Source organism: Pagrus major, chromosome 4 (assembly GCF_040436345.1).
Source record: "Pagrus major chromosome 4, Pma_NU_1.0".
NCBI lineage: Eukaryota > Metazoa > Chordata > Actinopteri > Spariformes > Sparidae > Pagrus > Pagrus major.
Window position 1 is genome coordinate 4,870,135 of NC_133218.1, and position 143,804 is coordinate 5,013,938.

At 38.8% G+C, this 143,804-nt stretch overlaps 3 protein-coding genes across 8 annotated transcripts; all 3 read left to right on the forward strand.

Moving 5' to 3' along the window:
- The first annotated feature begins 32,031 nt into the window (after positions 1–32,031).
- On the forward strand, positions 32,032–102,708 carry LOC140994995 (D-glucuronyl C5-epimerase B-like). Of its 2 annotated transcripts, none has more exons than XM_073464873.1 (6): positions 32,032–32,190; positions 62,496–62,610; positions 73,396–73,925; positions 84,568–84,813; positions 95,575–95,867; positions 96,518–102,708. In XM_073464873.1, the coding sequence occupies exons 3-6, from the start codon at positions 73,409–73,411 to the stop codon at positions 97,247–97,249; spliced, it is 1,788 nt and encodes a 595-aa protein (XP_073320974.1). In that variant the 5' UTR covers positions 32,032–32,190; positions 62,496–62,610; positions 73,396–73,408; the 3' UTR covers positions 97,250–102,708. The 2 variants fall into 2 exon arrangements, with proteins under 2 accessions (XP_073320974.1, XP_073320975.1); XM_073464874.1 differs by lacking the exon at positions 32,032–32,190 and adding an exon at positions 61,415–61,496.
- Positions 102,709–115,725: 13,017 nt separating this feature from the next.
- LOC140994858 (membrane progestin receptor gamma-B-like) lies at positions 115,726–127,005 on the forward strand. Of its 2 annotated transcripts, XM_073464675.1 has the most exons (8): positions 115,726–115,795; positions 116,761–116,888; positions 120,731–120,936; positions 121,580–121,706; positions 123,179–123,223; positions 124,013–124,109; positions 125,257–125,401; positions 126,007–127,005. In XM_073464675.1, exons 1-8 carry the CDS (start codon positions 115,742–115,744, stop codon positions 126,285–126,287), a joined length of 1,083 nt encoding a protein of 360 aa, XP_073320776.1. In that variant the 5' UTR covers positions 115,726–115,741; the 3' UTR covers positions 126,288–127,005. The 2 variants fall into 2 exon arrangements, with proteins under 2 accessions (XP_073320776.1, XP_073320777.1); XM_073464676.1 differs by lacking the exon at positions 123,179–123,223.
- Positions 127,006–127,922: 917 nt separating this feature from the next.
- On the forward strand, positions 127,923–143,059 carry LOC140994173 (kinesin-like protein KIF23). Of its 4 annotated transcripts, XM_073463721.1 has the most exons (23): positions 127,923–127,965; positions 129,334–129,400; positions 129,741–129,869; positions 130,262–130,367; positions 130,662–130,798; positions 130,901–131,013; positions 131,168–131,338; positions 132,092–132,204; positions 132,622–132,743; positions 132,981–133,083; positions 133,254–133,333; positions 133,437–133,556; positions 133,670–133,829; positions 133,958–134,122; positions 134,463–134,629; positions 134,729–134,902; positions 138,614–138,820; positions 139,060–139,404; positions 140,498–140,731; positions 140,941–141,029; positions 141,990–142,050; positions 142,216–142,247; positions 142,387–143,059. In XM_073463721.1, exons 1-23 carry the CDS (start codon positions 127,952–127,954, stop codon positions 142,400–142,402), a joined length of 2,925 nt encoding a protein of 974 aa, XP_073319822.1. In that variant the 5' UTR covers positions 127,923–127,951; the 3' UTR covers positions 142,403–143,059. The 4 variants fall into 4 exon arrangements, with proteins under 4 accessions (XP_073319822.1, XP_073319824.1, XP_073319823.1 ...); XM_073463723.1 differs by lacking the exon at positions 139,060–139,404; XM_073463722.1 differs by lacking the exon at positions 140,498–140,731 and having other exon boundaries at positions 142,387–142,501.
- The last annotated feature ends 745 nt before the right edge of the window (positions 143,060–143,804 follow it).

A 143,804-nucleotide genomic window follows, 5' to 3' on the forward strand; every position in this document is an offset into this window, starting at 1 on the left:
TTTTACTCAAAACCGAAGCAGGACTGGTAAAAAAATAATAATGATATTGACAACGATATAGAGCAGGTCTGCAACTAACGATCATTTTCATTATCTATTAATCTGCAGATTATTATAAGATAATCATTTATTAGTCCCACAACAGGGAAACTTGCATTATTACAGCAGCAAAGAGGACAGCAAAAACAGCATCAATTAAACACAGTAATAATAAATAAACATGAAAATATAAGTAAAAAAAAGCAGTAAGAACAAAATAAATAATACAAATAAACAAAACTTCAAAGATATTTACACCATTGCCCATTGGGATGTTGAGATTGCACAGTAAAAAGTCAGTTTTGGTGAGTTGGTCTACTGTTTGGTTGTTTGTTAACTTGAGTTTACATGGTTAATGTAATACTGAGATGTTTAACACTGAGCACAAGCGATGAGAGGGGGATGCCACATGTTTGTCAGTGCATGAGTGTCAACATTAAACCTCCACATGACTTCAAGCCTTGTTAACCCTCATGCAACTGATGAAAAACAGAAACATTTTACTCAGACCACATTAACTGATCCATGTCCAAAACTGCCATAAAAATACCATATAGTAATATTATTGTCCTTCCTTCCAACCTTCGCTGGGTTACATTCTTCAACTAACATCAGTCCTGATAATAACTACTAAATATTCATTCATTTTCTGGATTTTAACTCTTTAAATACCAGTTTGTTTACATGATGCCATTGTTGTTTTTAATGAAAAAAATAATAATATACGTAATATATAATATTTCCATGACTGTTTCACATGGAACATTTTTTTGTTCTATATGTGGTCTTTTATCAGTTGCATGAGGGTTCAGTTTTATTATAAGGCAAAGTCCCCTACAGGACACAAGGGGAATGGCATATATTAAGTTTATGGGCCAAAACACATGAGTGAAAAATAGTAAAAATTACAAAAACTCATCCAGGACTACAGAATGAAGCCTGATAACATGATGCATGATTGTATGCTGTAATGACAGTGGGTTGAAAAAAAAGGTTTAAAGATACATAATATGTACAACCATACCACCAGGGTATTATAAACCTATTATATGAGCTGAGGTGGAAATTTAACACCTTTGCCAAAACTGTATGCAATATGCATTTATACAGTTAAAATGATCCAAAGATGAAAGAAAAAAACCCAACATAAAATGTATTAACAGTTGCATGAGGGTTGAAGGTGGTAATTATATAGAGCTCTTATTTATTGTGATACAACAACATACACATAATAATAATACATTTGTCCCAATATTTACAAAACAAGAAGGAAAATGTAAGAAAACCAAAATAAAATCACAAAAACAGTCCTACATGATTGGTGCCTGCAAAGAAAAAGAAATTGAATAATATTTAACACAAACAAGGTGTTATACTCAAAACAGAAGCATGACCGGTAGAAAAAAAACAAACAATTTACTTTCCCTTATAACTGCCATAACATTTAACGATTAATCTGCTGATTATTTTAGATAAGATAATCCTTTATTAGACCTACAACAGGGAAACTTGCTTTATTACAGCAGCAAAGGGGAGAGCAAAAATAGAGGGTATCAATTATGATGATGTGAAGCAGATCTGCAACAAATGATTATTTTCATTATCAATGAATCTGCCGGTTATTTTCAAGATCAATCGATTAATCATTTAGTCTGTAAAATTAGAGCCTGACTGATACTCAATTTTTGGGGCCAATGCCGATATTACAGAGTTAAAGATTCTAATTTTGATTTATCAGCTGGTATATACATCATTTTTGCAATAACCCTTTAAATGTGGTTATCAAATACTGACAAAACAAGCAACAATACACTTTATTGTTCAAAATGTCTTCAGTGCACTAAAACCACAAACTTCACTGGGAAGTTAGTAATTATAAATCACCCCACACATCTTTTTTTCTGCATTATAATGTCTTTAAAAAATCGGAGCACATCAGACAACATATATGGCGATATCCATATGTCAGGTTCTATATAAAATGTCAAAAAAATAAATACATTGTGAAACGTGCTCATCATAATGTCCCAGAGCCCAAAGTGACGTGTTTAAATCTTTTTTGTCCTACCAACATCTAGACACCCAAAGAAAAGCAGCTGATTCTTACATTTAAGTTTTACTTGATTTTACTTGAAAAATGACTGGAACAAATTAATTATTAGATTAATTGCCAACTATTTTGACAATCAGTTAATCCTTGTGAGTAATTAAATAAATAAAAGTAAAGTAGCTTCTCAAATGTGAACATTTTCTGTGTTTTTTTTACTCCTCTATGACAGTAAAGTGAATATCTTTGGGTTGTGGACAAAACAAGACATCTGAGGAGGCCTTCTGAAACACTGATCGACATTTTTCATTTTCTGACATTTTAAAGACCAAGCAACCAATAGAGAAAATAATAGTCAGGTTTATCGACAAGCATAATACCGGTTTCAAGGTTTACCATGGCATGAAAATCGCTGCTTATCATATTGTGTACATTTGTTTTTCCATGTTATTAAAGTCTACTGTGTTAGTATTATTAAATATATATATATATATATATATATATATATATATATATATATATATATATATATATATATATATACATTTCAAGTTTTTTATCAAGCTTCATGTCTGTCAGGACATAATATTTTATGAAATTATAATAAAGTGTTTGTTTAACAAAAAACCCTCCTGTTTCCATTCCTTTAGGGGTCATTTTAACTGATAATAATAATAATTGTATAATATCGGGAAACTGATATTTTCTCAGATGGATGTCATGCTGTGAAAATGTCACAACGTTGCAACTCTAGATTCAGCCAGAAAACAGACTTAAATAAAAGTTGTAATCTGTAGATTCACTTTTTGAATATATTACATGGTCATACAAATGGGACATAAATGTGTATATATATTTGATAACGTAACTACAGGCAGCATGTACAACTATATTTAAGGGTTATTGTAATCTTTAGGGTGAATCTCCTAAAAGTATCAGCTCATGTAAGTGAGGACTAAAGTGAGTGAATATTTAAAGGAGACATATTATGCTAATTTTAAGGTTCACAATTTTATTTCAGGTTACTAATACAATAGGTCTACATGTTTTAGTGCTTGAAAAACAGTTTTCTCATGGCCCAGTGCAGCAACACTCTGTTTCCCATCTGAAATGCTCTGTTTTAGCTCCCGTCTCTGTGAGGCGTTTCAGGAGCTTCTGTTGGCGTAGACTTTTTACATTCCACTGTTACATGCATAGGAACCTTTATAACACACTAAAGGAAAGAAAAACAAATTAAAAAGCATAATAGGTCCCCTTTAAAATGAATTAAGATTATAAAACTGCAGTTTCATCTTTACAATTTTGTGTTTTTTCAAAGTCTAAAATGAGAAACTATTTTACATTTTCATTCATTTAGAAAATAATCAAAAGCTTCTCATGTTTTTATGTTGTAAACTCTAAACCGACCTTTTTGTCGTGACTTATAAGACTGATAAGAAACTGATGCAGTGATCATCTGAGGCGTTCTCATGAGGTGACCTCTCTCCAGTATTAGAGCTCAGTCTGAGGCTGTAAACTGTTTATCCACAAGGGGGAAGCAGCGCTGTTAGTCTGGAGCCAGTGACCATCAGGAGGGTGTTTAAAACTGACATTTTCAAGTGAACTCTTGCTGCTAGTTTTGAAGAATACATAAATAAAGGTTGATGATGAGGGACTATAACCACAGCCCTGACTCAATACACCTTGTGATGAATGGTAACTGGTCTAATGCGGCCACATGTATTAAGAGATAATATGAAGAGAAAATGAAACAGATCAGTGAAGCATTGGTCTGCCAAGTAGAAACACATGCCGGTGGTTATCGAGAGTCTCACTCCTTGTCCTGCAACTTTATTAGTGTGATAAATACTGTGCACGCTCGTGATAAGGAGGACTTATAACTGCCAATAACGACATTATTGCTGTTTTGCAGCTCTCTGCCCGCTGTCGCTCGTCTTTCTCCTCTCATTCTGTAGTCTAAACTACACATTAACTCCCAGCTTTATTCCATTAGTGTCAAACAGGCCGCAGTGTAAAAGCAGCACACATGCATCATGGTTAATGAGGCTAATCTTAACAAAAGGGAACACCAGCCATTAAAACTTTATATGTATTATTAATCTGGTGGAAACAGTGTTGATAGATAATGAATACAGTGCAGAGTAGCTGCTAAATGTGGGTTTGTCTGCTTCACCAAGACAGTGGAAATCTATTAAGACTGACTCAGAGGTCTAATAGAAGAAGTGTTTATCTCCTAAAATCCAGTTTTGCCTTAAATTCTGTCTATAACATCATTGTTAAGATAATCATTCAGTTTGTCAGACAGTTGTACATGTAAATTGTGTTCCCAGTGAAGCTGTATGATGTTAAATATTCAAACCCAAGACATGGACAAGGATAATGTTTTATGGCTGCAGTATTCCTCTATCAAGCTTTAATATTCTCGATGTCTTGTGCATCATTTTATACACATTTCCACAAAATTAAAATCGATTTCATCTTGAGATCTCTACCAGAATTTATAATAAATCTCTGAGGAATTCAACAAAGTTTGGTTGCACAACATCACTGACCGACCCAGCAGTGGTTTAGTGGGATGAAGAGGTGAAAGTAGGAAAAGGGCCGCTAGAGGGCAGCTCTGTCCTTTTATCCACCAGAGAGTTCACTGTGGAAAACACCCAGTGAGACTCTCTGAGGAAGCTAAATACATCTGTACACATCCACAGCTCGGCTCTTGCCCTTCTAATCGGTTCCCTTTCTGGTTTTTCGTTTAAATGTTGTTTTATAAAATCTTCTTCTTAATTTGCAGTCTAAAGGTTTTTCTATTATCAGCTGTCTGTGTTTGATTTTACTGCAGCATCATCTCCACCACTGTTGTTTGTATCCCTATTTTTGTATAATGATTCTTTCTTGTCTATATTTTCCTTATTCCTTATTCTCGAAAAAAAAAAACTGTGACTCATCTGAAATTCTTGAAGCTCATAAATAACTACTGTAGAATATATTGATTTTATTTTATGTATTTGCCCAGTAAAACAAAGCAGAAGAAACACACCCCTCAAGTCCTACAGACCTCAGTATGCATTACAAACATATACAAAAGTCCTGTTATCCACAAAAATAAGCGTAGAGTGGCACTCGGTAGGTCCAGTCCAATATCAAATAAAACACATTTAAATCTGCTAGATCCAGATTTTTATTTGGGTCCACATGAAACTGTACTCACTCACAGCAGCCACCTAAATACACCTGATTTCATGGAGATTATGCATTATATCCTGAGAAATTAACAAAAATGCTTTGAAAAATGTCCTATCTCGCAATGTTAACGAAAGTGAGAAAAAAAATCCAGGATCCGTCCCTTTATCCAGATACACACCAAAAGTTAATGGGGTCTGTTCTGGGTGGAGACCCATCCTCCATCCATGTTTTGTGTAAATCAGTTCAGTAGGTTTTGTGTAATCCTGGTGACAAACCAACCAACAAACTGACATATAACATAAAACATATTCAAATGTATAAGTATTGTCCATACAAAATGAGCCATACAGTGCCGCTGCATGATGTACTTTTAGCCCTTTTTTTTTTTTTTTTTTTAGAAACCAATGTTTATGGATGATATAGGAAAAACGTCACATTGCCAGAACAACCATCAAGAATAGGGGGAAGGTGGAGGAGGGCTTTGTGTTTATTACAGATAATGAGTGAAGCACATACTTGTGAAATGATGGCATCACTTTGTCGTGTAAATTTAGCTTTATTTATATTTATATATTTAAAGCCCAAAATCCAATGGCCTCAGTGAGCTTTACAGTCTTTACCGTGTACGACACCCTCTGTCCTTTCACCCTCGATTCGATTCAGAAAGAATCTGATTCTTTAAAGAAGCTTTTCTGGTTCAGGTAAAGCTTCAATTACCTTTTCCCTTTTGATTGTGCCATCCACTGCACACCAACACTTTTCCTTTTCGGGGTAAATACAGTAATCTGTCTGTGGTTAACGAGGGTTAATAACAATCCTTTTATCACCAAGTATCTGGCAATCTGCTGCAGTTATAAAACACCTCATTAGCTCTGTATGAAGCCCACTGAATCAGACCTTTCATTCAAACACAGCGTGAGTGATATCGTGCTAACTGAAATGGTTTTTAAATTTGGCTTTCCCAGAAGAACAGTCACATTTTCACAGTCAGTTCAATTACATAATTACAAGATTTACTTTAATAAACATCCTGTTGTTATAGTCCCCTCCAGTCAAAAATTAGTTTTTCTTCCTCTTCTTCCTCTTGGTGAAGTTTGAGCTTCACTGTGTATAATGATGTATATGCAGAGTTTGACACTAGAAGGCTGTTTTCACATTCATTGCTCAAAGAGTACATTTTCTCTGTGCTCATTAAAAATCTGATTTTGAAGAGGCAGGGCCTACGAGCATGTGAGCCAAGTGTGATGTGGTAACTGGACCTGGACTTTACAGTGACTTAGGCTACATCTTGTGTCCAGCAGTTAAACTTGTTCAATGAAAAATATTTTTATTTTTCATATATTCTGGAATTTTGAATGAGTGGGACAGATCAGGGGCCATTTTAAGGATTTTCCTGCTGTTTCAGAACTTTTTTCATTGCTTTTGTTTAGATTGTTTCACTCTGCTTCTTTAAGTAACAATACACCTAAGGATAATGAAGGATGCTGTACAAAGAGGAGACAGATCTCTGGCAAAACATTCTGCTTAAAGTCAGCAAAAAGGTACAAGAAACTGGTGTAAAGGTGAGCCTCCAGGGAAAGAACAGTGGTTTGAGATTGTCTTGGATGTCTTCTCAACAGAAAAGCTGATAACTAAAGAATCAAAGGCAATATCTTCAACAAGAGCTGGGAAAATGGACCATTTATATGAAACATGAACTCAACATGGAGCTGAGAATGAGAAAATATACATGTCTGAACTAGCTGCTGGCAACTGTTGCTCATCTATTTGTTTTGGTGTTGTATTGATTGGAGCTCGTCATGTTCTGTCCAGAGCTGAAAACACAATATATACATTAAAGTAACAAAAATAGAAAAAAGAATAATTTCACTTATTTCCTGATCCTTGTATTTGGCCTGTTTAGCATTTTCTTGTTACAGAGGTGATAAAACTATACATATTGTTTGCTCAAGTAGAAGTACAGATAGTTGTGTAAAAACAGACTCTGATAAAAGTAAAAGTACTGATTCAACGTCTTTACTCAGGTAAAAGTAATAAAGTACAGGCTCTAAAATGTACTTAAAGTATCAAAGTAAAAAGTATCCCCCGAAGGACTTTTCTACCGGCCGTTTCTGTGCAAAGCAGCTAACTGTACCTCATGTCATATTAATATTATTGAAAGACTATTAAACTTAAAGGTAGAATCAGTTGGATTTGTCCCAGCTGTTCCTGAACGCAGATAGATGATTGTTGTCTCATTCCCAGGACGTCACATAGCCACATTTTGGGTTGGTAAAACAAAAAAAATTGAGAAATACAGGCAGACACAACATAAAAATAATCAATAATTCCCCTCAAATGCATTATAACTAAACTAAGGAGCCTGTTTTTAAAATGTAAGGAGGAGAATGTACAGATATTTGTGTTCAAATGTAGGGAGGAAAAGTCAAAAGTTGTCAGAAAAATAAATACTCAAGTACAGATACCTGAAAATCTACTTAAGCACAGTAACAAAGTATTTGTTCTTTGTTACTCCCCACCTCTGGTTTTATTAATACACAGTGTCATTTTGAATTGTTGCTTTTTTATGCTGTGAATTACTTACTTGTGTTTGGTGCCCACTTTGTGGAAGCTAACAGGGATTCAGACAAGGAATAAAGCAGTGTGTGAACCTGATGTCTGCTGAGGTGTGGTGATGTGTTTTACCACGCTGTAAGACAGTTTATGAGGAGACGGCTTGAATAACTTGTCTGAGATGAATTGCTTGTTTTCACTTGGAGTTTTCTGGCTGGAGTCTGAACACTTCCCTGCATGACAAACACAGGGTCGTATGTTTAAATCTGGATTAACTTGACAAATATGATATGACATATTTTTTCTGTGTTGTTTGCCAGACTGCTCGCCTCATCACGTTAGAGCGGTCTGGCTTTAACTAAATAACTTATCTTAAATACTGGAACACGAGAAATGCCTCTTTAACCTCATTACTCCTGGACACATAACAGAAATCCTCTGATATCTGACTCTTTTGTTTGTAATATCAATTATTCACCACCACCACTGATGTCTTATCATGTCAGAAACTGCATCTGTGAAGTCATGTTGAAATTGGTTTAATATCACCGAAGTTGTTTATCATCACAGGAGAGTAATTCTTGTTTAGATTGTTCACAAAGTATGAGGCTCATCCAAATCCAAATAACCATATCCAAAACTGAAAGAGCGGCTGCATACGCTCTTTTCCAAACATGTTTCTATAATTCTGTTTGAGGAAAATCTTTTTTCTCTGCTGAAGATTTTCAGCTGCTGGACTTTGAATTTAGATCATCCTCCATCAAAACGATTTGTTTACAACTTCTTGAGGTTTATATTTGCAGAAAATACAGCAAGGCAAAAATGTATTTTCTGAGCAAATACCAATGACCTCTGCTTCATCAAGTCATGTGTTTTTAAAACTGCCACTGCTGTTGTTTTTTCTGTAGTGCCCAGTAAGAGTCACTGTGTTGGAAATACATAAATCGATTGGATGAATAAGAAACATAACATTTGGATTTTGATGTGAATTCCCCAGGTTTGATGTTTTTTAGTGTGATGTTTAGATCATACAACATGTGATATGGTTTTTTTGTTTGTTTTGTTTTAGCTATTTCCTGTTTTATTTTGTAGTTCTTGTGTCTTGTTGTCACTTTAGTTCCTGCTCACCTGTGTTCCTGTGCTCCTCCTCAGCCTGATGACATCTCTCTGCCTGCACCTCAGCCTCTCATTAGTTTAGTTTGTATTTAAGTCTGTGTCTTTCCTCTCTCCTTGTTGGTTCGTCTGTTTTCATCCTCACATCAGCCCCAGGTCTCCTGCATCTCGAGTGTCCTGTATGTTTCCGGTTTGTTCTCTGTTGTTTCTGCTTTATCTATTACTTTTGCATTTTCCTCTGCTTGCCTTTTTCACATCCATCTATCCATCTTCATCCTCTTTTCCGGGGTCGTGTTGCGGTGGCAGCAGGCTCAGTAGGGTGTTCCAGTCAACCCTTTCCCTGCAACATCTCCCAGCTCCTCCAGGGGAATCCCGAGGCATTGCCAGGCCAGATGAGATATGTTATCTCTCCAGCGGGTTCTGGGTCTGCCTCAGGGTCTCCTCCCAGTTGTACGTACCCAGAAAACCTCCAAAGTGAGGCACCCAGGAGGCATCCTGATCAGATGCCTGAACCACCTCAACTGGCCCCTTTTTGAGGCAAAGGAGCAGCTGCTCTACTCCGAGCTCCCTCCACCCTGTAAGGCTGAGCCCAGCCACCCTACGGAGGAAACTCATTTTGGCTGCTTGTTCTTTCGGTCACTACCCACAGCTCGTGGTCATGGGTGAGAGTTGGAACATACTGTAGATCGACTGGTAAATCGAAAGCTTTGTCTTTTGGCTCAGCTCCCTCTTCACCACGATGGTCCGGTTCACCAAACCGCCTGTTCATCTCACGCTCCACTCTCCTATGACTCGGGAACAAGAGCCCGAGATACTTAAACTCCCTCGCTTGAGGCAAAAGCTCACCCCTCAATCCACAGGTTTCTGGCAGGGAACCATGGCCTCAAACTTAGAGGTACTCAAATAGCAGGTATGATTAAAACTTGCTTTTTAACACATATCCTGCCTCTGCTGTGACTGCATTTGATTCCTCACCTTTGTTTGCCAAACGTATCAACATGTATCTCCTGTGTAGGTGGTATAGGTAATCATTATTTTTAATAGTTTATTTAACAGAGTGGGGTTATTTTTCTTTGCCAGTGTAGAGTTTCCACAGTTATTCCAGTTTTTCCACTGATACCTGGGGATAGTGACCGTGGGAAAACAGTGCCTCTTCCTGTTTTGGTTGCAGACGCCTACCTTTGTGCCGTTATGTGACCTTCATTTTTGTAGGAACATTGAGTCGGTGGCAGACCGAATAGCAAAGTGAAAGTGAGGGAACCAGTCTTTACATGGATGGTGTCACTTCTCTACAGCCATTTGTGACAAGCCCTGGACAGGCCTCTGCCTCCAGGAGCATGATGTGCAGAGTCAGTCTCAGCCAGTGTCTCTCTCCCCCAGCTCCCACCCTCTTTGGTTTGTCTTAATTTCCTCACATTTTGTAAAAAAAAAAAAACATGTTTTTAGTTACACCTCATGTGTGTTCTCCCCTCCCTGGATCTTCTTTAAGCATCAAAAACAACACAAACAAATGGAAAATGAAGCCCTGCGGTCATTATAGCGTTAAACCGCTATTTCTGAAAAGAATATGAATGTGTGCACCTTTTCTGCACACCTGTGCTGCAACCCAGCAGGTGTTTCTTCTCTCCCGGTTGCATCTATTAAGGTGGAATTCCACTAAAACTTTGCCCAGTAGGCCTTTTTCACAGAGGTCATATAGACGTTTCACAGCAGTAAAAGCGCAGGCGTAAATAATAAAAATGATGGATGAATTCCTTTTAGCTGCTTCAGGGTCCTGGCGCACAAGCACATGTTGTCCTAACTTGGAATCTATTTAGTGATATCTGTTATCGTCTCTGAGCTGTTTGTGTTTATGTTATGTCAGCCTATGGTCTTTGTTTGTCTGGTTATCTTTGTCTGCTAGACTCTGGCATTTCTTGCAAGACAGATCTGTATCTCGATGAGATGACCCGATTGTATAAAGGTTATAAGGCTCGGGAACCTTATGCAACATCCCTTTCAGTTGATCTGCAGTCCCTAAGAATCTACCATGTTCTAACTTCTTACAGTGTGGTTGGCTTATATATAAATGTGTGTGTGTGTGTGTGTGTGTGTGTGTGTGTGTGTGTGTGTGTGTGAATATATACATGTATGTACTGTATATACATATATATATATATATATATATATATATATATATGTATATAATAATAAGGCCAACAAGTGTAGACATAGTTTTGCCTGTCATACTGTAAGATGAGGGATAATATAAAGAAAATGTGCTTGTGAAAGAGTTCATTAACCACAAGAGGGTGATATTTGTTAAGAAGAGATAGCATCAACAGCCCATGTGGAGTTTTTTGAAAATAGTGCAGATGTCTTTTGTAAATATGTGGAAATTGGCAAAAAGCCTCATCACTAAATACTAAAGCACAGATAATTCATGTATGAAAATCTTCAGCTCTAGTTTAGTTTCACTGTTAAGAGCAATTCAACACTTTCCCTTGAATCCTTTTTAAACCATGATTTATCAAAGCAAGCAAAACATGAACACACTCCTGTTTCCTCAGTGAAGACAGGGAGGAACAGTTGCCACAGAAATGATCAAGCTCTTCCACTTTTCCCCACATGGCAGCACTTTTTTGGTAACCTCAAGTGCTCACACACGGTGGATTTCGCATTAAACCCTTCTCATGATGTTACTTCCTCGTTGAGTCTAATTAACTCCTCTCCCACTGGCAGCTGCCTGCAAATTTAACTACAGAAAAAGAAGCTGAGCAGACTTGATGAGAGTGAAGGTTTTCCTCTGCTGGAGTTTGGAGTAATTTGGCAGCTTTCCTGGGCAGCGACCAGGTTTTAGGAGGCATGATTCAGGCAGGTGTTCATATATATATATATATATATATATGTAAAGCTAATAAAATGTAAAGCTAAGACAGCTGCTGTTTTAGCTTTACATTTTTTATATATATATATAAAAAATGTAAAGCTAAAACAGCAGCTGTACTGTCTAGACTTATACTGTATGATGCACAAGACATCTTTGAAGTGTCGGAACAACTCTGCTTCAGGACGTTGCAATGAGACAATAATGAATTGATGCTGTAGGATGATGAGATTGCCTACATAGAATGAGAACAGAATATGTATCCCTGTGAGTTACATAACTAATAAAGTTTTTATTAAGACGCTTCAGATAAGAGAAGAGTTTCCTGATTTGAATCTGGCCTCGGGCTATGATCTTGAAAACAACACTTCTTCTCTGTGCTTAAACATTCTGAGAGCACCTCAATTATAAAGTTTATTATGCATCCTAATAAACCTCTCATACTGTTTGTGACTCTCGGTGTAGCCCTCATATTGGGCACAATTAATCACCACCTCATTAATTGCTCATTGGCATAAAAGTCAATAATAGAAATGCTAATAGATTGATTACGCTATAACCTGCAGAGCTGCACAAACAAAGCAGTATATTGCCCCAACTAATCAATTCAAATGTAACAGTGCAGTTTAAACATGCAGCTGGTGCTAATTTGGGAACAATTTCATATCAATTCTCTCAGTCAAAGGCCAACACATTTTTTTTTCTCTGTCATAGTCTGTCATATGAACGTTTTCTTTTTCAGGATCACCATTGTGTTTTGAAAATGAAGAAACGGTTGGCAAAATCCATTAGACCAAAAGTAATTGGCAGGTGGTTTGCAAATTCCACCCACTGCTCAGGCACATAAAGTGGCACTCACTGACCTCAGGGTGGTGCTGTAGCAATCAAATTGACATTTTCTCAAACTATCTCAAAAACAGCTTGACCTTATTTCTGAAGTCAGCTGCATCTGGTCTTCTGCTACAGCTATATGTATTATTTCATATGTACCACTCATAACCACTTTCAACCAAAGCGAAGTGCTGGTTCTGTGCTGGTGCTAGTGCTCGAAGTTGGTTCAACCTGTGAACCTTTTAAGAACCGGTTTGCTTTTCCACAGGAATGAGAGCTTCTGTCGAGTCACATCATTCAGTCACTGTGTACATCTCCAATTTCCCAGAATTGTTAGGAACAACTATGGCGGACTACACTGACTCTTTACAAGTGTTGCTCCTGACTTTGCATGCCTACATTGACATCCAAACATGACTAGTCCTCAGACCACTGTTGCTTTGAACTGGTGTCCACAGTGAAAATCTTCTGTTTATTCCCCTGTGGATTAGAACACTCTTAACTAGCTCTGGTTTTTAGAAATGGCGGTCAAAAGCGGTTTTAGTTGATCCTTTGTCACAACAACCCCGCCCCCAGCTTCTGACGTAAGTGGTTCTTTGTTCTAGACCAGCAAAATGTTGTTGCCGCTCCAGAACCAATTTTCCTAATTGAGAGCCAGTTCTTTGACTGTCGAAACGCAAAGACCTGCTTCCAGAGTGGGCACTGGCTCTGAACCAGCACCTGAACCGCCTTGGTTGAAAAGGCATATCAGTTACAAAGAATAATTCGCTTTTAAAGTCTTTGGAATCCTTGGATGTGGTTATTTTTCCCTTCACAGTATTAAACTACTTTAATTTGCTTTACTTAACGACTCACTGGATCCTCGTTAATAATGGATTGGATAAACATCGCCCTACATTTGTGGTTTTTGCTGTACACTGAGCAGGAAATCAGCAAGTGTCTGCTGGTGCTCACTGACCGACAGTTAGAGCCTGCTGACCTGGCTCATATGTGCGAGCCCTCCAGTGTGTAAGATGATCTTAGTAAGGTGAGTAATGCCATCGATGTGTCTTGATTTAAGTCAGTGGTGTCAGTCCGGCCGTGAGATAAGATCGCTCTCCTCCCTGGATCCTTTTTAAGAGCCAGGATAGTTCAAGTGTAGCTCTTGTGGTGCTGTGGAGTGCAGAGTTTGTGGTGTAAGGCTCTTTGAGGACCTGCGGTGCCTTTAACCTGATAAAGAACATTTCAAGACCTCCTTATATCTATAAAAGCATTAGCTCCTTGTAGCTCCTGCAAAATTAAACCGCTCTGCATGTGTGAGAACAGTGGGAGCCGGAACAAAATGAGCACTCACGACCAACAGCGTCAGTACGCATTCATTATTCATTTTAATTGATTCTGGCAGTTTGGAGACAATACCTTGTAATGCAACACCCATCCTGGACAGGAAGACAATAAACACACACACACACACACACACACACTAATCTCCTCCAGCATGACGGGTGAACAAGCTGCTCCCTGCTCACGTGACTTCTTCTTCTCACTTCAACCTGAAACTGTGAGAAACCCTGTGACTCAGTTTTTATTGTTCATGATGGAGTGTGATTTTTATGTGGGAGCATCATGATGTTTAATGTGAATATACAGAGGGAAACTATCAGGCTGTCAGATGGAATTTTAGGAGGATTTTTGTGTGTGCAGTTTTGTTCATATCTCAAGCAAATTGGTGCTAAAGGAGACATATTTTGCTCCTTTTCAGATTCATAATTTTATTTTGGGTTTAAATGCTTGAGTGCTCAAAAAACACAGCACTGAAAAAAGCTCCTGTCTCTTTAAAGGGGCATTATGTAGTTTTGGAGAAGAAATTCAAACTCAGAATTTTTATATTTACAATATTAATGAGGTAGTAATACAAACTCAAAAGTGCTTCTTTTTTCCATAACTTAATAAACAAGCTGTTCTCAGAGGAAAATAAGATCCCCAGAGCACTGTTTGAAAGGTGGCAGGCTCCACCACATATAAACAAAGTAAAAGAGGATACAACTGTGTTGTCCTTTAAAGCAACACTAGGTAGTTTGGACTCATTACTACCACCAGCTGGTTGAGAAGCGCAATTATCTGTTACCAGTGTCGCAAATACTGTCACTGTACGAGCATCCCTGGGGAAAATGAATACACGTGAATTTGTTGACAGAGCCAGTGAATCACGAAATCGTCTGAAAAAACCTCACTCGAGCGCCAACAACAAGCTAGATTCAGAGATAGCAGTTGGTAGTTTGTTAGCATATAGGCTACACAGCACATTAGCATGCTACAATTATTCTCATACCGAGTTGGTTATAGTGATTGCACCGACTGAGTTACTTCCAAAACACAACGCTTGGGCATGAATGTGTTTAGTAACGTCTGAAAATATAACTATGTTTCCGGGAGTTACTAAATACAATCGCAAGTTGACGTTGTGTTTGGTGTAATAACTACAACCAACTCGGTACGACAACAGTAAGTAGCATGCTAACGTTACCACTAACAACAATAGCCTAATGTTACCTCCCGACCACACTGTTCAACAATTACGTTGATTATCTGCATGAACTAAGGAATCTGCAACTTTTCAAGACAAGACGTTCATAGTGTTTTAGTAAGTTAGTCATTGTTTACAGTCAATACATGAAAACCTGCAAGCTATCGAAACGGACAGAATTAGATTATCTCCCGGCTTTATTACGGTTATAAACTGTGGACAAATAGAGCCCCAATGAACACCACATAACAACAAATCAACTCCAAGTAAAAGTCGGTAAGATAATAAATATGTATATATGTAATATATGACTTACAAATCCAGTAGCATCAAGGCGAGGTCGCCATCAGTCTTGAAACCCATTTCTTACTCAGCTCGCGCCACCGAGTGTAAGCTGGTCCAATATTTATCCTAGTCCGGGCTCGTGTCCTATCACTTTCTGTTTTTCTTTTCTTCACCTCCTCAGACAATACCTTCTTGGCTTTTTTAGCTGGCTCCACCATGGCGTTGGTTTACCAAAAATCCAAGTAGCTGCTGGCTAAATCCACCGACGAATAAACGTTTGACGTATGCCGTAAAGCAGGCTGCACTAGACTTCTTTACTTAGGTTCCGACCCGCTCTGAGAAGTTACACAGTGCGGTTGCTGCCGGCGCGACCCCCCTCAGGCTGCAGAGACGTCACCATTCATCCTATTAACTGTTTTTCTACCACTGAGTTTAGAGACATTATTTTAAGGTTGAAAAACTACCTAGTGTTGCTTTAAGGTCAATTTTTTATTCAGATTATTCTGTCATTAAAAACAAGAGAGTTTGTTTAGGTATTTTAAAAAAAATCAGTCAATGAAGATTTTTCTTGTCCAATTAAAATTTCTTCCCCAAAACTAGAATACTCAGTCTCCTCTGATTGGTCAGCTCACACATGCCTGACCCAGCACTGCTAACAACAACAGAGCAGCTTTGCTAAATCAATTCTTACATGCCAAACTAGCCACTAGGCATAAATTATGCAAATGTATAACATGGTGACATAGTGTTTTGTCACATAGTCACTGAATTAAAGGCGGGTCTACTGACGAGGCATTTCAGAAGCAGTGTTTTCTGTAGGAGAGAGGAGCTTCTGTTGGTGCTGACTTTGACCTTTTTAGCTTTCAGGATCTTTTACATGCACAATAACCTGTAAAACACTGAAGGAAAGGAAAAAAGCATAATAGATCTCCTTTAATTTTCATACCTTACTCTTTGCTTTAAAGGAATAGTTCACTCTAGAGCGAAATTCAGTCATTATCGACTCACCCACATGCTGATGAGAAGTCCGGTGTAGTATCTTATTCCTTAAAGTGCAGCTGGAGACCCGCGGGGCTACCCTCCGGCAACAATAATCCATATAACGAGCGTCAATTGTGCCCGAGAGGAAAAGGTCCATAAAACTACACAAAAACTTTGTAATATTCCTCCATACGTCTCGTCCGCTGCAATCCAAGTGTCCTGAAGTGGCGACATCCAGAGTTTACTCGAAACGACGTCATTTAGTACATTTTTCTAGCCTAAACAGTCACTATGCTATATCTGCACGCGAGTCACCGTCACAGCGTTTGCACTATGGAAGCCGCGCCGGACAAGATGAACGAGACTCGCGATAGATACACACCGGTATTTACATCCAGCTGTGAGTGTCAAAGTTTCAAATCCGGCGCGGCTTCCGTAGTGCAATCGGCTGTGAGGGAGACTCACGTGCACGCGGGAGCGTGCCTCCAGGCAGATATAGCATAGTGACTGTTTAGGCTGTAAAAATATACTAAATGACGTCGTTTTGAGTAAACTCTGAATGTCGCCACTTCAGGACACTTGGATTGCAGCGGACGAGCAGTATGGAGGAATATTACATAGTTTTTGTGTAGTTTTGTGGACCTTTTCTTCTCGCGCGCTACTTACGCTCGTTATATGGATTATTGATGCCGGAGGGTAGCCCCGCGGGTCTCCAGCTGTACTTTGAGGAATAAGAAACAACACCGGACTTCTCATCAGCATGTGGGTGAGTCGATAATGACTGAATTTTGTTTTAGAGTGAACTATTCCTTTAAGCAGAATTTCTCATACATAACACATGTGCAACAGTTTCCACAATTAGTGTAAATGGTGCTCATATGGATGCTGAACACTTTTAAGTGTTTCTCTGTTTATAATTTAAAGAATCTAAATTGCAAATATTAACCAAGTCCGTGTTTTCTCCCACATCCTTTTATTTAATCACAAGGCTGCTAAGCAAGCAAGAGAATGGATGAGATGCACACGCTCATTTGGTGGAAGTGAAATAAGAAAAAAAAAAAGGAGAAGGTCACATGCATCTTGATGTAAATGGCAATGCACTCAGCATCGTGCTGCAATTAAAATTTAATGAGGCCTCTCCATTCTGCTCAACTAGAGCAGTCAGATGTTACTGTACAGACTCTCTGCTCTTCAGCCTCGCCTTTCCCATCATCTACCAGCTTCTTCTTTTTTCACCCTGCTGGCTTGCTAAAACAAACCACATGAAAAATAATATTCTGTCTTCTTTAAAAAGGATTCCTGCCTCAGATTGATCTCGATCTTTGGAGGTGGTGCTTGCGTTTCATCTGCTGTAGGGTGAGGTTTCTTTAATTTATCAATGTGAGATCTAGTTCACATAACAAGGGTAACAAGATAACAAGATTTTAGACCTCTTTGTTTTACTGTAGCTGAGACATATGAGAAAGTTAGGAGTATCATTAACAGCGCGTTGAAACAGCACCTGATACATTCGGCTGTGCTTCCTTACCTCAGAATACACCTATAATGTACACTCTACATCCATCCCTCTCTCACACACACACACACACATACACACACATTGTCACCAAACAGCTCTGCCTGTGCCTAATCGTATTTCAACATGGTGGATGATGCATAATTACATATTTGCAGAGTGCTAATCTGCAGCCGTGTCCTCATGTTTATAATGAGGTGAAGGAGCGTTTGACACAGATCTGATAATCTGTACAGTATGCTGGAATGAGGCTGCAGCAAACTAGTGGTTTCTGCAGACTCTGTAGCTGAAACTGTAATGTTATAGCTACACTAGCGATGAGGCTCCATGAATGGCAGCGTCAGTGGATCAGTCGGTCTTCTTTGATATACAGTGCTGCAACGAACAATTTTTACATTGTCTATTAATCTGTTGATTATTTTCATGATTAATTGATTAGTTGCTTGGGCTGTAAAATGTCAGAAAATTGTGAAAAATGTCAGTTGTTGTTTCTTAAGGCCCAAGATGACGTCCTGAAATGTCTAGTTTTGCATACAACCCAAAGATATCCAGTTTGCTGTCACAGAGGAGGAGAGAAACCAGAAAAAATACACAATTAAGAAGCTGGAATCAGACTGTTGGACAGATTGCCATGAAATTCAGTACAGATTCTCATGTTCACCTCAGGATGATGGGGCTGGCTGTGGCTCAGGAGGTAGAGTGGGTCATCCACTAATCGGAAGGGTGTTGTTCAATAGCCTGCTGCATCTCGAAATATCCTCGAGCGAGATACTGACCTCCATATTGTTCCTGATGAGCAGGTTGGCACCTTGCATGGCAGCCTCTGCTATCAGTTTGTGAATGGTTGAATGTGACAAGTCTTGTAAAGCACTTTGGGTGTTCATTAACTGGAAAAGAGCTATAGAAATGCAAGTCCATTTACCAATTGTAATAACTTTAGCGTCACCATCAGATCAACATTCTCTGCCATCCAATATTTTGATTTATGTCCAAAATTAATGACGTTTCTTTCAGCCTCAGGTGTTCTTTGCTTTTGGTGCTAGTTGGCAAATATTATCTTAACCATCTAAACTAAGATGGAACATGGTTAACATTATTACAATACCTAACAAACCTTCTGCTTCCTCTTAACCAGGAAACTAAAGAAAGAGCACAGGGAGCTTCTTCCCGGTAACTTGGCCCTCTTTAATGTCCGCTTCAACGGTGGGACAACAGAAGACTGGCAACAAATGTGACGCATCACTTCACCGTTTCACAGCATATCACTCAGAAGTTCACCCAAAAATGAAAATTCAGTCATTATCTCCTCACCAATGGAAAGTCAGGTGAAGTTCCATAGCTCACAAAACATTTCTGGAGCTTCACAATAAAACAGCACTGCAGCATTCTACTAAACAATTGAAGTAGCTGGGGACTTGTTTAAAAAGAAAAAAAAAAGAACTGAAAAACATGGCTCCATACATTTGAAAAGAAGTTATTTACAGCTTTTTTTAAGCCAATATCCAGTGGGTCCATGAACTTGACCATCCGTCAGGTGTGTGAATAAAATCTTTTCAAATCAGTTTGGGATCTCTGATCTTCTGGAGACTTGGATTACACCGGAGGAGCTGTATGGAGCCATTTACTTCCCAACCTTCAGTTGATTAGGAGACCTTGAGACAGGCAGGCATCACCATGATGTTTTTGTGCCTAAACGTAAGCTCAGAAACTTACTAGGGTAACATTTATTCTGGTGATTGGGTTGCTGAGAAAGTGCTGTGGCGAGACTACTACATGCAATATATACTGTATATTCTCAATAAAGTAAATATTAAATTAAGGTGATGTACAAAAGTAATCATCACAAAAATAAATGCCATCTCAGGCATCTTAGCGTGGCTGTAGTCTTCACCCACTCTCATTTCTGTGCTGAAAATTTTGTGGCAAAATCTCTCCACAGCAGCAGCCTCAGTACCATGATTGACATTCATGAAGGCATCCTGTTCCTCTCAGAGAGAAGCATCATGTCCTCAGACTCCTGAGAGAGAAATGTCATAAGTTTCTGTTGAACTACTCCTAAAATTCACTGCAGTAAGAGAGAGAAGCTGTGGAGATAAATGAAATTATAATTTATCTGGTATCAAGAACTTTTGTAATTTGCATGACTTGTGTTAATGTTTTAAAGGCCGGGTCCTCATTTGCATAATTTCCATTATCCCATAAGAAGTGGTAGCAGCTTCATAAAGCCGCTCTCTTTTTCCTCTTGTGCTCATCAGTTCCTGCTCTCCTCTTGTAGGGAAACGGTCTCACTTAGTTTTACGAGGAAAGACATAAAAATCCATGTTTGTCTTTAGGGTCTTTAGGTTTTACAGAGCAAAGTTGTTGTCAGTCCTGTTTTGTTTTCAGTTTTACATACGTCTCACATCATCTCATGGGGAGATGCTACAGAAATATGATGTGCTGCTATCTCTTTAGCAGGCAAGCAGATGTTTCATTGTTCTCCAAGGTGATTCTCTGTGGCAATCATAATCGTATCAATAATTTACCAGTAAACAACTGTAATGGATTGTATTTGAGTCATGGTAAAGGTACAGGATACTGATGATCGACACATATGGAAGCAGCAGATTTCATTGTCAGCTCTGTGAGAAGCTCAGTCTGTCCTGAAACCATTTTAAAATCTTAAATATTTCTTCCATGGTGTCTGCATGGCTGTAACAATGGCAGGGCTGATTTGCCAACACAGCACAGCTGTGCTCTCTTATTATCTCACGGTGTATTTTGACTCCTCCACACCTCTTGCTGTCTTTTGACTTCTCGCCTGTAGGAGGAAAAGAAACTGGCAGAAATATGTGAGCAATGCTTCTTTTCTCACTGCTGGAAAATTGGTACATCTGCCAGATAAAAACAGTCGGCCTAGACAACACAAAAGGAGGCCTAGCTGTAAATTGATCAACAGTTTGCAAGTTGGGGAAAGACTCAAATTTGCTTTTTTGCTACTGTAAGAGTTTGATGAGAAAATCAGAAACCACTCTTGTATTAGCTTAGCATAAAGACTGGAAGCAGGATAATCAACTTGCCTGGCTTTATCCAAATGTTAAAAGAAACTAATCTAACAGCACCTTCAAAGCAACGTTATCACTGTAACCCCCTGTAAAACCTAAATCTGGCAGTTTTTGTACAGATTAGACAAACCAGATATAACTGAATATGTCTCACTAGGCTAGCTGTTTTCCCTTGCTTCCAGTCTCTATGCTAAGCTAAGCTGGCTAGCTGCTGGCTGTAGCCTGAGATAAAACCTTTCCTAACATAAGAGTGGTCTTGAACTTCATATTCATATGTTGGACTGAATGAGAATATATATTTAACATGTTTTCTGTAAAAAAAATCTTCTTCTCTTCCTCTTTTTACAGCCTGTTCTGGTATCAAATTTTGTGGGTATTTTTTTGCATGTTGTTTGCAAATAAATATTTCCGTGTCATCTCATGTTATTTTTGTCATTTCATTATTTTCTATTCATTTCACTTGTTTTCATCTGGGTCATGGTCATGTGATTGTCAACTAAAACACCCGTATTGTTTGTTGTTGGAGCCCTGACGAGGACCAAGAAGTCGATATATGTTATACTTTTTAGTATTTGCCTCCTCCTTTGACACAGTTTATTATATTTGGAGTGCCTGAATGGCCTTCTTGTTTTGACAGTGCTACTTTATTATTTCAAGCATTCTGCGATGGACAGTATAAAGATACAACACCTTCTCCCTCCTTATCTAAACCAAGCCCCGAGGTACAGCACCAGGCTTTAATGCCAATTTTCATAGTGGCTGAACCATGTAATTACAGCGTGACGTTATGCACAGAGGCCCAAAAAGACTTTTCCCCATTAGCTTACTTTGTCAAAGAAGCGGCTGTAAAATGATGAATAATTTATACATTTTTTTTGAGCGTCACAACCCACTCGAAATGGCTTGTTACACCATCATAATTTGATCCATTCAGTCCAATAATATTTTTTTAATTCTAGAAGAGCTGCACCATTCATTCTTTTCATTCCTATTTAAGTTAGCCCGGTGCTAAACCGGATGTTTGCTGGCTTAGTGGCTGAAGTCCAGTTTGTATGATCTATGGGCCCCAGAACATGGAAGATTTGTCTAATTTTTGCCTGGGAAGTCAAGCTTATTTTTGACTAAGCAGCTTTATCGGGATGAACAGGGCTCTGTCTCCGACGCTGTATCCAGATTTCATTGTTAGATCCAGATCCCGGATCTGTGTTGTGTGGCCCACAGAGCGTGCGCACTACAGATTTCCGTTGACCGAGCTGGCTAAATTCAGGTTTAGCGCCTGGCTAACATGAATGGGAATAAAATGATTTAATTGCGTGGCTCCTCTGGACTGGCTCAAACTATGATGGTGAAACAAGTCATTTCATGGAGATGATGATGCTCAGAAAAAATGTATCCACCACTTTATAGACACTCCTTTCACAATGTAAGTTTATGGGAAAAAGTCTTTCCCATAAAGGAAGTCTAAAAAATTATACGTACATGACTGATTCCTGTGGCAGTTCACCATCCAGGTCACTGAGGGAGGATGGGGTCATGTGACAATGAGCCACAGGCTGTAGTTATCCTCCTACCAACCAACTTCACCACCTTGTCTCAGACACCAAAGGACCTCCTTTAGATTATTAGCAGAACTGTTTCAATGTGCAGAGCCCTCACTTACCTCTCTGTCAGCTTATTGATTAAAACGGCACATGGTGAGCAGAGTATTCGTCCTCCAAACAGGCAAGACTTGAAAGCAAGTTGTCTTCGCTGACTCCAGATTAGCAAATCACGACTGAAACTGAGGACGAGACAACAAATGCATCCAGTGAAAAGTGCACAGACTCAAATTTGTCAGGGCGCGCTTTAGCTCAGTGATGGATTGCAAGCGAAAAAGCTGAGCTTTCATCCGGCTGTCAGGAGGAGCTGCCTGCTTCAGCACTTCTATATCCTCTTTAAAAATGAGCAGCTTTATGGTAATTGCCACAGAAGTATTAAAGTAATAAATAACAAGTTTTAACAAAAGCAAGAAATCATATTCATGATAGCTGGGCTGACAGTTTTGTTACTGTAGTTTTGAATTTTTGCCTCGATATTGATATGTCACAGAGTATGTCATCGTATTTAAATTCAGATTTAAATGTGTGATTAAATCTTCAATCTCTGTATCTGTAATTTGGTTATTTGCACTGTGGATACTAGTGAGTTTGTTTGGATTCCTTTAAAGAGAGAGTGGAAAGTGTGGGAGTGGATTTGCATTTAAAGATAAAACTGAGTTGGCCTTTTGGATACTTTGGCTTGTTTTTTATCCACTCATCAGACATCCTTCTTCCACTTTATTCACTGTTTAAACAAAACTTTCTTTCTGAGGAGAGCTCAGAAAATATTTATAAAATCAACACGGCGCTGTTCCCTCTCGGTGTCTCTCTGAAATGCTCTACATAAAATAAATTAAAAAACACTGGAAACCGTAGCACATGAATCTTTTATGAGTCTTGTGAGAGCCGATAAAGTGAAAGACAAAAGGAGCTCAACTCATAGTGCACTCTGAGCACTCAGATCAATCAAATGTCAGACAGACGGACTCATCTCTGGCTGGAATCTTAATCTGAGCGCCTGAGTCAGTTCCTTTGAGGAGAGAAACAAGTGCTGTGGTTACATTACAAATCGTTATAAATTGCTTTAGCTGACCTGCAGATATGTAGAGATATTATTCAGCTGAAGCTGTATTTAACTTCTCTACATGAAGCGTTGATTGACTGATACATTAAAGGAACAGTTCACACTAACAGTCATTACCTTCTCACCTCCATGCTGATGGAAAGTCGGGTGAAGTTTCGTAGTCCACAAAACATTTCTGGAGCTTCACAGCAAAACATTGGGACTTGTTTTAAAAAGTCAGAAACAACCGTAAAATGGCTCCATACAGCTCGTCCATCTTAATCAGGTTCTCCAGAAGCCTCCGAGATCAAATTGATTTGAATGCTAAAGCTTGTGCACCCATTTCAGACAGGGTGAATGCTAACACTTTTAGCTTGGCCACTACAGTGGAGATTTCAGCTTTAAAAGGGTGTAAATAAAGTCTTTTCAAATTAATTTTGGATGTCAGGGCTTCCGGACGCATGATGAGCCTTATGGAGCCATTTCTTTCCCATTGTTTTTACTGTTTTAAAACTAGTCCCCATCCACTTCAGCTGTTTACGAGAACGCTGCAACACTGTTTTGCTGTGAAGCTCCAGAAATGTTTTGTGGACTACGAAACTTCACCTGGCTTTCCAACAGCATGAGGGTGGGTTGATAGATGTACTTATACTTTAAGACCTGTCCTCTATTTCACTGACGTATTGTCAAAATAAATTACATGTAGATATACTGTATAGTGAGACTTAAACTTAACATGGTCTGACGCTGGAACAGACTTGTGAATGTGTCTGAAAAGCATCTCGCTGTGTTCTTTAACTGGGTCATTTTCAAGGTTTATTTATTTATCATTCCACCACACAGGGTTGTACAACAAAACGCAAGCTGTAGGCTGGGTGCCTCAGGGTATTTTTTCATCCATTTTGCATGAATATACCTGGATTAGTGAGTTGAAATCTTTATTAATTTACTTTTGTTTTTCCAAAACAGGTTATAATGCAATATTCATGATGCTCAAGGAAACATGGTCTGTTGTTTGGTACAAAGAAACTGTTTCATAGAACCTCATGTGGAGCCAGAAGGACCAGAAGTCGATGAATTCTGCATGTACAATAGTACTGAGGTAAAAAATCATATTATAAGGTTATAATATGATTTTAAGGTTCAGTGTGTAGGGTTTAGTGGCATCTGCACTAAAGATCGCAACCAATGAACTACGCCTTATCTCATCCTCCATGAACGTGAAGGGACCCTTCACATGTATGTGATGCTGTGATCCTACCCTCTCACTGAAGTTACAAAGTGCAGAAACAAGAGACAGAGACACCATTCACCCTATTACAAGACACTGTACCATCAACATTATTCTGAAGCTGTTATTTTAAGGTACGAAAAAGTTACATAATGCTGCTAAAGTCCAGTTATGTCCATGAGGACAGGTTCCATTGTACTCGGAAAAAAATGCCCTCCAACACGGGAAAGTGCAATGAAACGCCCATCCAAGCTGGAAGTCGGAAACTTGGGCAAGAGAGCAAGAGCAAATGCACTGGGACACTTTTAGATTGGACGTCAGAAATACCAACTCGGAAGTTCTAGCTACCAACACACATTGTTTTGGACCAATCATTGTCCTATGAGGAAGTCCTGGCAGTTACAGGCTTGATTTAGATGTGACGACCAGCGAGAGAAGCAACAGTTCATGTGAAAACAACAATGGAAGCTCCTCAAGAGGTTAGCACAGATGCTGCTCAAGGCAAGGCAAGTTTGTTTATATAGCACAATTATATAGCACAAGGCAATTCAAAATGCTTTACATGGGCATAGAAAAGTATCTGTTATTTCAGATCTGGTGAATATTTCTTCATTGAAAGAAGAGCAAAGAACGACACTGAAGCTTTTCTCGAAGGAAAAGATGTTTCGCTCTTCTCCCAACTGGCTCCACTGGTGGCAGCACTCTCCTACTGTTGATCTGATTAGTTGAAGTTAGCCCATGATAGACAGTGACAGACAGATGGTTCATCCAATCACCTGCCAAGTATTTGTTAAAGGTGCCTTCCCAGATTCAGCGCGGCAAACCATCTGGTGTGTCAGATCAACAGTAAATACTAAAGCCACAAATGTGAATTCTTGCTCAGTGTCACATCCACTTTTCCAGCAGTAACTAACTCCTTTATTCCCCAGTTTTCACTCGCTGTTGATAAATACATTTCACTGCATCACTTAGAAATATTATTAAACAGGACAGCGTGCAGGAAATTAATTTCTAAAGCCAACTGCATCCAGGCCTGTATCAGTCATGTCCCAGGGTGCCATGTGTGAAAATTAACATTTGATGATTTCCCTTTGCTCTCCTTCGTCTTCCATTAGCAACACAACTTTATCGCTCTCAAGGACTGAGAATGTAAATTAGCAATCTAACTAACAAAGTATTATCAATCTGAGTGGTCTCTGTGGGGTTTTGTGTATTTTATGAGACAGTGAAAACACTCTTCATTACTGCAATTCTATTACACTCAGCAAATCTCAGTGTGGTGCAAACTATGATGCTGCACACACATCCTCGGTATTAAGCACACAAATCACTGAGTGGCATTCAGAGGCTTCAGAGAAGAAATGGCAAGACGCTGTCACGTTGATGTAAGAGAGGAGTTTATTTTGAATGTCTCCATCCACAGTGACGCCTCTCTCCCCTCTACCCTCTATCTCTGTCCACGCTGTCAGTCAGTTCATTTCTCTTTCTTGTGCCTGAGGTTGATGTCAGATACGGAGAGCAGCACATTAAAGTGGCGCACCTGCTCTCCTTTTCCAAAAGTTAAAATGAGAAATGGACTTAGAATACCAATAGCCGTAGATCAAATGAATGGCGGGGTTTTGGAGCGCCTTATCTCACTCAGTCAGTCAGCTTGGTGTTGGCGCTCGGTACAAAGACCCAGAGAGAGGACCATGGCCTCAGAGATCCTTCCAGCTATCCCTCTGGCTGCAGAGGAAACATCTACACACACATATTAGATTAATATTTTGCTATTTTAATAGCTTTTTTAAAGAATTCTTCTATTTTCTGCTCATGTTGTGTTTGCCCAAGCCTCTGCTGTTAGACATTTTTCGAAAGGCGTTCATCCAGTTTTTGCAGCATTTTTAAGGGGGGAATTTGATTTTTAAGACAGAGCATTAAACCCGCTAATCCCTATTTTCTGCTGCTGTCGCAGTGGAATGATTTCTGACAGGTATTAAAAAAGTAGGCCACTGTTTGAAGTTCCTTTTAAACAGCTCCAGCGTGTCCACATTTTGAACTCGGAGGTAGACTTTGAGAGTTTGAGCCACCAAAAAAAAACCCAAAAAACCTACCTAGAAATCTCTTCAGCTGTGTTGTGTTTAATCAGCCTTTCAATGGAAATTTTTAAAAAGGAGCCTCTTAATTTCCATGAAATTCCTCAGTTACTCCTCAGCGAGCGGGGCTTGATGGAGACGGCAGCTGTTGCTTGTCAACCAGAAATGTGATTAAGTTCTGAAATATTCGGTGTCGATTGAAGAACCCTCGGTGAGTCTTCACCAACAGCGACTCACGTATTCCCTTCCTCGTTATGCATCCTATGGCAGAAGAAATGAAAAGGGAAAATGATCTGCTTTGAATTGCTTCCTTTTAATCCTGAATTTAAATTATTGGGTCTGCACTTTTTCTTGCAGAGCAGCTTTCTTTCAGCAGTGATGGTGAAGAATATTACTCTGCACAAAGGGGAAGATGGATTATCATGCTGTATGCATGTTGAGTGAAGAAATGAGCTGTGAAGGTATATTTCCTTTACATTTCAATCTGTTATCAGTCCCATTACGCTCACACCTGATATCATTTGAAATGGTATTGTAGAGTGTATAACAATGTTATGTTTCATTTTATAAGAGAAGGATAAGCTTGGACTTGCAGTTCACCCTAATCACAGAACAATGTCACAAATACACAGAACAAATGACTTCTCAGCTCATCTGAATCTATTCTGTCACAAATAAATATCCCGTTGAAAGCTTTCTTCATTGATTTGGCTGGAAAACATCTCATTAAAGACAGTTCAGTGGCTTCGTTTTCTTGTTCCTGCCAGGTAATTCTGCTAATAACTGTAAAAAAAAATTAAAAAATAAACCCTCTAATGACTAATATAAACTTCCGAGGCAAGCTGTAAATAATCACTGCACAATACTTCACAGTGAAAATAAAGCTCCACATAACACATTCCTCTCAGTTTCACAGAATGCTTTAGGAATAAATTATCACCTGGGGTTTCCTTGTTTTTCTAATGCAGGAATATGAGAAGACTTATAGAAGAACAACATTAAAAAAAGAATGGAAAATTATGAAAAATCCACCTCTAAGAATATTTCTGCATTAAGAAACACATGAACTTAAATCACTTAAATGTTGATCATCACATTTTTGAGTTCATATCGGACTTTAAAGAATAATAAAAGAGTTTAAAGCACTGCAGGCTCTATAAGGCTTACAATGCCAACATATTCATAATGACAGTGTTAACATTGCTCATGTTTAACAGGTATAATGATTACCTCGTGCACCATCTTAGTTCAGTGTGTTAGCATGCTTACATTTGCTTTTAAGCACTAAACACAAACTCTTTTGCAAGTATACAAGGGCAGACAAATAAAACATTTGACCTGAGGATGGTTTTCGGCGAAAATGTAGGGGAGCACCTGAGTCATTCCGGTTCATCTTGAGGGGGACACTGACTATCAATGGCAATCCTTTCTATAGTTGTCAAGAGATTTGACACAAAACACTGTGGTCGCACCAAAGCCATCAGGATTCATCATCTGGGGATCATGAACGTCTGCACAAATTTTGGTGCCGATCCATCTAGTAGGTGTCGTGGTCCATCCATTCATCCATTGTCTTACACTTATCCAGGGTCGGGGCGCAATGGCAGCCGGGTAGGCAGGGTGTTCCAGTTGAGATATTTTACTCAATAAGTGGAAAATTTGACCTCCTGGTGGCACTCGAGGAAAGCTAAGGGATCACAAAAGTGATAAAAATTCATCTTCTAGGGACCACGAATGTCAGCAGATAAAAAAAATTACAAAAGTGCACACATCCCCAAAAATGATTTATACTCGATGATGGACAGAAATACAAATGAAAAATTATAGATAATGTTCCTATGAACATTTATTACCTCCATGTGACATTCTGGGCACATGCCTTTCTTCAGACATGCTACCAAGGCAGAGATGAATCACTCATGAAGAGATCTGCCTTTGATCGGTGGACTCTGCTTCTATGCTCCCTTTTTACTCCTTTTATCCCTTTATGTCTCGTGTTGCTCATGCCTGTAGGATGCACACACTGCCCTTTGCAGGCTCTGTCTGCTTGGTTGTTTGTATCACAAATCACTGTATCACACTGGACTTAAATCTTGTCTTTCAGAACCTCTTCGTCTTTGGTCAAGGTGAACAACTGTATGTGAACATATGTATAATATATTCTCAACCACCCAGTACACCATAACAGGATCAGTAAGGTAAAATAAACCATCATATATCATGGAATATTGTGGAGGGAAAGTTACTCAGCATGTAAAATAAACATGTGATACATAGTGAAGATGTACAATCAGGTCCTCTGATAAAACACCAGATATATATTTACATGTTTATGCTTAAAAATGATATCAGATAGGTCAAATGCTTTGTACAGCCTAAAGTTTAATCAGAACAACTTGAATGTCTCATTACCAGAGCATCAGGGATGAACAGACCATGAATGTCTCTGCACAAAATGGAAATGGTAATGCAGCCAGTCACTGTTGAGATATTCATATCCAGACCAACCAACAGACAGACAATGCCCTGCCTGGAGCCATGCCGTCATATGGCTAAAGGCTCATCACTGTACACGATACTAAGAGTTTCAGTTTGATTGCAGTGTCAGCTATTTCTTTTGCAGTGCATATGGAATACAAAAAGAAGAGAAGCTTGCAGCTTCGGCCGTAAACTATCCCCATAAGACCACCAGCAGGCTGTGAATCTATACATATTGGTTTTAATGAGCATCCTCGACCAGGACCTCTGCAGCTTCTGTGACAGCATTACTGGCAGTCAACTCAAAGTGAAAGTGTGAGAACTCTTACGCAGCTTTTTCAAAGGCAAGATGTTGCCGTCTTGCATCATGCACATGCTGTACCCTGAGGTCTTTTTGCCTGTGATGATATCATCTTCCTTTATTCATTTGCATGGTGTGTTTCATGAGGTTTGGCATCAGCATGTGTACTGTAGAGCGGGGAATGTCTCTTTTATTTAAGTCTGTGCTGAAATACCCTCATCCAGCCTCATGCAAAAGACATTAGACCTCAAAGAAAGGCTTGAAATTGCACTTTATCTAACACATTTCAGCATTTCACCAGTGTTTCCTCACTCCTGTCAAAAATACTGCAGTGCCTTATTCATTCTCAATAACTTGGGACAGGTGCATTTATCCTAGTGTTCCTTTGCCAGGGTTGAAGGGAGCTGTAGGACACAGTGGATAAGAGGGAAAGGAGATTCTGGGCTGGTCACCAGTCTGTCACAGGGCCGATTTCACATTTAAAATCAGAACAAAGGATACATTATTCTCCACTGGAATCAGCCGAATTTGCCATTTGAATCCAGTTTCCATTGGCTGTCGGTCTTCTTACACACAGTGCCAAGGAACAAATGTACAGGAAGAAACACATAGACACAGAGCTAAAACAAGGACAGCAAAGCCAAACAAAGACGAGTAAGCATAAGCATACAGTCTGTGGAAAGAGAAAATAAAACACTGCAAGGAAGCCCACACAAAAATTTGTACAACAAGGAAATTCTGCACAGGAATTACAAGACAGGAATCAAAATCACACATTAACTGCAATCTATAATATACTGCTATTACTTTCCGAACAATGGCAATTTTGAAAAGACGTATTTCATTCACTGAAATCATAAAAGAAGCAATGCTGCTTCTTGACAGGTTTGTTTTTGTGAGAACCTTCTATCCCTGCCACAGGTATCGCCTCTCTTTGCAGGATTTAAAATTAATCAGCATGGTGGAATGAACGACCTTGGTTTATCAAACACTTCCTTGACATATTGGAATCAGGCTTGACATGGTGAGTCTTTTCAGTTGGAGATATACAAAGAACAGGGCCTGAACAGAGTGAATAATGCATTATGGTGAGAAATAGAAGTGAGATGTAAAGCAATGCAGAAAATAATGTCAGAATGCTGGATATGTGATGCCTCCCAAAGAGCCATAAGAAAGAAAATTACTAAAAAAATTACAGAAATAATTGTTTTCATGAACTAATTAAATGTTAATCTCTAAGTGTTTTTACCCTTGCAGTCGATTCATACAATCACATATTCTATACCATGACTGCCCAAAGTGGGGCCATGGGTCAGCCTAGTTTCTAGTGACAAACAATTACAATTTAATTAAGGAATTCTTATAATCTTCAATGCAGTTTTATTTTTTGTAAAGGTAAAAATGCTCTTTAAATATCTATTATCCCTAATTATTAAATATTTTTCAGAATCTGTACAAGAGGAGCAAGGCTTTGTGCAGAAAGTCAGTCAGTTAAGGGTATGTGGAATCCAAGTAACATTTGGCACCCCTAGGCATCCCTTGGGTGCGCCCCTGTATCTGCCATATTATTTAACTCACAACAAAAGAAAATTTGTTTTGAAAAAGGGTTTTGACACAAGATTAAGAAAATTCTACATACATTAAAATAAAAATGCATGGACACAAACTGATATAATACGATCACGATCAGCAGACTGGCTTCAGGTACAGTCTCCAACAGTAAATATTGTGATTGGAAAGTCTAATTTAAGATTTAAGATCTCCATTTTAGTGGAATAATTTACAACAGATCCTGAAGTTCACTTCTGTAAGTATGCACTCTAGTATGGTTTTAGTTATTGTACTTTTGACTAATACATTGGTGCTTGTGACTAAATTACATCTGTAGATATATTGATTATATATTGTTCCCTTGTTATCTTTTTAAAGTTGTGCTGTTTATTATAATGTAAATTCCCTGTTCCCATATGTTCCCATATGAAAAAAATTAGGTTGAGATTATTTAAATGGATAGATATTTTTCTATAGTTGCTGTGTTTCTTTAAAATGTTTTTAAAATAGCATTTTGGCAAGCTCAACACAGGTGAATATGATATGATATATGATTTTATACAAACAGTCTTCTTAATTTCATAATTTTATCTTATCTTATTTTATTTTATTTTACAATGCACCAACTTTACCAAATTAAAAGCCTTTCCCAAAAAGCACCAACAAAACAAATGCTTGTCTCCAGCCGGATAATTTGATTGGCTCGTAGATATCGCGGAGCTCTCGTCCTTTCTCGCGATGCTGAAGATCCTTCCCAGTGAGAGGCAGATCTTAAAGTGCATTCAGTTGCTGTTGTGGCTGGGAGGCAGCACAGTCAGTCAGTCTCTTTGGTTGAACCCTTATTCAGCCTGAGGTGAAACGGGAGTCTTTTAAACTGCCCGACCAACCGAAAACAACTCTTGCCGCTCTTCCTGAACAAACTCCGACTCTGCACGACACCTTTAATTCCGCAGGTAAGGTTGCTAACGTTACGTCTTGTTGGCTCCCTCTGTCCAGACACTCATATGCAGTGCTAGCTGATATTTTCAGTTCAGTTTCACATCAGCAAAGCAACATTTAAATCCCGCCTGTGTTAGTTTCCTCTCTTGTCACACCTTCCCATCGTGAAACACTTTACCGCTAAGTCTTTAATACAACCTTGAGCTTATCGGGTTGTGTTAACTGAACCAGAGGGGGAATGCAGGAACTTCAAAGCTCACTGTTGACTGTCTGTCTCTGGAATGCATACCCCATGTTAGCTTGTATGCTAACGATACATCTGCTTAGTGTAAAGTAGCTGTTGGCTGGCTCACTAGCTAGCTGACTAAGTCGCCTGCCAGCTTAATACAAAAATATCAGCGTTTTACATTGTTGTCCTCTCGGAGAGGTTGGGATGAGGTGGCTACGCGAGGAAGCCATGACAGCTGGCTCTTTTTTTTTGTGAATGGACCAGAAACTGACAAACTTAACTTGTGGCACTGGTTAGCTAGCGTCCAGTCATCTGTGGCAGATGGTTTCTTGTAAAATCATGTTGTTACATGCAAGATATTTTGACAGAAGTGCTGCGTTTCATTGCTAGTTTCCTCTGGTGTCTAAACGGATAGTGTCTCTTTCTGATGTGCAGTAACTTCTCCATCCTCAGAGATGTTTTACTTCCACCTCCACGCGGCACACATTTTTGGAGCTGTCCTGTTATTACAGACTGAAGCTAAAGTACCACGTTTGTGCAATTGTGCTTCTGGGAAGACAGCAATCAGAGATGCAGTGACACTAGCTTTACTTTTGGAGGTCAGTACCACCCTTAATATCCATACTAGTCCTTCACAGCTGTTGCATTGTGTGTGTGCATTGTGAAGCATCAGCTGTAGTTGGCAGGAGATTATTTTCATGATACTGACATTTTTCCTGTATGCCCATATCCTCTTAAATGTCCACCAAAGAAGTTACGGTACAACTGTATTTTTGCCGATAGAAGTTTTTCTTGCATATGATGCTTGGCTTCCTTGGTTAAATAGGAAATGATTTAGTTTAAATGTTCTATATGTACATCTGTAGTTTGTACATGTACAAACATACCAAATTCAAATAAAAACCTTCAATGACAGTGTGTGGTATTAGTTACAATGTTTGAAATTATAAGCAATGAATAAACTGTAATGTGCCATTGTAGGAAAAAAAAAAACCCAACCCAAATGAAAGTAGAAAATCTAATTGAAAATAGTTGTAATAGGAATTTGAGATATGTGATAATACTCCCATTTCAGTGTCCAGCAGAGAGAGTGTACATTGTTTTACTAACGACCAGTGGGTGGAAGGCTCTCTTGCAGCGTTCAGTGGTGCACCTTGGTTGTGTCAGTGTATTTGCTGAAGGAGCTCTGACGTTCATTACAACAGGCTTAAAGGGAATGAGAGGAAAAAGCCACAACTGGGCAATAAACAGTTTGGCACATCATCATGCTTTTGTACAGAGAAAATTATTTGAACATTTGCAACTGCTTAATATTATGCTAGATGGATACAGGTGTTCTTGTGCATTTTTATGGCACAAATATTGTAAATTTGGGAGTTTAAAAAAGCTGAAAAGAATATATTGGCTGATAGTAATTTCTTTTACAAGCATGGAACAATGAAACTGATCGTTCAGTTGATATTTTTTGTACATCTTGTGACTGAGATGTACTGACTTGGACCTTTTTGTCAGTTGAAAAATCAACATGTCTCCATTTCTAAATTAGCCCAAACATACACTGATATAATTCTGTACTGTAATTTACATAGGCCACATACCTCATTTTGCCATATACCATGCTTATTCCCATAAAAGCTTTTTTTGATAGATGCTGTGTAGCTGAATTCATTTGGTGGCAACAGAAATAGTGTATGATTTTTCATTTTTTTATTGTCTTGCAGTGCCTATGTCTTTGCTGGTCTGCACCTTGCTTTGTGTAAGATCTCTGAATCTGTGAATTCCTCACAACAAACAGTATTAAGAATTGTCTGTGGCTCATTTTGTGTCCTTGATTCAACAAATAACCTCAAACAAAGTCGAGTGAATGAGTCTAGTTCCAAATTGTAAAGTTGAATTTTTCTACACAAGGTCTTTCATCTTTGTCAAACTGCTATGACTTGAATTTCTAACTACGCCACAGGCTATAGCAAGTTTTTTTTATTTATTTCAGTGGGTGATTACCAAATACCTTGAATGCTTCACATTTTGCTGAAGAGCCAGCTGAAACATGTTTAAAATGTTTGTCAAATTCCATTTCTCTAATCACATGCCTACTTTTCTCTTAAACATGCCTCAGTATGTGTCTATGCACAAACATAATTTGATTATGATCAATTGACTTAGGTTGATACTCTGACTATAGAAATTGTCATGTACAAGCCATAATTTGGTCACATTTCTGAACTGTGTTGCACTTATCATCAGAGTAAGCACAACCTGATTGGCCCACCTGGGTTTTTGCTTATACATTGAGGCTATTTCAACATGTAAAGGCTCAACACTACCAGCTTCCAAGTTTTGACCACATCAATCATTTAGTTTCATCTGTTTGATGCTGTTAACACATTTTTTTTTTTGTTAAAATGTCTATGAACCTCCCAGCGTGGGTGTGTAGTTTTCTACCTAGTCTGTGAATTATCATGAGTAACTGGGGCATGATTTCAGGAAAGAGACATTGCTGTTGAGTTTTTCCAATGTATTTTTTTGGTGCTTTAAACACCACAAGCCAAGTGTCATCTAGTTCCATTAAAAAGAAAAAAGGCAGACAGCTCTATAGACGATGTCTCCAAAACATGGCATCTCACAGCAAAACAATCTAGATAGATAAATAGCACTGTACGTAAAAGGACCAATATGTATTTTTATTTGGATTGGACTCTCCTTTTTGAGTTAAATTTACGTGTAAAAGTTTATTCCTGACCTTGGAAATATTGAGGAAGACCGTAAGTTGTGATTCAAAGTCCAAGAAGTGCAAATAGGCCTCATAAAATGTTAAACTGAAGTATGTGTTGTCATCATCCAGAACATTCATTGCTCCAGTTGTAACCTATGACATGATGGCAGCTGTTGTTTCAACTTTGGCAACCAACATTGATCCCTGGCAGCCAGCCTGGCTACCATCTTTAAAACTTGCCGTTGGGCACGGTGTGGTGTCATTTGGTGCTCTGAATTTACACATGAACCAGAAAGGCAGTGGAGTGAAGCAGATGCAAAGTAGGTTTTCCCCGAGTGGAAAGTGAGGAGGAAGACACACACAAGCAAAGAGCGATAGTTTTCATTGTATGGACAAGAAATGTATTTTCATGTATTTATGTTTAATATTAATCTTCATATTGTGGTGCTATTAGTAAATTTTTTGCAGGCTGCCACACATCCATCCAGACATAAACAATGATCTATAGTCATATTTTACATGGTACAGTGTGCATATAATAATGTGTGTTTTTGCAGAAATATTTTCACCTTGATAGGTATATCTCTGGCACACTCTCTTTGTCTCCTACATCCACATAATCTTTACACTTATTTTCACATTTGAGGCTTCACATATAAAATGCACACCCGTACACACATTCTGCAGATATTCACACTCTGAAATGAAACACTTCAAATACAGCGAGAAGGTCCTGGTTTCGAGACCGAGCTAGGGCAGGGAATTTCTGTGCAGAGTTTGCATGAACTCCCCCGGGCCTGCATGGGTTCTCTCCGGGTAGTCCGGCTTCCTCCCACAATCCAAAAGACATGCAGGTTAGGTTAATTGGTCAAATGTCTGTAGGTGTGAATATGCTTGTGAATGGTGTGTCTCTATTACTCAGCCCTGTGATAAACTGTCCAGGGTGTACCCCACCACTCACCTGATACCCTGACTACAGATAGTGAATGAATAAATTGGAATGAATATGAAATGTTGGGTCTCTGTAAATAAATGAATTAAGGAGTATGGTCTAGACCTGCTCAATTTGGAAAGTGTCACGAGATGACTTTTGTTGTGGATTGCGCTATACAAATACTTGACTTATTTCATGTGTATATATGGTGAAGACACAGTTTATGTGATATTTTCGGTATGTGTGATCATATGATGCCGACTCTTAATGTTTTACATCACCTTCACCTCTTAGTAACTTTTGTTACATCAAAGTTGTTGTTGTCAAGGTTACGAGAATCTAATCTGGTATGAATTTGCTGTTAGTTTTATGCAGTAAATGAGTAAAAATAAGTTTATTAATTGCTTGTCTCCATGCATCTTTTTCGGAGCTGCAATATTACTCGATTAATCGGTGAGTCGATCGAAAGAAAAATAATATACAACTATTTTAATAATCCATTAATCACTTCAGTCATTTTTCAAACAAAAATGTCAAATATTTGCTGGTTGCCACTTCTTAAATGTGAGGATTTGCTGCTTTTCTTTCTCACTTATGACCATAAATGAAGGAGTCTTTGGGTCTGTTGGACAAAAGAAGCAATCTGAAGATTACACTTTAACTTTGGGAAACTGTGATGAGCACTTTTCATATCTTTTGACTAAACAATGAATCGCTTAATTGAGAAAATAATGGGCAGATTAATTGATGATGAAAATAATAGTTAGTTGCAGCCCTACATCTTTTTAAAGCTTGGTTTTGCAGACCTATATTTAAACTACTTGACTGACTGAAGCTGCTTCAAGCTAATTGGTGCACTGATGTGTACAAGCTGGTGAGAACATTTATATAATACAGAAAACAGAATAATGAGAATTGATGGAAAAAGTCATATATGGTTTATGGTTTCATTGCCAGCGAGGGCGTCTAGAAGTGTGCTAACAAAGACTTGCACACAAAACCTTGTTCCATAGAGTGTGTATTTGTACTATTTTTGAGTGGTGGCAGATTGCAATAACACAGGCAGAAGTTGGCAGCTTGCTAATTAGGCAGTCAGCTAATCAGAACAAAGAGTTTATAGAAATGCCTAAAGAAGACAGAGTATAACACTCCGATTTCACACTGTGAAATATTGCATAAATGAACACTGTGGAATAGATGATACTTTTCTAATACTTTATGAAGAAGAGAGGAGAGTCTGAATGAAACCTATTTAGACCCAAACAAGTACCTTTAAAATCCATAAGTCTCAGCACCTGGCAAAGTAATCCTTTAGTCACTGGTATTGATCAACAGCTCTTCTTAGATGTATTAAGGCTATTTCCTGCTGTGGTGCAAATTGTTCCTCCTCCAGCAGAAAACACCAGCAGCAAAATGTTGTTGTAATCCACTTTAACACTACAGCTTTGTTCCATATACTTTATTATTTTATGATTTCAACACTAATTTTGGTACAATTTTTTGTTTGTGTATTAAACACACAGTTTTTCAGTTCAGGCTTTTTCCTTTACATACACATTGACGCCCTATAGATGCAGCTCTGATCTATGAGCATCTTGCTTTTTAGTTAATCAGTCAACCTCTAACTGAAAGACATCAGAATCTATTAAGTATTGGAGGAACTTGGCTGTGATGGTAGCCGAGGATTTAGTGATTGTTCAGACACTTCAGGATCCTGTATGACTCTTTGGAAAGAATTTGATGAGCTTTGGTTCCAGTCTTACTATATCAGGCTTCTCAACTGGAAATAGTTACTTTCAGGGGAAAATAAAGGCTACATTTAAAAAAAAAAAACAACCTGTGCCATATAGATTATAGATTTAGATATAGATTTGTTACGGTTAGTTTGATGTACAGTTACAGATTTGTTCTTTTTTTATCTTAGGGATTTACCTATATTGTTTTTTTCAGGGACAATACCAATACTGATTATTATAGGTACATTTTAATTTTCTGCTACTTTATACTATACAACTCCTCGACATTTATTCAATATCTTTAGTTACTAGTTACTATGCAGATTCAGATTATTCAGTTTTGCTGGGCTATTGTGACGTGTAACTAATCAGATCGTGTTGTGGGTGGGACATTGAGTGAGACAACAGTGGTGACTACACAAAGAGAGAGGATCCTGCAACAGACCAAAGTATTGCATTTTTAGATTTAATTCATTTTATCAGCAATGGGACACAACAAACACTGATACCCATAACCGGAAAATGCTTCTGAAAGAAATTCTCATGATTCTGGGGTATTTGAGATGTCACAGGCGTCGTAGTTGAACCCATATTACACATTTCAGTTTGTCACCTCCAGTAAATATTAATCATGGTAGTCTATCTGGTGATATCTGCTGAATTTGGCAGAGTGCAGCTTTATGTCGCTGCTCTTTGATTTATTGTTGATGTATGTCCTTCCAAAGCCATTTGAGTCTCTGCTCTGATGAGTGCCCTTAATCAGCACATTTCGCCAGCCTGCATGAAACAGTCAAGTGTCCTTGTGACTGGAGTTCTCTCTTCTTTTCTCCGACTGCGTGGTCTGTTTAAAACATTGAGGAGCACAGGACAGAAAGCTGTCAATTGGTAACAGTGTTATATATTGAACTCTAGTCATTTTCCCCCTTTTATGCAGCTCTTGTACTGCAGAGTGGGAGCAAAGAAGAAACCAGATCTGCAACTTGTAGCATGTCCAGTCCTTTGCTGTGTACAATGTAGTAATTACTAGCCTTAAACCTGAGACCAGTGCTAGTTGTCTTTGATCCACTGGCTCTCTGAATTATGCAGTTGCCTATAAAGGAATATTACTCCCTATTATTACACTGTCTAAGGTTTTTACCAAGTCGAAACATGTCTGCCTCGCCAAGAATCAACAGCAGAAAGATCTCAGTCCAGGCTTGATTACAATCAGTATTTTAATGTGTGCATGACAGTCATCTGCCTGAACCACGATTTTCTAAAGAATTAGTCACTGTGTGGCACTTGGGTTAAAACATTTCTTTTGAGCAACAATTGATTTGAGGTTCACAGTCCAGCTGCTGTATGAATCCTCCCCTGCTTCTGCCAGCTGATGTAGTATTACTTATCATATTTCATGCTTGGCTGCAACTACGAGTGGGATAAGATGCCAGCTGATACAGTTTCTACTGCCTTATTTTGTGATTTTTCTTTATTTTTCAAATTATGCTAGGCCTTAAAAAAAATGTAATTTTACGTCTATTATTATCATCTAATTATACATTTGGGTGATGAAACATTTTATTCTTAGCTTAGAATAGAAGGCAAATGCAACATGTGTTTACAAGACCTCTTTTTGGAGTGTGTTTATCATCTTAATTAGGCTTTAAAGGAAAGGTCTGCAGGAGGCTGAGTCTTTTCTCACACTCTAGAGGCTTTCCCATCTGTTTTCTACCAGCAGACCAAAAAGAGATAATGTTGACTAATTATTAGCAAAAGATATTTAAATATCATAAATTATCCTTTCTAGTGTCCTCCACATTCAGTTTTAAGTCGAAACCATCCTTACTGTGTTACATTTATGAGCTTTAAAGATCTATATGCTATCATATGCTGTCACACACTTAGTTAATAATCTTGGCCAAAAGTGACTCACTTCTTTTCTTAAGATGGCAGAAATATTGAGCAGAAACACCTACAATGAGACAATGGAGATTTTTCATCCAGCACAGATTTTTCTATAACCTTTCTACCAAAGTGGTTATACCTTTTTAATATCTTTTTATTAGGCCATTGTGGGCAGTGTTGCAAATCAGCAAGCTGGAGTGCTTTATTGCAATATTGGGTGGAGGGGATCTTTGCATCAGTGTGATGAAGTTGATTTGTCACGCACTTCACTCATAGGATTAGCCAAAAACAGACATTCCCATCTGTTTATTTTATTATTTTCTCGATTAAATTGCCAGAATATGTCCTATAGACATAGCCTAGTCATAAGACACTCCTTTCCTCGACCACTTAGCCCTACCCTTCATGCCGAGGTTTAGGTTGGAGGAGATTTTGGGGGAGATTTTAACCACCACCCGGTGTATCTCTGTTCTGAAGGGCAAGGGGGCTTTGGGGTAAAAACTGGAAATGGGAATGATCCTGAATATCTTGATATACAGTGATCACTATTGTGATATAAATCGCATATTGCCAACATAAGATTCGATCCATATTGCCCACACCTAGTGGCAGGAGAGAGATTATCAGATGTTGGTTGTTTGTGACTAAGATGGCAGATGGCAGTTCTACTGTTGAAGCTTCTTTTCTGGCTGAAGTTGACCAGAAAATCCTCTTTAAATTAGCCATTTTTCCTGCTCCTCACAGCCCACCATCCTCAAACCTGCTGTCTTGTATGAAGTCGCTTTCACATGTGAACCTGCACTTTCACACATGTTGCAAACAGGAGATAGTCCATGTCAGACACGTTATCACCTACTGGAAATACTCTGTTTGGTTTAGGTTAGGGGTGACGCCTTGGTAGGGCAAGCAGGAGGGTTAGGGTGTGTTTACCTATACCACATGTACGTGGACGCTTCTGCTTGCCATACAGGAAAGCAACAGAGTACAAAGTAACATCATCAATATCATCATCATGCCAACTCTCTTGCTGTGAATTCTCTGTACAATGACCAGCTCTATTCTCTCATGGGCTCAGATGGATACACAGCCTTTGTTCTAGGGAGATGGCAGGTTGAAGTTTGTTTAATGTACGGGCCAACTGATTTCGGACATTTGCGTTCACACATACTGCTCCTCCGGGTAATGTCTGCAAAATTCAGGGTCGAATTGCATGTGTGAAAAGGGCTTTAGTTGTTCCTTTGAGACCCTTAATTGCCATGATTAACTTGAATGGCCTGTTTAGGGGATTGATAAAACAGCCAATTTTATATCCACTTTACACCAAGGACCTTTGTTTGCATGTTTTATTTGACCCAGCAGGGGTTTGACCCATCTGGTTCTCTTAAGTCCTCTTGATGACCTTTCCAGGGAGTTTTTAAATAGCCAGTCAGATGGAGAAAAGTGTCATCTATAGGATGTTTGGAGCAACAATGCAGTTTGAAGTAATTTTTACCAAATTAGTTTCAAAGGCTTAAATGTTTGTAAAAATAAAACAATTGTCAAAGCATTAACAAAGATTGCATTCTTTTATTTTATAGCCTATATAAAATTGTCTTATTTTAGATTAAATCTCCTGCGAAGAACAGGTATATGTTAGAATTTACATACATGTAGAGACAAAATGTATGTAAATAATTAGAATATAATCATAGAATAAGGATAAAATAAGTCTCTAATGCAAATTGTTCAGTCCAGTGCCTGTACTTTCCCTGATGTTTTCTCTTGTGATAGGCACTGCACCACTCCCAGCTTGGATCAGCTGGGTGTTAACTTTCCCTTTCTTTTGACATCAGTGCTTTCATTGAAAAAACAGTGCTACATTGAATATAATACACCACATACAGCCTCACAACTCCTACAAAGAAAATATTTTATGTGTAGAGGAGCAAATGTTAAGAGCACAATGGCAACAGAGGAGAAAATGAAAAGAAGAATGCAGTATGTGTTGGTTAAGTTGTTTTCCTTTAGAATAGCACCCGTTTCAAAGAATAGTTAAAAGCTACTGTGGAAGTTGCTGACCTCAAGCTGTTCAACCTTCTTCCTGCAGAAAATGTCATTGATGTCTCTCCTACAGGTGGCCAATAGTCACTTTCTCTCTGCCCCACTGCTGTAGCTCAAGCTGAGATTTTTGTCTCGGTTTCAGACCGTCTCAGACAGTTTTTCTCTTTGCTTTATAATAGGCTAATTGACAAAGGGCTGCTTTATTTTGGCTACATGACACTTCTTAAAGCCTAAACTCCTGAAGTACAAACACCAGATCACTAAAACTGTTACAGTCTCTCTGATAAGTACCTATTTAATATTGGTGTTAATGAGCAAACGGATGGAGGATCATTTGTTTTTTTGATGAAGTCCATTGTTGATTGCGCAAGGTTTCAATATTATAAACAAAGAAAGGGTTTGTCAGGTGAAGTTTTGATTGTATTAATTCCAGGATTAGACTACATGGTCTTTTTGCTTTTCAAGATAACTGTGTCAGATTAGGATTAGACCACAGGTTAATAAATTAATGCTGTGACTCAACAGTTGTGGGAAAAAATCACTTATTATAAAGCAGTTTTTTCTCGATGCAGAAATGTCAATAATTGGAAATTTAACACCCATTTCTCAACATCATGATAACCTGTAGAAATCATGTAAAACCATGCAGTATGTTCCTGAAAGTGGAACCAATTGGATGGTGCATAACAACATCATACATACATAACAAATTTACAACATGTGTGTCGTGTTTACATTCTAAGCTAGGCTACTCCTTGAGTTTTGGTTTCGTGTTCATGGCTCTGGAAGTAAACTCATTTGTTTATATTAATTATGGATCATTACGGATAAGCTATGTCTTGAAAGACATAAGTAGTCACACAGTGAGGAAAAACACAAATCACTTATAAATAGTCAAAGATGTTGATCAATATACAGAATTAATTGTTTTATAATTGCATTGTAGCTTGTGTAATTTGGTGGATAGACACAGAAGACTACACCATGGATCCCAACCAATGGAAACGTGCTGACTTTCCCGGTGTGATTTAGGAGGACATGCCACAACTGATCTCACTGTTCCACTTGACCACTTATCTGTCCTTTCAGTGCTTCACCATATTTACACATGTGCACGGAAGCTGGTTGGTTGAACAAATGCTTGATTATAATTTTTACAAAGATAATGTCCTGTGACAGACTTGAACCTTGATATACACAGAACATATATATATTCTTAATAACACTAGTACAGTAGAATTCAAAACCTTAGATAAACAAATGCACATGGTATGATAACCATCAATTTTAATACCACGGTATACCCTAAAAACCTGTATACCACTGCAGTCCTAACAAAGTCAATGTAATCAACTTCTTGATAACCAGTAGACCTTCATTTTATAAAATAAGTTCTGGTTCTGAGGACACAGACAACAACAGCCATTCATTATGGCTGCTTTTGTTAACAGTTAGTCTGCATGTTTCTTGTCTAGTCTTCATTCTGTGATAATATTTGGCAGTGGATTGAGGGGGAGGTTGGATGAGTACAGGCTCTCTGTGGGACACTGCTGTTGTAAACCCCTGCCCTGTGACCCTCGCAGTACAGCCAACCACAGCCTGCTTCAAAGGCAACATGCAGACAGCTTATGTCTGCATACTTTGGAGCCATAACCCCACCCCAGGCACCTTCCTCTATACCCCTCCTCTGTGCTAAATACCAACCACCCTGTACAACAAAGAAAGTGGCCCCAGTTGCCCTCAGGCACGCAGACAACAGACAGCAGATACAGGCCTATGCTCCCGCTCATTATTCATCATACTTTTTGGCTTTCAGCGAACAAGTCTTTCTGCGTCTAACACTGATTTTTAAATTTTTTTTACAGAGGATTTAGCCAAGATTAAGAGCTGGTAGATCCAAACAGGCTTTCCAAGGAATTGTAACACTCTACAGGGAATGACATGCTCTGGTTGGCTGGCTCATGATCATGTGTGGAGTGCTTGTGCCTTTGCCGTCTGTCCTATCTGTCACAGTGTCAGTACCCAAACCCAAGAACCCCACTGCCCCTTCATACAGATGGTTTAACCACACGCAAGCCAATAATGTAGTGCTGTTCTTCTCAGCCACGATTGTCTCTTGAAGTAGTCTGACTTGCAAGTGTCTCTTCAGTGGCAGTGAATAGAGATGCCACTGTGTTGTCCCTCAGCATGTCTTCTATGCAACCAAAGTTAATAACGCCCCTTGTGTTTTACTGACGGGCTGTATGCTTCTCACTTCATTTTTCACTCGCTGCAGACTTCCTGTGTCATTCACTTGTTCAAACAGTCGTGGTCTATAGTGGAATTGAGGCAAAAAAATAACTTGGCACTTGCTATACAAACAGCATGTTTGTCCACCCTGTCCTTTGGTTTTGGATTTTGTGCCAATTCACTGTGTATTGATGTCTGAAGTTTTTTTCTGCTGCTTTGTATTTTTTAGGCATTTAAAGTAGGCATGGGATGATAAGAAAATTTCATGTCATGATTTACCCCCATCAAAATATTCTTAAAACTTTAAAATGAAGACTAAAATTGCAGTAAAACCTACTAGAATCACTCCAACCTTAAATTTTGTCAAACAAATATTTATATTGCATCACAGAGAGGACACATCTTTTTTTTTTTTGTAAAAAACAATCAAAGAATCTAAAATAAGTAATCATAAATCATAAGATGCTCCTGCCCAAATGAAGGATAAATGAATGGTGGTCATCTCCCTGTCATTTTTTAGTTTGAAATCAGTAGTATTTATACACATCCAATTTAACTTGTTTTTGTGGGGGATACCATATGCAAAACATCCTTATCTCTGGTCTCATGCACAAACATGAGTAGAGTATCGCTGCTTTTCTGAAGAAGAGAACAGGGGCTTACCTAGGCTTGCGCAGTTGCAAGACGTCACCACCACCCACTTTGAGGCAGGAGGGGGGTGCTTTAGTCCCAGTCCAGCGAGGGTCCATCCCTGGTGCTGTTCTAATGGAAACGTAAATCAGGGCAGCAGTGTTTGACTCATCTTGGCCAAAAGCACCAATTGAAAGGCCCCTATGGACTCCAGCAAAACAACATGTGTCTGCACAGGCAGCTTTAGTCTTCGATAAATTACTTCAAACGCTCATGATCCAAACGCTTGGTCCAAAAGTAAACACAGAAAGGACCCCTTTTGATTTGCTAATTGAGGTCACTGCATAAGGATCTACTTCAGGGACAACTTATTGGTTAGCCAGTGCTTTACAAGTCATCATAACTTGTACTCAGAATGGCCACAATTGTGGGAAAAAGACACGGGTGTCCTTTTAAATGCCAAGAAGACTAAATGAAACTACCTGAGCCAAATACAGTGAGGTCTACAAATAAAACCGTATTTGCACTATAATATTTAACTTGAATAAAGAATGATTCAAAGTACTCAGTATGGTATGTCAGGTGACTTGTGTTGAGCCATTCAGCCACCTCAGATTAGACCTGCATCACTGTTTCGTTCTGAATAGGGCATTAAAAATAGGAGCAGAAGAGTCTCCAAAGACAGTGACTCCTGCATTATGTAAGAGCTACAAAATTACTGAAGACCTGCACGTTTAAGCAGTTCACCATGATGTTGGTGCAGCTGAGTAGACGGTCACGGTCATGCTTTGTCACTGCTTCAAAGAAGGACCTTAAAAGTGTGTGTTGCAAATGTACTGTGTTTTTAATTAATGATTAATCTGTGGTTCTTTGTCAAAGCAGGAAAGTAGTTGACCAGAAAAATAAGTTAAATCTTGAAAGGCATATTGTATTTAAAAAGGAGTTATTTTCCATCCAGTTTCCAAGGGCTCATTGCATGAAACCTGTGTAGTTAAAAGTCTCTGGGCTGCCATTTAAGAGCCATCCACTCTTACAACCCAATGTGGATTACGGATGTCTTAGTTAATAGTTTTAATAGCCATCTTTACAACTCCACACCCTCCAGTAGTGCAAAACTGGGAGCCTCTGAAGCCCTCTCATCCTCCCTGAACAAAATTAGCCTTCCACGACCCTCCTTTGCCGGGTCTCTGTGACATTCACACTTGATTAGGCTTGCAAATGAAGTTTTCCTTTTTTAAAGGTAGGAGGCGCAACCTTGGCCCCAGAGACCTGCTAAGTCTTTATTGGATTGGTTGGACATTTTAAGCTACGAGGATGTCCCAACAGTGTTTTGCTGCAGCAAGTGGGCCTGCTTCATGGCTCTTTTGTAGCCTCAAGTCTGGACACCGGATGGTCCCCATTTGCAAGTTAATTTGGTATTTTTCTGTAATTATCTGGTCCTAGTTAAAATGTCTGGAGTTTATTTATTTACTTCTCTGCCACAGTGCATTAGCTGTACTCTTGTTCATTTACTTTCCATTGCTCCTTTCCCACCTACAAATGAGCAGGACATTTTTTGTAATTTCAGCCGCCTCTCTGCTAATGAGCTTCTGCTCAAACTGGCAGGTCAAAAAGAGGATTTGAGTTGGAGCGAACTGGTTGAATTCAGACAACTTATGTATGTCCACAAAATTAGAATGCCATTTACAACATAACAGGGCAGCACAATAGCTCAGTGGCCTCACAGCAAGACTGCTCAAATCTGCTGCCTTTGAGTGGAGTTTGCTTGTTCTCCCCATGAGTGGCTCTCCTCTGGGTGCACTGGTTTCCTCCCACAGTCTAAAGACATCCAGATTAGGTGAACTGGAAACTCTAAATTGCCTGTGGATGCCACTCACGCGAATCAAACATTCAATGATTCAATGAGTTAAAGTGTTATTCATCTTGTAAGTGTCAGCAGAGTCCCAGATGAATGCTGTAAATCAGCGCTGGCTAGTGCGTGGTAGAGATCAGCTCTGGGTGAGAGTTGAGATGAGAAAAGTGCCTTTGTTTCCAACATTTTCAGCAAGCTTCAGTCAACCAGAAAAACACAAAAAGATTGGCTTCAAAAGAGATGCACAAAGGTTTTAAATTTCTTCTGCATCAGAATTTGGAGACTGATTGGTGAATTCCTCATGTGATTGGTCAAAAGCATGTACACTTTCAAAATTTAAAGTCTGTTTTCTTCGGTTTAGTGGTTGTAAACATAATAAATTCAGTGACTTCAATGTTTGGGCCACTCCACATGTTGAAACCACAAGTAGAAGTACTATAATTGTATAGTTCCTGTCAGATAACATAAACCGCCTCTTTTTGCCCTCTTATACCAGTGATCTCATGTCTTAGTTAATTTGAATGTCAAGCTAGAAGACTATATTTCTTGCATAACAGTTTATAAATTCCTCTTTTTTAACATCTGCCTTCTCATAATGAATGCTGCTGAAGTCTACATATAAGCCATGCAAATGCTGACTGCAGAAAAGAGAGTGAATTTGCTCTCTTTAGAGCTCCATATATGAAGAAGTGCAGCTGAATAAATAGGCTTTGCTGTACCATCAAAGTACAGGCATGTCTCCTCTCCTGTGTGTCTCCACACTGTACTGTTTACCACCAGTATCCATGCCTGAGAAGCCCATTTGCCATTTAGCTCAGCTCTGACAGCCCTGTTAGCAATGACGAATTTGATGGAGCATGCTTATCTCAATGTCATATCTCCAACCAGCTTTATCCATCTGATGTAAAAGGGACTCTGTTATTGTACAACCAAGGGAATAGCCTTGTATGTGTGGGATGATATAGTGAAATGATCTAATAAAGTATCTTTTAAATAAGAAAAAAATTTAATCAAGTGCAGTTATTTTGCTAAATTCAATCTGCGTTTTGTTGTTGGTTGTTTAGGTTTTTGTTAAATGGCTCATTTCGTGGTTTAATGTAATGACCTACAGAGGCAGTTTCCTGTGTTCACATAGTGGAAGAGGTCGTTAACGTTTCTACCTGCAGTAAAGAAATGCATACAGCACAACTATGGGTCTCTAGCTACTCCATATATAATATAAACTCCAGAGTTGACTCTATATTGAGCAGTAAATTGAGATTTCAGACACTAAGAAGTGTAGTGTTCCATGAGCCCAAGTATTGCATCTATACAATACAATGCATTACATTGTGGGAAATGCCATGGACACCAAGGGGATATTTGAGGGTGCTATATTGAGCATATACATCACACTCAAGAATCTGGCCACTCAAATAAAATTGTAGAGGGTAAATGTAGTGCACTACACACTTAGAGGCCACTTTATTAGGTACGCCTGCACAATCTATTATAATTAAATACAACAGCTCTGCTTTAAATTCTACCTTTACAAAGCTGACAATGTTCAGTTTTGTTTATGTCATTGTAAAGGTGTTAATTTAATTATGTTTATGACTGAAGTCATAGTTATAGGTTGGAATGTACTGGATTATTCTAAGAGGTGTTTCTCATTTTTTATCCTTCCTGTTTACGTCAAGAGGGCGAGATATTAGAAAAAGCTCTGCCACACTCTGTTAAAACACCACTATCAACTACCACCTCAATGCTTAAGCTTGTAATTGAATTATAGCTCTGTGATAATATCAATGAAAACAAAAAATGGATTGGAATGTGTAGTTAATCGAAGGGATTTTGGGCACAGCCTGTGATTTGTTTTTTACTTAAGTGCTCTCTTCTTAAATCCAAAATGAAACCACACATTGAAGAATGCTGTTTTTATTTGGCAAGCACTCAAGAGTCCGATCTGAATTTAAGTTGTAAACTATGCTATCCAATGTGTCAGTTCCCACCAGCCACAAGAATGGAGAAAAGAGCTACGGCTGAGCTGTGAGTGACACACACTTTGGGCCAAATCTATAAAAACAAGTACATGCACAGAAAACTTGCATGTGATGATTGAATGATAATGTGCTATAAATAGCCACATGCATGGGTAATAACTGCTGCTCAGGCATTACTGGAGAAACTCAACAATGTGACACAGTGGGTGAAACTATACAGCTTATTTTTCCATTCTTCTCATTTTTTAAAAGATTGTTGGAGCAGACGCATTCATGTGCAAACATGTGATTAAGATCATGTCTGAATGAGATGAAATCTGGCTCCTATATATGAGCACAGCACCACAATGACTACTAAAATAGAAACATGGGTACAGCTTTATAAATCTGACAAGAAGTCATATATTTGGCTGCTTCTATCCTTTGTGCATACAGTCTTAGTTTTACATATTTGGCCCTTCATCTATTTTTGCCAGTTTTGCTCGAGTCTCAGAATTATTTACAGTTGGCACCAAATGAAAATTCTTTCATACATTTCATATATGGAATGTACGATTTAGGCTTGCCATAGTAGTCGATGTTACCAGTGTTGCACAATGTTCAGACATACTCCTATAACATTGCTTACCCACCACCCCAACGTTTTGCTTTTTTCTCCATCAGTACTTTGTTGGACGACCAGTGCTACAATAATAAACTGGAAGTGTCTGCAGCGCCTGCAGCAGAGTTGTAGGATAGGAGTAAAAGGAGTCATATTTCACTGATCGCTTTAGAAGTGGAAGGAGAATTGAAAAATGCCTATTTGGCAATATATTTAAACCCAATTGCTAATGAGGGTAAAGAAGTTGGTTACCTCACTGAGAAGTTGGAGATGTACAACTGTCACTGGCAGCTCCTTCTTGTTCCATCACTCCCACAGACTGTATAAAACTACACACTGACATATTTCAAACTGATCCACTGTCAACAAATGCAGAAAATTAGTCATTTTTTGTCATTTTTGATGAACGATAGTGCTAAACTCACTACAATTGTATTTCCTGTGACTAGCCTACTTCATATTAAAAGTCAACTTGTATTATGCCAGTTCAATACTTTTAATGTGAAGCTGCAGCAAAAGGAAATGTTCCATTTGCATTAGCAGTCAATTAATACAGCACTCTACAGATAGTGAACATCTTTTCTTGTTTAAAACCTGGTGGTGACACTGGTTTTGTCAAGTTTTGATTAGCTGGTGGAAAATTTACGTCACCACTGCAACCCTTGTATGATTACACACACACACAGAGAAAGAGACTTCTTTAGACACTTCTGAAATGCTTCCAGTGGACATTTGGATCATGGCACAAGTGTTACAGCCAAGCCACATGGACGTTATGGGTTACAAACTGAGAAGAGTGGATAGACTTGTGAGCAGTGTCAAAGAATTGGCATGGCCTTGTTGTACAATCTGTAAATCTAGAAGATTACATCCTGAATCACTAAAACAACAAGCAAACGGTAGTATAATAGCCACAGCATATTCTCTTGCCATGTAAACACATATGATGTTGGCCTAAGGATAGACTGAGAGTGAAGGAGATGGCCTAAGAGCTACAGAGAGAGGTTGAAGGGATTTATCCGAGAGCAATTACAGGGAAGAGAGAAAACACAAGATTGACAGGACACCGCCGCCCTGACTGGGGTAATAATTTGCTTGGAAAGGCCACTTATAGGTAACCCTGCAGACTACAGCAAAGACGAGCTCTGCTGGAAGGAGACATTTTCACATCGCCTCAAGTCTGTTAAGGCATTCAACCTCATTGCTGGATCGCCCTACAGACTCTTGACATTTCAGGTACATTCTTTAGTTCGGTGCACCAAGATGCGGACTCTTGAGTAACTCTACTGTGAGTGTTAAAGTCTTGACGTGTAGTATTTCTCAAGTTGAATATGACAGTCTAAGATGTTTTAACTGAAAACGGCATTAAAGCCTACCTCAAGGTCAACAACCTGTTTTTCTATGACTGAAGGAAGGTCGTATTGCAAGAGACATATTATCAGGCGAAATTTAATCTCTTTTTTTGCAAAGTGATGGTTAATTTTCTCAAAGCAGCAGGAGTGCTGTTATTACGTCATTATGTTTGGCTTAGAGTCACACCAAGAAAAAAAAACAGTGTGTCTTTGTCTCATGTAATCTTTCAGCAGGAACTTGCTGTTTCTGTAATTATTCCAGCAAAGACTGCTGGTTATCTAATATTTTCATTGGGAACCTGACCTTAGATTCCTCACTTCATCTCCTACACAGCAATCATAGAAAGGATATCTGCTTTGCTTCCTGTGTCCGTTTCCTCCTCTTCCTCAGACAGAAACGGTATCTTTCCATCCCCTCCTCCGCTGGGAAGTTAACAGCAATGAGGATGACAGGCTGAAAACAGGAAGTGAACCTTGACTAAGGTTGCAAAAGTCTTCAAAATGGAAACTCTCCAAGAGAATTAACAGGAAATTACAGGAATAAAAAATTGATTTATAGCTGTTGCTCAGGCTGTATTGTCTTGTGCATATAGAACCATATCATAAGCAGAAATGACTGTCAACCCTTGCAATAGAACACAAAAAAATAAAACAATTTAGTTGAGTTGAACTTTGAGATGCACTTTAAATAAACAAGTGGGCTCATTTAACTTTAAACTTCAATTAAACGACAACAAAAAAACATTCCCCATGACCCCCCTGCCAAAAAAAGAATGTAAAAAGATTAATTAAACATAGTTAGCATGCTCCATTAAGCTACATGAAAAAGCTAGCTAGAAAAAACAACTAGAAGGTATGTAATGGATGCAGGATATTTTACAGATTAGCAAAAACTTAATTTGTCTAAAATGACAGCAGTGCACTAAAACGATAAACATCACTAGAAATTTAAGAATTATAAATCACCCCAAGCATCTTTTTCTGCATTGTGATTTTTAAACCCAAAAGTTTTCATATCGGCCAATATCCATAACATACACACCGATACTGATATATCGGTGATAGGCTAATACATGATACATTGGTTGGGCTCTAAAAATGACATCAGTGCACTGAAACCGTCAACTTCACTGGGTATTCAATAGTTATAAATTGCCTTAAGTATCACATTCTGCATTATAATCTCTACAAAACAGTGTTAATCTCTGCGCATATCAGACAACATACAGGCTGATATCAGCATACCTGTAAAAGGCCACTATCAGAAGATAATATCAGGTCGACATTTGTGCTCTAGCTTAAACGTCAGTTAAATGTTGGTACTTCGAAACCCAAACCAAATTCACTATTTAAATGTACAATTTTTATATTGAAATTTTACAAAAGATTAACCTCTCTTGGAAAATGTCCATGAATTGTCTGTGAATATATTGACCCTTTGCAACCCTAATCTTGATCAATCAATCAAAATTTCAATGTTCATATGGTCTTCAGCTGCTTCCCTTTCCTTACAGAGCAAAGAAGCAGTAGTGCCAAGCTTTAAAGTGCGAAGCAGCACGGAAATGTAACTTACTTATTAATGCAGTGAATGTGCTCTGCCGTAGCACATTACTGGAAGTGAGACAACTAAATTTGCCTTACTTGAGTGTGCCTGTTATGATAAATGACCTGAAACATTTTGGTGTCCCACTTTCCCCCTTTTTTCTATTTCTGTCCTTCTTGTACAATTGGTCCTTTCAGTCAGAAGTCTTGACATTTTAAGAGCAAGACTCTCTGATTGAGGAATAATGATATATGCAGAATTCAGAGGGGAGAAGAATAACCTCTGCCACGCTCCTCTCTCTCACAAGCCCTTTGTTCCCATGTCTTTATTTCTTCATTCCGTCATATCTGCTAGAGATTGAGCGATATATACCATCAAAGCCTTTTTGAAGCTTCCCACTCTCTTCCAAAATCCTTTTGATTTCCGACAGCATGAGCTGCTTAATATTCCAAACTAGTCGGTGGCCTTTTCAGAGAACTAACAAGGTTCTGAAGATGCAAGTCTTGTCTTCATGTGAAAGGCAGCTGGGGCACAGCCCTCTGCTTTTTCAGAGCTCACACCGAGGTGTCTGTGCTACTAACAAGTTCAAAGCTGTTCGTCAGATACACAGAGGCTGGTAGGACATGTTCTCATGTCAGTTGTCTTTCTGGAGGAAAGAGGTCCCACCCTCTGTCCTCTCAAAGACGAGATATGTGTTTCTGCACTCTAGGTATGTGCTCTTTATTTTTATTTTTTGGGTCGGGGAAGTTGGGGGTGAAAAAAATAAGATGATTGAGATGAAACGATTATTGTGCTGCATTCTGTTTCACAATGATGCTCTCGTTTTGTCTTGTGTTTCTGTTACAGCCATGCACATTCGCCCCTCCCTAAAAGCTCAAACTCTTTCTCAGCCAGGCTGTGGCATGTTTAGCTCAGCTCACTGCAGTCAAGTGAGCCATGGTTTGGGAAAAACTGGTAAACCCAACCACGGTTAGGATTTTGATGCTCGTCTATCTGTGTTGTTGTTGTTTTACCAGTGCCTGGAGCATCTACAAATGAAGAGAGAGTCGCTTTTCAGAAATCCTTTCTCACTTTTTACGTACTAAATAAAAACTACATTTAAATACAAATCATGTATTGAACAAGTCTTTATATTTTATTATAATCTCATATTATCATACTGCATATCCTGCTGATTATAAGACATGTATTAATTTTGTTTTTGTTTGAGTTTTAGACCGAATCACCATGACGTTGCACTAACAACAACAGTCACTTCCGAGTAGAAAACTGGCAGTCGATTTGCATTTCAGAGATATGTGAAATTAGCAGACTTGTTTATTTCTGTTGTAATCTTCAGCCGTAACTGTAACTTTTAAAGGATATATAGTAAAACATAATGGTACGATCTGACGTTTCTATTGTGCTTTTATGTACTGTGTTGTTTAACTAGTGTTTTTGAAACTACCCAAGAGCAACATCTCGGACTAATGGCTAGTTTTGGGTATTCAAGCTGTCAGTTTCTTTCGGTAAACAAGGTCTCCAAGTTATTGTTCGTGAAAGTGTCATTATTATTGAGATATGAAAGCATTAAACATGCACTTTAGATGAATAAGATTCATACACTAAAATATCACCATGAAAAAAAGACTTAAATGTAATTAAGTACCGGTACATTACATTCACGGTTAAAAAGTGTTCTTTCTGTTTAATAAATGCATAATGTTTCCAAAGTCAATAATTATTAATCATGTAAAATAATTGTGATCTCAATGTTGACCGAAATAATAGCGATTATGATTTTGGCATAATGAAGCAGCCCTAGGAAACGGTAGTTTGTGTTTGGTTTTAGAGGTTTGTTTAAACAGACTGCTCAGTTTTAGAGCTGAAACATTTAGTTGATTATTTGATTAGATTATGAGGTGTCTGCTGTTAGATGCAGCATACTTATACAAATGGTTTGTATTAAGAGAATATATTGGAATGTTAGTTGATGTTTGGGCCTTCCTGATTTAGAGGTTATTTGGTTAGGGGTACCAGAATGTAGACATGATGGTACTGCTGTCAGGACAACATATACCAAATGTTAGGTCAGCAGAGTCATGGAAGTCCTGGGTCAGAGGTGAAGAGACATGGTGGGGCATCCTAAAAGAGGTGCCTCTATTCTTATCTGTCCCTCTCTTAATGTAAACCATATGTGGTAACTAAGTTTTTGACCAGAACAAGCTCGGTATATAAGGAGCTGTCTGCATATGTTCGTCAGAGCTTCATTATTCGGCTGGAGGCTCTCCAAGTAACGTGTTACTTGTTTACGATACTGAACTTATTGTAATAAATTTGTTATACAACTAAGACAGTGTCGGCGGAGTTTTTCTTCAAACATCTTCATCAGCATCGCCACAGAATATACGACAATTATCAACAGAAAGTGAATCGGCAACTATTTTGACTTGAGTAATCGTTTCAATCATTATTCAAGCAAGTGTTTCGCAATCGCTGGTTCAACAGACCAACAAAACAATCGGCAGATTGAATACATGATTAGCCTAAACTCTGGGCTAGCAGCAAGATTAAATATCTGTGGTACTCGTGGAAAGCACTTTGGTTGTTGTAAGTTTAGACTTTCAGCCTCCGCATACTTAAGGAGATAATGAATAATTCCTGTTCCTTAACTGCTGTATTGCCATTGCTAAAGTTTGTTGTTTGTTTCAGTCACTTTGCTGCGCCTTGAACTTATTGCTGGAATATGATAGTAAAGTCTTTCCATCGCCAGCTTTTGCCTACAAACATGAAAAAGTTCACGGGAGAGAGCACCACAGTGTCTTGACAGGCACCATGGGTATTTACTCAGCTTCTCAAAACTTCCAAACTCTTATTTACTTTCATCTTGGCTTCCTCTTGCAAGCTTGTCTTTGCAGCCTCCCACTCCAAGTCTTATCCTGTCATCCTGTTTCTTCAGTTTGGAGTTGGAGTGCAAAGCAGGAGTGGCTCTCAGAGACACTTCAGTTTTCCAGTTTCTGTCTTTTGAGCTGTGTTTGTGCACTGACTCCACCTGCCTCCCCAGAGCCTGTTGGTGCTTGTTGCCTCAGCCTTCGAATGTGTCTCTCTAACGCTGACATTAACATGATCAAATGAGTCAATGCAGAAAGTATCTAGTAGAGTGTATTTAACTTTAAAGGGTAACTAATGTATGCTGCTATAGGCTAAGGTTTTTTTAGGGAATTAGGGAATCTAAAATAGTTTCTGCATGAGAAAGAAGAGAGCAAATAGTGGGTGAACAGCTGCACCCAGTTTGGCTGTAAGTCTCTGAAACAAACCCACATTTTTTCACAGGCACAAAAAGGGAGCGACACAGCCCCTAAATATATGCAAAGCACCACTACCTAACATCAGAATTTACTGTTTATATTCCTGAACACTTGTGACAGCCACAACGCATCTCTCAGCATGTGATGCAGACCAACTGAAACCGTCTTTGTTCACTAAATCCAGTGTGAAAATTACCCTAATGTTTTGAGAGTTGGGAGAGGTTGGCATGGGGCCTGTTCTTTAGGAGAATATGCCTAGCACTGGTGACTAGCACTGGCCCCGAGGTTTGAGGCGTTTTAATTGAGCTCATTGATTGAACTAACGTTGGCTGCTGAAGTTAGAAAAGCGAAGATAGGGGCTCGAATTTTTCTAGGGTGAAGTACTTTTGTTGGCTATGACTTGAATTTTGGTCTTTGCAAATTTCTTCAGTTTGAATTGGAGCTTTATTAGTGTAGAAGCATTATATTCTTTCATTGCAGTCCATAAGATTGTACCCCAGATTGCCTCATTTTTATCACATTTGACAGGTCATTATGAATAGGTAATGAGCAAGAGTTTCAGTTACCTCTTCAAGAGTGCATGTTTTATTTAACCTTTAGATATAAAACATGCATAAAGTAAGTTAATCTGAAAAGAAACACGGTATCTTTTGTGTCACATCCAATAATAACAAATGTTTTTTATTTTTCTTTGTACACACATATTAGAGAGTCCACACAAGTATTATATTTGTTTTGACTCTGCACTCAGATGTCTGTCTTCCGAGTTTTCCTAAATATCTATTTTCAGCTACATAAAACGCAGTTTACATGTGTTCAAAAGGCCAACATGCAGAGAAAAAGCTACATTTTCAGAAATATCCGTGTATGTGGACAGGGCCATACATAGGTTCTGCACTTTGCCTTTTTAGGGGTATTTTGCATTAGACCAATGTTGTGATGTGAGAAAATTTTGCAGAATCACTGTATAATGATATTATTGTTATCACGGGTAATGTATCATGAATCGCAACTTCCTCCAATTTTAACTGTAAACAAATTGCCTCAATTAGTCAAAATTGACTTTAGTTTTTTGGTTTTAGACAAAACTAGCAAAGTGCAGACATTGCCTGGGGTTTGGAGAAGTTTTTTCACATTCATTTAACATTTAATAAACCAGACAATTAATGCATTAATGCAAAAAAATCAGCAAAATATTAGATAATGAAAGCAGTAATTAGTTGCAGCTCTAAACTCTAATTAAAATGAACCAAAAACCTTTAAACTGATAGTTGTGTTGAATCTGTGTGTGTGTGTGTGTGTGTGTGTGTGTGTGTGTGTGTGTGTGTGTGTGTGTGTGTGTGTGTGTGTGTGTGTGTGTGTGTGTGTGTGTGTGTGTGTGTGTGTGTGTGTGTGTGTAAACAAGCAGAAGCAGAGTTGATGCAACATCTAATAAGAAGTGATCACATTTAATCAGTTCGCTCCAGGTCTGCAAGCAGAAATCTCAATTAAACAAGCTCCTCACTTTGCAGATTTAGAATTCTTGGATATTGCTCTGGGCATCAGATGGTCAGTGATGGCTGGCGCCATGGTGGCATCAGTGGTGCGATCATTCAATGTTTGGCCAGCCACTGACTCCCTGGAGTAAATGGATGTATTATGAATGCCCAACAGATGGGTCTCCATCTCTCCTTTTAGCCCAACTACAAGTCCTGATAGATGTCTGCTTGTGTCAGGATGGCAGCAAATGAGGAGCGACTAAAATAATTAATGACCTAATATCATTCTCAGTCAAGCAGCAGTAAAGGAAATATCCTCAGCCTAATGTTCAAAATGTATTCACAGGAGAGAGCCATAAAGTTGATGTTCGTGATTCATATGCGAGGTGTCAACCTCTTGCTTAAGAAAGGTCAATTAAATGGGACAGTATGTAAAGGCTATGAAAATGGTGTCAGTGCAGCACTAAGCTATGAGAGCCACATGCTAAGCCACCTTGAAGAGGAGCTGGAGTTCTCCTTGGCTTTCATCGCCCTTGATTACACACCCTCAAGAGATTATTTCTATAACCCAAACTTTATCCTGGTTCAACTTTAACTTTAGAAATCAAACTTCTTTGAAAGTAAATCATAAAAAAAACTCTTGAAGAAGCTCTTTCACAACTCTTTCTTTTATTATTTTAGCAAATAGGTTAGCTATCATTTATATCATGGTCACAGAAGGAACCTATATCTGATAAAATATTTGAGGACTTATATTACGCTGTATAGACATCTGTTTAAAGAAAAGGACTGTTGTGATTAAAACAAATCCAGACCATAACACTGTTTATATTTTGTCACAATCAAATAAAAGTAGAGTAAACTGAGAAAAAAAATCACAATTCTAAATCCAGTCATTGTAACTTTGCTTTAAATGATGTATCTTTTATGCAGCATTTCCTCCAGGACTTTTGTTAGCTTAACTGAGCTGCTAATCAATCACCTGCTGAGATAAATCAGACAGATCCGGATGCATTGCATTTTATTGTCAATGTAGTTACCAGATAATGGCCTCATTTATTAAATACATGACCTATGCTGTGTAATGAAGCACCGCTGATTGATTTCCCTGAAGCTTAATCAGCCTAATATTATACTCAGTTGCCATTTTCTTAGGTACACTTAGCTAAAAAGTAATGCAGTCTAATGCAACAGTAGTACAGTGCTTCTGTTATATAGCCGAAACTCATTGTCAGAAGTGGGGTTGACAAAATAATAGAAATCACTGTCACTTTAATGCAGCGCACCACAATGGCCATAAAGTTTAATCAAGGTTTTCTGTTCCAACAATAAAGAAACAAAACTTCTATTAAGGAAGGATTAAATGCAGGGTTGTGTATTTGATTGTTTTAGATTAAGTTAGATGTACCAAATAAACTGGAAACTGAGTGCATGTTTTTTTTAAAAAACTTTAACAATTTCTTCTGACATAAACCATATCCACATGGCAGCTATTTTCCTCTTCAGGAAGGGAAGCTTGAATGCTGGGATAATGTTAAGCTGCTGTGTTTCAGGTTAGAAGTCATATAAACAGTGGGAATCAAACAAATTGTTATAATTTCTCCGCTTCTTGACTGACAACTATCTGAAAAGATGATGGATTTTGAAAATCTTAAGCGACATCGGGCCATATTTTAAGGTAAAACAGCATATATGATGACCCATTAGCTAACGTTAGCATTTTACCACTTCCTGGCTAACTTACCATTTAATTATATCCTGGGGTTTCACTTCAAGGCTTAAATAAATTTGTCCAAGAGATATGTTGATATTTTAAAATGTATTTTTTTATGTCCTGTAATACCTTGTAACACTTTTTTTAGTTGCTAATAAATGAGGAAGCGTTGAAATGATAATGATTTGTCAGATTTCTTATGTTAGTACAACTTGCAACCTGGAAAAAGCAGTATGACATTTGGGCTTCCTTCCCTGAGCATGATATCAAAGGAAAATGGCTGCCGTTTGAATTATGCGGGGGCACTTCATTTCAGGCGAGATGACGCACCTCCACAATAAACCACTTGAGGGAAAACCATTATATTTTATCGATACTTACTGTATAATCTGGAAACAACAGTTCTGAAAAAACACAAATAGGCATCATTAGGCTTTGTTCCATTTTGTGGGTTGAAACATTTGTGCAGATTACCAGAAAGAAATTGATAATCATCATTGTGAGCATGGGATAGCTTAAAGAGATTCCTAATTGAGATTCACACTTACACATTCAGCTCTTTTGACAAGTGTTTATTGAAAAGCAGATAGTGCTCCCTTTGCGATGGTCCCTTTGGTTTAACACAGATGCTTGTCATTTTGAATGGCTACGCATCACATTAAGTATAGATAAGTATGTTATTCTTGACTATCTGACTTTGGCTTCTGTATAAGTGGATGCCTGTGCGGTGGCTCAGCTGAGATGCTAATTTAAGCAACACAACACCATATCCAGATGTTCAGAGTGAGGAGATATCAAGATGAAATGTTGCCTGGAAAAAGCCTGGATGGCAGGAGTGGTGCATGATAAGCTCCAGGAAGAATGAGCTGCTCCTGGCTGACGCTTACTCTCATTTTCTTCTTCTCACCATCTGCCTGCAGCACACCTGACTCAAAGAAGCATCAGTACGCCCATACAGTAGCCAGGGAATATTGATTAAGACTGTTGACATTTCTACTTCCCTTTCACTGTGGCTGGGTACAACATGTGCCATCTTTCAGGTGAAGGTTACACACTCAGAAACACACACATTCTCTCTCTGTGTCATCACAGTGTAATAATGACAGAATATTTCATTAAAATGTATTTATTTTGTTTCACAAAATAGCCCTATGCAGTATAGATACTATATGCATAATGTAGATACAGGTTCATCATAAATTACCTTTAATAATTTTAGCCAGGGTTAGGGTACAGTGAATCAGTGAAATCAGAAAAAAGGGTTGCAAAGCTGCTGTCTCTTGATACTTATTTGTAGCAGACAAGCTGTTGTGTGTTAATGATGGATAGATGGAGTTTTAGTTCAACTGGGCATCAGCACTCTGTAATTTTGCACTGTTACGTCCTTTAGATCCATCTTCAAACTGTAGTTGAGAGAGAAGACACTGAAGAAGAATATAAACTTTCAGATTGATTGATTTGGGATGCAGTAGCGGTGAGTGATGCTCTCTACTGTTGTCCAAAATATCAATATATTTGAATATTTAAAAACATATCAGTGCTCGTTTTTTTGCAGTATCAATACACCAGTAACAGCTGTGTTTTTTCGCTCTCCTCTCTGTCAGGGAGTTAACACATTCACTGCTGTAGTGCCCACATAGCCCAACTTCCTCCAGAAGAAAATTGACTTGGATGCTTGCTGTATTCATCTTTTAATAAAAAATCCTCAACATTTTATGCCCTCGATCTCTATGGTATCAAACATAGAATCAAATATCTGCATTAAAATGTCTTGAAACAACTAGATCCTTGTTATATTTCTTGAGTTGTGTAAAGGGATGCCCGATATATATCTGGTCGATATTGGGAAATTTATATTATCGGTCATTTATCAGTATCAGTGAACTTTATAGCCGATAAATAGAGCAGGTAATAGTTTGCCAAATTGCTAAATAAGTGCAGCATCTAGGCACTTGAATGCCAGAGGTGGCAGTATGCACCTGTAAAGCTGGTTTGCAGTCTGCAAATAAACACAAAGAAGAAAAAGACAATTGCAGCATGTAATTATTTCATCAGCAATGGTGGTTGTTTGACAATGAAGACAACAAATCCCATCATGCAACTTGCATGTTTTAGTTCATTTTAATTGAGGGAGCCCTTGTGGCAGAAATAACGTTCTATACGTTTAACTTATTCCTAATCATCTTGCATTTTATTGCAAAATGTTTCTGGGGGGGTTTTTGTCCATTTCCCCTTCATCGTCTTATTCTTTGTCATCCCTCCATCCATTTCCTCTTCAAGCACTGTAAAACTGCACTGGGCCATACAGTGACAGAAGGAGCCGAGCTGATTTCATTTCTACAGTATCTAATTTAAGTGCTTTGTCAATAAGCACATTTCATAAAAAGATCAATATACTCTCTTTGATGTGGCAATTTAGCACCTTCTTTAGTTTAATGGCCTGTTTCAACAGGGGCTGGAAATACATTGGTGAGATTAATTGCAGAGTAAAGTATCCATGTCACTCTCTGCATATTTGCACTGATAGATTGGTTGTACATTAATGACCCTGCTGTCGGAAAGCCTATAAATTCATCATGCCTGCAATTACAAAATATGTATTTGTTTCCTCGTCTTAATTTATAGAGCATCAGTGTCAGAATCTATGGGGCATTGATTTAAGGTTGTAATTAGCCACAGTGAAAAAGAATTACACCAGTTAATAATTTTGTTTCCCTCAGAAAAGTTTATATTGAAAAGCTGCTTAGTGTGCAGGAACAATCGATCACAATTTCCTCCGGAAACATTTAGCCTTTTTAAAGGATTTCATGTGAGGAGTGTAGAGCCGGTTTAGGCCGTGATGCAGAATACAGAGGACATCATTCTTCTGCATGATTATCAACTATGACAAAAACCTGCTCGTCTCCACCCTACTGTGAGCCTGATTAGCAATAAGCACACATTTGACAAAGATGTAAATCAATGTTATTAAGTAACTAATGTCATTATGTCTGTGGAACCACTTTGGTTGGCTTGTGTTTAAGGAGCCACACAGCTCTTTAGGCCAGTTGTTCCCAGTCTGGGAGTCGGGACCCACAGAAGGAGTCACAAGATGAATCTAGAGATTGCAAGATAAGGTGGGAAATAATGAAGCACAGAATTCACATAGTGTATTTATTTGTTTGGACTTTTATCTTATTTTTTGTGGTGAAATACAGTACAGAAGATTCATTATGTTCACATGCAATCATGCACAATACAACGCAGTTAAACTTATTCTATGGATTTGATTTCTCCCTGAGGAGCAGTGGACAGCCAGCACACAGCTTATCATCATCATCAAAATCACAAGTGAAACATCCAAATCACAGAAGCTGGGAATATTGATATTGGGAAAATTTGTCACAACTAGAGTTGGGATGATGATTATTGTGGATCACAATAAATACACTCACAAAAAGTTGATTGTGGTGAATTTTCATTAATAATGATCAATATCCTCAAATAAATGACTTGAAAAAGCTGTCAAGCTTGCTCAAGGACAGTGCTATATTGGTTTCCTTATTTATCTTGAATTGCCTAAGCCTGTCAACATGGCCGAAAGCTCGGCTTGCACATTGTATCTGCCAAAAGAAAATGTTCAATCAGATGTATGTAAATACTATGGATTCCAAACTAAAAGACAACAGGGAGATGAGGTTACCACCATTTATTTATCCTTTTTTGTGCAGGAAGACCATATGAGCTGTAATTTCTGTAAGAAAGACATTTCTGTAATCTATAAGAAACTTGTTTAAGATTCTTTGATTGTTTTTCCACAAAAAAGACTATGTGTCCTATCTGTAATGCAAGAAAAATATTTGTTTCCTAACAAATTATAAAGTTAGTTATTCCAGTATGTGTTAGTGCAATTTTAGTTTTTTCTTTCAAAGTTTTAAGAATATGTATAGGAAAAGACACCCTCCAAAATTGAAACGGCATGAGCAAATCCTGTAAATGAAATATGTGCATTTCTGTGTCTGAATATCAACCATACAAAATCAGATTTGTATGCATGTTTATGTACCTTTCATAGATGCATTTAAGCCACAATAATTGATTTCCTCTTTCTCCTCTTTCTCCTCTTTCATGTATAGGTGGTGAAGGAACTGTGAGCAGAAAGGATCAGAAGAACCAGCTGTGGAACAACTCTATGGTGAATGTCAACAGGATGTGCAGCCAGTTGGTCGTCTCTTTGTGAATGGATTAGAGGTCAGTATCAATATCTTTACAGTGCTCATTTCAGGACAACATACATCTATGTTCAAGGGTCTCTAGTTCCGATTATTGTACACAGAGTCATGACCGAGCTGAAACATTGTGTATTTTTGTTTTATAGAATTAACTAACACACTATATGTGCTCTACATTCACTTCTGCCTGCCAATTTGAGCAGACATGTACAAATTGAATCTTATATTTCTGCATGCTCTTATTTCTACTGTGAAAAATGGCCGGTTTTGCTTGTATGATGAAATGATTAAGCTTAGCTGTTACCCCCTAAGTCCCCTGCATCCCTCCTGTTGTCACCACTGAATCATCTTTGATAGCATAAGGAAAGATGGAGCTCTTTGAACTAACTGTGGGCTCATTAGGTTGTATAACACGGATAATTGTGTGTCTGCATGAAGAGAAACTGCTGGACTTGAAACACCGACGCACCCCCATACAGCACTGCTATAATCTCTGGATAATGGCACACTTTAGTCCATGGTTAATATTTGAGACAGTTATGTCACATGGACTTTGTGATATAATCATTTTTGTATTTCAAAACATCAACCAGGCATTTGCTATACAGCAGTGTTTGTTGCATAATCGTTGATGTTTAGTTGTACGATTTGTTCCATAAACACATTATTAAAAGTAATTCTGATGTTTACATGTTTCAGCGATGCTAATGGTGACATTTGGCCAGTCGCACAATTTGGCTGATGTGTTGTTTAATAAATATTAATAAGCTCACCAAGAAAAAATTGGAGGAGATGTTAATTGCAGAAAAAGAAAAAGAAGCCTACTCAGTATTTACCCAAAAGATGTGGAATGACTTTGGATTCCAAAATGTTACAAGTTTGGCATTCCTTATTCTCCCTGTAAAGGAAAGTGTGTAAATGACTTCTAATTGGAAAATATTGAATTTTTTTGTGTTGTTTATGTTTTCATTTCACACTTTGCTTAATAGTTCTTAAAATGATTAGGCTCTAGGCTTCCTGCCTATGTCATTAACTGACAGAAACATGAGAGGCAGTGTCATTTGGACCTAGAAAGTAGCAACATCCGATAAGATCATACATGCAGCCCTGATTACCAGGACGCTGTGCAAAACAAACAAGAACAGATTGTGCTAATTTGTCTAATGTGATTAATTAGGATCGGACCTGAGTCCCCAACCCATAGCGTTGGTATTTGACGGCCTCAGAATGAGACTGAAAAATCAACCATCTCTCACCAGAATCCCTTCGAAAGTTTGCAGCCATGGTGTGGCTTTATCCACAATCAGTGAATGTATAATGCCAGAGAACATAGCTCTCTCTCTCTCTCTCTGTTTCTAACTCTGCAGAGGTTGTGTGTTTGACTGTAGACCTGATGAGAAGAGTGAGGGGAGATTGTCAACCAGTTAATCGTCCGATGATGGTGCTGTTTTTTTTAAAAAGAAAAAGAATAAAAATCCAAATATCGCCATATACACTTTGACGCTGGACAATTGGTAAACGGTAAATGGTCTTGCATTTCTATAATACTTTTCCAGTCTACTGACAGCTCAAAGCGCTTTACAATACTTGGCACATTCACCCATTCACACACACATTCATACACTGATGGCGGAGGCTGCCATGCAGGGCGCCAACTGCTCATCAGGAGCAATTTGGGGTTCAGTATCTTGCTCAAGGATGCTTCGATATGTGGCTGAGGGGAGCCGGGATTCGAACCAGTGACCTTCCGATTGCTAGACGACCCGCGGAAGGAGGATCCTTGAAAGGGTCAGTCATTCACAAGCAAGGATGGGGCAAGGTTCACCACTTTCTGAAACACATGATTGTGTAAAGGATATTACTACATGGGCTCAGGAATGTCAGGATCAGGATATCAGGCTGATATTGGTCACATAGAATACCAATGTTGCGCTTAAAATTACTGAGTCTAGAGAGTCTGTGCTTCACTCAGTTCGTTGATTACACTTCAACACAGACATGTGTTATTGCTAAGTTCTTTCTAAAACCGAGCCGGATCACTTAGAAAAAGCAATTACATCCCAAATCCACGATTGGTGTCCAGATTCTTGTTTTAGCACTAGTAGATCATGTGCTTTAAATCCTACCAAAGTATGATTAGTTTCTTCACTTTTAAATCCTTTGTTCCTTTTTTTAGCGTTTAGCATCCTAGAAACATCATCTCTGTTCCTGAGATCCCCATTTGTTTCTATGATGTTGTAGGACAAGCAGCTGGCATGACCTGCCTCTAAAATAATGCTTAAAGGTCCTGTTTATGTATTTTTTCACTTGTCTCCCCCTCCATTTGATTAGGAGTTTGCTTAATCCCTCAGTAGGGCTCAGTTATAAGCTTTCTGGTAATGACCTGCTTAATCCTCCTACTGGAGATAAAACACAGAGGCGCATTAACTTCAAAGCAGTTTACTCACTTCTCGGCTGCCTCTGAACAAAGCTTTATTATTGAGCTGTGCTGCTGGTCTGTTGTTTTGGTGTAGGTTTGTCTGTCCGTTGGCCATACCTTATTTATTGGCCTGGAAAAACACCAAGGTTTTACAGTTTCATGGTGACCAGATATACTTCAGTATTTTTCTGTTATTTATCAAGAAAACATTTTCTGATTCGTTATCTCATTCAGGGTTTTGGGGCTGTTCGCCGATGAATCAAGACATGTACATGCCACATTGGGCTTTAGAAAGCAGCATTTTTTCTCTATTTTCTGGCGTTTTTTTCTAAACAATTAATCTACTAATCGTGAAGATATTTTGAAGATTAATTTGTTATGAAAACAATTACTGGTTGTAGCCTTGCTGCCATTTGGTGAATTTCGGTACTTCATTTTAAAAACAACCATCACAACATATTTACTGGCTGTGCTGTGGTGTCAGGCAGACATTAGCAACAGTACGACCGGCAGTTTTCCTTAAAGTGAGTCCCCAGTGCTGCCTCATGAATATGCAGACCTCTGTGCTCGCTGTGGCTGCAGTTCTGAGGTTTCAGCTGCAGTCAGAGAGAGACAGAGAGAGAGAGGGCTGAAGACTCAGTGGCCAAGCTGAAACAGGTAACCGCACATTCTGCACTTGTTCTGGTTAGTAAGTGTACTTTACCAACAGATAAGTGCAGTTAGCCTGGCCTGCTTTATTTCTTACAACCTTGCCATATTACACAATCCCAAGTGACTTACAGTGTCACTCTTTTAAAAGTCAGTTATCTAACGGCTATATAACGAACCTCAGATCAGTTTCTGCTTTGATATTTGTGACTTAACCTTTTAGTTTACAATGCTTTATGAAAGAAGTGCTAATTATTTATTTTTTTTTTTTATGAAATCGATTGAAATGAACATTGGATTTCAATTCTAATCAAAAGCAGGATCTGTGATGGAGCTGTACAATAACATGTGTTGCGATTTTTTTTGACAGATGCTGCGATTATGATATGATTCACAATTAGTGTAATGGTCATTTTTGCATCACAATTTTCATTTTCATAGAACTGAGATATTTGTGATATTTGTTGGGGTTTAACAAAACAAACATGTTTTTTTTACATCTAAAAAAACCACCCCAAAAATATGGTAGTTTTATCACACTTGACACAACGTGGCCATCTTTTTAAAGAAGAAACTGACAGACATTTTAAAATGTAAATTACTGTTTTAGGAGTTAAACAAATGATCTGTCGACCTTTCCAAATCGAGGTTTAACAATCAGGTTGTCACGTTCCTTCAAATCCATAATTCAATTTGTTTTTCCATTTTAAGGGCATGATTTGATTTAGTTTTCAATATATATTTTTTTGCAGGTCCCGTGTTTGGTTTCAGTGATCGACTTTGAAAACAACATTTTGACACTCCTACAAACAATGACATAGTCATCGATGCAAAAAAATAAATAATTGAAAATTGAATCGAATCTTCACCTTAAAATCAAAAGTCAAATTGAATCGTGGATATGAAGAATGCTGGAAGGGATCGTTAACATATTTTGGTGAAAGACTTTATGTTGTTCACCAACACTTTGAATAGCGTCTTTAGATAACATAATGTATAATTGTCATTTCTTTGTGTACTTGAATACATAAAGAAACAAAATGCTATTCCCATAGCAGTGCAACAGAAGAAAAACAAGTCACCAATAAATATATAAAAAACATACCTAAAAACATTAACACAGGTAACATAGAAACAGAACATTTAGCAAAACTGTATGTTAAAGTGCAGGACTAGAATGGGTCACAAAAGAGAGATTTATCAGTCCCTCCAGAAAAACTCGATAATCAGCCAAAGTCCGCACATTTATGCAGGGGCCGCATTTTTTCAAAGACGCCGCACTTTGGCCGCATAAATCGCCGATTTCCGTGTAAAATGCGCGAAATATGCGGGGCTTGCATGATTTCATAATCCCTGCATTTTCGTTGCAAAAAAGTCACATATATCTTCGCAGAAAGTTGAAAAATGTTGCATTTACTTCACACAAGAGCAGCCATTTTCCTCCTATTGCACTCCTAGCACTTTCTGTGATGTAATATGCTTGCTTATCATAGAAAGTCATTAGAAATGACTCTTTACATTAAGGTAGTAGCCTAGTGAGCCTAGTAACAGAGTGTTGGGGGAATCACTTTTTTTTTCTTATTCATCAAACTGCAGTTTTTGCAAGTTCCCGCAATTTTTGCAAATTACCGCAATTTTTGCAAATTCCCGCAATTTTTGCAAATTCCCGCAATTTTTGCAAATTCCCGCAATTTTTGTAAATTCCCGCAATTTCATCGCATAAAATTGCATAAATATCCCGCATATTCCATCGCATTTTTTAAGAAAACGTGCCGCATAATCAAGGATTTTTGCCCGCAACAATCACAAAAAAACTCCGCATTTTTCTGGAAGGACTGATTTATATAACTCTACTCGCATACTAAATGGTTGTGGGATTAAGATGCAGGGTATTTTTTTGCCTGTCAGTCATTGCCTTAAATTCATCCTGATGCCTCCACAGTATCATAATCAGGCTCGGAGCCACAACAGACACCCACAATACATATGCACACACATATACGCACACGCACGCACACACACCATCACAGCTCCACAGGAACTAACATGCCTCACAGCTTGAGCATAAGCTGATAATTTAGAGGCAGTCTCAGGCCCATACCTTACTTCACCCGTGGAGGAGAGCAGTGAAAATGTCAGGAGTTTAGTTGGGGATACAACACCTGCCCCTCACACATACACCGGGCCTCTGCTCCAATAGCTCCCTGAGGGTGGCTCATGAGCACTCAGCTTTTATTGCCATGATGACTGCCTGTGATTTTTGCAACAGAGGACCGCAGGAGAAGAAAAACATCTCTATTCGCCCATCCCTATGCTCACTGCTGCAGCAGTTTTGACATGTTGTAAACGTTGTACATTCTGCACCAGGGACTACGATGGAGATTAGCAGCTAGTTTGTTGTTTTAACAAGGTCACAGTGTTTTTTCACTGATTTGATTTCTCGCGTTTCCTTTGAAAATGCCTCACCCTCTCAACAACAAACAAACACTATTAGTATGGTATAGTATTAGACACCTGTTTGAATTTTCCCAGCCTTGTTACTGAGGATTTGAGGGATAAAGACATTCAAATATTTGCATATGTCAGGCAGAATTAAGACCCATAATTTTAAGCCAGGGATCACTTGCAGCATATGATGAAACAACCATCAGGGCAATCAGAGATTCCTAATATGTTACAGTCCATCGCAGCCTGAAGGCAAAAGGCAAAGTCTAAAGCCTTTGATGCTCTGCAGGAGCAGCAAAATGCTGCATGGACCTCAGGAATTCAAGATGGTGAAGTTGCTCGTCTTCTCAAGCAGCTTAGAGCTGTCAGTAATATCATGTGGGATTATCAGAGAGAGATCATTAAGCTTTTACAAAGTCAGATGTGCAATCAGCAGCTTGTCATTGTTGGAACACTAGAGGTGTCTATTTTTGATGCCCTGGCGATTTATTTTTGAAAACTGTTATATAATGTAATGAGTGCCGCTAGGGCTGCAATTAATGAGTTCAACTCAGAGCCACAGGTGACATCTTCAAATGTCTTGTTTTGTCCAACCAACAGTCCAAAACTCATGATATTCAGTTCATTATCACATAAAGGAAAGAAAAGAAGGGAATACTTATAAAGGAGAAGCTTGAACCAGTAAATGTTCGACATTTTTTGGCAAAAATGTATTTCTACTGGTCAACCAATCCATTGTTTAAGCCCTGTATACCACTTATGTAATATGTTCCCAGAGAGCTACAGCATATAGCTAAAATTAGCCATTTACCATTAACAAAGTAAGGTTGTTTTGCAATAAATTACCTGTTTCCCCTAGTCTTGTTTTTGCGTTAAGATGAACATAGCACAAAGTGTGACAGAACATGCACCTTAATTATAACAACCATTTTATCCACGGAGAGGCACAGAACGTACAAACTTAGTGATGTGTTCAAGTGCAGCTTTTTGGCTGAGATAAATGAGGTGACGCAACAGTCAGCCTTCATCACAGCTAGTTCTTTGATGTCAGTTTGGTCTGTAGAGGCCACACACTTGATAAAGTCGCACATCTCCACATTTTATATCAAGCTTTCAGGGGTAAGTTGTTAGGTATCGTGTCCATAGTATAGAAGAGTTTTGTTCAACATTGTGTTAGCACAGAAACCTAGACAATGTTGCCATTATTTAATTACAAAACATCACAAATTGCTGTCATCAGTTTCTTTTAAGAAAATACTTGGCAGAGCCGAGAGCTGCTGTAGTGAATAATGACTACAGTGTTTGGATTTTTGTTGTTGATAATTGTGTATTTCCTTACAAAAATGACAGACCTTGTGGTTTGTAAAACAGTAAGTAAAAGTGTGCCAAAGCCTTCCAAGTGCCAAGTTTGGCCAGTTATGTATTCATGAAGAATGATACCATCATATAAAAAGTCGAAAAATTCTCTGTCTGTTATTTCAGGCACTTTTCGGTTTCCTGAGGCGGGACACTGGGAGCACATTGTTGCACACTGAAAAGCTGCTTTTGTTTTCCAGTGTCATTTTCATTAATCTGTCAAGCATGGAGGACTTTTATCCTCTGACAGGATTGTCTTCCACCTCCTGTCCAGTTGACATATTTTTATGTCAGTGTAGTTTTTCTTCCAGATCAAAACCATGTTATTATCAGAGGGATTATATCTAACACTTCCTGAGTGGAGCTGATAACCAGTGGATTACACCAAGGTCCATCCAGATCTTATAAACAAGTCCTCATACCTAGACTACAAAGAAAAAAAGATATTCAGATATCCAACCTCTGTGGTCCATGTCTGTTGGAGTTTAGGTAAGTAAAACTAGGAGATTACCCCCCCATTTTGTATTTCTAGCTCTATAACTGTGTCTTGAGTGAGTTCTGTCACATACTTGATAATTGCGAGAAGCCTCGCCAAATGTATCACTCTCTGACAAGTAAAATTTCAAAAGTGTGTAATTTCGTCATTCATTTTAATGTTGCAGAGTTTTATCTGCTACTCTTTTTAGTTATTCTAATGATATATAGAGCAAATAAAGTTTCAGTTTCTGGTTAGTTAAGATCTCCTGACTTCACAGTCTTCTATCTCTGCCCTCTTTTTCTTCTTCTCTTTCTGTTGTTTTTTCCGAGAAATGTCCGTCTTTCCGGAGCTACTTTCAATCACAAAGCAAATGCTTATTTGTTTGTCTGATGTGGTTGAGACGGAGTATGACATCACCTGAATCAAAACATTTGTCATTTCTGATCTGTAAACAAACTCTATCCTGTAATTTGCTCACCTGTGACATTATCTCCTCTTCCAGTCTGCTTGATGTTGCTGCATCAGGGTGTAAATCACGCTCATGAAATGGGACATGGCTTTAGACGAATCGTCTTGCAGTCGGCGTGAGGCATTAGGATGCTCTCCATGCTGTAGTGCTTAAGCCCATGTCTATCCACCTTGAGCCAGAACTCAACACAAGTGACGAATCACTATAAAAAGAGCCAATTATTTATAGTCTGTTCCCCGACAGGGCCGGCCCTACTTATCTTTCAGGGTGCAGTCCGCAGGCCTTCCGCCTCAGTATTGTCAGAGCTCCCGTCGGCCCAATCTTTCATCACTGCGCCAGGCTGACATTTCTCTAAATATCAATGATAGTTTTTATGTGTGGCAATAATTTATCAGGCGCAGTGATGCACCAAAGCCTTTCTTCCCCTCTGACTGGAAGGAAACAGCAAAAAGTTTCTAAAACTTTTCTCATGGAACAAAATGATTCATTTGTTTATTAGATAGAAAGATGGCCTGCGTCTATTGAGTAGACACATCTCAACCCCTTTATTACACAGGCAGAGCCTAAATTCAGTGTTTGGCTTTCAGAATTTTGCTGTCTTTATTTATAGGGAGGCTATTCTTCATTTCTGCAACATGCACTCTCTCAACATGTGCCTGTTAAAGCACTCTGGAAGGGTCATCCAAGACATCTACTTTGTTCAAGAAGCTGCAAGCACTGTAGTTTGACTGCAATGCTGGAGCACTTTGCTATTGCCCAATTACTGCACGTTAATTGAGCTGACCTTTAGTAGTGTCTAGTTTAAGCTGCGATATTGAAAGGATCTTGGGGAGTAATGATTTTCCTCCTCTCCTCCGTCTCTCATCAGACAACCTAACTCTGTCGTCACTGCAATAGTAAATTCTATGAGCAGTAAGCTGTAATTAGTGTGGAGGAGGAGAACTCCAGTATCTCTATTGATTTCTGCTGGCATTTGTAAAAATGCCTGATTCGTTCGGTGCATTGTTTGAGGTCATTCATACAGAATGTGGCAATCAGCAGAACTATAAATAACATGGAAGTTTGTGCAATCTCAATGCTGTTGACCTGCTATTGAATTCATTGCTGTGAGCAAGTCAAAGATCTTCAGTAACAAAAGTTGACCACAGTTCTGTGCAGAGAAGTTTAAAATATATACGGATGAAAATGAATAGATTTATAGATTGGAAGTGTACTGAAAACATAATCTGATATATAGATAGAACATAAACAATCACGTTGTTACAGCAACCTTTATGTGGACTTAAATAAAAAGAAACATTTATTCAGAAATGCCAATATAAAACCTAATTTTGAGTGACAGTGTAAACCTTTTATAAGAGTAATTAGGCAGAGGATCCTAGACCTAAAGATGCAATATGGGCTGGGAGAATCGGATGTAAAAACGGCTGCTTCCATGCAATGCTCTCAAATTAAACAGACCAACCTTATAATTAATTTTAGACCAGTCTGGTAGCCACTGACAGGAGGCCAGTGTCAGGAGGAGGTACGGTTTGCCACCTTATCTTGAGGACTATTTGTTTCAAGGATAGTTTTGATATTTTGGGAAATTAGCTTATTTCTTTCTTGCAGAGATAAATAAAGACAAGAGTGGTACATTTCTTGCTTGCCATTAAGCAAAGGTTAATATAAAGACAAGAAACCGGGGGAAATGGCTAGACTGGCTGTGTCCAAAATTCAAAATGTGCCTACAAGCTATCTTCCCAAAGCTCACTAATTAACAAGTTACATTTCCTTTGGTTAAGCTGTTCAAAAACCTAGATATAAAAATGAAAATGGCTGGTTTAAAGTGAGTTATACGCATGATTATTTCTCAGCCAGGAGCTGTGACTTCCTGGAGGCTCTGCTCTTGGTCTAGCTGAGAAATAATCAAACAAATAAAAGAAGAACAATAAAAGAACAAATTGTTATTTTTTCCACTTTGTTTTTCTAAAAATTTAAAGATATAACATGTTAATTAATGGTCTTTAGAGGCTCTGGGTAGGTTGATTTTGTTACCTCTAGATAGAGCCAGGCTAACAGTTGCTCTGTTTTCAGAGTCTACAGTCCTGATTACCTTATTTAATGTATGTAATTGGTTGATATAAATCCATTGACTTTTCACTGGGGTAGAAAATTAATCTTAGTGTCATTTTACATACACCTAAGTAACCAGGTTACAGTCAGCTTTCTCCACCGCTGATACTTTTGTAAACACCATGTAAACAAGAAACCCAGTTTCAGTTGGTGATTCAAGATTTGTACAGCCAGAGATCTCCTTTAGAAAGCTGATGTCTTGGTCATGTGTCTAATCAGCTTTTTAAATATACACATGTGCATGACAAAGTCTTCAGACAGGGACTCTTTTAACAGAAATGCTGTGGTTTAAAAAAAAAAAAAGAAGATCATTACACATAGCAATGTATCCTTGTTTTGAAATAATTGTATTCAAAGTCACACTGATACTAAGGAGCCTCTAGATTAATCTGCTTCCACTGCAAAACATTTGACTATTTGTCAAACTGCTCTGTGCACACACAGCCTGTCCTCGCTGCACTGACAGAGAAAAGATATCTTGTGAAGCCGTGGCTCCTTGTCAGAAGGAAAGGAGAAGTCGTATTACTGACCTGCTGCATATAAATTCAAATGTTACAGTAACCAGGTTAATACAGTTCATAGTAAAGTTCTCTCTGTAATCAGGTCTCTTGAGTGGCTGATTTGACCTTATGTTAAACACTGAATTTATATCACTGCATTTAGATTTGCACATTTTTCAGCTGAGCCTTTGCTCTTTAAAAAGAAAGTAATTCAGTAGTATTTCACTGCAGGCTGCCAGTCCACAGTGCTGCAGTTGTAGGGTGTAAATTTCTTCCCATGTCGATACCAGATGACTTGTTATTGGCCTGACGGTTCTCGACAAATCATCCATCATACATGCTTCTAATGGATCCCTTGTGTTTGTGTCATGCAGGCAAGTTGTGACCATGCGCTGCCTGGCTGCTCGGGTCAACTACAAGACCCTCATCGTTATCTGTGCCCTCTTCACCCTCATCACTGTGTTGCTATGGAACCGCTGCTCAAGTGACACCTCCCTTCGCTTCCTGCCCAGAGCTGCCTTGGTGGCTCCGAGTCCAAAGGTGGGGGATGCAAGCATTAGCAGCCAGCAACACCCTCCACAACCTCCAGAGCCCCCACCTGTTGTTGGGGTTGTCGGCGGGATCAAGTACGAAGAAATCGACTGCTTGATCAACGATGAATCTACTATCAAAGGCCGGCGAGAGGGTGGAGAGGTCTACCTGCCTTTCAGCTGGATGGAAAAATACTTTGAGGTGTACGGCAAAGTAGTGCAGTACGACGGCTACGACCGGTTTGAGTTCCAGCACAGCTACTCAAAGGTTTATGCGCAGCGTGAGCCCTACCACCCCGACGGAGTCTTCATGTCATTTGAGGGATACAATGTGGAGGTCCGAGACCGTGTCAAGTGTATAAGTGGAGTGGAAGGTAAGACTTTTTATGGATTTTTCATCATAGCTCAGATCTTAAATTTCAGACAGTTGTGCTTACAATTTAACCCATGAAGACCTAGGGCGCTCTTAATGGCTTTAATGTTTATTAACAAATTACAATGTTTTTCTTCAGTCACGTCTTGAAAATGAATACATCATCCAAAACCTGGTCTCGTCACATGAGGGAGAAACCCATCACAATTGGTCACAATGCATCTGAATATCAGTATTTTTCAGAACCCATATTTTCCATTTCCTGTTGAAATATTGGAGAAACAAATATGAAAGGCTTAGTGCTTTTGAGTCCAGGCTTTTCAATTACAAGTGTCAGGTGTGTGTAGCCAAGATTGCAGAAAAAACGAGGCCCTTTTGACAAAAGAATTCCTTCACCAGAGAGCATCTTGCGATGGGATCACACCAGCACCGACACCAGTCTGTTCTGTTCATGTGCTGACCCATGACTACTTAGTCCTTAGTACATTTGTAGATGTGCTCATGGGTTGGACCACAGCAATCTTTGAACTCGTCCTTCATTTTAACCTCAGCTACAGACCTGGAATTTTTCACAGCTGCATCCTACGAGGTTTTGACGCTATTGTGGTGACAAACTGTCCGTGGACAGAAATGGATCATTCCATACCAACTCATTTTCGTGAATTTTCATGAGAAAAATCATCTATACTGTAAGCATCATTTGGTTGCACCAAAGTGAAAACAAGTGGAGATATATATTTTTGAAAATGAAAGTCTTTGTTTTGGAAAAAAAAGTTATTAATTATTAGTTATTAATTTGATTACTGTAATTATTCTGTGGCAACTACTTCAATGAATACATGTTGTAAGTTATACTGAGGGTTTTTTGGATGTTCAGGACAAATTACAACATCACAAAAATTATTAAATTAAGATCAAAAATGCGTGACTAAAGAGTTTTTGGATAGGAGTTTGCAAGGTCTCATGAATATAATGGGAGTTAAAAATTAATTCTTTAGAGAGGATCCATGATATAAGCTCTCAATTTTCTTGGTGAGTTGGTATTGAATGACCCAAATATTAACACCTGGTAAAGTAGTCAAACTTGCTTCTGTGTTAGTTTCTGCTAGGGTTAGGGGGTTGAAAACAGTGTTTTCGTGTGTGTGTGTGTGTGTGTGTGTGTGTGTGTGTGTGTGTGTGTGTGTGTGTGATGACAAAATATTGCCTGAGGCTTTTGCAGCTGGTGACTACCTGTGAAAAATGGGAACTTTATTTTTTCATATTGTCCTTTTTTTGTCAATTTTTTTCACATTTTGTCGCCTTTTGCATGTTTGCATAAAGACAAAGAGTCTTTGCATCTGAAGAGCATTCACATTTTCCCAACAGCATCAAAAAATTACAAATGCAAATACACACAGTAAGTTTACATTTAAATGAGTTAATGACAGTTTCTGAAGCATGAAAGGGAAATTATCATTGAAAAGTACATCTGAAGTAAATCACCAGTTTGTCCACACTCATTCTGTTGCATAAGCATACTAGTAAAACATAGATTTAGTGTATTGAATCCAAAAACATACAACATACTGTGTATTTGATGATAAACTTTGATTAGTTTTATAGGTGTTTAATACACCCCACGTCACTGGGAAATATATGATTTGCTTAATGAGGTCTCTTTAAGCTGAGTGATGCATCGTAAATTCTATTTGATCTGTGAGAAAGTGAATCTAGACTTGATTTAACAAGATAGATCAGATTCCAGAAGTACCCGCCCAGTCTTTGCCACCCCATTCCCAGACACTATTAGCCTTTCTTGAACTGACTACCAAACATGATTTGTGTTCAAGTCAATTGAGAATTTATCTTCTTTTCACTCAGACATTATCTGTCAGCATTTCTTTGTATAGATATCTGTCTGATGAGTGAGTGTATCCCTCCCTGCTCCTTCACACTTTGAGTCAATCCTCAAAGTTGTTTTCTTTCCAAGGTTCCTTTTAAAATAATTACCAGGAAAGATCAATAGCTCATTTTAAAAGGCTATTAGTCCAAACCACATTGTCATCAATATAGTTCCGTGGCCCCACTCGCTTGAAGAAGTAGCCCTGTATACTCGCCTGAAATTACAAAATAGATATTCATTATTCTTCTTTTATTGTCAAACAGCTTGTGTCGCCACCAAAAAGAAAAAGATCATCATACCAGGAGCTCTAAATGTAGTGTTTGTTTTAAGTCCCTCAAATAGTTCCCTTATAAATTCAAACACATCATTGTGATCAATGAAGATGATTGAAGTAGAAGAGCTGTGATCTGTAGTTATTCGGCCACAGTCCTGAATCCTTTTCCACTCAAGAAGCAAACTTTTGTTTTGTTGGGGAGATGCAATAAAAGATGATATATTCTCTGGCAAAGTGTCAGTTGCAGAGGTTAGCTTGATGAATAATGATAGCCAGTGTCTTAAGAGCAATTTGCCAGTGGTAAATAGGTATTTTTGCAGAGATGGATAATGCATTTTCCCACATTGGCATTTCTTCTTTTACATGGTGTTACAATCTGCTTTTCTGGTCTTCACACAAACAGAGGGACACACAGTAGTTTTCTTTGTAGTAAAATTGCAAGAAGCATTTGTTTCAATCCATCATACACTCTTCCAGAGGTTGTAATACTCACACGGATTCAAAGAATAATTAATTATGAGGAATGTTAGGAAGCCTGACACATTTAGTTGATTAAGCAATATATCGATATTATCATCGTGATATAAGGCTATACTAAATTATCTTTGATTTTGGATATCGTATCGTTACATGTTGTCTTTTCATGGTTTTATTGATATAATATGTAGGGATTCAGCAATAAAATTATGAAAACAAGACGTGTTATATATTTTGTTGAGTTGTGTACTTGCATTATCCCAAATGTTTCCAACACTGTTCAAACCCAGAGAAATCCATACGTTTACTCAAGATAACAGTGCGTCTTCATTGCTACTTCCAGGATAAGGAAATCAGCGGGAAAAAACTTTACACAAACAAAACTTTAAAACATTACCTCATCTGTGAATATTTGTGCCTGAGTCATATTGGATAGATTTTTATCAGCAATGGTTGTTTAATGGTGTATACACCATTCATGTATTCACGCCTTATGCAGTGTTTATCCCCCCAAATAGCCAGATTACTGTATGTTAGCTGTAAGCAAACTTTAGGGACCAACAGCACACACCAAGGGTGTGTGCTGTGTGCTGTGTCAGCGTGTTAAAGTTCAGGTCAACTCTCAGTTAATTCAGGACTCACCAGAGACTCCGGTTCTCTCTTTCCCTTCATTTTGAGCCAGCATTCCAAGTTAAAGTTTGTAAACACCCAACAAGGGAGGTCACCTCTGCAGATTACTGCTGCAGTCAGGTTGATAAACAGGAGAAAAAGTAAATTCCTTTTTTTATTCTGAAAGTTCAAAACTAATCTCTGAGCTCTCCTCCTGTCAGTAAACACCTCCGGATCATAGCAGAATCCGATGTGACTCGAGGTGTTTATTTTCCAGAAGGTCAGGCTCTATACCTTTCTCTCTCTAGCCAACTCTGAGCAGCTGAGCAGTGGCTCTCTCCCTTCACCACCCGGTCCTCCACACAACACTCGGCGAACATCTTTTATTTTGATAGAAAGCCCCCTAGCCTTATGTGATACGTAATATTTGGTAAATTCAGAATATTACATAATTGATATGACTGTTCTAATTGTTCTAATACTTGCCGTTTCCCACTTACTCATTGTATCCACTTTATTGATGATTATTTATCAAACATTTTGTGAAAGTAGCAATACTCATCCTTACAATATTGTCACAACATCAATATTGAGGTATTTGGTCATAAACATTGATTAAAATATTTTTTGTTGCTCGGTGCTTTTGAGAATATTTTTCAGTTTATCAAGATATATACTGGGTATCGCAATATAACCTAAAGATGGCACAATATGTTTAAAGGTCATATCACTCAGACTGAATTAGTTCCAAGTTTGGTTGATTTTCAATAAATTGAATCATTTTATTTTTATGGTACTCATTACTTTTTATGCGTTCTGAAGGCCCATTGAAGGACATTTTAAGGTGAAACATTATTCTACATTTACCATAATTGGACCCCAGTACAACACATGTATGGGAGGAACCATATATATCGGAAAATGGGTCAGACGGCAATCGAGCCAAATCTGTTAGTACCTCTGGGCTAAGCAGCGGGGAGCCAAGTTATTCTCACTCCTATCTCCTGCAGAACGTTTCTTTTAGTACAGAATACAGGAAACACATCTATACTCCCATACACAAACACTTGCACTCACACACACACACACACACACACACACAATTTACCAAGGTCCATTAATTAAGCCCAAGGCTTCTTACTATTTAGCACTCCACATGCGCAAGCGTACAACCCTCTCTTCAACTTAGCATATTTTTATAGGTGAAAATAGCAGTTCATTAATTAGCCTGTCACAGTCTGAGGTACCGCAGGGCTTAAACAAGGTCATGGGAGCATTTCTCTCCCAACGCACCCTGCTGCCCGTGAAAAAGTTATTTAACGGGACCCTCAGCAACATTCATTAAATGTTGTGATGGCCTTTACATCACTCAAGCTTCTGCCAACTTGTGTTGTAACTTGTGTCAGGAGTCACACATTCATAGTACTGATATATCAAGCTCAAGCACTCACTCGCTTCTTTAAACTGTGATACTATTGGGATGAGAAAATATATTTAGATTGAGAGAATTTCAGATAAAGTTGTCTTTGAATGCACATTTATGCTCTCAGTGTTGGTATTATTAGACTGAGTCATACAAACAGCACTTTTATGTGTTGTTACTTGTCACATCTCCTGCAAGGCTTGTGGTTTTATTTCGAGGGTTAGGAATTGAGGTCTTACTACTTCCAAGAGACAAAGAACAAAAGTTGAGAATAAAGAAGCTCCGGCAGCCAGGGCATTATCATTAGTGGAAGTAGTTAATCCTCTCTATCAACACTCTCTTAAATCCCGATCTGTCTCATTTTTTGTGCCTCTCGCTTTTTCTTGAACCGTCTTTATCTTCACTCCCTGCTCTATTGCAGACCACCATCACTTCAAACATTCACACAAACACACTCAGGCACAGTCCTAAAACACACATTATATTGTTTTAAGTGCTTGATTAAACATGCACACTCTCATTTACACTGTTGGTGCAAACACATACCCGATATCTCTTAGCCTAACACCTGTGCACACTCAGCCTGCTGACTAAGATGGATACAGTGCTTTCTAGTGAAGACACAGGTGGATGAAGCCTCTGAATTGAATCCAGGACACCGTTGTTGTTGCAGCTAGGTTACAATGACTCCAAACCACAAATGAATTTGAACAGACAGCATTTCGATCCGAGCTCCATCTGTTTCATGTCAAAGATTAAATAAAATTGTGGTTGTTAGTTGTTGTGCAGGCAGGCTCTTATCATCTGTGCTTTTTTCCAACAGGCTTGCACCTGCAGTGCATGTGGTTGGCGTATAATTACACTTGTTCTAACAGCTGTTTGTCAGTTGTCTTCTGTTGAACACTTTATATCAGAAAGTGGTAAATCCAGCGAAAGAGGTATAGTATTATTCCCCCAAAGTGTTTCATGTTGTACCCATCTATAATGCAAATTTAAAAGGTGCATTAAACTACAAACAACCTCACAAAACCGATTATTTTGAAAAATAAGCTTGGTGGCTCTTAGGCTATTGTTGGTTTTGATGTGTTTTTAATGTGTTTTGTGTGTTTCTGTGCTATACCACAAATTGCCTCTCAGAGGACATTAAATGTTTTCTAAGTTCTAACACACGTTTATTATAATTACACATTCAGCAAGATAATCTGAACAAATGAACACCACTTTTATGATTATGAAGCATAAATGCTTTCAGTATAAATTTGGCTAAAGGCTAGAAACAAACTACATTGCGTTTGCCTACAATGTCACCATCCCTTAGCTTCTTACTATACACATTACCACAAATTTATCAATCTACGAACTGGAAAATTACAGCTACAATAGTTTTTAATTAGTGAGTAGATGAGTCACTGTGTTCAGCGTGATGAGGTTTAATTTTCCTGACAACTTCTATAGTCTTGTTTAGCCACTTGTTAGCAACCTCCTTTTTAAGACATGTAAAGTCTTTTCTAATTCACACGTGGGGTTTAGACTGCCCTGACTGGTTTTTATGTAGTTGAACAAAACGTTACTTGTGTTAACCACAGACCTTATTTCAAAAAACTTATTGACTTCAAGATGAGGGAACCAAAAGTACAAAAATGCTAACTTTTCCCACCAACTCCTGAGAACATGTGAGCCTTTAAGCTGCAACCTATTGAACTTTTTATACCAGTTTACTCTGGTGAGATTTTGGGTCGTTATTCTCAGTGGTTTAAACCCAACAATCGTTTCTTTCACATGGCACCTTTCAGTTATTTGGTTTAATCCAACCATGTACATTTTTTCGATTTTAATAATTCAACACAGTCTCATTTTTGACATGCTAGAGGTCAAAAATGAAGTTTGTGATCTAAAAGGAGAACACAGCATTACAACAAGATGGTGTAGCACTTTGATGCTTTATTAACTTCAGTAGTCTTAGAGTTTACTGTAATTGACAGAAGACTTAGTTTTTCACATTTCTCCAAAGTCCACTCTCTGGAGTCATGAAAATATGTGGAGGCTTAACAGTCAATTCCACATGGATTACTTAGTGTTATTCAGTGAGTAGCACAATGTTACAGTGTTATGATTTTGACAGTCATTTGACTTAAGTTGTCAGGGGAGATGCCAGTAACAAGACAGGCATGAAGAAAAGTCTGGCGAGGGATTGGAAACTGTGTTTGTGTCGGGATGTATGAGTGTGTGTGCATTTATTTATTTTTCCCCCTCTTTTATGACCACATTAATCAAATGTATCAGCTCTCATTCAGGGGTTGTTTGTGACCACTGCACTACTTAAAAGTGGTATTATGTGGCATTGGTCCATGCTTTAAAAATGAACATTAAAATGGGGCCTGAATTAATTTCCCATTAGTGATGCTGATCAAACTGAAGAAATGCATATTTCAGATGTATTACTTGGGAATATTTGCCTTGAAACAGGCTACACAGTGATAGTTACCCACCAGAGTTTCGATGTCTGTCTATATCAGGGAAAATTAATTATAAGAATTTCCCATGACAAACAATAACTTGTAATAACGAATAATTTAGCGCACAGAAAAACACATTAAATCCATGTGGACAGGAGTGAATCTATTCAGACGGGCTGTCTAGATAGGCTTTCTGCATTAGTCTGTGACTGCCAGTTGTAGAATAATTTGGTCTGTTTGAAAAACATCTTCACAGTAATGTACATAAAGTCCATGAAAATAAAATTACCGTCTACCTATTAACCGCTTTGTTATGAAATTTGTAGAATAAGGTTGCCCAGTTGGTGAAAAGGCAAAGGCCCAATCTATATACATCTCTTGCCCCCACCACTTAGCCCTACCCCTCTTTTTTTGTAGGGTACCCTGATTCTTGTTGGGAGGGAGGGAGTGGTAGGGTCAAGTGTAACAGCTACACACCCTCCAAATGCAGGTTTTTAAAAAGGCACACATCGAACCGAGGGTTATGAGAACTCTGTCGTTTCAGTGTATTTTAGTCCTTGTCTTTATAATAAGCATGTTATGGCATGACTAAATAGCTAGCTAGCTTACCTTACACTGGTATTGCTGATTTGTTCAAGACAGTCCTGTATTTTGAAGTCTTTCAGTGTTGCATTTCCCCTTTCGATGGCATATGACGCCCGAAATTTAACTTAAGTCCAGCAGTGAAGTTGTTGCACTTGCTTCCGCTCCTCTGATATCAGAGCAGACTGGCAGGGTAGGAGCACAGGTTGCTAATGTTAGCCTATAAAGCACCAAAAGGCATTGTGGTAATAGAGCAATAAGACAGCATGTTGGAGTCTGTTTACATAAATGCCATCAACAACGACTGAGGGTCTTAGGGGGGGATTTAAACCCCCATTGAGATTGAGGGTCTTAGGGGGAGATTTAAACCACTGCCCCTTGTGACTCTGTTCTGAGTGCCAAGCAGGCATTGGAAAATGAGGGGTTGGGGGGAAAATTGGACATAGATGTGAGCCAAAAACTCAACCCATCCACCCCTTCTGGATCCTGTGTTCAACCCTCAGCAATAGAGCAAGTTGTGGAATACAAATTACTAGTGTTTGGGGATAAGACATCAGTAAGGGATCATGCCCTTGTCGAGGCATCGACTCCTCATCCACAGGTGAAAGGTAACTTCATGTTTTAACAATGAAAATACCAAAAAAAGACTTCTACCAGATAGAACAGGGAAATATTTAGTAATATCAATTCTGCTAATATTGGTGTGTAACTTTTTTTCTGTATCATTGTTATATGTATCAATGGAAAAATTGTTACGCTCCTTTCCCCTGTAGAACTGGTGTGTGTGTGTATGCGCATTTTTTGTCACAGACACAAATTTAGGAAATGTTGATTGCCGTTGATTGTCATTATAACTGTTTTTCTGACTGTGTGCTCTTCGCCTTTTTGTTTTGTAAAAAAAAAAACATTTGCTGCATTTTATGTACGAAAGGAGCAACATAAAGTTAATTATTATTATCAACATTGGACATAGCATTATGAGCTGAATGTCTCTTGAGAGTTTAACTTTGGAGATTTTCTAACAACGACTTAATCATAATCTCCATCTGTTCATTCTTTGCCTCCATTTTCAATTACACACACACGATCAAGTATGAAAACCCATTCACACTGTCTGAGTCATGTCATTTACTGTCTATAGAGTCTATAGTTCATGATTACATCCCATTGCTGGAGGAAAAAGCACAAAAAGCAATGAGCAAAGTAGAATTTAAGTGATCAGCTATGTATGCAGCAGTGATTAGTTTGAAAGGAGGAGGCATATTATCACCCAGCCCTAATCAGACTATATTATGTTCTTCTCAGAAGGATGGGGTTTGGGTTGCTCATGTGATCTCTCTGTCAAAAGGTCTCTAAGTGAACTATCTGTTAATCAGAGCGATTCTCCTGCCTGAGCTATTTCTGGCTGTGTGAACAGGGAAGCTCGCCTGCAGTGAAATGCAGTAGCTTAGCTTGAATTTCACCACACCGTGCAATCATTAACCATAGCTGGTGGGTTTTTTTCTAACCTTTTTCTGCTTCTGTTGCCTTCTTCTGCATTTACAAAACAGGCCTAGATTTGAACCTTTGTTATTGCCTTAGTTAGTCTCATCCGGTTACTGGAAAGTTTTAAAATGTATGTGTTTTGGATCAATAATTCATTTTGGAGCATTTTAATTGATATGCCTGTGGTTTTGAACTCAATGTGACACTGCACTTAACAGATTCAATCTATTCTCAAGCCAAAAATAAGCTGTTATGTGAACTGTCATCTTAAAAGGAACATTTTGCTTTAAATAGACTGCAAAGAGCTGAAAAGACAAACCTTCACATAATCAAGATGATCACGGTAGCACAAGATGTAGAAACATCTAGAAACAGAAAAAGACAACCGACTACAGAAGGATAAGAATGTAATGTAGTAAACCACACATGCACATACTAAAACCATTTTGGGAAGGTGTTGAGAAAGCTCTAAAATATATTTTACAGTCACAAATCAAACAAAATAATGGAACAAGATTTATCCTACAGATAGACTTTATAAAATGACCTGTCATTTCAGTCTGGCCCAAGATGAGAAATATACAGTTGGCCCTTTCCCATCTAAAAACCCAGTGTTTCTCTTTCTCATTATTCAGTTTCTTGTGTCTTTAGTTATTTTTTATTTAATAATTTAACTGTATCAAAAGTATACAAATCTGAAACAGACTCTGAAGTAGGTATGGGACGAATTTGCTGTCCAACATAATTTCAATTCATGATATTATCCTGATAATTATCTAAATATTCTCAAAACTTTAAAATGAAAATGAAAATTGCACTAAAACATAATGGAATCACTTTAACCTTGCATTTTGTTAGGGAACAAATGTTTTCATTGCATCACAGATGGGACACAACTTTTTTTTTTTGTGAAAAATAATAAAAGGGTCTTAAATATGTAATCATAAATCCTAAGGACTTTCTACAAATAAAGGATGAATAAATGGTGATAACTTCATCTCCATGTTGTTTTATAGTTAGGAATCCATAGTTTTTATACACATCTGATTTAACTTGTTTTTGTGGGGAATACAAGGTGCAAACCATGCCGTCAGCCTTGGAGACAGGCTGAGGCAATTCAGAATAAATCAGGAAACCAATTTGGCACTGTCCGTGAGCGAGGTAGACAGCGTTTTCAAGTCATTCGTGTGAGGATATTCATAACTATCTTCATTCATGATAATCCCAAAAATAAAGAATTTACCACGATCAACCTATTGAGTAAGTGTTTTTATTTATTGCGATCCATTATAAAATCTTTCATCACCCCATCCCTTCTCTGAAGTAAATAAGTGTATGGAAGAAAAGTATTAAAAAGAATGTTATGATGTCTTGAGTATAAGGAGGTCATTTTCTAAATTTTCTCAACACCATTGTCTTCATCCTCCCTCTCTACCTTCCTTCTTCTCCACTCAGGTGTGCCTCTGTCCACCCAGTGGGGCCCTCAGGGCTACTTCTACGCCATCCAGATCTCCCAGTACGGCCTGAGCCATTACAGCAAAAACCTGACCGAGCGCCCTCCCCACGTTGAGGTCTATGACACCGCCGAGGAGAGAGACAGCCGGGCCAGCACGGCGCCCTGGAGTGTGCCGAAAGGTTGCGGTCTCAGCCGTGTCCCCGACAAGTCCCGAGCTACCTCCGTGCGTCAGTTCAGTGCTCCAGGTATGTAAGCCTTTCCATGAGCCCAGATGGCCTCGGGGCAAGGAGCTTATCTCCTGTTAACTGTGGCTGCAGGAGGCTCGATATGCAACTACACCCTCAGGACAGGATGATAGTCTGCAGTGAGTCACAGCAGCAGTGCCTGAATACTGGCAGACTGTCTTGGTTGACAGTGGACCCACCACATAATGACAGACTCCTAAAAAATTATGATGATTAAGAACCAGCAGACACAACATCACACATTTCATCCTATGTTGTTCACTTAGTCAGACCTTCTCACATTTAAGCTGTCTAAATGCATTGTGAAGTTTGCTGGAGACAGAAACAATACCAGTTGACATTATTTCCATGGCTTCTCCTTTTTATCCAGAGTGCGAGGATCAGCGGTTGAAAAGATAACTGTTGTCTCCAAATGTTATCAGCTGGAGCCAATTAACCTTAATTCTGTTTGTTGGACAAAATAAAGCTCCAGGCTGTTGTCTGCTTGGACTGCTCTTTGCAAGCCATTGTTCGTGACATATGGGCTTTAATGAAAGGAAGTTAACCGTTTCCTTTTTGTTGTTCTGGAAGAGCAACGGAGTTCAGTGATCACATCTAGTTCATGGTATTTTATTTTTTGTGGACAACTACAAAGGTCTATGGCACAGAGGAGCAAGATATGTCAGGCTCTGTGAAGGATAAATTCATTGTCGTTTTTGGTCTTTTCATGGTATATGTTCAACAAAAATATAGAATATCACCAGATTATTCCTTAAGCATATCATATGAATCATATTTATATTTTAAGATAATCAACCAAGTTCCAAAATTAGCATCCGCTGTGCACAAAATGCAGGTAAAAATCAACGTTGGCGAGTGAAATAAATGAGGTTCACTGCGATTGGAGGGTTAGTGAAATAGGCCTACTTCAATATTAACTTGTATCACAATTCTTTGATGGACCCTCGCTGTCCACCATCACCACAATCATCTAGCTGACTCAGTGTTTCTGCTGATATCATTATGAAGTAAATGTTGATTGCACAATAGGGTTGGGCGAAAATTTTCCAACCAGCCACCTTCAGCCCATCAATCGGCTTGCTGATAGATTCGCGCAGGTGTGTGCCAGCACTAGGAGCCAGGAGCTTAGCTAGGAGTTTTAAACTGGGCGCAACCGGCAAACCAAAGGACCTAACTGAAGCAATATGCCGTCTCTGCAAATGTATGATACCAGCAAAGGACTCTAACACTACCAATTTGCATGAGCAATTGTGAATGCACCTGTCCTGCTGAGTACGCTATGCTTACACTTAGAGATGTGGCTCTCACCAGACAAGCGCTTCATTCCTGCCAAGTGGATTTTTGCCGGGGGAAAAAATGGATACCAAACGTTACATTTTTCTAACAGTTTTTGAACTTGCGTATAGGTTAAATTTACTCCTAACTGGTCAGCGCAAGTGACGGAGCTGCTCTGCCTGTATACTTGCTCAGATAACTTGCACACAGAGCCCCGCTCCCCAGGCGATGTGCTGGCATTTCTTTGCGCTGGTCAGTTCTGCTCCTCGACTCCTTTCTAATCACAGTAAGAAAACCACAGATTTTGCCTGTTCTTATTTTTGACGCTTACAGGTTCATCATTTATTGAGTGAAATTTTCAAGGAGGCACACCATTTATTTAGCAAAATAAAATGTCAAAAATAGACCAGAATATCGGCTCCAACAAACAACCGGCGATGGGTTGAACCTATCGCCAATAGAAAATATATTCGTCCAATCGCCCAACCCTATTTCACAATGTCTTGGATATACTGTAGAATAATGAAACCATCACCGTTTACTTTGGTTCCCTATAAACCTCGCTATCACTACACAATTTTTTCATTCACTGGGCACGCAGTCACCCAGAAAAAGGAAGGTTCCATTTCTATTTTAGACTGAATGATTGAATAAACTCACATTTGTGACTCTGAAGAAAACAAACAATTCAGTTGTCTTTGCCACAGTGGCGCCAACAGAAATCCGCTTGGAAACACTAGGCGGGAAAAGTTGTCTGTTGCCACCTCAGTTGACAGTGTTTTGTCTTGTATTAACTCGACACACTGGGGGCAGCATGAAACATATAACTGTCAGTGACTGTATTACAATTCTTTGATTGACCCCATCTGTCCATCGTCACTATGGTTATCTAGCTAGCTCAGTGTTTCCGCTGATAACGTTTTTCCTTGGTTGTTACGTAGCATTTCACACAACTCTGCTGTGAAGAATGCAGGAGGATCCCACAGTGACATGGCATAAACAATGCCTTTTTTTATTTCTCTTATGAGGCAGCAAAGACTCGGCAGTATGACTTAAAAATAAAAATCCAATATTTTTAGGCTATATCACAATACACGTCTTATATCTCAATATTTTAAAAACTTCTCAAAAGCAGGTTATAAATCCTAGGATATATCACCAAACATCATGACCAAATACTACTTACTTGTTATTGACATAGCGACAATATTGTAGGGATGTCTATTCACACTTTCACAAAATATTAACACATCGACATTTTTGGTAAATAATAATCAGTAATGTAGATATAATGACTAAGTGGCTAAAGACAAATATCAGAATAGGTAGAACAGTCCTGTAATTTCAGAAGATTACATAAATTTACTGTAATGCCACCTTTTAAAACCAGCAAAAGACAACACAAATGTAAATTCAGGATATGATGATATCCATAATTTAAGATGATATATAGTCTCATATCATGATAATATTGATATATTGCCCAGCTCTGGTGCCAGTGAACACAAAACATAGTTTTCCAGTAACTATAATGATTATCAAGCCATGTTGCAGCCAACTAAAGTAACTTAACTACACCTCATAGCATGCACCTCTCTGTTACTGCAACAACCTTAAAATTATAAAGATCAAATTAAAATTATTGAAGGAATAACATTTTTTTTTTTTTTTTAAACGCTTGTACAATATTTTCAGTTTGGAAAAAGTACATTTTGGACCCTGAAATCAACCTAATAGCTCTGGTTCTCCAGGCTTCAGAGCTGTGAAGCAGCTTGTCTGTGAGGATAATATTAGCTATTTCTGCTGCAGTGGAGAGCTAATGACAGTGTCATTAGGTCATCAGTCAGATATCATTAGCTTTAGCATGAGTGAGAAGTGATTTATCTGTTGTTTTATCACCATGCCCAGAAGTTCTTTATTAAACAAATCTATCTGTACTACAAAAATGTCACTGAAAACCTTTTTGTTGATGTCGTTTTTAAGGGATTTGGTGAGATTTGAGCTCTGCAGCAAAATACTTACAAATTGAATAAAATTGTCCTGTATTATCTTTTTAATTGTGCACAGTTGATAGGCCTTGCGAGATTGGGGGCTCTTAGGCTGAAGGGCGACTGTCCTTGGTGCCACTTCGCACTGTTTCAACTCCAAGGGATCTGATTTAATTCACCTCACTCTCTTTGTATCCAAGGCTCATACGTTACTGAGGAAACGGCTCTGGCCTCACTCAGACTGTACTGTGTAGTCGTTTATTGTGCAGCCTTCTCCCTTATGCATCTAAAATTTGATCTATAAAGAGGGAAAATATGACAAAAATGAACTGTCTCCCTCTTCACTTCTATCGTCCTTTTCATCATACCACAAACAGAAGAGCGTTCAGGGCTGCAGTTTGCGGTGGGAATGATAGAGTCCGATTCAGATACTCTTTGAAAGAGTGCAATTTTCAAATCACAAGAGCCAGTTAAAGTTTTATCCAGTGAGCGGTGGTTTCACCAGCTATGATGACAACTGTCTCTGGTCAATTTACTCAACTGTTGTCAATTAATGTTAATTAAACACGTTCTTTATTCTGGCCATTAGGTTTACGCATGGCCAAGAGGGTTTTGTGCAAGAATCAAAAACATTGATATTTTGATAAGATGTGGAATAGGTTTTTTCTTGTTGCTGTTCATAAAAGACCGAGTGCCAAGTTTTTTTCCGCAGCAACAATCTGGTTGATTGCCTCAGGTCAGTATTGGACAAGCTAGCATGCAGTTTGCTAGTTGCAGAGTGTAACTTTTAATGAGGGTTGTTTTTATAATCTCCCAGCTAAAGTTTTAAGCCTTTAAAAGTTAATGACTTGATGTCATACGACGACCTTAACAAATATCTGAACTCTTGAAGAATAACCTCTGAGAGTTTACATAGAAATTGACTTTTCTTAAACTGAGCTGAACCTGGGAGGACCTCGGCAACAAGCAACAGCAATGCTGCTACGCACGGGTTGTTACTCAGCTTGTTTTTAACATACTTTGTCTTGTCTTTTAGGAATTTCACCATGAAATAACCATAACTTTTGTTTTGCCAGAAGAGTTGGATCTTTCTTTTTTGAACTTTTGTGTTCCCAAACAAAGTACACCATCATCGCACTTTATTAGAAATTCTGAAGACTCTGGATCTATTTTTCAGAAGCAACAGCAATATTTTTTGATTCTATTAATGTAGAAACAGTCGTTTTCTGATAGTGTTTGCAATTTAAAGTGTCAGAAAAAAGTGCAATTAGATATTTTCCTTAAACGGTCATCCCTGGGTCAATGTACGGATTGTGTAGTGTTCTTATATTATGGAACACAAGGAATTAGGACTGTACAGAATATTTTTAAGTTTTGAGGCTTTTTTGTTTTGTTTGGGTTTTTTTTTTTGCATTTGTATTAATTCTGTTTAAACCTGGTTTATCTGCAAGGTTTCAGATAATGATTATGCAACAGTACTACTAGTTATTGCACTATGCAGAGACTCAGGTCATTTTGACTTGGACTCGAGTCGACTCGAGTCACTTTAGATGATTTGCAACTTGACTTGACAGAAAATTAATGACTAGATTGAGACATGATGACTCGAATTACTTATCTGTTTTCATTTTATGTTTTCAGTTTAGTTTTTTAGTGTTTTATTTTAGGTCTGTCAGTACACACACTTAAGAAGGGATGGGTTTTTTGATGAGAGGATAAATTACAAAATAAGCACTAATAAAATATTGTATGTTTGATGATTACATTTATTTCACTGCTTAGACTTCAGTATCTTCGGTGGGGAAAAAGTGACTTGACTTGGAACTTGACTTTCCTTAACTAAAGACTTCCCCAAGACAAAATGACTTAGGACTTACTTGAGGTCATTTAGCTGCAACGGTTTCATAAATTACATTTAAATAACCACAATAACAAAAAATGTATTACAGCTCGAACACTATTATCATGTATTAATTATGTCGTTACACAACAAAACAAAAGATCATACTGCATTTAATCCGATAAATCACTTTATTCAAATTGAAGCTTTTGTTCTGTGGTCTTTGTTTTCTGTTTAAGGTGATGACGTCATTAAACATGATGACAGACATTTGAATTTTATTTGTAAACATCAATAGTAGCTTAAAATATATATTTAAAAAAGAGTCGTCTAAATAGTTGTCTAAATACCTTAACTCGAAAAAAGATCTGACTCTTTATCTTAATAGAGATTGAAATTCTTGCATAGTTTTACAGCTGTAAAATGACCAAGGCCATGAAATAGTTGTCAGGAGTTATTTTTGGAATTTGGAGAAGTCAGAATGTTTTACCCAGCGCCGACTGTGAGCTGTCTTTTATTCTCCTGACTTTGATCTCCTGCTGATATTTCCAGGAGACTCGCTCTCTCTTTCTCTGTCCTCTGTCGAGCTGCTGCCTCAACTGTAATTTTCACCTCCTCCTAATTCCTCCGCTTTCAACCTCTCATCATCAACAATTTCTTTTCATTTCACCACCTCTCTCTCTTTCTCTCTCTAGTCCTCGCTCACCTCGCCTCAGAGCTTTAGCTCGCCATCATCGTTCTCTCTTTCCTTGACATCATCATGTTTTCATCATCACTCCTCAGCCCTCCCTCGGCGATCTTCATTCTCCATTAATCTTCCTCGTCTATCCCCAGATTTCAGTCAGTCTTCCACCTCTATTTACCCATTTCCACCCACTTATCACCCCTTCAGCCCTCCTAAACGTTGCAATCATATAACCTCGATCCATTTTAGCGCCTTATTCTGCTCCCTCGTCCAAACTTTTCTTGTTTTCTTCCCCTGCTGTCACTTTCTCTTTCTGTGTTTTCCTTCCTCTACTTCCTCCTCCTACTCCCCTCTTTCTGTTTGGACCTTTTTTTTTTTCCTCCTTACTGTATCTAGGGCACCGGTGTTGAACAGCCTCTCAAATGCTCTGACAAGTGGATCAATCGTCTGTCCCCTGATAATAACCTACCGTCTACCATCTGCACATTCCTGCTCGAACACTGTCCGCTGCTGAGACCCTGTATTTTCTGAATCCCCTCGTGGTCTGTTGATAGTTCAGAAATGTAGTTTGCATAAACCAAACCCTGCCAGAATTAGCAAGGTGATCTGAGTAGTGAGATACTGTGGAGCAGCTGTCACCAGCTAGTGACAGAGCCTGTAAGAAGTGTTCACTAACCTTGAAAGTTTTTCTGTTTTACTGACTTAAAAATGTTGAGTCACAGTGGAGTTAAAGTGACTTTTCTGAGACTGAAACAGTAATTCTTTAGATTTTAGTCCTGGTTAATTTGGCGATGGCTACAACCTACAACAATCTGCTCACTATGTGAAACCACTGACTGTAAAGATAGTTGACACAGCCACCGTGCAACACCCACGGGTTTCTGAAGAGTCAAAATGAAGCTCAAAGTGGGTGGTACCGGCCGTTGCCATCTTGGCAGTTCCTGACTGGCAGAGTCCTTGAGTAGAGAGAGTCACGTCATCCCTGTTCAATCCAATGGACCAATTTTTATTTTTTTCTACAGTAATTGCCAGTAGAGTTGCAGCAGAACAGACCATTTGAGATGCTCTTTTAAAAGGGAAGACCAGATAAGAATCAAGTTGTATATCATCACATCTGAATCAAATTAATGAACTTCGGGGAACCATTAGAAGTCTCTGTGAATCATGTGGCAACCAAGCATTTTGAACTTCTATTGTTGCAACTCTTCTCTACTCTAGGGCTCTAACGCCTTGTTAGTTAAACAAGCCCACCTAGCTGGAAGCTACCAATCTAGGCTAACCATCTATCCCTGTTGACACACAAACAGAAGCACATTATTCATGAGGGTTTTGCTTGATCCTTTGTGTTTATTTGAGTTACTTGAAGTGAGTTTGACCGCAGGTTTATTTGCCCCAAACAGCCAGAGTACCTTACTTGGACATTAGTCGTAAGATAGCAAGCAACAATCGGCACTGCAGGTGTGTTATTTAGTGTTAATGTTCAGTTTTGTTTCTTACTGAAGAGGCATTCACCAGATACTCTGTTTCTTTCTGTTATCCTCTAGTGTCTTTTCTTTTCCCATCTCTTATCTGTACATGATCATGATGTAAAGTACATTTCTCCTCCATTCTGCAGTCAAATAAAGAATTACAGTGTATTACAGTGAATTTCGACACCTCCACAGCTCCTTGCTGCAGACAGGTTGAGAAGCAACAGTGAAGATAGATCCACTTAAATCCCAAAAGTTTAGAAAACAGACTCTGTGCTCCCCTCGACTCCAGGTATTTTCCTCTAGAAGCTTCGGGCTCTGTTAATCCATTTAACCATACAGCAAGCAATATTATTTGCCCAATATTTGCATTAGAAATCATAATTCACCAGTTGGATGGTTTTAGGAAATGTTACATTTGTCATACTTATGCAAACGTGTATTTTTATAGTTTTTATGAATTTTTATTGCATTTAAAGGGTCTTTTCATGTTTAATAGAGTCAAAAAGCCACATTTAATCTAATTTAATTCAATGAAGTGAAGTGAAGCAATAAAACATGCAGAGCTGAAATAATTAGTCAGTAATGATGCATTCACGTGCTCCTCGGAAGTTTTCACCTTCAGAGGTTGGAAGCTGTTCTTCCAACTTTGTTGTGTTCATGTGCATCAAATCAGAATGCGGGAGCAACATGGTCGCCAAAAAGTAGTTGTTCTGCATTTTGTTCAACCCAAAATACCGTACTACAGTTTACATGTGAGCCAGAATTAGATATGCAATACATGATTGTGATAAAAGTTTCCCAACATCAACCCAGAGTTCAGAGGTGTTCTTCTGACTTGAGGGGGCATTTATGTGAATTTTTCCATTTAGAAAAACATTTTTCCTATTATTCCGACACCACATAGAGCACAGAACATCAATCAGCAACTAATTTGATTAACTGTTTTTTTTTATTTTTTAAGCAATAATGCTATGATTTGATGGCTTCAGCCAGTCAAATGTGCAGTATTGGTATATTTAGTTGTCAGATATGATTGTAAATTGAATCTATTTAAGCTTTGGACTGTTGAGCGTAGAAAACAAACAATATTAATTAGTCACATTGAGCACTGGGAAATTATAATGTGGATTTTCACTGTTTTCCAACATTTCATGATCAGAAAGATTAATAAAGAAAGTAATTGGCAGATTCATCAATAATAAAAATAACTGTTACTTGCAGCCTTGAAAACATTAAAGCTTCCCAAGAGGGTGGATAGATTTTATCGGTGCTCTGTGTTTGTGTGGTCACACTGATGAAGTCACTGGAGGTTGTGGATGAATAATCACATGAGCATCGACTGTTACATGGGTCTTTTGTATCCGCACATGCACATTACATACTGTACATGTGTTTTCAAGTGTTCGTCTGACGTACCCACCTGTGTATACAAGCGTGGTTTCATGCTGGTATATTTCTTGCTGCATGTCATCTCTGTCTCCTGCCTTATTGCTAAACAGCCAGAGAGCAAAGCAGAGCAGAGGAGGTGGAATCTCGTCTATATTCCCTGCCCATCCTTTATTGATGCCAGAGTAATCACGGGGCCAGAGTACAAATCCACTTACTCTCTGCATTGCCTTAAGTAATGGATTTATGAGTGCATTAAAGAGCCGTAGTCATCCAGAGGCCCCTGCCAGACTGGCTCTCTCCTTCATTCTCCTCCTGATCGACTGCCTTTGTGTCTCCGTCGGCCTCGTCTGCCTCTGCTTTCTCATGACATGTGAGATCTCGCTGTCTGTTTCTCAATTGTCTTCTCACTATTGGCTCATTTTCACTCTCTGTGATCTCGGGATGCTTTAAGGAGCCATGATTCCATTACCCTCCTTTTTCTTTACTCCTACACTCTTTCCTCTCTTTATCCTTTGGGGAACCTTGATGAGAAAAAGGTGCTGCGCAGACCAAGTAACAAGGCCAAAGGAGAGATCATCCCAGAATCTATTCGTGCTTAAGGGGGTTGAAATGAATTCAGCACAGCCGCTGAAGTGCCTGGAAAATAGTTGATATAATGTAAGAGGAGCGGTTGCAGTGTGGAAACTGAATCAGCTGAGTTCATGTCTTTGGTGAGTTTTTAGGGAAGTGATGTGGTGATGCAAATGGAACCAGTTACAATGTTTGTTTCAGTGACTTCTCGATGGAAAAATTTTTTTTTTAAAAACCTAAACTAGCTTAGATATAATTTAATTGTCTTTTTTCATCATGTTATTTCAAACTACATACATCTCATCATCAAAAATGTGTGTTTGATGCTATGATATAACAGTAACACTTTCACTACATCTGGTTGCAGACCTAATTCACCTGTTGGGCCACAGAAAGTCTGAGTTTACATCAAACTAGCAGCTAGTCTGAGATGTTGCTGCAGGGTAGTTTTGGTTTATCAGTAATATCAGCCTAAGCCTAGTGACGATACTGTTCCTCCTATGTGCATAAATAATAAGAGTAAAAATATTCAAAAACATTTTTCCAGTACGATATTAATTTGAAAGGCTATTGAAAATGACTTATTAAACTTCCTTCAACACAGAATTTGAATAGTCTCAAACTACAATGAACCCACCTGATACTTTTACACTCATGCTACCATTTTGTGGCCCATGCTGCCGAACTTTCTGCCTCTGAAGCTCCAGTGCTATGAGCAAAAAAAGTTAACTTATAGCCTTGCTATCTATTTTATATAATTTTTCATTTATATGTTTTGCAGCTGTATAAACGTGGAAAAAAACCCTGTTTTTGCATTTTATTTTGATCACAATTGAGATGTCACAAGCCCACAAGGCATTTAGAGATGTGTATTGTATATATCGCCTTTCAGCCTTAAAATACTAAAATATTAATTTTGGTCCGTATCATCCAGCCCCTTTTTCAGTCTATAGGGAAGTTGCTTCAGTTCTTCAACTTCTTCCTTTACTCTCTTCTTACATCTTCCTGCTGCTCCGTTCTTCCCTCCCTGCTGTCCTCTTCCTAATTAAGCTCAGTGTGCAGTGACACATCTGTACTGTACATCCCATGAGAACCGCGTGTGTGTGTGCGTGCGTGCGTGCGTAATACATACACACAGAGCTCGGCACTTCACACAGGTAATAAAAATACAGGATCCTTGGTAATAAAGAGGAAGGTTTTGACTGCAGAATATCTCTGAAGTTATCAGACTGTTATTGATCTTTTGAATATGTGACTATCAAGTGAATCTTAGGAAAACGAGGACAAAGATGAGCTATCATAGAAGCACGGCATCAAAGGAGGGTGTGTGCGACTGGAAAAGGCTTCCAGTCAGTCTGCTAAAAATAGTCCGTTGTCATCTGTTAGTCATCAGAAGTTCTTAAAATCAGTCAAATGAGGTTATTTTTTCTGATCAGTTGCACTTGGAAAAAAACACAATTGAGTCTCTTTTCTCCTGAAGTTCATTTTTAACACTCCCCTTATTTATCTGCTGCACCCACCCTCCTCACCCCGCCACCACAGAGTCCTCAGAAGGTGTGTCCCTCCAGCTGGGTAACTCCAAAGACTTCATCCTCAGCTTGGACCTCAAGTTCGTCTCCAACGGCAGCGTGTCTGTTGTCCTGGAAACCACAGAGAAGGGCCCACCCTTCACCATCCACTACGTGACCAGCACGCAGCTCATCGCCTTCAAAGACCGTGACATCACCTACGGTATCGGCTCACGGACCGCCTGGAGCACCCTGACCCGAGATCTGCTCACCGACCTCAGGAAGGGCGTCGGGCTGTCCAACACCAAGGCTGTGAAGGCCACGAAGGTCAGTTTATGTCAGACATCTGGTGCTGAAAGTGGCTTTGATAAAACGTCTGTTTTTTTATAATTATGTTTTAAGTTCACCTTTTAGTATCAGATCAGTGTGATAGGTACAAAAGAAAAACAGGATGGGATGGAGCAGTTCTTTTGTTACCATCCACAACTTATTTTAATGGAAATGCAAAAACAACCGTTCTAATGTGTAACGAACTGAACTGAACCACACTGCTTGGTGGAAACGAGGCTTACGTAACGAGACCAATGCAGAAACAATTAGATGATTAATTGATCATTAGAAAACTAATCTGCAACTTTGATATTGATAGTTAAATAACCATCAATTGTTTCAATAATCTAAATAATTGTTCGTGGCAGCCCTAAACTGGACTGTACATAATTAATCGTAAGTGATTTCTGATCTCAAAGCTGCATTTCAGGTAATGGTATGCACCAAACTAATAACATGATGACTCGTGCAGCATTATTTTCATCAGATTTGTATGAATGTAAATTAAATACAGATGTAGAGTTTTGTTAAATTATGTTGGGATATATTTTATTATGGGAACTTAGACACTCAATACATGCAGAGATGATAATCCTAATTCCATCATTGATTAGTTTGTCTGCCTCTGCGTCTGATGTCCTCCTCAGATCATGCCCAGACGGGTGGTGCGACTTGTCCTACATGGGCGTGGCTTTGTTGACAATGTCACCATCTCCACAACTGCCCACATGGCTGCCTTCTTCGCCGCCAGCGACTGGCTGCTCCGCAACCAGGACGAACGAGGCGGCTGGCCCATCATGGTCACCCGTAAACTGGGGGAAGGCTTCCGGCCTCTGGAGCCTGGCTGGTACTCGGCCATGGCTCAAGGCCAGGCCATGTCCACACTGGTGAGAGCCTACCTCCTCACCAAGGACCAGGCTTACCTCAACGCTGCCCTCAAGGCAGTCGGACCCTACAAGGTGCCTTCAGCGCAGCACGGGGTCAAAGCTGTGTTCATGAACAAATACGACTGGTATGAGGAGTACCCCACCACACCCAGCTCCTTTGTCCTCAACGGCTTCATCTACTCCCTGCTGGGACTCTTTGACTTGACTGAGACAGCCGGAGAGAAGCTTGGCAGGGAGGCCGGGCAGCTGTTCAGCCGCGGCATGGAGTCGCTGAAGGCCATGCTGCCGCTCTTTGACACAGGGTCTGGGAGCATTTATGACCTGCGCCACTTCATGTTGGGCACGGCGCCCAACCTGGCCCGCTGGGACTATCACACCACGCACATTAACCAGTTAAAGCTGGTGGCATCCATAGACAACTCTCCCATCTTCAAGGATGTGGTCAAACGCTGGAAAAACTACTTAAAAGGGATTCGTGCCAAGCACAACTAGACCGTAACCCACATATAGATACAGCTGAGATGATGACTTAAGGGTTGAATATACTTTATGTGTGATGGATGAGTGAATGTGAGACGGATGCTTCCTCACATTGTGTGTGTGTGTGTGTGTGTGTGTGTGTGTGTGTGTGTGTGTGTGTGTGTGTGTGTGTGTGTGTGTGTGTGTGTGTGTGTGTGTGTGTGTGTGTGTGTGTGTGTGTGTGTGTGTGTGTGTGTTGGTTAAAGTAAGAATATATGATGTTAGAGAATTGAATTGTTACGACTGAATCACATTTCCAACTTGCTTTGTTGCATCCACCACAAGTTTTCCTCCAGTTTTTCACCATTTTTTTCAGATTTGCAAAGTTTATTGAGACAAATAAACTAAATTTAAAAAAAAAACAGAATATATTATAAATGATTTTAAGGAGAATGTTGCCAAAAATATATCTTATCTTTATAAAACACTTAAACATTCTGGGTTTTATTTCTCCACTGCAAAGTTTTTAATCTGTAACCCTCATAAAGTTTTAAATCAAGAAGTATTTTTGAAGTTTACCATATTTAAACTGTTAGGTGAGGTAAATTAATTTGGCTGTCATCCTTTTACAAAAAATACTTAATGCTTCCAAACTGTCAGCTTCCAGTTCTCTCTGAAGCTGCTTCCCCTAAAACACAGTTAAATAGTCACAAATTATTTTGGGGGGGATTATGTTGTTATGTCTTTAGTGAGTTTAACTGCTTTAAATATTTATTCTTTAATTTAGGATTAGGTTTCTGGCAAGCTGCTCTGAGGGATAAACACTTCACACCACTATATTTGATTTCAGATGATTAAACCAGAGAGTCTCTTCAAAAGTCCTCTGTGTTTAGCTGAGCTCTTGTTTATGCACACCTGGTCAGAGTTATGTCATGTGACTCACACTGGAGACCGGAGACTGCAGGTAGCATGCTGCCACATACCCTGAGATAAACCCATCAGGCCTGCAGCCATCTTTAAAAAAAACTCCTGATTAATAATTCATCCTAATAAGCTGCCAGTGCTGAAGCTCCTTTATGAGATGTTTAAGGATGACAAACTTTGTGCTACCACTCTTAGCTGTAACCAAAAGCCACTAAAGTCTGCCAGTTGGTCGCAAAGAAACTTAATAATTCATGCGCCATTACAGAACACAGCTACAAACGGTTAGTTCTGCATCACCAGGACTTCAGCCCAGTTTGTAAAGCAAAAGTTTTCCCGTGTCAGAGATCCTACGGCCGAGAAATGAGCCAATGATTTCACTGATCAAGAGTCACTTTGTTCTTTTAATTTACAACAGTGGGGATGTGGATTACATCAGTCAGCAAGATATGTTAGAATTCTTCATGGCTGTGTGGTCCTGAAGTTAACACGGGCAACTTCAACTGTTCAGACGATACCACAGAGAGGAAGAGTTTTTACGGCCGCTTCTTTGACCACTACTCAACATAAGCGTGTCATTACTTAAAGACCTCCAAGCAGTTAGCCCTGTTGTCATGGAAATTAAAATCCGGCAATCGTCCAAATTGCACCAAATTGGGCACAGCACTTCCCTGGGTCCTCAGCAATAAACCTTCCCTGTTTGAAGTAGATCGGGTGAACGGTTCTCGAGATGTGCGAACCACAGAAAGAAAGACAGACAGAGATTCTTTGCTCTCAAGTAAGATGGGCACTAAACAAGATAAATACAAATGGAAAAGTCCTCTAAAGCTTCAGGTAGAGCAGTCTAAATAATCCCAGCAGTTTCATTCTAAGCTTCCTTGTCCTGCAACAACTAATCTATTAATCAATTCATTGCCAACAATTTTGAAAGTGGTTTGAGTTCTTTTCAAAAGAAAGTCTCAATTTTCTGATTCCAGCTTCTTAAATGTGAATATGTTCTTATAAACCAAATAACATTGATTAGTTGAGAAAATAATCGACATGAAAATAATTTCCATACTGTCATGTCGTAATTAATGTATGCAGGCAACACTGAAAGTGATTTTAAACTGATTCTCGGATTAATCCCTTGACTCGTCCTTGTAAAACATACTTTTTCACAATCTTTCACTTTATGTCCTTTGATTCAAACAGCAGCACCATTAGTTTTAGCTACGTTTTCATTAATTTTCATGCCCCTTTTGACCTTTTTTATATCTTGTTTTACTTAGAAACTCATCTGAAAAGCTCTCCTTCTATAACTCCTCTGCATGATAATTGCAGGATATCAGTGTGGGTGGTGTAGACGTACGTGTGTGTGTTCGCAGCTAGACGTGTGGGCAGCGGAGGCACAGCTGTGTCTCACTAACATGTCAATTTATAACATTCAAATAGACAATGGTAGGAGTGCTGAAGGTCGAGGTAAATTCTTGACAAACATAAAGAGGCTGTCAGTCCCAGCAGGCTCTCATTGCTTCTCTCTGCTGCTGTGGGTGCATGAACTCAGCGTTTTTAATCTCAGTGCTGCCCTGTTGACCGCTGTACGAGGAGAAACCAGCTCGCCAAGACACTCACAATTCACCCGGCTAATAGGCTGGAGAGCCTGCACACAGTACAGTCGCAAGTCGGGGATGAGTCAGCACACACTGGCATCGCGCTCACAAAGAAAACAAAGTGGAGCCCTTCAGCATTAATGAGGCTTTTATTGATCTACTTTAAAGATTTTTAATGGGACGCAGGAGAATCAGGCGGGTTTGTTCTTCTCAAAGTGTTGATGGTGAATTTTTCCTTTGGTCATTTTCATAAAACTGGTGTCTGCTTTGAGATGAAAACGTTCTCCCAGACGGTCTGCATTGTGTGTGAGCTTTTAAAGAAACTAGATCAAAGGAGTAGGTGAATCATTTCGATGTAATAGAAAAGAAATAGACCTTAAAGTACAGCTTCGTCTGTAACTCAACTTTTTGCATTGAGAACTATGTGAGAAATTAGGGCGACACAGTCAGCTGAGAATTTTGAGAATAAAGTTGAATATTTCAATAATAAAGTCGTGATATGAGGAAAAATAGTAGCTGTACAATACAGTATAAACACCAATATTAAAATCACTGACACCATGTTCTTTGACATGCAACAGCCCACACCACAAAAACTGCTCAGGAACGACCCGAGGAAGGTGACGAACAGCTCAAGGCTCATATCTGGCTCAAGGCTCATATCTGGCTCAAGGCTCATATCTGGCTTCTTCTTCTGGATTCTTCAGATCTCAATCTGATCAAGCTTCCTTGGAAAATGCAGGAACAAGTCTGATCCATGGAGGCTCGATCATGGATCACACTTGGCTCTCACTGATCAAGGCGTGGACACAAGACCTCTAGGGTTTTCCTGTGATGTCTGGTGGTGCGTTCTGAGTCCTGTGTGTTACGAGGTGGGTCCTCCATAATCAGAGCTGTTCCAGCAAAGCCTTGGGCTCTTTGTTAGGTTCTTCAGACCATTCCTGAGCAGCTCTTCCAGTGTAGCAGGGCGCATTAAGGCCCTCATAGCGTTATTTTTACCTAGTCTTCATTTCCCGAGTTGGGAAGCCGTTCTTCCGATTTCGGTGTGTTCCAGTTCCAGTCATGTCAGAATGTGGGGGCAACATGGACGCCATAAAGAAGTTTGTTTTGCATTTTACTGCTCAGAGCATTCATGTGAATTTTCCCAGTTGGAAAAACGTTTTTTCCGATAATTTCAACAGCACATAAATGCACAGTTAATGTTGTGGCCTATCTGGTGTATAGTGCTTATATACGTTACTATACAGTTACAGGAAAAGATAAAACATGCATGTGTCCAGTCTAACCAGTTTAAAGGGACTCTGTTGATTGTCTGTGTTGTGCTGGAAGCCGGTCGTTCATTTATGTCAGCGGACTCAATTTCTAAACCAACATAAGCCACTGTTGCTCTCTGTTAGCAGAGCGGAGACGAGGCACTGGAGAACGTGCATGAAGTCACATTCCTTGAACTGTCTCGGAAAATCCAACCCGAGTCCTTTCGCAAAGAAATCCACAGTCCAGCAGCATTTAACAACTTAACTTAAACAAATCCTCCACAGGCCAAGAGAGACATGAAGCTCTCATTTTTCACGTCCCATTACAATCTGCTCACATTTGGGCAGTAAAAAGTGATTAATACATACAAATGACCCTTTAATCATAACATACAGCATTTGTTCTTAAAGCAACCTTTGTTGTGATGTTGTTCTAATAATATTACATTTTTCTCATAACAGTAAAGGTCCTGTTGGTAAGGAAAGTTGATATTTGAGTCTCTTTCCCATCTCGGCAAATACTGACGCTTTGGGGTGGTAGGTCGAGACAGTCCCCACCCCAAACGTCAGTATTTGCCGAGATGGGAATGAGACTAAAAAAATTGACTTTTCTTACAAATAGGACCTTTAGGACTTTCTAAACAGTGGGCCCTTATCCTCCATCTTAGAGGTTTATTCTGATTTTATTTTTTTGTTTAAAGATCAACTGTTATCCCAGAGATGAGGTATGAGTGCACTTTTCTTTTTGATAATCCCAGTTTTTTGGATCCTTGCTGATCCTTGCTTTGTTCATTTCCTGGTGGCATTTTCTCCTCATGTACGTTTGCATAATTGACACCGACAGGACACGTGGAAATCCGGTCTGTGGTCTAAAGGGAACATTCAGGAATGGAAGTTTTGTGTGTGACTAACTGTGTCCATTTTGTTTATACCAAAGTCATGAATTTTCGAATTTGTATATTTTTGTGTGCAAACCGATTTTCCATTCAGCATTTAAATGACGTTGAGTCTCCTCGGAGGCGTCACAGAGAGACACTGCCTTTTGAGAAATGCTTGTTTTTCAAATGTAGGTTGACTAGATGATAGCAAAAATAAGATAATGTAAAACGTGCTTATCGTGAAGGGGAAGTGTGCAACTAGAGATTAGCATTTAGTCAGCTACTGTTTTAAAGGCAAATAGCTGCAAATTCTCCTCTGAAGTTTTCTTTCTTTTTTACCATTTTTTGTTTTGAGTGTGTGTTTGCATCATTTGTTGGAATAATTTGCGGAGGAGGAAGATGTTTTTGCTAGATAGATAAAAGCACAACTGCCGTGTATTGTCACATGATTTTTGTTGTATTTCTGTTGTGTTTCTGTTCAGGACAATGTGCAACGCCTTCATTCAGGAAGCTGCTATTATTGTTCACTGTGTTACAGGTTTGACAGCTTCTTTTCTCCTCATGTTAGTGGTATTTCTTTTTTCTATTTTTCCACTCTCTATTAAAGACTTCAGCATATGACCGCTGAGGTCAAATGTGATTTATGCAATAAAATGTTTACTGGGGTTGTGACACCACAGGAGACCCAGAGCGGTTGTACAGACTTTGCAATCAAAGCACAATGTGCAAATGCTACCATTTTTTTAGTCAAAGGAAGAAATGTGTTTATATACAGAGTAATGCTTTGTGCTTTAAAAATTTGCTTTTTAAAGGTGTAAAAAAAAAAAAATAAAAGCATTTTTCTTAAATGTCTGGTCTGATCTGTGTTTTCTGTTTAATGAAGATCCATACAGATGTTTTGCTGATCAGTTATTGATTTAAGACATTTTTCAAGAAAATATGGCGAACATGTTGTAAGTTCTGGCTTTTCTTTGTCTTCTGTGATCAAAAACTAAATATTTATAAAAAATGAAAATAAATTTCCTTAAAGTCAATATTGATCAATATCATCATCAATTTCCAGCTGTACTAAAATAGATACAGTCACTGGAATGACCAATTTATTGATTTTATCATACATGTAATCATTTAATTACCTCCACCAAGATTATGTTTTCCCCTGTCTGTCTGTCTGTCTGTCTGTCTGTTGGTTTGTCAGCAGGATTACACAAAAACTACTGAACAAATTTCCCCAAAAACTTGGATGGAGGATGGATCTCGGTCCAGAATAGATCCCATTAACTTTTTGTGCGGATCCAGGAATTATTTCTCACTTTCTTTCAAGTCAGTCAATTTCTCAGGGAATATTGTCTGGATCTTGATGAAGAACATCAGGAGTATTTAGGAGGCTGGTGTCTATGAGTGAGTACAATTTGATGCAGATCCAAATATAAATCTGGCTGTAGTGGACTTAAATATGTTTTATTTGATATTGGATGAGGCTTGAAAGAATTAAAGGGGACTGTTGGGCCTTAGGGGAGGTATGCGCTTTACTGAGTGCCATTCTGCCTACTATTGTAATTGTGCTATCATCTGTTATTCTCAAGGCTATACCTCTGTTACTGTATGTCGTATCTATCTGCTCAAGTCTAATGACAAACCCATAAAACCATGTATCCATCATCTTTGAAGTTCTCTTTATATCCAGGATTTATTGTGACAATAACTTTACATTTTGAGACATTTGAGTTTAAACAGTTCCCTGCAAATTCTTATGATTCTATCCAGACGTTGGTCCATTTCCAGAGTGAGCTCTGGTGCTTTTAAACCTAAAATAATACATTCAGGTTAAACTGCTCGTGTCCTTTGTTCAGCCGCTCTGATGCTGCAGTGGAGAAACAGTTTGTTCATACTAAACGTCGTCTCTGTGAAACTGCTGAGAAGAAAAACAATCCTGATTAATAATTTATCCTAATTAGGCTATTCTGATCCAGTGAGGAACACAGACACCTGAGAAGGACTGTATCTCCGGCCGCCCGCCTGCATTTTTCATTACCTTCTGGCATTTATACAATCCAGCCATAATTTCTCCCTTCTCACAGCCACACATCTCATTTCTCCCAGTTAATGATATTACCGTCCCTCCTGACGGTGCGTCTGTCTCCCAGTCCTGTAATTAGCCCGATATAAACCTGATAAGCTCGGTCTCTTCATGGCCTCTGTGCCGGCCTCCTCTGCTGCCATTCAGATGCCTTTGAGATGGCTGTGATAACATTACAGTGGATCCTTGGTACTCGGAGGCCACAGGCTTTATAGTGTCCATAAATTTACCCACTTGATAAAATTAACACCCCGTTGAACCCGCCGTTATTGGATCTGTTTGTGTGTTGTGTGGCGGTCCCAGAGGAGGTGGGAGGAGAGGAACTGGATGTGGAAGCATCCAATGAAATGAGAACAGAAACAATACACCTGCTGCACTTTTTATGAGTCCAATTTTACAGCTTTCATCCCAGAAGGTTTTTGAGGTTCTGAGATCAGATCTTTTCACCTTAAAGAATGACTTTCCTCTAAAGTTTAATCTTAAAGCAACAGCTCAGTATTTGTGGAGATAAACTTTTTTGCTTTCTGACAGTCAGTTAAAGCTCCTACAAGGAACTTCGATTTTGTGTTGAGTTTGGCGCCCCCTGTGGACAGAAGAGGGACGAGCACCGCCTCCGTGTGTAGTAAACTTGATCCGGCTCGAGCATGGATTTGTTTTGAAAGCTCAGAGTTTGAACACACTTAATAATTTATTTATTTTTCTCGCCTATTTTCATGCAAAAATGAGCCTGCAGATGACCTGTAACTGCCCCTATCAGCTGGGAAACACAGTGGGTCCACATCATACAGTCATGGTCCAAGTTCAAATTTTACAACAATATCACTAAAAATGAACACTTAACTCTTGTTTTTCTCATGAAATATCCAGATACCTGGCAAAAAATGTCATTTTGTGACCCACAATTCCCCTGCCTGAGAGTAACAGGGGCAAAAACTTATTATAGTTCTTTATTTCCCTTATTTACACTAAGTTTGTGCATATAGAATAGTCAAAAACTATTCAAAAACAGCCTATTCAAAGAGCAAAACATATAAAACTGCATACATTTGCATAATTTCCAAGTTTAGGGCTTTAAAAACTGATTTAAATTATATGACTGGATTTGAAATCCATGATGTGGGGAATTTGCAGAGCTCAGCTGTTTAATGTAGAGAGGTTGAAGGAAAAGTTAACTCAAAAATGAAAATTCAGTCATTCAAATGATATACTCACCCCCCATGCTGATGGCAAGTTAGGTGAAGTTTTTGTAGTCCACTAAACATTTCTGGAGCTTCACAGGAAAACAGCGTCACAGCATTCTCCAAAAACAACTGACCAAAACTTCACCTGACTTGCCATCAGCATGGGGTTCAGCAGATAATGACTGAAATGTCATTTTTGGGTGAACTTATCCTTTAAACTTAAAGCAACAGTTCATGCTCTTTCTTTGTTTTCTGACAGTAGGTTGAAGATGAGAAAATAAACAGCGACCACCACTCCCGTATCTCTGTGTTAAATATACAGTTAAGGCTACAGCAGCTGCTTCGTTTTGGCACAAACACTGGAAGCAGGAGGAAACAGCTTGTCTGAGCCGGAAAGAAAAGAGTCCTCCCAGCACCTTTGAAGCTGACTAATTAACATGTTATGTCTCACTGGTTTATTTCTTGGCTCCGAGCAGTAACTTACCGGAATCTGTGCTGGTTGCTGGTTGAAACCAGCTGGTTGTACAGCTTCAAAATATAAAATGGGGTGCTGCGAGATGGTCAGTATTTCAATTACATGTATTTAAGATACATATTTAATGATGTATTTTGTGTTTTTGTATTTTGCATTGCAAAAATTACATGTAATTTGTAGCGACATACCTAAAGAGCTTTTATTTGTGTATTTGAAATACTAAAAGTACATTTATTCTCAAATAAAACACATTTTTTTCCCTCAGGTTTAAAGGTGCTGTTTTTTTAAGTTTTAAAGGTGCTGTTTTTTTGAGTCTCACTCCCAACTCTTCAATAACTGATGCTTTAAGATGGCAGCCGGCCATTTTTTGACAAGTTGGGAATGAGAATCAAAAATCAACTTTTCTTACAAATAGCACCTTTAAACAGTCGGAAAACAACTAACAATTAGCCTTTTAATGACCTTTGGCTTTGAATCAGTCTGTCTCTTCTGCTATTTTCTACTTTGTCATACATCTTAGAAATAGACTGACTTCATTGCACTTACATTCATCGCTCTCGAAAGAAGCACCTGCTGCGATGTGACGGACTGGAGCTGAAACAAATCCATTGAAACTTCACACTTCAGATATCTGCAATGAAGGGACTTTTTTGACATGGAGATTAAACACAATGGAGTTCACATTCAAAGAATATAGAAAAACATCGAATACAGTAGCACCGCCTTGTCAGAGAGAGCCGGGTAAGAAAGCAGACTTTAATGTTTCGTCACAAGACAGTTCTATTAAACTATCCTGCTTACCAACAGAGAAATCCTCGAGCATTTCAAAGTTTGTGTCGGCCATATCTGGGAAATAGCCCCATAGCTATTGTTTGTTTGTAGTGTTTGGGACCTTTCTTTTACCTGCCCTTACTATCCTGCCATCACAGTTTGAGGTGAGCTGGTAACTAATCATGGATAACGCATGTGTGAGCCACATGCACCAATATGACTGATTAGCAGGTTGAAAGAGGAATATTAAAGGAAAGGCAACAGTAATTTCAATTATATTTCACTTTAAGTATTTTATTTTGAAATTTTGTAATATACGGAAGCCCTAAAGGGCCATGCATTCATACATTTTATTTCCTCCATTTTTTCTCGAATTATTATCTCGAAATAACAACTGCCGTTTTCCCGAGATAACGGGATAATTTTCTCGAGATCTTGAGAAAACAAAACGATAGTGTAGTTTTTTAAATCATTGCAGGAAACATCATTCGGTGTAGCAATGTCAGAGGAGGAGGAGCATATCGATCACCGCGTCACATATCTTTTCAATCAAGGCCTGACAGGCTAAAATAGCATTATGCCTTGCTATTACAGATAATATACACATTAGTGTGTGTAATTTAAAAAGACGGTTAGCAAGGCTTCAGCTATATCGGCGGCGCAATCTAAGTGAGCCTGATGTTGTCATTAAATGACGAGATCTCGAATTAATTATATCGTTATTCGGTAAAACAAAGTTTCGTTATCTCGAGATCTCGAGAAAATTAGCCCATTATCTCGGGAAAACGACAGTTGTTATTTCGAGATAATAACTCGAGATCTTGAGAAAACAAATGAAATTAACTCGATATCTCGGGAAAACAAAGTTTCGTTATCTCGATATCTCGAGAAAATTATCCCGTTATCTGGGGAAAACGGCAGTTGTTATTTCGAGATAATAACTCAAGATCTCGAGAAAACAAATGAAATTAACTCGTTATCACAGGAAAACGGAGGAAATAAAATGTATGAATGCATGGCCCTTTAGGGCTTCCGTAGTAATATTTTGAAAGTGTTATATGTTTTTAAATTAACATTTCATTTTCACAAAATAGTTTTGGGATTCCTCCACATACCACTAGAGGGAGCCATAGCTTGATGGACAGTATTCGTGCCATTCTCTGTTGGTTGGCAGATGTTTCTTATATTTGCACAGAGCTTGGCTAACTGTTTCCCTCTGTTTCCAATCTTTGTGCTAAGCTAAGCTAACTGGCAGCTTCTCCTTTAACAGAGGGTTTCATATCAGTATCAATCTACTCTTCTAACTCTGTCTTCTTTAAGCAGCAACCTCAGCAGTTTGTTGTAAAGCTTTACTAAACCTACAAGAATCCATTTCTCCACGTTCTCTGCCAAATCATTTCCAAACTTCACTTCTCGTCTTATTTCTTTTGTGCTCCTGAGAAAACAGTGTTGTCAAATTCAGCTCAGTCTCAACCTCTCTTCTAAATGATCACCAGAGATGGGAAAAGGCTGTTGCACTAGAACAAAATAAGCTCCTGTTTCAGTTTCCAAACATGGTAATTGCTGTTTTTTTGCTCATTCATGAGCAGCTGGCACACTTTGGTTTATGTGGTGGAGAGGAAAAAAAAGTCCTCATGGTGCAAACACTAGCCGAGTCAGAGATGATGATGCTGCTGAAGAGAACAATGAGGAGACAGAGCAGCAAAAAGAGAAATGATATAGACAGGAGTGTATGCACAGGAGAGAAAGCAGGACTGTGATGGGGGTCTGAAATCCAACGGAGAAAAAGGGGAGCCAGCGCCTGGAGTCTAACAACTATTAATAATGTATCAGGGGGTGTCTGCCACACACGCTCCTCATTTGGAGACACAAACTACACCTCATCAACCAAAACACCAGGGAGGCAGCAACACTTTGAGCATCTGCAGCACAGCAGCCCGGGTTAGTGAAGTCTACCACCCATCTGTCCCTCTGTGACCTCACACAGCGACGACACATCACAACACAAACTCTGCACATCATTAGCATCATTATTAGCATTTTTATTGTTAAAAATGGATAACATAAAGAAGGGAAATGATTTTTTAATCGACTCATTCAAGAGGGGAAAAAGCAGCAGATAACAGGATGACTGGTTGTTGCATCTGAAATGTTGCTGAGTACGTTTACTTTTGACTCATATTCTTATATATCCTCCTGAGACCCAGAAGAAAAAAGTTTTGATATTTAGATTTTTTTCAGATAATTAAAGTATTGTGGTTGAAAGAAAGATGTTACAGAAAAAAAAATGAAAAAATGTTATTTATTGATCTTTTATCATCTGTCCCTTGTAGTGGACATCGGGTCTTGTTTGATCACAGAATGTAATGATGCAATGTAATGTTATTACATTCATTTTCCTGTGGATTTCTGTTTTAACACAACATTAACATTATTGTTTGAACATTAAAACAGATTTAGGAAACATATCTGATCACAAACATCCTTTTAACAAACAACTCATAGTGGTGCTTTTTGATTAAACTGCATTCTGCACACTTAAATAGATAGTCACTTAAAGCTGGGATGTTAGGTCATGTCACACATAGCACTAACAACTGATCATGCATGGTGTAACAGGAAGCAGTTCTTGGTCTTTGAAACACACAAAAACATGTTACATTTAATACACTTGACAAATGTTTTCCCTTTGCGTCCTTCTCTCCTGCACCGTGCTGCATGAACTGCCTCCACCATCTTTGGCAAATGGAGCGCCCTGTATTTTTTGACATTGCCATTGGGCTGTGGTTCAACAGGCCTCCTCTTCTTTGTCTGAATGTACTCTTCGTCTTCAGTGCTCATCTCATCATCATTGGCGACCCTGTCAACCTGTTGACCTCGATGACCACCCTGTGCCTGAGCAATCATTTCTTCATCCAGCAGCAGCTTGAAGTCAAAGTACTGCAGCCTCTCCTTCTCTGGTCACCCAGAGACCTGGTGGTCTGAGCTGCAGCGACGCGTGCAGCGATGGAACGCAGTTACTCAAGTACTCCACTTCAGCACAAACTTGAAATACTTCTGTTTTACTTGAGTGTTTCTATTTGTGCTTTTATTCTACAACATTTCAGAGTGAACTTTTCACTTCACTACATCTATTTGATAGCTGTAGTTACCGATTACCTTGGAAATCAAGATTTGATATACAAACGTACTGTGTGATGATCTCATGAAATATGATGCACAAAATAAACTACTAGACAGTAAATGATGTATAAAGGGATGTAAATGATCAATGATTAATTGATTAATCTGCGTTAATTGAACCAATTAAAAATGCTCAAAGTACATCATTTTTAATCTAAAATATACAAAAAGCCAGTCTGTCCAAACAATATTTGTACATTTTAGCCATTTAGTAGCCTCAATTTGTTTTGGATTTTGTTGGACTAGACTACTAACGACTGATGGGAGCTCTGTAATTAAAATTACATCATTATTTTGTGTTATTTAGTTTAGTATTATTCAAGTAACCAGGTGCTTCTCTTAACTCATTACCTCCTGGTTAAAACGATTTTCTACTCAAAAATCGTCCAATATATTTAATCTGTTAGGCCTATTATTGATTAACCACCTATGGATTTCTAAGGGAGCTGACAATCGATTTAAGAAATTGCTTTAATTGCTTTCCTTTCCTAGTTGCATCTGTAATATATATATACACATATGATATATCATTTTTCTGAGTTTAAACACTTTTAGTTTTTACTTGTTACCAATAATACCACTCTTACTTTCACTGACAATTTCAATCCAGGACTTTTGCTTGTAACGGAACATATTTCTATTGCAATAATGCTACTTTTACTTGAGTAAAGGACCCAAAATAAGCTGAACCTATTTAAAGGATAAGTTCAACCAAAAATGAAACTTCAGTCACTATCTACTCAACCCCACACTGATGGAAAATCAGGTGAAGTTATGCAGCGACAAAACATTTCTGGAGCTTCACAGCAAAACAGAGCTGCGGCATTCTCCCGAACGACTGAAGTAGATGGGGACTTGTTTTAAAACAGAAAGAAAAAAAATTGATTTGAATAGATGTTATTTACACTCTTTTTAAAGCTGAAATCTTCACTGTATACTGTAGCAGCTAAGCTAAAAGCGTTAGCGTGCACCACGTCTGAAGTGGGTGCATGAGCTCGACCACACGTCGAGGGTGTAAATAGCGTCTTTTCTAATCAGTGCTCAGGGCTTCTGAAGACTTGGATTACACTGGACGAGCTGTATGGAGCCATTTCATGGTGGTTTTTGTTGTTGTTGTTGTTGTTGTTGTTGTTGTTTTTGTAGTTCTTTAGCATGTTAAAACCTCATCTACTTCAGTCGTTTAGGAGAATGCTGCAACGCTTCATTGTTGTGAAGCTCCAGAAATACACAAACTACAAAATTTAACCTGACTTTCCAAAATAGCAGTGAGAAGATGATGACCACATTTTCATTTTTGGGCGAACGTATCCTTTAACTAATTTCTATATCTATAACAATGCATCAGATTTTGTAAACTCATCTTATATTTTGTTTGAAAAATCTGAATCTGTGAAGTGATACCTGTCAAATAAATGAATTCAGAACGATATTTCCCCCTGAAAAGCGGTGGACTAAGAACAAAAACATTATAAAGAAATATCCGCCAGTACTCATATGTAAATGAAATCTAAATATTTGATGTGTCTTTTAAAGAAATTAAGAGGTAAATGTTTAATATTTGCGCTGTAAGCCTTTGAACCTTCTTACACTCATCTAGAAACCAAAAACAAAGTGCCTTCAATATTTAAGAACGTTTGCATCCACAACAATGACTCACTGAATGCTTAATGTGAGAGGTTGTGCTGATGTTACAGAAACATTGGGGGCTTGCCACAGGAGGCTCAGCTTGGTTTGCATGAGAGAGATGAAGAGGAGGAGGAGGAGGAGGGCATTGGCCTGAAGCGAACTTGTTACTTTTCCTCATTAACAGTCAATAAAAGAAGCACACAGTGCTCCAAGACCTTTGCGTCCCTGCTGTGATGCACTTTAATTCCCTGTGATGTCTCCAAAAGATGCAGCTCTGTAGCCTGAGGTCACCGAGTGATAAATGAATTAATAAGAAAGAAAAACAAAGAGAAAATATCAAATCCAAGGGCAAAGTTTGAGGACACGCCCTTCAAGTCAGGCTAAAAATAAACTGCATGGACAAAAGCCTTTTAATACATCTTCATTATCAGCTGCAGGACCTGTTCACACCCAAACCTGAGCAGCTACTGTTTGACAACACTGACACCTTGTGGTCAGATGAGATGGTGCAACTGGTATAATATCAGGTAAAGGATCAGAAACACCTCAGTGTAAGGCAACAATAAAATTATTTGTGTCTCATTGTTGTGTTTTATTTATACACAAATTAAAGGAAAACAGAAACAAAGTGTTGCTGCACTATGATCCACACTTCACACACTTCTGTGTGAAGGATTAACATCCTGTCAAATGATATTCCCTCATGCAGCGTTTGAGTCATTTTCATGGATAACATTGTTCCCTGTATGAAATAATCTGCTCCTCTCCACTCATTCATTCCTTTGATTTGTCATCATGTTTATGCGTCATGTAGACAATAGAAATCAAGATCAAACTGAGCTTTAACTAGATATTAAATAGTAATAGTAATAATAAAAGTTACTGTACTAAAACAGCACCAAAACCCATGCATTTTTCATGTAATTACAAATTATATATTTTTAAAAGAAATGTAGATTCATCTCTTGTTAGTATTAAAGAGACATACAGTTTGACTCAAGTACTTTGCAGTCCCAAAACAATTTTTCTTGGTCAAGTCAAGTCCTTAGTTAAGAAGTCCCATGTTCAGTGTTGTCTTACCTGCAGTATCTGGTCTTTACAAAGGGAAAGGACAAGGTATTAGTACCTGTCTAATAATTATGTATTTGGCGAATGAACCTAATCTGTTCAAAGAGTTGACCAATCATTTCATTTGTATTATAATTAGTGATATTCAGTCAAACAAATGTAATCACACATCGAAAACAAGAAAACAAATAACTTTATAAAAGCTGATTTATTTCTTCCCAATCAATAAATTATTCCTGACCCGTCACTTTTATACAGTGAAATACTGACAGACAGTCATTCGAGTCATTGTGTCTCAAGTCAAGTCACAAGTATTTAACGTCCAACTCATTTGTCAAGTTCTTTATTTTCTGTCAAGTCAAGTTACAACTCATCAAAACAGCGACTCGCCTTGACTCCAGTTCACATTCTACCACTGAGTAACAAATAAATCAGTCTGGATTTCTTGAGACACTTAGATTAAAACACACACACCAAGGGTGAAAAATAAGCACTTGAATAAATGTTTTCAGGTATTTGTACTTCACTTGAGTTTACTTCTTCGCACTTCTACTTCATTTCAGGGGGAAATATTGTACATTTTACTCAACTACATTTATTTCACAGCTTCAGATACCACTTACTTTGAGCGACTACTCTGATGATTTTACATACAAATGTCACCACGATTTCAACATAAATCACAGTACATTGCATTGTATTATATATTTAATGACGAGATGTGGACGTCACTGTTGATGTAGATGTCAATGTTTTGATGTCTTGCAACATCACTTGACAGAAAATGAATGACTCAAGACTGAATTTGGACTTGGAAGTCATCGTGACTCGACTTGAGACATGATGACTCAAATTACTTGCATGTTGTAAGTACATAGGAGCTACAGAGTATTATCATCATCACCTGCAGGTTATACCACAGAATAGTTTAGTGTTGCAGTTGATAATGTACTTGGTTTCTTCACACCTCTGCTCTGACATTATCATTCTGTTCCCAAGACAGTGGATTTTAATCTGTTTATAATGAATTTTGAGGTATTTTTAAAGAGTAAATTAAAACTATCTGGAAATCTCATTTTTGGCGACCTCCAGTGGTTAAACCTGGTTAGTAAACTTTGACATCACAGCTATGATGTTGACTCTCTATCAGCTGATGATCAAACTTTAATCTTTCTATAAAGTGTTGGTAAACATACTGCAGAACCTTTTCTGTTTGGATTCAGCAGCTTCAATGTGAAACATGTTTTTTTCTTCTGTATTGTTTGCAATGTGGTGAGAACACGTGGTGTTTTGTTTACCTCCTGTACTGAGCCGTTGATTCAGGTCATTACATTAGCAGCATGTCTTTACCTCCACCCAAACACAGCCATGTGCTGTGTTTGGGTGTGATCAGAGGTGCAACAGTCTTGACACCTTCACCCAGAGAAGGAGGAAGAAGGAAGAAGGAGTGTAAAGGGAGACACTACAGGTGAATGTGGTTAAAGGTTCTAACAAAGACATATCACCATGCTACTTCCCCAGTTGACGAACCCCTCTGTTAAAACCTTCAGAATATAGATATGGAATAAAAGTGGAAAGTTTAGTTAATGTAAGTGCTGCTGACGAAGATTTCTGGCTCAGGTTATAAGGAAAAAAAACTTATTAGGAGAAAACGACCTGTAAAGATATGTATGGTAAAATCTATTAGTCTCTATCTAGTAGTAATCTAAATTCTATTAGTAGGTTTTTTTTTTATTCTATGTTTAAATATGCACTGATTTTCATAAATATCCAGAACACATATCTGAACTTACATAAACACCTAAATGTGCATTTTGGACGTCTTCTTTCTAAAAATGTTTATCAACATAACCTTTAAGAAAAGTTTTTACCTGGAGAATCTCCTCATTCAGTTACTCGCTGAAGGAAGTGCGACAAAAATATCAAATCAAAAACAAGAAAAGTTTCATTTTAACATCACAATAATACTCAGAGTTATGACGATCTGCTGTGACCTCCCTCTTTGTGTTTTTTTTCACCATATTCCTTCTTTGTTATCATCATTTGACCTTGTTTATATCCTCTGGCTCTCTCGAGGCATAACTCCCAGCTCCTGGCTTTGTTTATACTGTTATACCAAAGCTTTAATGATTTACATATTATCTCACACATTAACTGTACTGACCGACTGTCTGACTGACTGCAGGCCAAACCAAACGGACCTCCAGTCAGACATAAATCTCCTGTCTGTTTATTTATTTTTGAGTGTTATGCCGTGGTGCTGCTCTGAGTCTGACTGCAGCTCCTCTGAGAGAAAACTCAATGAGATCCCAAGGTGCTCTGCTGCAGTGCATGAATTTCTTCCTCACACTGAGCTGTTGTGATCGCAGCTTGTAGTACAACATGGTGGAGTTCTGCAAGTGGAAAGCAAAGACAGATGTTTTGCCGATTGTGCTTAAATGTAGAGTTTAAAGTGACTTCATGATAAATGCTCTAAACGTATCTGATCTAATTTGAGCGAACTTGTAAATAGAAGTTTGTGGATTACGCATTTAAACCCAGAATACTTTGAGTTTTCCATCAGGCCTTTGAGATGAAGCATTAACTTATCTTTGGCGTTAAAACTCAAGCAGGCGTGACATTTTGTTCAAGGCTACTGAGCTCAAATCAAACATAAAACAAATCAAAGTATCATCGACGTTTTCTTTATTCGTGACACGAGCACGCTCTCAGCCGAACCACAAATAACGTCTCACATTTCCACTTCCTAATTCTGCGGTGGCGGTGAGGCGTGTTTGCTTTCATTACTTCAGAGTTTAAACAAGATAACAGGCCCGGGGAGCTCGGCCGTCTCTGCTGGGCGTGATGGCCGCCGAGTCACAAGTCGGTTTGACCGGGGGGCCCCCTCTGTTGACTTTTACAGCCAGACAGATTCACACCCTTCATTCATGGTGTCAGCCTTATCTGGAGTGCCTGAATGTCAGGTAGCTCTTGTTAAGTTCACTGAGATTTTGTGGCAGGAAAATGGCCTATATGGTCTCAGTTGCAGAACATTAATGTCAATCAGAGCTTGTGTTTTGTCACTGAAAGGATCTTTTTTTTTAAAGAAACCTGCTTGACCGGCTTAACTGTCATCTCTTTGTGAGAGGATAACAAAAAGAAGGGTTTGTTTTAAGATGTTTTGATTGAGGGTTGATGCATGATTCTGGTCTACTCTTGAAAAACTGGTCCTCCTCTTACCTCTGACTGACTGACTGTAAATGCCTCTGTGTGTGTGGGTATACACCTGTGTGCACACCTCCAGAGAGACAGAAGGAGGAGGAGGTGTGGCACAGGTGAATATTCTCACTGGGTTTGACGATGGGAGGAGATGAAGGGGACAAACCTGGAGGAAGGCATGGCAACACAAGCCTTTTAAAGACAAAGGCACACCCAGCCGCCAGCTTCAGTTCAGCTCTCCTCCCAGACAGCAGCAGCAGCAGCAGCAGCAGCAGCAGCAGCACCGTGCAGTGGTAGTCATGCTCAGCCTCATCAGATTACCACGAGTCTTCACCATCAATCAAGTGCCCAAAGTAAGTTCATCTTCTCTGTGTCTTCACTGGACATTTCTCTGGTTCCACACACTCAGACTGAGCTGGATTTTATCAGCAGGTGAGAGCCACTGGTTATTTTTTTAAAGAAGTTTAAAAAAGTTTAAGAAAAAGTTTAACGTATTTATACATTTCATACTTCACTACATGAAACAAACTACTCTGACACTCAGTTGTATGTGTAAAAGACTTTTTTTTTTTAAATGTTAATGTGTAGAGAGGTGGAGAGAGTCTGTAAACAGAACTGTAGAAAAGAGAACAAAAAGAGCAATTACTCTTAATTAATTTATCTGTTTTATGGCAGGTGGCAACCAGCATAAAGGTGCAGACTATCACCTCCTGTTACAAAGCAAGAAGTAGAAAGAAAGAAACGGAAACGCTCTCAGAGACAATGTATTATGAACACAATGTGAGTGTTTCATTTTAAAATATGACAGTTTACGTCAATATCAGTATATCGCGACACTCCTATAATGTAATGTAAAGAACTACTCTGAAATCAGTGTTTCCTAATCTGTTTGGCTTGGGACCCCTTAAAAATAGTCAGTGTCTATTCTCATCACAGTTTATGAGCTGTTAATAGTGAGTCGATTGTTTGAAGGATTGTTTTAGAAGCCGAAAAAGGTTAAAAAAAAAAAGAAAAAAGAAAGAAAGAAAGAAAAAGTGTCCAGTATTTAAAAAGAAACAAGCAAAAACAATTTTGATCAACGGAAACATCTGTGTTTTTTTTTCTTATACCTTTTATCATCTCTCAGATATATCATAGGACACCTCAGGAGGATGCTGAACCCCGCTTTGTGATATTTCTATAGGTCTTTGTATTAAACATGCAACACTTGGTCCACTGAGAAATCAGTGTCAGGTGTATTTCGTTCAAAGTAGTTTTGAGAGACTTTATTTCAGTTGTCAAACGGACTGAGGACTAAACAAGAGTTTTCTTTCTCGAGGTTTTCCATGAGGACAGCATCATCTCCGGCTACAGACACCCCCGCAGCTCGGCCACCGACTGCATCCTGAGCCTCTTCCAGCTGACCAATGAGACGCTCAACATCTGGACCCACTTTCTGCCCACCTGGTACAGCTGACAAATGTCATTTCTGTTGCAGTGCATCACAGTTTAAAGGAACATGCCTTTTCTACATCACCTGGTACATGAGGGCGTTTACATGAAGTTGAGTTGTGCAAGTCATCACAGCTGAGCAACAGAGAACAGTCTGAAGTCACGCGTAACAGTTTTGATAAGGGCATTGTTTTAGTTGTTTGTTTGAGGATTCCACCTTCAAGTTTAAAGGAATCCTGCACAGCTTGTTGAGCTTGAAGGCCAGAGAGTAATCCATGATGTCCTCAAGTTGTTGTACAGACTCACATTCTCTCAGACAGAGGATTTATTAAATCAGTTCAGGCACATAATAACTGAAGACTACCATTCAGTTTTACTGCTCATATCCAGCGGTACAGTATCTGTCTGCTTAGTATTCATATTATAAGTCAGTGGATTCGTCCCGGTGTATATTTATTACCACAGATTCACTCTTCAAGGAGTTAAACAGAAGCCAGAAGAGCAGTGGACTTTATATTGTCATAAAGCTGTTGTGGATCCTGCAGACAGTTGGAACATAAGAATCACTCACAGCCATCAAGTAACGGGAGAAGGATTGTTCTCAAACACAGGTTTGTTTTGAAGTCAGACATCCCAGCAACCATGTGGGTCTCACAGACCTCCTGCAGCCTCACAGTGTCTCCCTGTCAACAAGCCTTGAGTTCAACAGGACTCTCACAGTACAGCTGCATATATACAGCTGATTTACCCTTTATTCAATTCATTTGCCCAACTTTGTCCCATGCAGTATGAAAATTGATATTGTTTGGCATACAATGCATGAATATCCAGCTCATTTGTGAGATAACTCATCAAATCAAGTGGTTTAGAAACATTGTCAAATATGCATTGTTTTTGCAGAGTTTAACACGAGGAGACAGTTTTCACATTCAATGCAGAAATTGTAAATTTTATCTGTGCTCATTGAAAATCTGATTTTAAGAGGCGGGCCGACGAGCGTGATTTGTGACATCGCAAATAATTTAGAAGCTGATCATCGTCAGTAGACACAAGTGTGATGAGGAAACTTGAAGAAGTTGAAGTTCATATATTCTGGATTTGTTAATGAGAGTAAAAGAGCAGGTGTCATTTTAAAAGTTAAATGTAGTAATTGTACTTTTTTCCCTGCAAAAGCCATGTTAGACAAACATTAGAGAATTTATGTGTGCCTTAAGCGGCCAATCACACCAAGACGCATCGCCTGCCTGCTAGCCTGTAGCAACAAGTCTGGAGAGGGAGAGGATCTTTACAGGTGCAAAATGTAAGAATTGGCTACCTGTCAAATTTATACCCAAACAAATAGAGGTTAGAATATCACTGAAGTAACCCCTAACTGCTGCTAGTTAGCTCAGTTAGCTGTGCAGCTAGCAGCCCGGATATCGCTAGCACAGAAGCTTTGGACCTGGATGGTTGACATCCTCACTTCAGTAGTAATCTCTGCAACACAATACATAGAAGTCATAAAGTCAAAACTGTTATTTAGATTAAATTTTTACATATTGCACCTGGAAATTTGTCTACCCTTAAACTTGAAACAGTCTAATTTACTAAAATGAGCTGACACAACTTGCTGATAGACTTATGATGCAGCACTTGCAGGTGGAGACAGAGGGGCTAAAAATCTAAGGAGTAAAAAGCACAGAGGTTAAAATATATCCAACACTTGTGTCAGCTGTGTAACCGCTGCAGTTTATTTGTTGCGTGTGTGTTCATGCGAGTACGTTTCTTGATTTAAAGATACTACAAAAGGTTCCCCGGGGCCACACTGCACTTCCTCCCTGCTGAGATGCCAGTTGCTTTGACTGCATGGTCCAGGGAGAAAGTGTGTGTGTGTGTGTGTGTGTGTGTGTGTGTGTGTTGAAGATATGCTAAGGGCACATGGGTATTTGTGTCATGGGGCTTGGCTTAGACCTACAGGCCAGCCGCTAATGAGCAGATCTGTGCTTAAGGCGTACATACGAGTTGCCACAATTAGTTAAGTGCTCAGTGACGGGGAAAAGCACAAATAATGTTGATTTGTCAATGAGGTGCACTGAGACGAGAAAACAGAAGCTGCAATGCAAAAATACACAAAGCAAACTGTCGCCCACTGATAAGATTCAGCTTGTTGACTGTTGGCTGTTACGTAACTGACAGTTGGTGACAAACGCATGATTTAACTGAGTGAAAACGAACATGAGACTCAATCATGGACATCTCGGGTTTGTCTACACTGACAGGTCCTGTCAGTACCTGTACAGTGATGACAAACCCAACCCAGTTTATGTCTATTAAATGCATCAACATGCAGCTTAAATATCATCACGTTTAACACTTTAATACTTTGTAGTTTTGCTCATTAATAAGTCTCTTTCTGACTGACTCACAGCAAGAAGCAGTTCAAATATCCCAGTTTGTTCTGGTTATGTTTCACATTTTTTGAAATTCGCTTATTTGCTTTCCTGCTGTGAGTAAGATGAAAAGACTAATACCACTCTGATGTCTGTGCATTAAATATGGAGCTAGCTGGGAGGCAGTTAGCTTAGCCTAGCATAAAGACTGTAAACAGCTGGTACAGCTCTCTCTGTAGGTAACAAATGCACCTATCTGTCAGGGTTGGAGTGAAGTTATTTCCTGTTTTATGTTGCTTTAAGTTGTTTTGTCTTACACTTCCTGTCTTTGTCTTTTACCTGCCTGTTTTCTGTGCCCACCTGTGTTTTATTAGTTAATTTGTCCCTGTTTATTTGTTATTGTTTCCCTCTTTCAGTTGTTAGATTGTCTGCATTTGCTCCTTGTGTTTCTTCAGTTTTGCAGGGTTAAGTTTTCGTATTTCTCCTGTCAGCCAGATTTTGTAGCCTAGCTTTTGTTCTTTGGAGTTCAGCGTTGTCTTATTCACTTACTCTTGCTCACTTTTGTTTTTTCAACCAGCCTTGATGTTGCACATTTGGGCATTTTTGTGAAACCATCGCAAAAGGGCCCAAGCCCAAGAGCCTTAATATCATAAAGGGGATTAAAGGGGAAAAAAGGGGAAACACAAACATGCAGGAAACTATGGAGAAACTGGTAAAAATGCAGACAAACTTACAAATCAAAGAGAAACCATTCATTGACTAAAAACACAGGTGGATAATAAGGCAGGTTGAACAACTCAGGGCAACCACAAAGGCGGAAGAGAGACAGAAAGTAGAACAGACATGATGCAAACAAAATCCAACAGAAATAACCAAACTAAAACCTAAAACCACAACACTATCAGCACCTCTAAAGCTCAGCATTTAACAACTCATCTAGTCTTTAAACAAACATAAATGTAAAAGCTGTGGTTTTACAGGATGTTAGCTGCTTCAACTTCCCGTAAAACGTTTTATCTGGAAGGAAAAAATCTGTTAACACTGTTCTTACGCCCACATTCAGTGTATGATGCACAGATATCATACCACAAATTTTCAGCCTCTTATTTACCATCTCGTACATGTGCAAACATTCCAGCAATACTATCAGTAAAACTACTACAGTGTGTGGGATGGTGTCGAGCAATGACTCATCTGTAATTGTTCATGTAGAAACAGCCTGAGGAACTGATCAGGAGACTGTTCAGTTGTCTGCCTGGCTGCAAGAAAATGAAACCACTCAAACACTGAAGCTGTGTTTTCACTAATTAGTTCGCCTCCTATGTTATTTTAACTGCTGTTACTTTTTAATGCAGTTGTGTTACTAGACTTATAACGTGTCAGTTACACACTGTTTTGCTCCTCTTTCCAGCACTCACAGACTGAAAATATTATCAAATATCCTACTGCATCCACTCCAGTCTAATTAACCTCATGCATCTGTTTCAGGTACTTCCTATGGAAACTAGTGTCCGTGGTCCTGATTCAGACAGCATGGCAGGACTCCTTCACCTGGCCTCTGCTGATGTTCCTGCTCTCCTGCTGCATTTATCCGCTGGCGTCAAGCTGCGCTCACACGTTCAGCAGCATGTCGGCGCGGGCACGCCACATCTGCTTCTTCTTCGACTACGGCGCCCTCAGTTTCTACAGCCTGGGTAAGTACATGTGGTCTCCTCTCACTCAGTTCACAGAGTGAGTAATGGTATTGAGTGGTTCTTGAGCCCTCCACATGCTAAAGCTAAGGGTCAAGGGTTAAGGCTAAAGGTTCTTCATGTTCAATTTTTTATTCTACAGTATGTCATGACATCTCTGTGCTTATGGTCTGGTCAGGTTTAGACAGTTCACAGTACACATTGGTATTGAAACATGGAAAATAATTTAATTTTACGTTGATATTTTTTGTGTTTTGATGTGTTTTTCAGTGACAGTCGTCTGAGTTTTGACCCTGAAAACATGTTGAAATTTTTTTTGTTTTCAATGCCAAATTACTATTCTTGTCCCATGAAAAAACCCTTGGTTGGGGTTTGGAAAATATCATGTTTTTCACCAGTTTTTTGGCTGCAAATTGTTCCAACATCTTATCTAAAATATTCGGCTTTGCTGCCACTAACACAGCCAGAAAAATGTCCCAATGTCTCGTTAAAGACATCCAGTGACATGATTGATGATGATAATGATTGGTGGACAAAATGTCATCAATAATAAATCTCTCAGACTACAGTATGTCATTTTATTCTATTATAAATCCTACAGTGTTAAAGTTGACAGAGTGTGCACTGTTGATGTGTCCTGCTGCAGGTTCAGCTATCAGCTACTCAGCTTATGTTTTCCCGGACAAGTGGGTGAATGGCGTCTTCCATCAGTGCTACGTCTCCATCGCTGTGGTCAACACTGTCATCTGCACCGCCATCGCCTGCTATTCCAGGTATGGTGAGAGAATGTCATAATTTAATTTCATACAGCTGATACTAAATCTTAATGGTTTTCTTTCACAAAAGAGAGGAGTAGCACGTATAACCATGACAACATGCTAACGCTAGGCCGTCCCAGTTTTAAGTCACAAAGCTAATTTAAGATTTGGTCTTCTAAAAAGATAATTCCCTGTCAGTCTTTAAAAACCCAAACAGTTGTTTTAATCACCACAGCTAAGGTCATTCAATAATTATCAATTAGTTAAATGTGTGATAAATACACGAGAGGCTCAAACTGGGGGACAATGTTAGCATGTTAGCATATTAAAAAACTAATACGCTAAATGCACCAAGCAAAATAGTAGCATGTTTTACTGCTAATCATATAAAAGAAGTACTACCGGGGTGGCTGTAGCTCAGGAGGTACAGCGGGTCGTCTAGTAATTGGTATGTCACTGATTCGAATCCCCAGCTCCCCCTAGCTGCTTGTCGAAGTGACCTTGAGCAAGATACTGAACCCCAAATTGCTCCTGATGAGCAGTAAGCACCTTGCATGGCAGCCTCTGCCATCAGTGTATGAATGTGTGTGTGAAGGGGTGAATGTGACAAGTGTTGTCAAATGCAAGTTCATTTACCATTCCACTTTGCACTACTTTATACTTCCACTTCACTCCATTTTGAGGCGAATATTGTACTTTTTATCGGTTGACCCATAGTATACAGTATATACATACATGTAAATATATGTAGGCCTATAATTTGATTTTACTAATAATTTTTATACATAAGTACATTAAGTATAAAATATTTTTACTTATGGGTGACTTTCACCTTTAACAGTGAGATTTAACAGGATATTTTTACTTTTACACAAGTATAATGTTGGCTACTTTTTACAACACTGTATAAAAGTGGATAAAATAGAGTTGTATTGTTAGTGTTTAGGTCACTTTGCATTTGTAACACAGCCATACGGAGCAGCAAAAACTGGATGTTCCAACCATTTATCCATTACTTTAGTAATCTACTTCAACAGTTTATACATTACTTTTAGCTAACAATTGAATCCCCTCTGCTCACTTAGTTTTCATGCTTTTCAACCATAAACTCTGAGTTGAGCTACTCTACAATCTTCCCATGTACCCCACAGCAACTGCAGAAGTACCCCTGGCTGGAAATCACTGCCAATGTTATATCTGATAAGTCTAGTCCATGTCCATGACAACACTTTAATGTGACTGGTCTCTGTGATTGGCCAGTAGAGCTCAGTGGGTTTGTGTCTGTATTATTCAATAAAGTAAAATGAGACATCTTAAAGGTTTGAATGACCTGAGAAACAGCTTTCTGTATCAATACACTACTGTCTCACCTCTTACATTTACAACTGTTATCACATTGTTCCCACTGTTATCTCTTCATGTACTGATTTAATGTCAGCTCGGTGGAGCTAATTATTGTTCTTTGCTCATCTCTCCCCTCTGCTAAGGCTTGGCTTACCATACTGGCAATATAATCATGACACCATAAAGAGGTAAAGACACCTAGAAATCTGCTTCCCTCACTGTTCTGTCTAAAAACAAGTCTATGGTGATGATGGTAGCAGTAGATGAATGCACTTTAATCCTTTAGAAATATGCAATTATCCTTCAAAAGCCTTGAGACACACTTCATCCCACATACAATGTTGACTTGGATTTCAAAAGTAGAATGGAGCAACTGACTTTTTTATACAAAAGGCGTTACCTGACTGTGACTACAGGGACCAACCCTAAACAGTGATTTACTTTGATTGTAGTTTCAGCTAAGCAGGTTAGAGGAGCTGACAGACGAGGCGGCACAACGTGTTCTGTAACAATTTAATGGGTTTCTTTACTTATCTGGAAATGTGTAGCTACTGTACACACAGTCCTCAGCAGATTGAGTATACACATGCTGGTTAAGGATTATATGACATTTAAACTTTACCCACATGGACGACTAAACATCTGCAGGACACAAATATAGCACCAGCCACCACTCAAGTGCTGGTAAATTAGAAAGTGGATCATTCAATCGCCATTTGGCCGGTGAACAAAAACATTGATTTTGCACCCTGTACATGGCTTTGTAATTCACTTTCAATTCCCTCAGTATAATGGTTTTAAAGTCATCACACATGCTTAAGTATGACATTACCAGTGGTGATGCCCTGCAAGAAGTTTGCACATAAATTCCAACACAGCTATAACACAGTATAACAATAAGTAATGTTCAGTGAATGTAGGTGTGAAAGTATTGTTTGTCATTATTAAAAAATAATGTAATGCTTCTTTTATTTCAGATTCCCTGAGTGCCAGAGTCCAAAGTTCAGCAAATACCTGCGTGTTTTTGCCTTTGCCTACCCGTACCTGTTTGACAACATTCCTCTGTTCTACAGGGTAGGTCCACCTCTGTGCACATCGCACAAGACACATCTGAAAGGTCAAAGAAGAGTGTGTGCGTATGTGTGTGCGTGTGTGTGTGTGTGAGTGAAAAAAAATACTGTTTCAAAAGTGTCACAGATAACATTTTTTCAGAGTAGATCACTGTCTCTGGTGCTCCATGCTCTCACATTCATATATTTTTCTTGGTGTTAATGTCAATAACAAAGGCTATCTCAGTTGTGATATGATTTAAAGTCATAATACAACAGTAGTTAAAGGGACAGTTTTCCTCTTACCTTTAGTCCTATTTATCCATCTGGATTGTGTTGGTGTGAGTAGAGATGTCTGAATTTTCTTCAATATAATGGACTTAGATAACACTCTACTTATGGTGTTTAAAGCACCAAAAAAAAAAAAAAATACATTGAAGCTAGCTAAGCTAACTACATTAGAGCTCAGTTGAGGCTGACACCCTCTTAATGTTTACAGCCCACGCTGTCACAATCAAAAGCCTCTCATCCTTGAGTAGACGCACATTTCCCTCTGTGCGATGATACAGTGCAGTTCAATGAAAAGTTTATATTGTGGTGCGCAGTTAGTGAAGACAAAATCACAAAACAATTGATGCAAGGACTTTTCACCTGAACTAGTTCCCAAAAATTCATGGTAGCTGCATGAATTAAAATAAAATGAGTTACATTTCTGAACATACATGCAACATTAAACATAATGAATTGATAAGAGGTTTGTTTTTACTTCTTGGATTGGACTGGAAAACATCTCCTGCATTGGGGACATTTGGTTTTAGCCTTTGACAACAACTTACCAGATATTGTATCCCCCTATGACACAACAAACCTTTGTAGAATGGAAAAAGAAATGAAATATATCAAACATAACACATGGGTCACATCAACCGTGCCTGAAGGTTGAGAATTGCAGAGAGTTGAAAAGCATTTTATGACATCATAAAAGAAATGAATCATTTTATTGAAGTTTAAGAACTGATTTATGATGCAGCGTTGGGAGTTAAACAGGAGGCATTAAAGATTCTCTTTCAATTATTGTATCTGAATACCTGTCTGTTCCATTTTTAAATGTATGGTTTTGGCCATTTCCCTTTATAATAAATGTTCTTTTCTGCTCTGTGTTGTATTCACAGGTGTTTCTGTGTGTTGGGGAAGGCTGCACAGACAATGACACCAACCTCCTCCACTTCTACCACATCGCCTTGGCTTTCCTCACAGGCTTTCTGTTTGCCACACATCTACCTGAGCGCCTGGCACCTGGCAGCTTCGATTACATAGGTAAGTCTGATCTGAGGAGTAGTTATTCTTGTCATCAACATGCTAAGCATTGGTTTACTTCGTAGGGTGTGCCAGCCAGAACCTACATAGATTAGTCATTGGACTATTTCCCAATTTTTGCATTGCATTTTTTCTCCAGGCTGTTTACATATTTTGGTGTGTAAAGACTGATAGGTACAAAACGTTTTGACATCGGTCCAGTAGATCATCTCAGTTCACAGCTGTGAGACGCGCTGCAATGTAATCCTTGTTGGCAACATTGACTGTCAAAGTACATCCGCTAAAAGTGCTTGTTTGTGTATTGGTGTGCATCTACAGTATTGGAAGAATAGGTTTTTTACAGCTAACTCTCCAATGTCTCATATCAGACTTTTCATCACTACAAATAAACACTGGGTTCACATTAACAGATTAACACAGTTTTCTCATGTGTGGTTAACATTGTGAAATAATGCTAATGCGTAACTGTCTCCCAAGTTTTCCATTCTCGTTAATTCAGTTGGCAATGTGACTGATTTATCAGAGCTTGAATTTACACCTCATGTCACTGTGACATGTGACTGTGCTGCCTGAGCTCAAACATGACTCGACTGCTCCCTCTGCAGGTCACAGCCATCAACTCTTCCATGTGTGCGGCATCCTGGGCACCCACTTCCAGATGAAGGCCATCGAACAGGACATGGTGACACGGCGCCCCTGGCTCCTTGAACACTCTATCCCCATCACCTCTACTCACTCAGCGGGTGCAGCGCTGTTTTGTGTTGTGGTGAATTTGATCATCATCCTCCTGTACAGTCTACCTCTCCTCTCTGCCACAGCCTGCCAAGAGAAGAAACATGATAAACAGCCAAAGAAAACCTCAGTCAAGGCCGGCCGCTGCTGCTAAATCTCTGGCTTCATAAGTCACGGCTGAGGGGACGCAGCTGGTCACGAGACATACTGACAAGTGAAAAGAGTGCATTATGGGTGATATAGAAACATTGTAAAGAACACTCCTGAGCTACGAGGAGCTGACGTAATGTTTAAGTGAATCATATCTATCAGTCTGTACTAAACTGAGACATCACTGTGATGACAGCTGCTGGTCGTGTGGGTAAAGTTGCACTAACATACAATGGAAATCTAACAAAATGTTTGTTACCATAATATGGAAAGAATGTAAATGTTTCTGAGGAAACTTGTTCCTGCAAAAAAAGCTACAAATGTAGCAGGTTAGCTACATTGTAAGGGCAGTGCTATATTTGTTCATAATATATATTTTTTTGCTTCGTTCTCTGATTTTCACACATGTGGGGCATGAAGAGACTGTCAGCTGCAGGGAAAATAATGCTGATTTCACTATCAATTTTAAATTGTAGTGCTACATTTATACACTTTACCTCTTTATATTTATAGTGCTTGTACACAGCCGACTGGATTGTTTGTTTATTTGTCAAGACAAAGGAGAAACAGTTATGACAAGGGAAGAAAAATGAGTTAGAACTTCCTGCAAAGTAGCAAGTTCAGTTACTGTTGATATAAAGTATCTAATACAGAGTGAATGTTTCCCTCATATGACTGCTGTTTCTGTCCTTGTAGACCCATGTGACATTTCACATTGTTCTGTTGATGCAAAACTTAGAGTATTTATACACAATGTTATTTATAATGATTGATTTTTTCAAATAAACGATTTACTAAACCTGTCTACGTGTTGCTGTAATTCTAAATAAGAGTGACTTGTGTAACTTATTCAGTATGTCTGGTTCATTGAAACAGTTTTTAAAGACAATAATGGTCAGGTAAAGTCATTTTAGTTAAGAACAATTTAATTAAGTTTCAATTTTCAGGACTTTGCTGCCTTTTATTTTGCACTTTAGCTATAAATGTGGTAAAAGGTGAATTTAATAGAATTTAAGAAAAAGGTAGTGTTTATTTCAGACATTTTTTTCACAATTGAATTAGTAAAATAACGTTCTTGTCTATTGTCATGTTTTCAAAATAAAATATCACTGACATAATTTTTCATACATAAAATAATAAAAGTATAATTGTATTTGTAAAAGTAATTATAATTGTAAAAGTATTTGAGTGCATTTTTAGTGACCCTGGGTCATTTTTTGCAAAGGTGAGGAATTAACTTCAAATTAAATATTGTTCCTTTGTTTTGTTTTAGACCACAACAAGAGGAGTACTACTGAGCTTGTGAATCAATGAGATAGTTGATGAATAAAATAAAGAAGTAGAATAAAATTACATAAAATAAAATACATTTTTATATTCAGATGAAACATTTCCCAAACATGATGTACAGGTTAAAATTTATCTTTTCACACGATTCAGCTGGCTCAGTCCTTGAGCCAGGAGCTGGGGGCGGGACTTCTTCCCTGGACGCTGTGTCTGCATTGTGATTGGGTGAAATCTCAGAGGGGGCGGGAGTTCCGCTCCTGAACGCGGTGTCTGTGCTGTGATTGGTTAAAATGCCAGACACTCGGAAAAACGTTTAACAACAGAATTTTCAAATCGAGAAGAGGCACTCTCGTAGTGGAGGAGAGGAGTTTAACACCAACAATGCAGAGACCGGGGTGAGTTTTACCACCTTTTACATAGATAAACTACTAAAAATCTACATCTGCGCTCTGTGTTAAAACCTAGCAAAATTATCCAAGTATCTCACGTAACCTGCGAGCGGTCTTTTCTAGATAAAGAGAGTAACTGTTAACCGTAGTCGGCATAATGAGGAGGGCTAAGCTAGTTCAGTCGCAGCTAACGCTGTTTGACTGTCGACCAACTGGTCAGTATTGATGTTTGAGCTCAGTATTTACTTTTCAACTAACGCCATGAGAGATTCGTGTTATAACATCAACCCTGTGAAACGGGCAGCCTTCAGCTGAACGTTTACGTGGCAAATTTAATGTCAAGTTCTTATATTTGTTGGCCATTACCTGTGAATTAACGTTAGCAATTGACACCTGAGCTAATATGAGTTTAGCTAGTTAGCTTAACAGTAGATTAGATGGAAAAAAAGTAGATTAATAGGTTTCTTTTTAATTTTTCACCCTCTTGTTTTAACTTCTTGTTTGGCTTGACCTTTAAACATTTATCCTGTTATAACAGTGTCCTGCTGTTACTCTGTCAAAGCACTCAGTAAACTCTGTTTTTAAAGGTGGTCTATAAATAAAGTTATTATTATTAGTTGGGCACATATCGAAGAATTTTACACTGTATGAACAAAATTATGGGACACTTTTGCCCACCACATATCTGTGTATAACAGTTACACATATGCAATGTCACTTTTGGTCTGGTGTGGTTTCTTACATGGTTTGGTTTTGGCTCCTCACTGCCAAATGGAGAGATTTTAATCTGATATACAAACTATTAAAGGCAGTTTAAGACGAGACAAGCATTTCCAATTTTGTGGAAAACCCTGTCCGGTCCCTATATGGTAAATTACATAAAGTAATAGTTGTCTGAGTTTGGTGTGGAGATTTACTGGCAAGCACATCCAACACCTTGATGGTGAGTTTGACCCGAGAGTGTGAGCCAGGCAATGTACAAGTGTAATTTAATTGAATTATGTGGAGTATAAACTAACATGTAACAGTTAATCATAATATAATCGAAATGCGATATGGCCAAGTGCAATATTCAGATCAAATGAGGTGCATTCTCTTGATAAAGTTAAAATGTGTCATACCATTTAAATGAAGTGTTTTGGTCTCACAGAGACACCTCCAGCCTATAAATTATATTCTTCAGACATAAGGGAACATGCTTGTTTATGTTTCAGAGACTCAACCCAAAATGATTATAATTTCTGTTTTTTCAGTGAAAATGAAATGCAAAAATTACTATTCGCACTAAAATTGAGTATTGCAATATCTGTCAAAATAATCGCGAAATTATTTTTGGTGTTTGACATTGATTCTGTTTTGTTTTCTCTCTTGCAGCAAAGGGAAGACTCCTCGAAGGCATGGCCCAAAAAAGGCATCCAACACAGAGAAAGATCCTGTTGGAGTAAGTGAAGAATTGACTTTGTTATTCCTCAAACTGAAACAGCATCACACCACAGCCACAGTTAAAAGAGTAGCTTGTTTCTGTAGTTAAGCCCTCAATAGAAATGGAAGAAAAGTCTGTCCTAAAACTGGATTTACAACGTGCTTATCTAGGGATTCTTATGAACACAACATATCAAGACTTAAACTCATGAAGTCAGAAGGAAACATTTGATAGTGGCTGACACCATAGACTCATAGATCCTTTGAAAAATTTTGTTTAAATGAGGCTTATCTGAATGTAGTTCTTCCAGTTGTAATGACCATATCGCACACTGCTATCGACTCATTCATCTCTGCAGGTATACTGCCGTATACGTCCACTTGGAGGTGAAGATGAGGAATGCTGTGTTGAGATGATCAGCAGCTCCACTATTCAGCTACATGCTCCAGACGGTCTTAAAGCCAACCGCAATGGGGAGTACAAGGAGGTAAGTGTGTTGCAGCCCTATGTGCTTTGGAAGTAATCTGAGCATGTAAAGCAAAATTACCATTTATACTTGTTTTTGTTTCCACCTGACATCTCACTCCAGAACTATTATCTAAACAAGATGTTAAAAGTAAAAAATAACCGACACTGGCAGCCACCAGGCATATATTTATTTTATTTTATTACTCAGCTAAGAAAAAAAGTGGCACAACAAAACCGAACAAAAGAAATCCTTTGTTTGGTCATAGTTGTATTCAGTAGAGACCTCAGACTTTCTTGGACACCAACAGGTTTAATGCATGATGATGATGATGAGGATGATGATAATAACTCTTCTTTTCCATTTTCTGTTAAATGCCATTCATATTTATTTTTTTCTTTCTTTATCCTTAGACACAGTACACCTTTAAAAAAGTATTTGGTATTAATACCACTCAAATGGAGCTGTTTGAGGATGTTGCCAGGCCGCTGGTAGAGGACCTCATTCACTGTAAAAATGGTAAGTGAGTTAAATGTTTTTTTAGCTATGAAATGTGTGATGTGCCCTATGCCGAATCCCATACATTGATGATTTTCTTCTGTAGTGCTCAAAGGATTATATGATCAGCTGAAAATAAATTTAAAATAGTTCTGATAATTGGTGAATAATTGGAGTTTATCAGTTTTTGTGGTCGTCTGAATAAACCATAATCACACATTCATTATATAAACCAACATGATATATATAACTGACATTTGCACTAATCCTCTCTGTGAAATGTGGTTAGCTAACTGTGATGTTCCCTGTTCATAGGTCTGCTGTTCACATATGGTGTTACAGGAAGCGGTAAGACCTTTACCATGACGGGCTCACCTGGTGAGGGTGGACTCCTCCCCCGTTCACTAGACATGCTCTTCAACAGCATCGGCCCCTTTCAGGCCAAAAGATTTGTAAGACTTTAATTTATTAATCTTTTTGGTAGTTGGTCTCTAAAGAAAGGATTACATTTTTAGAGAGCGGTGGGACATTGACTTGAAATGTTTTATCATCAGGTGTTTAAACCAGATGACAAAAATGGGATGGAGATCCAAGGTCAAGTCGATGCTCTCCTGGAGAGACAGAAACGAGACAGTCAGCCATTAGTGCCCAAAACGCCCTCCTCCAGGTAGCTATGAGTCATTTTATTTCACTTCTTACTTTATGTACTATATATGGTGTTCACAGTTATTGTTGGAATAGAAGGGAACTGAATTAAAAGTTTTTTAAAAGTTTCATTTTGGTCATCATGTTGCTTTTCTTTCGGTTCATTTTTGTTTTAGGCAGAAGACCGACCCAGAGTTTGCTGATATGATCAGTTCAGAGGAAGCATGTAAATCTGAGACTGTGGATGAAGACTGTTGTTACAGCGTCTTTGTGTCCTACATCGAGGTCTACAACAACTATATCTATGATCTCCTCGAAGATGCTCCATTTGACCCAATCAGACCAAAGTAAGAGATTACAAATCAGTGTAGAGGTTGTCTTTACAAAGCTTAGTTGAATCCAGGTTATTTGTGGTGCTATTCATACAGTACATGATAGATGGCTCTGTTCAACTGCACCCACACTGCTATGCCCAACTAATGTACACTACACATGTTTTTCTTGTAGTTGTGCACACGTCACTGCATAACAACCACTTTGACTGTGTTCCATGTATGTTCTGAATGAGTTCATTGAGACAGAAATGTTTATCTATGTTCACAAGATGCCCTTTTTAAAAATCCTGTTTTTGTTAGGTGGCTTGGTGGAGGCACGCCTGTACGGAACAATGAGTTCATGTATGTGGCCAGTAAAAGTACACTACACAGTACTCTGTTTATTCATAGTCATAACTTGGCTGTAGCTCATATGTTGCGTAGGTTATCATCAGTGCATTTCCATCCCATTAATCCAAAGCCCTGTAAATGGCATACATAGGTGTAGTTTATTAGCTTTGTGTCAATTTGGTGGCTGTTGTGTTCAAGGATTGGCTCCCTGTTGTTGCTGTTAGTATGGAGACTCATGTCATCCCTGAATGGCTCGAGCTTGTGTGCAAACCCAGTGTGCATGTGTCTGAACCCCTGAATGTGTTTCTGTCTCCCTACAGACGTTGACACTAACATCAAATAAAGCCGTTTTAGCTTTCGCTGCTCGTCTTACTAAAGCAACACATTGTGTTACATTATTGTTGTATATTAATTCTTTGCATTGACTTGTTTTAGACCACCTCAGTCAAAGATTCTCCGTGAAGATCAGAATCATAACATGTATGTTGCTGGTTGCACGGAAGTGGAGGTAAAATCTACAGAAGAGGCTTTTGAAGTCTTTTGGAAAGGTGAGTGTAAAAAAATAATCTTCCTCATAGATGCCATGTCATTGTTTACAAATTTTTAAACATTCTAAGCTGTTTTATTTATTTTCAGCCTTTATATGTTTTGATTGAAACAATTGAAACAGAATAATTATTACAATGTTTAAATAAACTTGTGTATAACATAAGGAAGCAGCCATAACTTTGCCTTGTTACCATGTCCATGCAGCAAGGATGTGGTGATCTGCAGCTGGGCAGTTTTGAGATATAGCTTCCAGTGGCCATTATCAGCATTCAAAATTAGTTGACCGATCAAATCAGCAGGAATAACTGGACAAAGCGATAAATGTGTTGCCCTTATAAAGAAATGATTTGACCTATACTGTTGCTTCTGTTGTTAGTGTTACATATTGTATTAATGACGCTCTGTCGTGTCTCCAGGACAAAAGAAAAGGAGGATAGCGAACACTCAGCTCAACCGTGAATCCAGTCGCTCTCACAGTGTGTTCACAGTGAAGCTGGCCCAGGCACCACTTGATGCTGACGGGGATCACATTCTACAGGTCATGTATCGCTCCAAATTACATATTGATAAATGTTTTTTTTTTCTGTATGTAAAACCTTGAAATCTGTTTGTTTTTATGATAACGGTCTATTCAGAGGAAAGCAGTCAGTCCATTCTGATTTTCAATTTAAGCTAATCAGTTTGTGACAAAACAGAGCCAATATATACAAATCATGTAGTCAAAAGGACTCCAGGCAGTGTTTAGTGACACTAACGGTGTGATCTTAAATTACAGGACAAAAACCAGGTGAATGTGAGCCAGCTGTGTCTGGTTGACCTGGCAGGCAGCGAGCGCACCAGCAGAACCAGAGCCGAGGGAAGCCGCTTGCGTGAAGCAGGTCAGTTCCTTCATTATTCTGTCCTCCATCAAAGTTACCATTTCTGTGTATCTGCAGATTTTCACCGTTTCATTTCTTTGTGTTATAAGTTGCTATATAAGTTAAATGTTAATTGTTAATAATACTGTTTGTTCAGACACCAAACATCTCGAGTAATATCTTGTTTACAGGGAATATTAACCAGTCCCTGATGACACTGCGCACATGCATGGAAGTCCTGCGTGAAAACCAGATGTGTGGAACTAATAGGGTTGGTATTTCACAATCTTGTCATAATATTGAACTGTTGCTCTGATTTATCATTTATAATTTTACAGTAGGTACAGTTTCACAGAGCCTTTATTTCCTTCCAGATGGTGCCATACAGGGACTCTAAAGTTACACATCTGTTTAAAAACTACTTTGATGGAGAAGGAAAAGTCAGGATGATTGTGTGTGTCAACCCAAAGGCTGATGACTACGACGAAACTATGGTCAGTCACAAAGTTCACAGCAGAATTCAAACATCAGCATCTAATTTGGAGCTTTGCTGGGTGTTTTAAAGGTATTAGGATGGTCATTCTAATGGTACTCCGCTGTGCTGCAGCTGGTGATGCGGTTCGCTGAGATGACCCAGGAGGTGGAGGTGGCACGGCCGGTTGACCGGCCAATCTGTGGCCTTGCTGCAGGACGCAGACACAGAAATCAGGCCTTCAAAGATGAGCTTTCACGTCGCTTGGAAGAGCGAGGAGGTCCCAGTAATGCAGGTAAATCACCCTCAAGTCTGTCAACCAGATCACTGTGCTCATGTCAAGCTGTATTTTACATTTCAGAAATGTTCCTGTCATTTACTGTATGTTACCTGTTGCTAACAAAGTTTTCCTTACTCACACAGTGGATGACCCAGCTCTGCTGAGTCAAGTCATAGAAAGCCTTCCAGCCCTGCCTCCTTGTGAGCTGGTGGACCCAGCTGATGATCAGACGTTGCAGCGCCTGATTGAGGTGTTGGAAAGGAGGCATCGAATGCGTCGGATGATGACAGAACAGTTCAACAAAACTGGTACAGCTCAATGTCTACACCACAAATAGTTCTCTGGTTTATAGAGAGCCTACTTCATTACTGATTTTAAGCTGAAATAAAATATTGAATTTATTAAGTCCAGCAATGATGTATGAATAATTTTGAAAGGCATCATTTACTGAAACCCTGGCTCACCATCTTCTGGTGATACCTTTAGGCAGTTATATGGAGTTTCAGAGAGGCAGATGACCCCTTTTCCTGGGTTAGTCACTTAATTATGATAATTGTCTGATAAGAGTGTTTTTTTATGTTGGCAGGAAAGAGCAACCTTTCAAGCCAAATGGTTAACATCTTACGTTCATATTTTTTTCTCCTTCAGCCAATACACTGTCGTCCATGCTTCAGCAGCTTGACGGTCAGCTCAATGCAAAGGAGACCATCCTGCATGATCACAGAAGCAAAATGAGCGAGAAAGAAAAATTCATCATCAACCAGAGGACAGAGATTGAACGACTAGAAAAAAAATCTAAAACACTGGAATACAAGGTGCTTTATCACTTCAATTATTGTTATTCTAACCAAGCTTATAAAAGTAAGAATATATGAATTCACTTTTTTTCCCTTACTACTGGTCCCCCTCTTCAGATCGATATCCTGCAGAAGACGACAGAAATGTATGAGCAGGACAAACGCTCACTTCAGCAGGAGCTGGAGACTCGGGAGCAGCGGCTACACCGAGAGCTGTCAGAGAGGAGGCGCATGGAGCAGCGCATGCAGGGCATGGTGACGGACACCAAACTCAAGTGGGAGAAGGAGTGTGTAAGTCACTGCTCAAACAAGTAAAAAATAGAAATGGCACCGAAACTCATAAGATAAATAATTTATTCTCCTTATGCTTAGAAAACAGAATGTAGAAGGGTGTAGAATACACATGGAGCAAAACTACAGCAGAGGCGGATACTGTGAGCGACTGTTAAAAAATAATATACGACCTGAGCTTAAAGCAAAGGACATGTATAGGACATGAAACTGTATATTATGAATATTTTAATATTGTAAATATTGTAAGGTTAATTTAAGAGGATGGAGCCTTTACCAAATGGAAAAGAAAAGAATGAGATGCACTGATATGGAATTTCAGGGCAACCAATAATTATGCTGAGTCTGAAACAATACAAAAGATATATTTTAAGATATTTTTCTACTAATATAATACCAATATTCAAAGAGCCTTCACTGTCCCCAGATTAAAGAATACATTTATTTATTGTAAACTTGTTTGTAATATGTGTTCTAGTATGTAGACTTTATAATGCCAGACAATCTATCCATATCAAGCAACATAACATGCTGCGGTTTCTAGTTCATTCACAACAATTTAATATTAACATAACAAGCTCTATGTTTGTGCAAATCGTATCAGCTGTGGTTTGAGGAGGCCAGTAGGCAGAGCTGTCACAGACCTCACATTTCTACAGATTTTTGTACTGCTTGTTCATCCTGTTTTTGATAAATTACTCGTGGTGTCTCCCTTACTGGTGTACTGCTATGGACAATTATAATTATAATGACTTGAGTAACATATAACCCATAGGCTCTCATGTGTAAAATATAACCTAAAGCCCTTGTGCACCAACGTAGAGTATAGGTGATGAGGGGGGAAAAAGGCAGAGAAGCAAAAATCACCACTCTAAGTGGTGTCTCTAGTCGGCAGCCAATGCTCTGCATTATCAGATGTAATAATTGGCTTTCATTTCATTAACGGAACAATGATGGTAATCATTAACCAGTAAGTCATTTTCTTACTGATATAATGCATCCAAAAGAAGAAAAAAATCCAAGGCGCATGTTTTCCTTTTTTCAATACAATAAAACTCAAAGGGAATTAACTGGTGCGGTGAGAGATTTTAGTAGAAGTCCACCCATATTAGGGCTGCTCGATTATGGCAAAAATCATAATCACGATTATTTTGATTGATATTGTAATCACGATTATTAAAGACGATTATTCATTGATTTGAGAACAAGCATTTATTGAACTTTTAACTCTGGTATTTCTTTGAACACGATAAGTTTGAACTGAAAAATGCAAATAAATAAGAAAAATATTTTAATAAAATGAATTAAATAATATGTAATGTAAAAATAAAAAAACATAGGTCCGTTGTGGTGGCAAAATATAATGCTGTTGACACTTCTCTTGCAACTTTTCCGCGACATTCGTCATAAAGGGCTGATCGTGATGGTAACACTTACTACCGCTTGTCCAATGTGTTAATCAGTTAATTGAACCCCGGCTCGCTAACGGTGGTGATAGGACACATGTCTTTGGCATCATGTATGTGACGGCATCCGTTATTTCTTCATGCCTGCGGGATCCGGGTGGATATGCCTATCTTGCACAATATCTTCGTTTGTTCCGAGTCAGACTCCTCGAAACCGAAGTGTTTCCACACCACAGAATTCGCTTTATCTTTCTTCCCGACCAAAGGCTCCTTTCTGCCATCTTCTAACACATTTTTTCCAAACACGCACCGGCGTGGCTGAAAGCGAAACTGTTCAGGCGGGGGCGGGGCGGAGCGGAGTGCACAGGTGGAGATGGAAGGGTTCGCTGCATTTACCACACAAGACACGGCGTGCGGCAGAATGATCGTTTTATTACGATTATCTTGTTTTCATGATCGAGGGAAGCCAAAATCGAAATCGAAATTGAAATTCAATTAATCGCCCAGCCCTAACCCATATACTATTAATCTCTTGTACTTTTTTTATTCAGTAACCTGGCGTTCCCCTAGACAATATGTGGTAAAGGACAGGCACTTAAAAAAATACTTGCCAGTTGATTGGGAAAACTATCTGTCCATCACCGTCTAATACAGGCTTACTTCAACCAGTTTGATCAACAGTAGGAGAGCTCTGCCACCAGGGGAGCCAGTTGGTTTTTGCTGAAGTCAATTGAGAGATTAGCAAATTTATCTTTAACACTGAAAAGAGCCTTCAGTGTCGTTCTTTACCTTCCTTTTAAGTAACTCTCCAGTTCTGATATAACTGTTGCTACAGCAGCATCTCATTAATCTCTTGAGCACCACCCGACATTGTTGTTTTCTAACGGATAGTTGCTTTTCTCACAAGTTGTCACTTAATCACGCCTGTGCTCATAGGATGTTGTTTGATTGATTGATCCACTATGTGTTCAGCGCATTGCATGAAGCTTGGCTAGATGGATTTGCGCGGTCACTTGATCTCGCAAAGTCAGCTGCCTCTTGTAGTAATTTATTTGATATGTTTTGCTCTTCAAACCTTCATCAGGTAAAATTCATATCATGAATGCAAGTCAGTGTTTCCGCCAGGATTTTTTTAAAGAGTGGCGGCGAGGGTGGGCTGATCGACGGGGGGGGGGGGGGGGGGGGGTGCCCGCGACCGGATCGTCGACTAGTCGCTGATGACATCATTCATATTTTTCCCATCATAACTAAAATCCCAGGAGGAGGGAAATGCTCTGCAACAATCTGTTTCACTGACTGACAGCTCATGCACAGAAATGAGTCCACAGTACAGCAGCTTTATAAACAACAAGCTGTAAATCAGTTTGTTTTTTTGTAACATATAGCCTACAGGTGCAAAAGAAAATACTGTAGCTACTGTTCATTAAACAATTAGGGAGGAAAACGACACACAGGCCTCGTCACCATCACAGTCCTGCTCAGTCACAGTTTCACTCACAGTTTTAGTTTTTCCTGGTTGGTTGCTGCTGTTGTTGTTGTGCGCGACGTAACGCTGTCGATATGAGCGGAGTTTTGTTTTTGTTTTTTTTAATTGCCGGCAGCCCGGAAACACTGCCCGCGGAAGCGGCAGTTTCTCCTGCTCTCTCTCTCCGCGCCGGTCAAACATCAACCCGTCTGTATCTGCTCGGTTTTCCAAACACAGGTCTGTCTCTAGCGCTGTATGTAGCCTATGGATGTGTCTTGTGTGCAGACGCAACTGACAAATACTTATAGACGGACAAGCAAACTTAATCATCATTTATTTTATTTTGAAAATTGACCGGATTCTCTCGCCTTTTCTGTGCCCGACTTCCTGTCTGGTACGCGCTCGTTCTATCCAGCTTGACTGCGCTCGTATTTTTTTCATTCAGCGCACTCAGCTGTTGTTTCAAACCGCTACTCTTGTAGCCTACTGTTACATGATCAGCGACTAGTCGACGTCAAGCTCAAAACGTCATTGTGGAGCAGGGGACTAGTCTGTGCAAACTCTAGTGGAAAACCTGCTTTACATTGTTTTAACATTAAAAAAAAAAAAAAAAAATCATCATTCTGAAGGTGTGGCGGCTTTTATTTTGCCGTGGCGGTGCGCCACGATCAATTACATGTAGCGGAAACCCTGCAAGTACTTTGTGGTTAGTAGTATTAAACGTACAGTTCTTTTAGAAATGAGAAACATGAGCCCCAATACCTCAGGGAATCTTGTCGTACAGGATTAAATAAATGAGTCTGTTCTTAATTTTGTTTCCTGCTGGTGTTTTCTAATTAGGAGAGGCGAGTGAACGCCAAGCAGCTGGAGATGCAGAACAAGTTGTGGGTGAAGGATGAGAAGTTGAAGCAGCTCAAGGCCATTGTGACAGAGAGCAGTGGCAGCGGCAGCGGTCCCACTGAGCATCCAGACAAGCCTGACAGGCCGTCACGGGAGAGAGATCGCAACCTCGCTCAGAAGAGGTCTGCGTCCCCATCACCACTTCCTGTGAGTTATTTACTCTGTAATACTGTGTGTTTTATCACTGTGCATTCAATCACTCTCTTATAAAACTTTATTTAACATGGAAAATTTGCATGCTTCTAATTATTATTGTGATGATCTTTGACACAAATCCTATGATTTCTGTACTTTCTTCTTCTCTGTATCACCCTGTTGTGTTTTTGTGTTCACCTGGAGCTCCTAATATCCACAATGCTTTGCCCCATTCCCTCATCATTTTCCAGGACTTCAGCCAAACACCTTCCCACCAAAATCGAGCCAATGTTAGGGCAGTTCAGGACCCTTCCCCCACCTCCTCCTGCTCCTCCTCCTTTGCCTCCACCTCCTCCTCCTCCTCTTCAGCCTTTCCCTCAGTAGCCTCCTGCATCTCTGACTGGGAGCACAAGTTCCCTGTAGACTCAAGCAGCCAGTTTAGGCAACCTGGGACTCCCCGGTACAGGAGCCGGAATCCTGCCCCTTACCAAGGCAGCAGCAGCGTGGGTCGCAGGAGAGGGAAGCACTGGGCCCCAGAAACTGAGGCCCCTGCAACAACTCTTGTCTATGGTCTAGACCTAGAGGCAGGCTCAAGGGTTAGTGTGTGTGTTAGAACGTAGATGCCTTAAAGATTATGTTTAGTTTTTCTCCGCAAGCCTGTAGATGAAGTGTTGCCTTTGTGCAGAACTGCACCCGTAATGTTATCAGTAGATTTCTGCTTGTTTAGAAATGCATCAAGTAGAAGTGCTGGATCAGTGAAGTCTGGTGTTTCTTTATCCAGCAGTAGGAGAGACTGCTCTGTTATGCTTGTAAATCCTCTTGACTTGCATCTTAGGCCTTATGAGTAGTCATGCAATGTTTGTAGTTCTTTATGTTGCTACCAAGTACTTTCTAGAACTGCTTTTTCCTTGTAGTGCATCATCACACATTTCAGTACCACCACTTTAAATGACCAAAACTGACAATGAGCACTAAAATAAACACAAAAATAGACTTTTATCCAAAAAAACCTCTTGTCACGTAGTAGTAGAAGCAGGACTGCACATTTGCTGCAGACTGCAGAATGTTGCTTGTCCATGTAGAAATAAAAATACCAAATGCATCAAAGAAGCAAAGCTTCCACCCACAGTGGGTCTTCCAAAAGTTTAAATTGGGAGCACCAAGTAATAGCTGTGTTTATTATTTACCTGCTCAATATGTTGGGACCAAAACAGAAGTATCTAACAGTCTGATGTCCACAACTTCAGTTGTCATTTAAAAATGAAAACATTTTAAAATCAGTCACCTGTGCTTTGGATCTTAAACCTCATCTACAAACCACTTCTGTATTCCATTTGCATGTAGTCTTAGTTGCTACCCATTTCCACACCACCTTAACACTGCCTTGCATGTAGATTCTTATTCACTCTATTAGTCTGTTTTCACTGCAATTTGTTTAGTTACTTTATGAAAATATGGATTACTGGAAGGCCAGGATATTAGATGTGATTACCTCAGAAATAAAAACAAAAAAATCTCTCCAGTGGGACACACCTCATCCCTCTTTGACTTCCAGTAGTACATTTATTTTCAGCACAAGCTAACACCCTGTAATGATTGACCTTCACTACCCCGACACTTTAAATGGTCCCTGCTGGTGTCACATGTGAATAACGTCCTGGTTTGTCTTCCTCACAATGGGTTCACTAGACGGCTCCTCCAGTTCATCCAAGGCACAGGCGCTCACAGTCTGCGGGTGGGGAGAAATGGGTAGACCACAAACCAACCTCTAATTTGGACCTAGACACTGTCATGCAGCCAATCATACCCAATGCAATCAAGGTGTCCGCCCCGAACGAGAAGGCTCTGTCTAAATGCCACAAGTATGTGCTTAGACATCAAGAGCTTGCCTCCGACGGGGAGATCGAGACCAAATTGATCAAGGTAAAATTACTTGATTGTTTAATTTGAGACTCCTGATTATTTAATATTGTGCATGTGACTTTGACTTAATCACATTTTGATTTCACAATGGTGTCCTGTTTCAGATTTTAATGGGGGAGTGATATCTTTTTCACTGTTCTTTGTGAGTGTGAGTTTCTTCCTGTATTCTCCTTTGGACATTTGTGTGAAGCTTCTCTTTACTCTCTCAGGGCAATGTTTTTAAGACCAGAGGTGGAGGACAAGCTGTGCAGTTTACTGACATTGAGACACTAAAACAACAGTGCCCAACAGCACTAAGGTAAAGTATTTGTAATATTTGTATGTGTACCGAGCAATATGATATTATCTGTAAAATGGTATCCTAAAATATTTAATACTGTTCTTAAATGATTCCCATAGGAATAGATTTAATATATTTGACAGCATTATGTCATGATTACAAAGCAACCATAAATGAACCTCTTTTACATTCAGACCATTGCCAAACAAGTTCACACATTAACCTCTCATAATTGCAGTATACTAGTTTTTCAATATTGTCAGTATTTTACAACTGAAGAGGGGAGTTGCTACAGCAACGATGTTGAGCTTATGGCAGAGAACCAACTACTGCAAGGGGGAGACAAAAGTACCGCACTGCAGATTTAAAACACAAATGAACTTGTATTAAAGTGCCACATATTTTTAGCCTGATAGCAAGACCCTTCAAAATGTATACGATTAACATTCATACAGCAAAGTGATTTTGCAGGAGAAAGTCGGGGAAGGATCAAAATTAAGATGAAAAAAAAAAAATCATCCACAACCCCACCACACCCAGTGGAGTGGCTTTTAGTCGGGCTTCTAGCAAAGAGTTATGTCCATAAAACAAGCAGATGGAAACACATGGAATAGCATGGAGACATACGATTCTGTTCAAACTGTCTTTGAACAGAATCAGCACTGTTTAAAAGAAACTGGAAAAAGAAATGTGTGTGTCTCTCTGAAAAACTGGTGGATTGACACCAGAACTTGTGACCGTAAAATATAGGCCTACTGTATTTTGGGTATTTTGTTAATGAAACCAACCTTGGAAATTAAAGGTTTGTGATACTGAAACAGTAAGATTTTAGAGTTACAATTTTTTCTAGTTTGTATCTGTTATATTATACAGTCAACACATTCTATTTAAATCAATTGAATGTAAGATGAAGTTCAAGTTCCTCTTTAGCATGTTCCTTCTGTCCAGGGAACTGACGAAAGCTCTTTTTTATTTCAGTCGCAAGAGGCGATCAGGGTCTGGAGAAGGACCAGTTCAGATCGAAGACATAGAGAACAGGGTAAGCTCTTAATTAAACTAATAATGGAAAATCTATATATTAAATTACGGTGCGATTTACACTATGCTTATGCTTTCTGGTCACTTCAGTGTCCAGTCAACGTAAAGTTTATGCATTTAGTCTAATGTGTGTGTTAACCCTTTTCCACCCTTTTCCTTCCATAAGGCTCCAGTGGCAAGCACGCCTGGTTTTCAAAAGTAAGCAAATAAACCATGTGTGCTCACTTTTGTGTTTGTTTGTATGCACTGTCTGTTAAATGTTAAATAGTGGACAACATTCTAGCTGTTACCTTTAAAAGTCAGGTCATTAAGCTTTGTGTTTTTTCTTTTCTTCCAGACGCAGAAAACCTTAAGTTGCTGTACATATGAAGATTTTGCCTGACTATCGGAACAGTGAAGGGACCGTCATGTCAAACTATGCATCATTTTGAGAGTTGGAGCATTTTTTCTATTACGTCTGATCTCCATTATAAATTAATAGGGTGAAATTATAATTTAATCATCACTAAAGTGGCATTGGTTAAACAGTGTAGAATATTTCACATGCATTTGCTGGATAAGTTTGCTTTTTGAATGCTGGATTATTACTTCTTAAAGACATGGATATGATTCTTCTGTGATAAATGTAATGTTTTGTTACTAATGTTATTGCTCTCTTTAACTGCAACCCAAAGACTAGAATGTTTGAGCTTTCGAACAATAGATTTTTTATTCTAATTTTTTAACTTCATAGTGTCATCTTACTTTTTTTCAAGGGTTATTCATGTAGTGGATGTCACACTGAGCATACGGCTGATTTAAATAATCATCAGCAGTATGTTCACAGTTGCTCTGTGTACAGAACACAGTTGTTTTGTAAATATCGAGCTGTCTAGTAGGTTTTGCTTCAATCCATCTTTGACCAACTGTAAATAAGTTTTGAGGCTTTTTACCTTTGTGTATTCCAACAACTCCGAAGATGTTTAGCACGCTGCTCTTTTTGGTGGCATTAAAATATACTCTAACGCAAAGTTTTGTCGTGATGATTTCTTAATCCATGAAGACAGAAGGGTTTAAAAACCTACATCTCGTAAGGCCGTGAACATATCCAAAACACGCCCTTTTTCTTTTACTGAGCTTTGGAGGCTCCTTTACACATTGATGAGAGAGAACAAGGTAATTGACATTTTGCTAAATATCTTTTAATTCGACTAAATCAAAAAAGAATACATTTTTAGAGGCAGAAGGATTTTTGGCAGCATGATGAAATGGGTTGCACACGTTATGCTGCAAATTATAGCTTTTTTAATTAATCTTAATGTCAAGGAGACTTCCTGTCAATAAGCTGTATAAAGAGACTCCACAAGCTAGAGGTCAAGCACACACATTTCCTCTGACATTTTGTCAAAGCCACAATGACCCACTCAGCCTGAAGTCAAAGGCTCACTTTAGGGCTAAGCACACAGTTTGCCTTGCTGACAAGTCGACACTTTATCCTTGTTTGTGCAACATTTTTGGCCTGTCAACAGGTGAGAAATGTCAAACCAAACTACACAACCAGGTAGAAGCATACACTAGCAAGTCTGTATATGTTTCTTCTCACCACTGCTAAAATCCTGTGGACTGGATCTCTGCTTGCGTTCTGGTTGTGTGAAATTCCACCAACATCTTTCAAATGCTTTGAGGATAAAGGTGTTGGATGACAGATTGCTGTTGTGGCATCAGCTTCTTGGACAAGCATTTGAGAGCTGTGCGTCATCCAAAACAAAGCATAAT

Excerpts from the sequence above, each read along its gene's own strand:
- LOC140994995 (XM_073464873.1), top strand. The coding sequence starts at position 73,409 with ATGCGCTGCCTGGCTGCTCGGGTCAACTACAAGACCCTCATCGTTATC. Across the intron at positions 73,926-84,567 it reads GTGTATAAGTGGAGTGGAAG|GTGTGCCTCTGTCCACCCAG; the intron begins GTAAGACTTTTT and ends TTCTCCACTCAG. Across the intron at positions 84,814-95,574 it reads GCGTCAGTTCAGTGCTCCAG|AGTCCTCAGAAGGTGTGTCC; the intron begins GTATGTAAGCCT and ends CCGCCACCACAG.
- LOC140994858 (XM_073464675.1), top strand. The coding sequence starts at position 115,742 with ATGCTCAGCCTCATCAGATTACCACGAGTCTTCACCATCAATCAAGTG. Across the intron at positions 123,224-124,012 it reads AATCATGACACCATAAAGAG|ATTCCCTGAGTGCCAGAGTC; the intron begins GTAAAGACACCT and ends CTTTTATTTCAG. Across the intron at positions 125,402-126,006 it reads TGGCAGCTTCGATTACATAG|GTCACAGCCATCAACTCTTC; the intron begins GTAAGTCTGATC and ends CTCCCTCTGCAG.
- LOC140994173 (XM_073463721.1), top strand. Across the intron at positions 134,630-134,728 it reads CTAAAACACTGGAATACAAG|ATCGATATCCTGCAGAAGAC; the intron begins GTGCTTTATCAC and ends CCCCCTCTTCAG. Across the intron at positions 141,030-141,989 it reads CAGTGCCCAACAGCACTAAG|TCGCAAGAGGCGATCAGGGT; the intron begins GTAAAGTATTTG and ends TTTTTATTTCAG.